We start from the raw sequence: 139683 nt of genomic DNA, 5'->3' as shown, positions 1-139683 counted from the left end.
GCAACTCGCGGCAGCCCTTCCAGGTTCACCAGCGTCAGCCTCTCAACGTGTAAGTCATTCCCAAGAGCCTTTGGTGGCCCCTCGTCTTACCCGCGTCCCCCAGTCCCCCGGCGGGACCTTAGATTGCCTAAAATAAACTGGTTCTTAAATGCCTCAAAGTGCTTACTGTAGCCCGCGGAGCCTTCCAGATGTAGTTAGTTCCATTCGCAGTGGTAAGTGCTGTTGGGAGGTTGCTGTGGATACCCTCAGGATTTTTTTTTTAAGATTTACTTTTTTATTTCAGAGAGAGAGAGAGAGAGAGAGCACGACTGGGAGGGGCAGAAGGAGAGAGAGAGAGAATCCCAAGCGGACTCCGTGCGGAGCGCCCAGCCCGAGGCGGGACTCGATCTCACGACCCTGAGATTCCCGACCTGAGCCGAAGCCAAGCGTCAGATGCTTTAACCGACTGTACCACCCACGTGCCCCCTCAGGATGTTTTTTTTTTTTCTTTTCTAAGCATGCACCTAAGCTCACATTTATATAAAAATGATTATTACATGTAGGATGCGAACACATACCGGTTCATTCGCTCAGGCATCCAGGCATCCGTCCTGTGCCAGCCCCTGCCAGCCCCGGGGCCCAGCGGAAAGCAAGGCGCTCACAGTCCTGCCCTCTTGGTGCTCCGTTCTCGTTGGGAACGACACGCACTCCAGAAAGGATGGCATGTGCTGGCATTGGTAAAGCAGAATAAGGGGTTAGAGGGCACACCAGGGCATCCTGGTATAATGCATCGCCATAAGCCATGGAAAGGTATCCTGTTGCGGGTCTGGACGCTGGAAGTCCAAATCAGTGGGGCCAGGCCAAACAAGGTGCCTGCAGGGCCGTGCTCCCCGGCGCCCCCCTGCCCCCGAGGCTCTAGGGGAGAATCTGTCCCTTGCCTTTTCCAGCTGCTGGTGGGCACGGCCTTCCTTGGCTGGTGGCCGCAACATGGAAATCTTCAAAGCCAGTGTCTTCTCCTCTCCCTCTGCCTCCCTCTTATAAGGACACACGTGGCTACATTAAGGGCCGACCCCAATAATCCAGGACATTCTCTCCACATACCTTCAAAGCCCCCACCCTTTTTTTGCCATACAAGGTGACCTTCACAGGTTCCAAGGATTAGGATGGGGACATCTTTTGGGGGCCACTTTTCAGCCTGCCCAGAGAGTGTCTGAGAGGGTAGAGGTGCTATTTCAGGAAGGGGGACATTGAGGCAGAGGCCCGAGAGAGATGGCGGGCAGCTGTGCAGGCCTGAGCCTCAGCCTGACACGTGGCGAGTGGACACACTTGATCGGCTCATTCATTGTTCAGTCGCCGACAGAGGAAACGGGACGCTGACAGATCTCGCTCTGAGGACAGAAGCGTGTGCCGAATACTGGCTCACGTCCCCAAAGCAAGGCAGGAACAGCAAGGATTTGGCTGCTGCTTCTGTTTTTCTGGCTGAAGCTGTGGATCTGACAGCTGAGGGCGGAAGGCGGCGTTGGCCAGCGGCTCCTGTCCCTGGCTGTCGCACCCCCGCGTTCATCCTCGTCGGTCAACAGTACATAGTGATGCCCCCCAGCGGGCAGGTGGACGTCAGGAATCTCCCAGAATGGGCTCAAGATGCTTGGGCTCAGCAGGACAAGTGCTCAGGGTGGGCTGGGCTGGACAGCACAGTGACGGGCCCTCCTGAGGCCCAGACCTAGCGGGGCGAGGTGCCCCAGGGCACGGAGGGGATGGGAGCCACCCACTGTTCCGGGCCTGGGAGCCAGAAGTGGCTCTTCTTGACGGACGCCGGGAGCCAAGAACAGCTCGAGCCATTCCACCCCGAGGCCCCTTTCGAGGGCCAGCTGAGACCCACCATGCCTGTCCCTGGCGGACAATGCTTCAGTAGAGAGAGCGCTGGCCTCTTGGCTCAGGTGGTACGCTGGTAGCTGCTGTCCCGAGGGCACCCCGCCGCCCTGCTCTGGCCTCAGTCTGGGGCTCAACCCTGGCCCTTGGTTTTGCCCACTTGTCACCCTCCTGTGTCACCGCCCTGCGTCTCCTACAGCCCCGCAGCCGCACCGGGGTCCTCGAGGTACCTCAGAAGATCTTTGTTCCTGCCCCCGGGCTTTGTGCCTGCTCTTCCCCCCTCTGAGATCTCTGCCCCCACGTCTCTGCAAGCTGGTTTTCTGGTCTGTGGGTCTCGGGAAGGAAGAGAAGTCAGTGAGAGGAGATGGAGAGAGGCCTGTGTGTCTGAAAACCCAGTACATGTGGAGAAGCGGGGGCCACAGAGAATGTGGGGTGCCAGAGAATGTGGGGCAAAGTTCTCGACCCACTTCCAACCCGGGAAGGCAAGGGGCAGCTGTTTCGTCCTGCGGCCGTGGCAGGGCTAGGCTGAGCCTGGGCCTTGGGCCAGAGTGGCCAGAGGGGGTCACGGCTGACAGCCAAGGTCTTCGGGTCTGGGGCTGCTGAGCTGGGCAGGCCCAGGACAGTCTGTAGGGAGAGACCCCCGCCTGGGGTGGGACGTGTGGCTCCAGGCCAGCTCACTGGGTTCAGTCTTTCTGTGGCCTTAATTTCAACATCTGTAAAATGGTCAGTTCTCTAAGGGTCCTTCTTCAGCCGTAAAGTAGGTCCCCTGGTGTGATTTCTTGGAGGCAAGTTGAGCCTTGGTGCTGTGACTGCCCTGGTTGGGAAGACACAAGCCTCATCTGCCTCCTGCACTGGGAGAGCCCACCCTCCTGCATTTGGGGCCCTCAGACTCAGGCCGAGGTCCCTAGGGAGCCCCTCCTGCTGACCGGGGCCGTCTGTCTCCTGCCCTTTGGATTTCTTACCATGCGGAGGTCAAGTCTTAGCATGTTAGCATCACCGGTCTGCTGGGGACCACCTGTCACTTCATTTCACTGTGTCCCTTTGTCTCTCCAACCCCTGCTCCCGTCCCCCCGCCAACCAAGGCTCCCACTTAAGAAAACTGATCTTTCATCTGTAGCTGTGTTTCTGTACCTGTAAAAATATACCATTTGGTTTTCAAGCAGCGCTGGGTTACACCTCGTGCTGTTCGTTTTCACTTTAACCGGTCATCATGATCTGTCCCCAGTGCTAGGAGTGTGTCTAGTTCACCGCTCTTCCAGGCCACATGGACCCCCCCCTCCCCACCTGGCATACCCATTCCAATGCAAAGGAATGGCATGGGCATCTAGGTGGGATCACGGAGCTGGGAGAAGGACGGTGTGCTTAAGGAAGGGTGATGGTTTGGCCTATGGAACAGCAAAGCAAAGGAGGGGCCCGGTGCATTAACGATCCAGCTTTAAAAGGTAAACTGCAAAATCTGTATATAAGAGGGGAGGCCGATAAGAGTAAATGTTGGTTGGTAGCTTTGTGACCATCAGATGGGGAAGATGAAGCCCAAATGTCCCAAACATAAAGTGTGTTCTTATATAGGAGAGAGAGAGAGAACACATCTGGGCAAAGGACAGAACAGAGAATCTGACTACATAAAAATGAAGGACTTCTGCCTCATGAAGGACGATACATAAAAAAATTAGCAGATAAATGACAGACTGGGAGAAACAACATTTTTTAAAGTTTTATTTCTTTAAGTAATTGCTATACTCCATGTGGGGCTCAAGACCATGACCCCGAGATCAAAAGATACACACTCTTCCGACTGAGGCAGCCAGGTGCTCCGAGAAAATATTTTTGATAATTGGAAATAGCAAGGACAAATGTTGTTGAAAGAAATTGAAGAAGACATAAACAAAATGGAAAAGCATCAGGTGTTCATGGGTCGGGAGGCTTAGTATCGTCAGGATGGCAATCTACAGATTTGATGCAAACGCCATCCAAATCCCAACAGCCTTTCTTGCAGAAATGGAAAAGCCAATCCTCAAATCCACTGGGAGATGCAAGTGGCCCCGAATAGCCAAAAATAATCTTAGAAAAGAAGCATAAAGTCAAAGGACTCACACTTCTTGATTTTAAAACGGACAGCAAAGCTATAGCAATCAGCAGAGTGTGATGTTGCCACAGGATAGTCATGTAGACCAAGAGGATAGAAGTGAGAGTCTGTGGCCACTTGATTTTTTAAAAAGATTTATTTATTTATTTTTTTTTAAAGAGAGAAAGAGAGGGAGAGAGCAGTGGGGAGAGCGAGAGGGAGAGAGAGTCCCGGGCATGTTTCCTGCTGAGCACAGAGCTGGCCGCAGGACTCAATCTCATGACCCCGAGATCATGATCTGAGCCAAAACCAAGAGTCAGGCACTCAACTGACTGCACCACCCTTGTGCCCCCAGTTGATTTTTGACAAAGTGCTAAGACCACACCATAGAGGAAAGAATAGTTTCTTCAACAAATGGTGTGGGGACCACCAGATAGCCGCATATGAAAGAATGAAGGTGGGTCCCTACCTCACACCATAGGCAAAAATTCAGCTCAAAGCGGATCAAAGATCTAAACTTAAAAGCTACAAACTATAAAACTCTTAGAAGAAAATATAGGAATAAATCTTCATGACTTTGGACTTGGCAAAGGATTCTTAGATATGACACCAAAAGTGCAAGTAACAAAAGGAAAAATAGATAGATTTAATTCATCAAAATTAAAAGTTTTGTACATCAAAGAACACCATCCAGAAAGTGAAAAGATGGCCTACATAATGAGAGAAAATATCTGCAAATTCTATTTCTGATAAGGGCCTAGAATCTGAAACACGTACAGAAGTTCTACACCACATGACCAAAAACACAATCCAATTTCACAATGGGCAAATGAGTCCAAAACAGACAACAAGCACAGGAACAGATGCTTAGCATCCCTACTCATTAGGGAAACACAAATCAATACCTCAATGAAGTATCACATCACACCTCCTGGGATGTCTGTAATTTAAAACACGGGAAATAGTGGGGATGTCTGGGTGGTTCAGTCGGTTAAGCATCTGCCTTTGGCTTAGGTCATGATCCCAGGGTGTTGGGATTGAGCCCCTCATTGGGCTTTCTGCTCAGCAGGGAGCCCACTTCTCCCTTTGCCTGCTGCTCCCCCTGCTTGTGCTGTCTCTCTCTCTCTCTCAAATAAATAAATAAAATCTTTAAAGAAAAACAAAACATGGGACATAGTAAGAGTTGGTGAGGATGTGGAAAACCTGGAGCCTTCATTAGAGGCTGGTGGGGATGTAAAATGGTGCAGTCACTGGGGAAAAGGGTTGGCCAGTTAGTCGGAAAGTCAAACATAGGGGCGCCTGGGTAGCGCAGTCGTTAAGCGTCTGCCTTCTGCTCAGGGCGTGATCCCAGCGTTCCGGGATCGAGTCCCACATCAGGCTCTTCCGCTGGGAGCCTGCTTCTTCCTCTCCCACTCCCCCTGCTTGTGTTCCCTCTCGCTGGCTGTCTCTCTGTCACATAAAAAAAAAATCTTTAAGAAAGTCAAACATAGAATTACCATATGAACCAGCAATTCCACACCTAGATGTACGACCCCCCACTTCAAGAATTGACCACAAGTACTCAACAAATACTTGTATGTGAATATTCATAGAGCATTATTCACAATAACCAAAAGGTGAAGACAACACTTATGGCCATCAGTGGAATAATGGATGCAGGAAATGTGCTGTGTATACAATGAATATTACTCAGCCACATAAAGGAATGAGCACTGACTCGTGCTATAATGAGAATAAACCTCAACAACATTATGCTAAGTGAAAGAGGCCAGGCATGAAAGACCACAAGTTCTGAGGTTCTATTTACAGGAAATATCCAGAAGAGGAGAATCCAGTGGGACAGAAAGCTGGTTGGTGGTTGCCAGGGGTTGGGGGAAGAAGGGAATTAGACCGAAGTGAATGGATGGGGTTTTCTTTCAGGGTGATGAAAATATTTTGGAAGTAGATAGAGGTGGTACTCCTACAGCACTGGGAAGGTACTAAGTGCCACTAAATTGCACACTTTCAAGTGGTTACTTTCATTGTATATAAATTTCACAACAAAGTTCCAGTAAGGAATCTGCATCCAGCCCTTTCAAAGAACGCCTACAAGCCAACAAGAAAAAAGCTGGAAACCCAACAGAGAAATGGGCAAGATACATGAATGGGCACTTCATAGAAGGAAACCCAACCTGATGGAGGAGTGTATGAGAAGGTGCTGGAGCTCATTAGTAAGCAGAGAGATGCCAGCTAGGACGACAGTGGGGCCCTCCTTTCTCCCGCCAGACTGGAGTGACCGGGAGTGGAGGACAGCCGTTCTTAGTGGGTGTGGGGGAAACGGGAATCACCTTCCACGCCAGGCCCTGACTTGCCTCCCTCCAGGCACTATGTGCTGCTCCTCGCCCCTGAGCAGAGAGAGAGAGAGAGAGAGAAGCAACAATGAACAAATATAGAAGTTGTCACTTCAGGTTTGCTTTCTCCTCTCATTTTCTCTGTATTTTTGATATTTCTCTTTCAAGTTAAAAAAAAAAAAAAGAACCAGTGAGCGTTGCTGGTTAAGGAGAGGTATTTAGAGGAGGACTGTGACGGCTGGTTAGGACTGTGTATGTGAATGTGTGTGTCAGCATGTGTGCTTGCAAATGATGTTACTCGGTGCATTGAGTGTGGGGTCTAGCCTGGGCACTGCGAGGAGACACAGGTGAATCAGACTTTGTGGAATGAGAGAGAGAGAGAGAAAGGAGGAGGGAGAGAGGAGGGAAGGAAGGAAGGAAGGGACATTCTGCTCTCGGATTTCTTTGGCCATGGTGGGCATGGGAAGAAGCCCCGGGCACAGGAGGGCTCAGAGTTTCCCTGGAGGTGCCTGGGCCGGGGTCAGGGGAGAACGAGGCAGTGGGGAGCCCAAGGTCAAAGACACAGGCAGAGGCAGGAAGGCAGGGAACGTGAGGCTTTCCACGGAACAGCAACCACCACACTGCCACCAGCTTCTCGTGAACTGTCATGGGACAGCCGTGGAGTGTCATTCGAGTGTGACAGATGAGGAAACAGACACAACCAGGGAGATGGGTCTTTTTGCTCTGACCTTACCAGCTTGCCCACATGAAGTGTTGCCTTCGAGGGGCCCTCACGTGGGTGTTGTTGGGGGCCTTCCAGAGGAGAGGACTTTGTCCCCCAGGGGAGCAGAGATGGAGGGAACTTCATGGCTTCTTCCTGCAGCTTAGCAGGAGGGCTGCTCCTTCTGCCTCCTGCAACCCGCAGACCCTCAATTCCTCGTGTGGGCCAGACATAGCCCCAGGGGTCAGCGGGGTGAGCACAGAGGTCAAGCTCATTCCCACCATCCACGGATGCCCGCCTGCCAGGACTTCGCTGCGTGATGGCAAAGGGCTGTTTATTATTCTTTCCACTGTTCTGTATTTTAGAGATCTTTCTTAAAAAAGGAAGAATAAAAGAGTCAGTAAGACCTCCTGGCTTAGGATGGGTATTTAGAGGATTTTGAAACCTGGCTAGTCTTCTGTGTGTGAATGTGTGAGCGCGTGAGTGGGTGTATGTTAGTGTCTTCCCTTGTCCCCCCAAGAATGGGTACAGGGATCATGACAAGGGTTATCAGAGCCCAGACCCTAGCATTTATCAGGGACCCACCACACACCCGTCTGTCCCTTCCAGCAGCCCCAACAGGTCCCCACTTTGCAGAAGAAAAAACGGAGGCTCAGGGAAGTGAAGTGACTTGCCTCAGGTTGCACACAGCCAGCCAGCAGCAGAGCTGGGATTTGAGCCCAGGTCTGGGGTTCTCCTGATCTGTACCCCAAAGCTGCCAGAGGGCAGGTCCTGTTTGCATAGTATCACCTAGAGATCCCCCATGGACAAAGCACAGCCCACATGGGTCAGCATGGCAGCCCAGCCCTGGGAGGGTCTGTCTGGTGGTCCCAAGACTGAACCAAGCAGGGGTCCTCCCTGACCCCAGAGGACTCAGGTCCACATGCATGACTTGGGGAGCCACCCACTTTCCCAGAGAACGTGGTGACATGGCACAGTTCCTTAGTGGCTGGCCGGTGTGAGCCAGCCGAGTCTACCTCAGAGCTGACATTTCTCTGGCCAAGCTTTTCTTCTTAGAAAGAAAACACAGGATTTAGGGCAACTCCAGCAGCTGTGTTTAAATGCCAAAGTTCATTTGACCTTCAGAAGCAGAGAAAATTGCCATGTTTCTCACAAACATTCCCATCTCTTCTCAAGGGAGCCCCATTATTTACAAACTCAGCAATTCCACAATGATCATGACTTCCAGGGAGCACTGTGCAGGTTGTGCACTACCTAAGTCTAGGAAGAATGCCAGTTTGCATAAAAGTGCCCTTTTGGTGTTGCACAGTGCCCAACCTGTGCAACAGTGCATGGTGGCCCTGAGCTCCAAAAACATTTCCTCTGGGTAGACAGGTGAGTGGGTCCCCTGAAGTTTTGAGAGGGCAGATGTGCTTAGCTTCTTGCTGATATACATCCCCTTGAGCAGGAGAAACTGACCAGTTCCACACAAGGGACCTGGAGGTGGATGGCTCGCCCTCATCGATGAGCATTGTTCATGTCCTCAGCACAATATGTCACTTAGCTTCCCCTCCTCCCACCCTGCTCTGAGGTTCACATTCCAGACGTGGCTTGTGATAAAAGTTTCTGCAGCAACCCTTCCCCTGTACCTGACTCTAAAATTCTTGAAGGGGTTTCTGATTTACTCAGCTCCCCTTTTCTTCGCCTCCTGTCCCAGTCTCCACCACCCCACTCTGCAACCACCGTGGTCCCAGCTGCTCAGGCTCCAAAACCTGAGTCCTCCCTGAGTCCTCAGTGTCCCTCCCTGCCATGGTCCGGGTGCAGGAATTCCCAGTGGCTGTGCCTCCAAAATGCAGTTGGGTCCCCTCCTTTCTCACCAGCCTATCTCCTACCTGTCCGGGCCGCCTGCATCCCTCACCTGATGGGGCCTCCAGTCTCCTTCTGGCCTCCCTGTCTCAACCATGCCTCACTATGGACCCTCCTTCTCCTTGTGGCAACCAGAGGGGCCTCTAATAAATTAAATCAAGAGACACCAGACACCAAAGCCCACCTGCTGTGTCATTCTGCGTATAGGAAATGTCTGGCAGAGGGAAATCCACAAACAGAGCAGGTTGCTGGTTGCCAGGGGCTGGGGTGAGGGAGGGTGGGGAGGAACCGCCCAGTGGCTTCAGGGTTTCCTTTTGGGGTGCTTGACAGCATTGCGGAACAAGATAGAGGTAGTGATCGTATGACACCGAAAGTACCAAATGCCGCTGCATCTGTATAAAATGTGGCCACAGGGAATTTTATGGTATGTGGATTCTACCACAATAAAAACAAAATCCTCTGGGCTTCCACGCCCCCCTCCCCTGCTTATCCCGTGAACCTGCCCTTGAACTTGGAACTTCCTCTGGCTTTGGGGCAGGGCTGTCCAGAGCACTGGAATGGCACCCACGCTCCGCACAGGGGAGATGGTGGGGAATGGAGTGATCACAGCTGACTGCTGAGGCCATGGGGTGGGAGGGGCCGCCCGGGGACTTGTTCTGAAATGTCCCTGCCTGCGAACCCAGGATGGTTCCTAAGTTGAGGGTCAGGTGTGTCTGTGTCAGCTGCTATGGCCACCTCGACACGGCCTCAAGACTTGATGCAAAAGTCACCTTCTCAGTGAGGGGACCTCCTTACTTAGCACTGCACCCCCACAGTCTCCTCTTGCCTCATTTTTAAAAAAAATTTTATTTATTTATTTGACAGAGAGAGAGACAGCCAGCGAGAGAGGGAACACAAGCAGGGGGAGTGGGAGAGGAAGAAGCAGGCTCAAGTGGAGGAGCCCGATACGGGGCTCGATCCCAGGACCCTGGGATCATGCCCTGAGCCGAAGGGAGACCCTTAACGACTGAGCCACCCAGGCGCCCCCCATGCCTTATTTTTTTTCCAGAGACCTCATCACCATCTGGTGCCCAGATGTTTTAGCCATTCATCTCTTTGGGGCATGCCAGTCCCACGAAATCGGGGAGCCTGGGGCCTGGGGCAGCACCAGCTCAATCCATCCACGGAGGGGGTGGAGGATTTCCTAGTCCATCACTGCGTTGTCTGAACTGTTGGGGTGATGCTCAGAAACTGTCAGAGAATAGCCGGCCCGCCACCCGTCAGCTCCTCTAGGATGCAGTCCTGGCTGGGCCTCGACTGCCATGCCCCTTGCCCAGGTCCTTGCTCTGGCTTCTCGCTTCCAGACCTCTCTCGGGAGGGACTGTCCAAATGCAGAAGCTAGTTGCTTCCACTCCTCAGCTTAGCGCTGGCCGGGGGCCGGGGGGGGGGGGGCTTCTCAACCCCTGCACTGTAGATACTTAGGGTGGATACTCCTTATTGTGGGAGCTGTCCCGAGCCTTGTAGGCTGTCCAGCAGCATCCCTGACCCGTTCCATTGAGATGCCAGCAGTGCGATCCACTCCCCACGCTCGTGACCACTAAAAATGTCTCCAGATGTTGCTGAAGATCCCCTAGGGGGCAGAACCGCCCTTGGTCGAGACATCACCTTTTCTCTTATGGATAATTACAACCCGATACAAAACAGAGAGAACAGTGTGAAGAACACCCCCCCCAGCCCCCCAGCCGAACCTGTCACGTGCTGTATAGTTATCAAACCCCGGTCAATCTTGTTTCCTCCCAGAACCCACCCATCCCTCTCACTGGTTACTTTGAAGCAAATCGCAGACACCATATTATTTCATTTGTAATTATTTCGACATTTACCGCTAAAAGACAAAGGCTCGGGGCTCCTAGCTGCCTCAGTGAGTACAGCACGTGACTCTTGATCTTGGAGTTGTGAGTTGGAGCCCCATGTGGGATGCAGACTTACCTAAAAAAAAAATAATAATAATAAATAAATAAATAATAAATAAAAAAATAAAAGACAAAGACTCTGCTTTTATCAAAATAACTACAGACATAGTTGCTGTTGTTGATTGGTTTGGGTTGGCGTCCAAATAAGACCCAGCGTTGTAATCAGTTGATATTTGTGTGTCTTATTATTATCATTATTACTATTATTATTATTTTTTTTTTTTTTTTTTAGAGAGAGAGAGTGGGAGTGGGGGGTAGGGTAGGCTGTAGAGTGAGAGGGAGAGAGAGAATCCTGCAGGACTCGATCTCACCACCCTGCAATCATGACCTGAGCTGAAACCCAGAGTCAGACGCTTAACTGACTGAGCCACCCAGGCGCCCCCAGAGTGTCTCTTCTAATCTGTGGGCTCCTCATCCAGCTTTCTTTGATCCATTCAGGTTATGGGTTGGAGAAACCAGCTCTTGATTCCCCCGAGTCTCCACAGTCTGCATTTTTCGAGACTGCATGCCTGTGGTGGCGTTTGGTATGTTCTTCTGTCTCTGGTCTTTCCTGAAATTCGATGCTTGGCTCCCGCACTTGGGCAGATTCAGGCTGGATTGTTTCCGGGGAGGATGGGCCAGAGGCGCTGCTGCGTTCTCCCATCAGAAGATGCAGTGTCTGGTTTCCCGTCTGACGTGAGCAGCTGCCTGCCCGAATCCTTGGCAGGCTGCATCTCTGCTACCCCGTGCCTGCCTCGGCCTGCCCCTGGCGTGTTGCAGGACCACGCCGCGGGCCTGCAAGATGTTTCTTGGGCTTCTGGGCTGGGGTGGAGGCGGAGGCAGAATGAAGTGTTATAGTCTCACTGCTCACCCTTGGCTGTGCCTGTGGTCTCCTAGGGGACCTGATGTGTATAGACCCTGCTGTCTTGTTAATCATGTCTGTGGCTCGTGCTGTTTGGCTTCAGGCTGACTGATTGGTGGTTTAGAGTGTGGGTGCTGGTGTCGGAGAGACCTGGCTTTGACCCTTGGCTCCACCTTTTACTGGTTCACCATTTGCATGGGCGAATGCATAATTGTTCATGAATTTCCGTCCCCTCACCTGTCAAATGGGCATCACAACCCCTGCATGCATGGCTCCAGGGTTTACTTCGGGCCAGCCCTTCTGAATACTCCACACACACTAATATATTGAGCTTTCCCAGTGAGCCTATGAGATGGGTACTACGATCATTCCCATTGTATGGATGCGGGAACGGAGGCACGAGGCATTTGAGGACAGGTAGGGAATGACCCAGCTGGGAAAGAGACCTGATCTGACCAGAACTCACATTCCGGACGATACTGCAGGCAATTCTGTGAGCCTCAGTTTCACTACGTGTAGAATAAAATGGCGTCGATAACACTACTTCCTTGGAGTGACTTGAAGACCCAATAAGAGACTGATGCCTGCAATGGGCTCCATTTAGTACCAGGTGCATAGTAGGTGCTGGGCACACGTTGGCTGATACTACCTTGTTCCCAGTCCCCTGAACTCCTCCCCTTGATTCCCACATTTGGCTAAACGTTGTCTGCCTGGCCGTTCATCGTAGTTCCATTCTGGCTACTTTTCTATTTCCTTGGAATTCTAGAATCTACACGTGAGTCTAAGTGGTTCTTTGCAGCTTGCGTGGAAAGACCGGGGCTCTGGGGAGATGTGACAGCTTCCCAAATGGGAGTAACTGGGAATGCGGTGCCTATTCTGTGGAAAGCACTGACCCAGCTGCTTTTTCTGGGAGAGTGACCTGTGGACTCTCCTTCCATCTCCTGGGAACAGAGTTGAGCTTTGCCAGAGTGACTGAGATGGTCTGTGCTGGGAGAGGTCATCTGGACGGGGTGTGGTGGTTCTGCTGAAGGCTTCCTGGGAAGAAGCACCGGGATGGAGCCACGGGCAGATATGGGGAAACAGGGAAAGGAGCCATGAACCCTCCTGCCATTTTATCTTCACAGAGCCTCGGGCCTGGAGAAGGCCAGGCATGGTGGTCCTCTCTGAAAGTCATGGGGACTTTCTGACAACAATGGAGGCAGACAGCGTCAGCCAATTTCCTAAGACCTGTTCTCTTTGTTCTAAGAAAACATCGATTGTTTGCTTTTTTTTCCTGATTTTTATTTATTTGACAGAGAGAGACACAGCGAGAGAGGGAACACAAGCAGAGGGAGAGGGAGAAGCAGGCTTCCTGCTGAGCAGGGAGCCCAATGGGGGTTCTCGATCCCAGGACCCTGGGATCATGACTTGAGCTGAAGGCAGACACTTAATGACTGAGCCACCCAGGCGCCCCATGTCGATTGGTTTTTTAATCAATGTTCTAAGCCAGTCATGACCAAATTTCCCAGTGTCTCATGCTGATTGTATGACCCAGATCTGGTCAGTCAATCCTACAGCGGAAGGTCTACTGGGGGCATTTCTGGGAAAGCTTTTGCTCTCCTGATGAAAAGAGACAGGAGTAGCTTGTGTGGCCCTTGACCTTTCCCTCACCTTGGCTTGTTTTGCACCTAAGTGTGAGGACTAGCGCAATGGCAGCCATCTTGTGACTTGGAGGCCAAAACCTGAGGATGGAAGGTGAATTAGATTAGGGAAGGTGACACGGTCCCTGATGCTGGCCACGACCTGCCTCTAGTTATGTTATGTGAAATAAAGAACCCCTTATCCACTTGTTTAAGCCTCTCTTGGTTGGATTTTTTTTTTTTTTTTTTTTTTTTACAGGCGAATGTGTTCCCAACTGATACAAACGTGAAGGCAGAGGGTGGGCCAATTAGGGACACTGCATGTTCAGAGATGACCACAACTGTTCCTCAGGACTGCTGTGCACTAAAGCCTCTGCTGGGTCTTGGTGACATCCAGCAAATCAGGCTCAGACCCTCTCCTCAAGGGGGACACAGTCACCGAAAAGGATGACACAGACTTTTCACAGGTACAAACCATTGCACAACTCTCGGGGTGTAAGAAATCCCTTCCCTTTCCGAAGTCAGATTAAACCCCACCCAAAGGCCCACGTGCCAAGCTTGGGAAAAACTACCAAAGAGTGTAATGGGGGCAGGAGGAATTGCTCAGGGTCACTGGGATCTTAGGGCTTGGTCAGCCCTAAAATTATTGAAGGGGACCTTTGTCTTCCACCTTTCACATTTCTGCTGACCCAGGCTGATTTTAGTTAAATAAGATGAGCTCTTATAACAACTAAACCCTGAAGTCCCAGGGGATGGCACAATGAAGATTTATTGCTTGTTATATTAGTTGGGTGTGGGCTGGTGGGAGCCAGCGGGTGCACAGCGTCTGCTTCCTACAGTCATTCAAGGACCTAGACCCCTTCCATCTTGTGGCTCTGCTTCTTCTAGGTGGGTCTTCCAGGTGCTCTCATTCAGCAGGGAGATGGGGAAAGAGAGATGCGGGTGGCACATGGGAGGGTCTTTGCACGAGGCCTGGGAGCAATGACGTCACTTCCTCTCACAGTCCATTGGCTGGAACTTGGTTATGTGGTCATACCTAACAGCAAGGGGCGCTGGGAAATGGACTCTCATTGTGTCCAACCTGCTGACCCTCCGAGGTGGTGGGCAGCAGGCTCCTTTCCTCGTCTCTCCAACACCCTATCTACAACTGTTTCCCCTCGCAAAGCAGGCAGCCAATGCCCTAGCGGCACCTGGAACTTCCCAACGTAAAAACCTGAGCATGGGCTATCTCCAGGAAGCCCACCTGACTCAGGCAGGGCCCTCTTATCCTGAAGCACACACACCTAGGGTGAGACCAGGGCTTTTCAACTTGTCACTATTCTATTTTGGGCTAGACGATTTTTGGCTGGGGGGCTGTCCTGCACATTGTAGGATGCCAGCATCCTCCTGGCCTTTACCCACAGGATGTCCGTGGTACCTTCCTGCTGTGACAACCAAAAATGTCCCCAGACGTTTCCCAATGTCCCTGGGTGGGAGGGGGGGATGTGTCTGTGGCAAAATCACCCCTGCCTGAGAACACTGCATTAGTAGATGCCAGAACTCTCGATGGGAAAGGCCCCCTTCTCCTTGGTGGAGGTCTGAGGTGCCGGGGGGGAGAAATGCACGACGTGTCCTGGGGTGTCCATAGCAACCGAAAATAAAACCGAGATGACCACTCATTGACCAGAAAGTCATAGTTAAAATAATAGCTGGATGAGATCGAGACTGTAATGAGGTCTCTGCAGGGCCATCCAGTCAACTCTGCACAAGGTCGGGGTGCCTCGTAAGGGAGGAGACACTTCAACCAGGTGGTGAGGCCTGGAGGAGTTTGCCCAAAGGGTGGGGGTGGGGTGGGTTTGTAAAGGCAGCCAAGTGCATTCTGGGAGCTGGAGGCGATCTGATGTGACGAGCAGGAATGGGTACTAGGGAACCCCTCTTCCAAGAGTCTGACTTCAAGCTGGGTTTAGTCCCCCACTCTCTGTCCCCATTGTCCCCCTATAGGCCCATTGTACCACTGGTCAGCCTGCAATGGTTTGGTCCTCCTCAAAGCCCCATCTTTTTGCTCTACTGTGTCCCAGTGCCTTACACATGGTAGGTGTTCAGGCGATTGCACAGATGAAGCTATCAAACAACACGAACGAGCTGACTCGGGAAGGGTGTCCTGTACCAGCCCGAGAGGAGTGGACTCTGGTCTACGCAGCAACAAGCCATTGCAGGGTTTTGAGCAGGGGAGTCACCTGCTGTTGGGGTGGAGGCTGCTCTGGAAGGGGTGGAGGCAGGGAGGCCAGCCATGGTGACTGTCCAGGTGGGAGCCGATGAAGCCCGAGCAGAGCTGTTTCTGAGGAATAATTATGGTTGCTGATGACTGATTTGTTGTGGCAGGGGTGGAGAGGGGAGGGAGGATTCTGGGTGGTGCAGGGAGGGCGGGCCTTGGGTCATGGACTAGGAATGGAGGGGGCTGGGGGCGAGGTGTCTGGAAGACCCCCCCACCCTACCCCGTGAGGTGGGGAGGAGTTCAACAGGTGGAGGGAGTCTGGAGCCTCAAAGGGAAGTTTAACCGAGAAATAGTAAATTAGGAGTCATTCATGTGTAGTACCTGGAAGAAAAATCACGTAATTCTATTTTTCAGAAGCTAGCTGTAGCTATTTATGCATACATACAAGGTGGCAGCAGCACTGGTGTTTAGAGAAAGAGCAGCTTTTGTCTGGAAAAACACTCTAAAGAGCTCTCGATTCGGTGAAAGGTCTTGGGCTTGCCTGGTAGCAAGCTCGCAGGGGAAGGAGTGCTCCATTTTCCCCAGAGATGGGGGGTGGGGGTGTGTGAAAACACTGGAGGGCTGGAGCAGGACCTTAGGACAGGGACAGGGGTTTTCTTGGGGGACAGGGCGGACACCCTTGAGAAGCAGAGATGGCCGACATTGCATTTTAAATGACTCCTCGTGTGTAATGCCCCTTTATCTTAGAACTCAACAGTAGAGGGGCGCCTGGGTGGCACAGCGGTTGGGCGTCTGCCTTCGGCTCAGGGCGTGATCCCGGCGTTATGGGATCGAGCCCCACATCAGGCTCCTCCCCAATGAGCCTGCTTCCTCCTCTCCCACTCCCCCTGCTTGTGTTCCCTCTCTCGCTGGCTGTCTCTATCCTGTCGAATAAATAAATAAAATCTTAAAAAAAAAAACCCTCAAAAGTAGAAAGGTAAATAACCCAAATACAAATGTGCTAAGGATCTGAACAGACATTTCCCCAAAGGAGATAGACAGATGGCCAATAGCACAGGAAAAGATGCTCGACATCATTAGCCACCAGGGAAATGCAAATCAAAACCACCCTGAGACCCTGCTTCACGCCTATGAGGACGGCTAGTATCAGAAGGACAGGAAAGCCCAAGTGTCGCTGAGGCTGTGGAGAAGCTGGAGCGCTCACGAGCTGCTGGTGGGAGTGTCAAACGGTGCAGCCACTGTGCAAAACAGTCTGGAAGTTTCTCAAAAGGCTAAGTATAGAGTTACCCTATGACTCAACAATTTCGCTGCTAGAGAACACCCAAGAGAAATAAAAAGTGAATCCATTTAAAGAAAACACACACAAAACAACAACCTGGCGGGCGCCTGGCTGGCTCGGTCGGTAGAGCATGCCACCCTTGATCTCAAGGTAGTGAGTTCAAGCCCCACATTGGGTGTGCAGCCTACTTAAAAAAAAAAAAAAGTAAAAAAAAAAAAACAAACAAAACCCAGCCTGTACATGGCATGTCCCAGCAGCATTATTTACAACAGCCAAAATACGCAAACAACCTAGGTGTCCATCAACAGACGGATGGAGGGACAAAATGGGCTATGACTGTCCGGTGGAGTATTACTCAGTCATAGAAAGGCACGAAGTACTGATATGAGCTGCAATGTAGATGGACCCTGAAACTATCACGCTACGTGAAAGAAGCCAGACACAAAAGGTCACACTAACTGCACGATTCTTCCAAAAGATGGAAATCCATAGAGACAGAAAGTAGGTTAGTGGTTGCCAGCGGCTGGGGTGGCAGGGGGCAGAGCGACAGCTAATGGGTACAGGGTTTCTCCGCGGGGTGATGGAGATGTCCTGGCATTAGATCACAATGATGGTCACACGACATCGTGAATGTGACTAAAACCCACTGAACTGTACACTTGAAAATGGTGAAAATAGCTCCTTGGGGAAGACGTGGTGGCAGCTGCAGGTGGTGGTTCACCGAATTAGAATGAATGTCACATCTTTGGAGAAGGTCTGCGCTGACTTGATCAGAGGCTCAAAGGCAAAGAATCCCAGTGTGAAGGGACCAGTTCGGATACCCAGTAAGACTGTGAGAATCACTGCAAGAAAAACTCCCAGTGCTGAAGGTTCTAAGACGTGGGATCTTTGCCAGGCGCGGACCCACAAGCCCCTCAAGGACTAGCACCGTCCTTCTGTGGTCGCTCAGCAGATGACCCCTCCTCCGTAGTGAGCCAGTGGTCAAGGATGAAGTCATCATCACAGATGCTTCAAGCAACCTTTCTCATGCATTGATTACCGATTGTTAAAAAATAAAAGAAGATAAGACGGTTAAAATAATGAATTTTATCTCAATAAAATTGTTTTTAAGTGAGGCTCCATGCCCAACATGGGGCTCAAGGTCACGACCCTGAGATCAAGAGTTGCATGCTCTACTGACTCAGCCAACCAGGCGCCCCCCCAAATTTTTTTAAGTATGTGGGAACTCTCTGTACTCTCTGCTCACTTTACCTAGAAAGCTAAAGTACTCTAAAGTGTATTAATTAACAAAACAAAACACGAAAACATGGAGTGGACATGACGAGATGGAATCCGTGACCCTGGGTTCCATGGTGCCACCTGCCAGCTGCTAGGTGTTGGGACCCCTCCCTGCGCCTTTACCATCATTGCCGCCAGCCTGCGCCTCGCTGGCCCCTCCACAGTTCGTTTCTTCCTCTTTCTGAATGACTGAGCTTCCTGTAGGTCCGCAGAGGCCGCCTACAGAGAGCCGGTCCAAGGGCTTGTTGCCTTTGACCCCCAGGACAAGCCCATGAGGACCTGGGCGCTCAAGGAGGTCGGGACATTTGCCCAGGATGCATTCGTGGGTAAGTGGCAGAGCCGGGATGGGACCCCAGGTGTGTCTGGCCCTGGTGTGTGTGGGAGAGGGTGTCACTGTGGGGCCAGGTCCTACGCAACTTCTGTCAGCAATGCTCTGAGTCCGGAGTCAACGCACCCATGGCCCTGGAAACGCAGACGTACGCTCACACACACCGAAACATGGACATACACTCCCCCCTACACAGATCATACAGACACGTACCCACTGAGGCCCAAACACAGGCAAACACACCCAGACACACGCCCCCTCACACTGGAACAGTCACACCCATTCACACACACACTGGAAACTAGACACACACACTTGGATGCTGACGCACACTTGTGCACGCCTGGAAACACACGCACACACACACACTCAGGAACACAGAGCCAGATGCGAACACTCACACTCCTGGGAGGGACTGCACTCTGCAGCTAGCCTGTAATTTGAAAGTGTTGGTTATCGAAGTCCTGGGCTGACTCTGAAGTGGGTCACTTCGACCTGGCCGGGCCTCACCAGCAGGCACTTAGTCATCTGGTCCCCCAGTAGCCTCCTCCAGATGCTCACCGGGGAACACGGGTCTGGGAGGGGGCAACTCGGGGACCAGGGCAGAGTACTGCTGGGGGCCACTCCCCTTCACCCAGGGCCAGCTCTCCTTCTAATTCATTAAGCTCAGGCTGTCCGAGTGCTTGAGGGTGGAGGTTAGGGCTCCTTACTGGATCGTGATGGTCACTGCTCATGGTGACAGTAGCCGCAGTGGTGATAGTGGCATGAATGACAAACATTGCCTACATACCTTCTATGCCCCAGGCACTGTGCTGAGAGCGTTATCACCTTTGAAACTCACAACAGGCCTGTAAGATCAGTACCAGTGTGGTACCATTTACACTGATGAGGAAGCAAGGTCTGCAGGTGCCTCTAGGACCCGCCCACGCTGGTTCTTGAACCCAGATTGTATCCGTCAGCTCTCGCTACAGTAATGCCACATAACAAACACCCCGGACTCAGGGGTTTATAGCAGGTGTTTGGCGGGTGGCTCCGCTTCAGTCTGCAGTCAGCGGGGCCGAACTGACATCAGGTCTCCCCCAGGTGTGTTGGTTCTGGGACCCAGGCTAAAGGAGCAGCAGTCACCCAGGATCTGTGCTTCTCACGGTAGGTCACCAGAGCACGAGAAGTCCAAGCAAACCACACCGGCACATTTGAGGCCTCTACTTATGCCCCTTACAGCAGGTTACATAGGCGCAAAGTCAATGGCACAGGGCAGTCTGCTCTACCCGCAATGGGAGGGGAGGAGAGCGGCAAATATTTGCTGAGCAACGATTCAATCTCTTGTTCAGGTTTAACTCAGAAACCCGAGCTCACGACCAATATGTGCCATTGTCTCCGTCGGCGGATAGCCTTGAACAGGATGGGACGTTAAGGGTCCAGCCTCCTGGGGTGGAGGTCCTGGCCCCAACGCTTCCTGACTGCCACTTAGAGTTTCTGGGCCTCTCTGTTTTCATCTGTAAAATGAATTGTTTGCAGTGTCAATGGGATAACATATACCAAGGGCTCAGTACAAGACCAGTGCATAGGAGGGGCGCCTGGGTGGCTCAGTCGTTAAGCGTCTGTCTTCGGCGCAGGGCGTGATCCTGGCGTTCCGGGATCGAGCCCCACATCAGGCTCCTATGCTGGGAGCCTGCTTCTTCCTCTCCCACTCCCCCTGCTTGTGTTCCCTCTCTCGCTGGCTGTCTCTCTCTCTGTCGAATAAATAAATAAAATCTTAAAAAAAAACCCAAACCAGTGCATGGGAAGTTCTCAGCCCATAGTAGCTAATATGATTTGCTTTTCCCTGTAGCTGTTATCAAAGGGAGGCCACAACCCCTTTCTTGGAGCCATTTGGACATGTTTCAGGGGTGTTTTGGGTTGGGGATGTATTTCAAGGTGAGGTCTAGGGACACTCCATGTTTGCAAGCCCATCCCACACCACGAAACATGGTCCACTCAATGCTGAGTGCCCTTACCAAGAAACTTAGCAGGTCCTAACCCTGGCACTTCCTGCTGCAGGTGGGGAGGCCAAGGCCCGAGGAGGGGTGGAGGCTAGACCAGGAAGTGGCCCTGGGGTCTTCTACAAACACAGCCGGGATGCCGGGACACAAGGACACAAGGACCAGGCAGCAGGGCCCTCTGGTGAGGGGCTGGGAGGACAGCTCACCCTGCTGACCGCCTGGGAACCGCGGAAACCGACTGCTCCTGAGCTGCCCTCCTGAGCTGGGCTACAAAGCCCCAGGTTTATGAAAGCAAGAACAAGATGCCAGCATGCAATGACAGACCAGTAATTCAGAAGAAAGAACACAGCTGAACCCCGCATACCTCTGTGGGGGAGAGATCTGACGCACGCCGTGATCAAAGCTCCCGCACCAGAATGGGCAGCAGGACCTCACATCACTCCCCGGAGGACGAGGACGCCACAGCGCTCTGGCCCCTCGAGGCACAGCCTGCGGGGAAATTGTGGGCGACAAGACCTACCCCTGAGGGGCAGTCTGCAAAATCCCCTGTGCTGTCCCCAAACGTCAGTGCTGTGAAAAACAGAGTCAGAGTAAGGAACGTCCCACATCAAAGCCGGCTGCAGGCAGTGAGTGCTCCTGCCCTGGGGGCTGGATCTGACACGAGACACACCAGGAAGGACGTCTCAGGACAATCGGTGAGGTCCGCACGTGCCCTATATGTTAGATGAGGAAACTGTCTTTGTTCTTAGGAAATACCCCTGAAGTATTTAGGGGCGAAGAATCTGCAACTTACTTTCAAATAGTAGATTAAAAAAATAATTACAGGGACGTCTGGGCGGTTCCGTCGGTTACCTTTGGCTCAGGTCATCATCCCAGGGTCCTGGGATCGAGCCCCACATCGGGCTCCCTGCTCAGCGGGAAGCCTGCGTCCCCCTCTCCCTCTAGCCCTGCTCCTGCTCTCCTGCTCTCTCTCTCTCTCAAATAAATAAATAAAACCGTAAAAAGATGAACGACATACAAACAGATAGAGCGATCACTGGGAAATGAACATTGGTAAACCTAAGTGGGGGCTATATGGGTTTCTTGTACAGTTCTTGCAAGATTTTGGTGGGTTGGAAAATTTTGCAGGTAAAAAAAGTTTGTAAATCACGTAAAATTGACAACAGCCTGATTCATTTCATTAGGTAAGTTCAAGAGACGGCTGAGTCAGGCTCATGAGTCTTTTTGAAAGAAGGCACAGAAAGTGCATTGGTAAATAAGGCGAAGAAAACACTATTCCAATCAAAAAAGAAAGCACATGGGAAAATGTCCAACATCACAGATAAGGGGGGGGAGCCAAATTAAATAAAGTATAATTATTCAACTGTTAAATTAATGTTAACTCTGATTGGAATAATCATACTCTAGGCTGGCGAGTCGGGGAAATGGAGACTTCACCCTTCTGCGGAGGCACGAACCTTCATTTATTTGTGTTTAATGACGTATAGCTGACACACAGCGTTGCCTTTGTTTCGGGGACAAGTGCGTACGTTACGCCGTGCTCACCCCAAGTGTAGCTATGGTCAGTCACCACACAGCACTCTGACGGTGACATTGACCATATGCCTCGTGCTGGGCCTTTCATCCCATGACTTACTCATCCCAGGGCTGGAAGCCTGGTCCCCCCTCTTCCCTTCCCCCCTTTTGGCTCACCCCCCCCATCTCTCCCTCCCCTCTGGCAACCATCAATTTGTTCTCTCTCTTTATAGATCTGTTTCTGTTTCCGCTTTTTGTTGGTTTGTTCATCCGTTTGGTTATTTTAGATTCCACATATGAGTGAAATCATGTGGTATTTGTCTTTCTCTGTCTGACTCAGTTCACTTAGCACAATGCCTTCTAGGTCCGTCCGTGTCCTTGCACGTGGTGTGGACGCACGAACCTTCCGGAAGGAGTGTGGCTGTCTGGATTCTCTGCCTCTGGGGTCAATCCTAAGGAGATAATCCTACAGAAATGCCACACATTAAGGTGACCCATGTAACACAAGAGGCAGTATCTTTGCTGGGACCCTCAATCCTTAGTTCCTTTTTTTTTTTTTTTTAAGATTTTTAAAAAATTTATTTGAGAGAAAAAGAGGGAGCAACAGGAGCTGGGGGAGAGGCAGAGGGTGAAACAGACTCCCCACTGAGCAGGGAGCCCAACGCAGGGCTCGATCCCAGGACCTCAGGATCATGATCAGGGCCAAAGGCAGATGCTTAACCAACTGAGCCACCCAGGCGTCCCAAGTCCTTTGTTCTGATTGCTTCTGGCCCTTGCGTCCCAGCCTCCTTCCTGGGCATAGCCTGGCTGTGCAGTTTTCACGACATGGCAAAGAGCGGCTGATTCTGTGGTCACCTTTGAGTGTCTGGGGCAGGGGCTGCTTGGTACTGCTCGCTGGTAGCCCCCTTAGCCTCTGAGGCTCTCAGCCGGCTCAAGGCTCTGCCCCCACCCCACCAGTGTGAATGGGAAATGCCACCTTCCCCTGGAGTCTGGACACTCGCCACTCGCTGGCCACTGTGGCTTGACCGGGGTTGGTCACCTGACCCAGTCTAGCCAGGTGTAGGGCTCACACCCTCAGCTGCCCTTGCTGGTCCATGGATGGACACCTGGCCCACAGGGAGCCAACTGGATCTCGCCTCTGGGGTTTATTTATTATTATTTTTTTTTTAAGATTTTATTTTTTTTATTTTTAAAAGATTTTATTTATTTATTTGACAGAGAGGGACAGCGAGAGAGGGAACACAAGCAGGGGAAGTGGGAGAGGGAGAAGCAGGCTTTCCGCTGAGCAGGGAGCCCAATGCGGGGCTCGATCCCAGGACCCTGGGATCATGACCTGAGCTGAAAGCAGACACTTAAGGGCTAAGCCACCCAGGCGCCCCTTAAGATTTTATTTTTAAGCAATCTCTTTACCCAATGTGGGGCTCAAATTTACGACCCGGAGGTCAAGAGTCACACGCTTCACCGACTGAGCCAGCCAGGAGCCCCTCATCTCTGGGGTTTCAAAAACAAATGTATTGTCTCATTTCCAAGCATTGGGAGATGTTTTAGCCATCTTCTTGTTTGCTAGCTTAATCCGGTGTTCAGGAGGATAAACGATGTGATCTTAATTCCTTGAAATCTTTTCAGATTTGCTTTATGCCCCAGCATATGGTCGATTTTGGCAAATGTCGTCTATGACCTTGAAAAGAATGTATGTTCTGCACTTGCTGGGAGGACGGTTCCAAGGAGATCGTGGTAGAGAGATGGTTCACATTGTCCTTCAAATCTGTGGCCCTCCAGGGTTTTTCCTACCTTTCCCCTCACTTACCAAGATAAATATTTTAACATTTTAACCCCCATGAACTTTTTTTATTCTTATAAACATCTAACACTCACTGGGATTTACCGTTTCCAGCGCTCTTCATTCCTTCCTGTGTTCCTGGGTGTCTGACTGGGGTCATTTTCCTCTTACCTGCTGGTGATGAGTTCTCTTTGTCTGAAAGTACTGTTACTTTGTTTCCATTTTTGAGGGAAAACTTCACTGGGCTAAAATTCAGCTTTGGCCTTCCGTCACGCCTCGATTCCTTTGGTAAAGTCGATGAGTGACTGATATAGGTGCCGGGTGTGTGCCAGGCGCCAGAGATGCGGGGGTGGTCAAAGCAGGAAATGCCCTTGCTCTCCAAGAAGAGAAGGGTAAAGTGTGTCCGAAAGGGAATGAAAGGTGCAAAGGCCCTGTGGCTGGCAGCAACTGAGAAGAGGTCAGTGTGGCTGGAGTTTGGAGAGAAAAAGCTGGAATGGTGGACTGCACCTGGACCATACGGGACCTCGGGGGGCCGTGGTGAGGAAGAACGCTTTGCCTTAGTCCTTATAGGAGTAGTGAGGCTTCTTAGAGAGGATGAAGCTTACCTGGACCTCGAAGGATGGATGTGATGGAAAGAAGTAGAGAACGGAGCAGAAACATGATGTGTTCTGAACACCGAATATTTGAGTATGTGCTGAGCCTACACTGGGCTATGTGCTAGGGTTTTTATGTCATTTCCTCCATTCTAGGGAAGCAGGGCTGCAAAGGGGTAAAAGGCCATGAGTGGCTCTGGGCTGGCCGGCTGGAAAGGCGTCACTTAGTCAGCTGTCTGACTATGGGCCGGTCCCTTCCACAGAAGTCAGTTCCCTCATCCGGAAAGCCACAGTAACACTCCCTACCTCACAGGGCAGTTTGCAGGCTTATAAGGGAAGCAGTACCAAGAGCTGAGCCTACAGCTTTGTAAGAGCTCGAATAGCTTAGCGCTTTGTTTCTATGGGTAGAATTTTCTTTTCTGCGGAGCAACAGAGAGGGTAAGTCACTTGCCCCAGACCCACAGCCAGAGAGTGGTGGGGTGGGGACTTCATGGCTCATGGGTTGCTTTGATTTCCTACTCACGGATCCTGTCACCGTCCCCTTTCCATAGGCAGGGTCTATGGAAGTCCCAGAGTCCCAGAGAAGTGATTTGCGCACGGATACGCCAAATTTGGGAGTGGCAGAACAATTCATTCATTCATTCATTCATTCATTCATTCATTCATTTCCTTATTGAGTGCCTGCTTTATGCCAGGCATGATCCAGGTGCCATGGAGAGAATCGTGTATAAAGGGGTAAAAAGCCCCGTCCTCAAGCTCACACTCTACCCCTGGGAGACTGACACCACGTTGCATGAATAAGTAAGCTAAATCAATTTGTTAGATGACTGGAAGGGCTGTGGAGAGGAATAAAGCTGGGGGAAGGGGATGGAGAGTGGAGGGGGAGGTTGACGTGTTCCGCAGGGCAGAAAGGTCATACTGGACCCGAAGGAGGTGAGGGAGGGAGCTGCGAGTACTTTGGAAGGAAGAGCATTCCAGGCAGCGTGTGTACAAAGGCCCTGAGGTGAGGGTGTGCCAGGGGTGTTCCAGGAACAGCAAAGAGGCCAGCAGGAAGACAGCAGTTGGCTGCTCTGTGGACCGGGGTCAGGGAGGCTCGGCTAGTACCCACTCCTTGCTGGAGTTGCCGGGGCCTTAAATGGCTGGATTCAGGTGAGTCTACCCCTGAGCCCTCTTCCCAGCAGTAGGAGATCGTGGAGGGAGAGGCTCCTTCCCGAGTCTGGGGAGGAAGGGAGGGTTTACTCCAGATCCACAGCACTGCCCCAGCTCCGTCCACAGCTCCTGCTGAACCTGCCTCTCTCCCGTTCCTGGACCCTGCTTGGGCCAAGTGGGGGCAGTGGGGCCTGAATATAGGAGGGAGGCACTGGGCATTGTGGCTGCAACCCCTCCTTACCCTCCTGGTTTTGAAGAACTCCCGATAATGTGGTTTCTGACCCGCCTTGCATGCTGCCCAGCCTGCCCTCGCTCCCTGCACACCGCCCGCCACCCCCGCACCCCTGCCCAGCCTAAGCTGTCTGCTCCTGCTGGCTTCTCACCCGCTCTCTTCCCAGGAACTCAGTGGGCCCCTGAGCTGGGCTGGCCCTAGACCCCAGGGTGCCCACGAGCGTTATGAGTGTACTGAGTCTCAGTTATGTACAAGAGAGGGAGACAAACATTTATTGAGAACCCACTGTGTGCTGGGCACGTTTGTGCATGTTGCTAACTCTAATCCTTATTTCAGCCTTGCTCAAGAGATATTATTATGCCTCTTTTATGAGCAGTAAATGGATTCAGAGTAGGGGAAGGTTTAGGTTTTATCCAAAGCCACCCAATAAGCAAATGCTAATTTTTGTAATAAAAGCCCATTTTAGTGATTTGCTGGGAGCCAGGCAGCCATATCCCACGCCCGTGGAGGCTGGGGGAGAGGCAGGGGAAGGCCTTGAAGAAATGGGTTTTACTTTTGATCCCTTCATAGCAAGTGTCAAACTCCTGGCCAGAGAGGTCATCAGTGCATGTTTGCCCTGGAGCCACCTGGGAGATAGTCTATGATAATGGCTTCTCATTATCTGAAGAATAATCAAGGGGGAAAGAGAGATAGCCCTGAGGGGAGAAAGGAGCTCTACTTGTTAATCTTCAGGAAGGGTGGCTTTGGGTCTGTTCCATGAATAAACACCCTGCCCAACACTGGAGCAGGCTACCTCAAGAGGTGGTGAGCCTCCCATTACTTGAGGCATGTAAACAGAAGGGACTTGTCTACTTGCTAGGGATGCTGAAAAAGGACTATTCCAGCGCGAGAGGTTGGCCTGGATGATTTCTGCAAGGTCTCAGACCTGGGAGTTTTCAAACGGCCCGGCAGAGACTTCTGCCCCAAACTATCTTGGGCAGGAGGCTTTTGATCGGAACCGCTCCCGCCACATCTGAAGCTGCAGTTGGCCTTCTCCAGGTCTGGGTGTTTTCTCTCCACAGAAAGGGGCAGGGGCTGGATTCGGGCTGGAGGAGTGGATTCCTCTAGTTGCATCAGCTCTGGTGTGACCTCTGACGTTTACCTTTCTTTGTTCCCAGATAAACCAAACAACACACAAACTCATTTTTCTGGCTTAAAAAAACAGTGGGAGCGGCCAGGTAGGTCAGGAGAAAACTGGGGCTTCAGGAAAGCAGACATGGGGTGGGGGAAGGGGGAGTGCCCTTGGAAGCACTCCGCTTGGGCGGGTTCCCCAGAATTGACTCTGGGTCCGGCAGGCTCTGCCTGGACACCCTGAGGAGGGGAGCATTCCTGACTCTTGGCGACGGTGGCCTGCGGGCAAACCAACTTTTGAGCACCTGTTGTGTTCTGGGCCCTGTTGTGGCCAGTGGTAATTACTTCACGTGGGGCAGATCACGGGTACTGAGTTTTACCAACGTGTATTTCCCTTTTATTATTATTATTTTTTAAGATTTCAGTTATTTATTTGACAGAGAGGGAGCACAAGCAGAGGGAGCAGCAGGCAGAAGGAGAGGGAGAAGCAGACTCCCCGCTGAGCAGGGAGCCCAATGCGGGACTCGATCCCAGGACCCTGGGATCGGGACCTGAGCTGAAGGCAGGTGCTTAACCGACTGAGTCACCCTTCCCTTTTACTTTTGAGGAGACCGAAATTTGCCCATAGTCACAGACTTGGCGCGTGCTCTGAAGCCAGCGTCCTTCCTGTCCTCCCTGTGTCCTTGGCGGGCCTGCCCCATCCTAAGGCTGTCGTAAAGGTTGGGGCTGTCTGTCAAGCAGTCAGTGTGGGGACAGGCACGCAGTGGCTGCTCGGCAAATGCTTAGGGCTAAGCTCGAGAAAACCAAGCAGCAGGCCACCTGAATCAGGAAGCAGCTGGCCTTGGAAAAGCCCTGCCTGGGCTCGCAGCTGGGTGGGAGACTGCGCAAATCTGGGATTCTGAGTCTGTTTCCCCATGTAAATTAACACCTGGCTGCAAAAGGGGATCTCTCGGACCTGGCCATCTAAAATCTCACCTGCTTTCCTAAACGTCCCTGCCACTCTCACCTCCGCCAGTGCTCCACGGATCATCAGCCCTTTCTGGATTCCTGAAGTAGCCCTAATTCTGCCTTGTCTCCTGGCCTTTGCACACACGCTGTCTCTTCCGAATCCGTCCTGCCCCTACACTTCACACGTCTTGCACCTTCTGTGTTCTGGCCTCCCGCAAGGGATCCTAAGGCGCTTTGGCTTCTTATCATCTGACCTCGCCCCCAGTTTCTTTCCATCACAGTACTTCTCCAGGTTATAATCCTTTATTCATGTTTTGTCTCTTCTGTTAGGAGACAGTGAGGGCAGGGACCTGTGTTGTTCCCTACTGTACCCGCAGCACACAGACGAGTTCAGCAAGTACCCGGTGAGTGAACCAGAGAATGAATGAACAAAGGAGTGGAGGAGGTGTCTCTGGCCGAGCCAAAGAATAGGGAGGCCGTGGGGGCGGGGGCCCAGGGTCCCGAGGAGTAGCCTCTGCAGGAGGCTACAGGGTGTGCTCGGCCCGCACCGCCTCTGGGCGAAAGCAAATCTCGGAGGGGGGCGGGGGACCCCGAGCCTGGGCCAAAGTCCAAGTCCGCAGGGGGCTGCGCAGGAAGCTACTTAGACCTAGGACCCGCAGCCGCCGGCTCCGAGCCCCGCCGCCAGCCAAGCACAGGGAGGCCAGGTCAGTCGGCGGGCCGGGTGCGGGAGCCGGGGACGGAAGGGTCTAGCGGAGAGCCGCCTCGGAACTGGCGGTCACCGCGCGTACGACCCTGGGGCTGGTCGCTCTCGGCTCCTCGCGATGCCGTCGCGAGCTCGGGACAGCCGCGCCTCGCGGGGACGGGGAACTACATTTCCCAGAAGGCCGAGAACTCGGGGTCACCGGGAAAGCGCCCCGGGCGGCACAGCTTCCCGGTACGACGGCGCAGCTTTGGGGGCGAGTCGGCGGCCGCGAGGCCCCGGCGGAGGCCCCCTCGAGGTGGCCCGGCCGAGCGGACTTGGCGGCCCGGAGCCGAGCCAATGAGCAGCTCTGTGGCGGGGCCCGACTGCTGCGGCGGCCTCGGCAATGCGGACTTGAGGCAGGTACGCGCCGGCCGCGGGGCTGCGGAGGCAGGGCGAGGGCTCGCGCGGCCGGGTGGGTCTTCCCGCCCGGGGCCGCCGCCGCCAACGCCCGGTGGGCGGGGCCCTGTTGCCAGGCAACGGGGGCGTGGCGTGGCGGGGCGGGGCTGCGTGTTCGGGGGCGGGGCGCGCGCGTGTGCGTGTAAGAGGCGGATTGCGTGTGCCAGAGAAAGGGTTCCCGAGTGTGTGTGCGCGTGTGTGTGCGCTCCTGGGATGGTGTGGTCAGAGTTGCCCCGCGAGTGTGTGTTCTGAGTGGGAGTGTGCGGGACTGGAACTGGGCGTGCAGGCGTGGGAAGGAGGCCGAGCAGGTGTGTTTGGCACCGTGCGTGGTGCCCCATGTGGATGCGTGGGAACTGGGAGGCCCCTGCCGCAGTTCCGTCCCCCTACCCGGGCTTGAGGCCAGCTCTGCAGAGAAGGCCCGAGAAAGGTTTGCGCCCTCCCCCTGGCCTGAGTTGCCTGCGCACCGTCCCTCCTTCCCGGGTAGACGTGTGGAACAGAGTTGACGACCTCGAAGCGTTGTGCCAGGATGAGGTGGGACGGGCCCTAGTGGCTGGGGAACCCGGCTGCGTGGGTGACCCTTGCAAAGTCATAGGCCAGAGAGTTTGTCTTTTCCTGGTGTCTCTCTGTCCAGGCTCCCCCTTGCAATGGCTGTTCCTCTCCTGCATTCTCCCTTCCGTCAAAGCTTCCTTTTTTCCACCTTTCCACCTTTTTCATCAGTCAGCCACTCTTCGTGGAGCCTGGGAGCTCCATCTCCGCCTGGAGCAGAGCCTTCTTTAATCTCCAGCATGTTCCCCTTTATTCATTCACTGATCACAGCCGGTCTTTGAGACTATAAGCCTGGGAACATAGAACATTCTCTGAAGGGGATAAAACTGGTCAATGTTTTAGAGAGTAGCTGGGAGAGAGGTGGGGTTGAAATCCCTGTATCTGTGAGGAGGTGACCCGTGGCCTGAGACCCAGTGTGATAAGCTCTGGTCAGCGGGGACAGGGCAAAGGCCTTCAAGGGGGGAGTATTCGTCCAAGGAGCAAAGAGAAGGCTAGCATCTGACCCTGAGAGGGTGCAGGGTGAGTTGATAAGTGGGAAGCAGAAGGGAGGAACAACAGCCTCGCGCATGAGGATGATGGTATCCCATGGAATCCTTAGAAGCTCAAACTGCAAATGGCCATTAGAGAATCTCTGGCCCCACACGGTCAGTGATGAGACTTTTTGTGTTTTTTTTTTTTTTTTTAAGATTTTATTTATTTATTTGACAGAGAGAGACAGCCAGCGAGAGAGGGAACACAAGCAGGGGGAGTGGGAGAGGAAGAAGCAGGCTCCTAGCGGAGGAGCCTGATGTGGGGCTCGACCCCCGAATGCCGGGATCACGCCCTGAGCCGAAGGCAGAAGCTTAACGACTGCGCCACCCAGGCGCCCCAAGACTTTTCGTGTTTTCTACCAGAGCAAATCTCCGATGAAAAGGGGCACTTGGAATGCCTGGCTTAGGGGGTGGATGTTTCCTGGATGAATGACTCCATGGGGAAGGGTAGGTCACATTAACTTGAGGTGGGACGTCTTCGAATCAGAGGCTGCAATGCAAGGGGGCAGTGGGCCCAGCACAGGCCCAGTGGAGTGTTAGGGTGCTGCCGGGTCATCTGAGCAAGGCCTGTAGTTCTAGACCTACCAGCAGGAGTGAGAATCAGCCATGGGGAGGGGAAGGTTAACTGGGTGTGTGTGGGACGGACTTTTCTGCTCTCTCCCTTACTCCAGAGTGTGATGGGGGAACTGGGAGAGCTTCTGGGGACAAGTCAGGTTGACCCTAGTTCACTAACAACACCAACACCAACACAACATTATCATGTATTTGTCGTGGTCGTTCTCCTCTGTCTTCAATCAAAATCTCTGGTTTTAAAAGATGCCAGTCAGTCCCTGGCCCAAGTGAGCACCAAGGTTTCTTTTCACTCCACGGGCAGCTGAGCTGCAAGGTCTCAGCCTGCTCGTCCGGCGCCAGCTGATAGGAATGCTGTGTGTCCCATTTATCATTTAAACTTCTCTAGTAGCCGCATTTTAAAAAGTAAAAAGACATCGGTAACATTACTTTTTCTTTTTTTTTTAGGATTTATTTATTTATTCCAGAGAGAGAGAGAAAGCACACATAGGAGCAGGGACAGGGGCAGAGGGAGAGGGAGAGGGAGAGGGAGAGGGAGAGAGTATCTCCAGCAGACTCTCCGCTGAGCGTGGAGCCCCACAGGGGGCTCGATCCCATGACCCTGAGATCACGACCTGACCTGAAATCAAGAGTCACATGCTTAACGAACTGCCACCCAGGTGCCCCGGCAATTAGTTTTAAGACTATATTCCGAACAGTGCACCCCTTGGGTACAATGCCCTTAACCAGCTATTTTCTGCGTCTGTTCCAGCTGATACGGAATTTTGGTTTTGTTTTTAATTAAAAAAAAAATCACCCTTTGGGATGAGGCGTGTACCCGCCGTGGCCTCGCTGACAATGGCCTTTTGCAGCCCTTTTGCCCTCCCTGCCATGGGATTCCAAAGCTTGCCCCTCGGCCTGCCAGGGGCATGAAGCAAGCTGGCTGGTGGCTGGATGGCAGCAGGGACTGCCAGTTTGCCTCAAGGACTCAGAAGGTGGTTCCGGCTCCAGTGGAGCCTAGGGGTGCTGGCTTCTTGGAGAACCCAGTCTGGCAGGGCATAGTCGCGTGGGCCCCTTTCATGCCCTTTCCCATATGGACTCACCTGTTCTCATGAGCAGATGTGTGGTTTCAGTTCGTGTAGGTCTCAAGAGGTGCCCTTCATTTTCTGATCTGTAGATCGGGGATAGTAAACAGGGCTTAGAAGGAAGACCAGAATGAGATGAGGGTGTGGAGGAGCTTTATAGATTGTCAAGGGTAGCCCACCGAAGGGCGGTCTTCAGAAGGCAAAGCCCCTGTATTCAGAAAGCTTCAAGACCAAGACGGGGGACAGGCCTGTTGAGTTGCACAGTTCCCATGTGCTATGGGAGCCTCACTAAACCCTTAGGAGCAAAATCCCAGTGGCAGACGTGGGAGGTCTTTACTGCCTTTCGGGGGGAAGATGTTTGCCTGCTATACAAATTGTTTTGAAAAATCTTTGGAAGCTATTACTTTGTTAGGATAAGTAATAGTCCATTTGATTGGATGACTGATTTTGGGAAGTTCTCAAGGACCTAATTTTTATCTTTGGTATTTTGGGTCAGAGTCAAGACAGCAGGGTAGGGGCTTTCCTCTGCCTCTCATTGTAACCGTGGGCAAGTCACTGAACCTCCTAGAATCTCAGTTTCTTCTGCTCCTGTTGAGATGATCACGTGGTTTTTCCTCATTTGCCTGTTAATGTGGTGAATGACGTTGATGTTTTGATGGTTGAACTAGCCTTGCATTCCTGGGGCGACGCAGGATCCTGAGGGGGTGTCCTTTGCATGTATTGCTAGGTTTGCTTTGCTTTTTTATGTTGTTGTTGTTGTTGAGGATTTGGGTGGCTCTACTCATGAGGAATAGGGTTTGTAGTTTTCTCGTCGTCTCTTTGTCTGGTTTTGGTATTGAGGTAATGCTTACCTCTTCGTGTGAATTAGGAAGTATTCTCTCCTATTCTGTATTCTGGGAGAGATTGTGTGGAATTGGTGTCTTTTCTTTCTTAAATGTTGGTAAATTCATCCAGTGAAATCTTCAGGGCCTGGAGCTTTCTGTTTTGGAAGATTTTTAACTGTGAATTCATTTTTTAAAAATAGACATAGGACTATATGTCGAGTGAATTTTGTTAGCTTATGTCTTTCCGTGATTGGACCATTTCATCCGAGTTGTTGGCTTGTGGTCATAAGCTCCTTTATTACCCCTGTAATGTTTGTGAGGTCAGCGGGGAGGCCCCCCTTTCATTCTTGGTATTAGCAATTTGTGTCTTCTTTTTCCCTTGGTTGGTATGGCTAGAGGTTTATCTACTTTAATTTTTTTCCCCAAAGAACATGTTTTGGGTTTGATTTTCCCTCCTCTGTTTTCCTACTTTCAGTTTGATTGGTTTTTGCTTTTATTTTTTCCTTCTGCTTGCTTTGGGTTTAATTTACTTCTCTTTCCCTAATTTCTTAGGGGCGAAGCTTATATTACTGTTTTGAGCCTTTTCTTCTTCATTAATATAACTCTTACCTCTTAGCCCTGCATCCCACAATTTCTGATACATTGTATTTTCATTTTCATTCAGTTCAAGATATGTTAAAATTTCCCTTCCAGCCGGACTAGGCTGGGGTACGCCCTGCGCTCTGCTCTGTCTCATTAAAGGCAGGGCTACGTGTCTGGTAACTTCCCAGGGAAGGTCAGCTGGCTTATTGTTACTGCTTTTAATATATAACATGTATTCAAATAAATGTACACAGTAGCATCACCCGAGTGGGGTGTGTCCTGGGCCCTCGAGGGTGAGTGTAAAGAAAAGGGGTCTGCAGCTCACCATCAGGCAGAGGGGGTGAGAGAGGGGACCCAAGGCGGAGGAGATGGGGGCCTTGAGAAGCGCAAGACCCGCCCATGGGTGCCACTCCCAGGAAGGGGCTCGCTTTGGCCCCGCTGATGAGGGTGCGCCTGAGCTCCCAGAGCCTTTTTGCACCTGCTGGGGTAGAATGAAGAGTGATGACCCTCTTCCCCTTTCCTGAAAGGAGTTACAGATTTGGGGAATTGGAGCAGCTGTTGGCCACTTCTTCTTGTGGGGTTTAGGCACACTCGAAAGCAACGGTGTTCTAGAAATTGTCTGTGGCTGACCACCACTGCATTGTGATATGTTAGCCAACTTCCTGTCTTGAGAGGTTTCCAGGGCTTGCGTGCCCTCAGATCGCAGTGTGCGTGGAGGCGACAGTCCTTGGATCTGTGCCCTCTCTCTGCCTTTTCCTTAAGATGCGTGTATTCCCAGAGGGCCCCTCCAGGAAGAGGCGAGATGTCTGTCTGCTCTAGCTAGTCAGCTTTAAGCAAACAGAGGGAGGGGACAGGACAGCCTCAGCCCTGGAAGCACCCTCTGCACCTTGTACTTTCGCGCCCGTTCTCCCCTCTGTCCAGAACGTCAGCTTGGGGGCGGGAGGGATGTGGTCTCATCACCCCTGCTTCATCAGAGGGACACCCTGGGCTGAGACTGGTCAGAGGAACCCTGCCTGTGGTGGGGGTGATCCGACCCCAGCTCAGATTGTGAGCTGCCCAGAGACCTTCCTCTGAGCCAGATGCCCCCCTCCCCCCACGCAGAGTAGAAAAAATGAGGTTGGGGGACTGCCTTAGTATAAAACTCTGAGGAGAAGGACTCTGGCACGTTCATTCTTGTGTCTGTAGCCTGTGTCGGACACAGAGCTCTGACCAAAAGTTGCCCAATCAGTATTGCCTGATTCAGCTGAGAAAGCCAGGGGCACTAGGGGGTCCCCTGGGAAAGGCCGAAGAGGCTGTGGTGATGAGTCGTGCTGGAGGACCCCCTCCCCTCCGGCCCCCACTCTCACCCCGTTCCTCCTGCCCTTTGCGGTATGTGGTGTGTGGGTGCCACTGGCGATCGATGTGACTTTGACTCTCTGGGCCCTGCTGTTTGTTAGGATGTCACAATGTGACCCTGGGTGCTGTTGACCCACAGCAAATCATCCCCTGAAGTGTCCTCAAAGCCTGCAGTGAAGTGGAATTGCTATGAGCCGCTTCCTTACCAACTCGTAGGGTTTCAGCAGCCGAGCCCATTCATCGGTGACCTCAGTGGAATTATCCCTGGTTTCGGTAGGTAGCGCCTGTCCTCTTTTCAAACACAGAACTCTGCGGTCTGTGACCTTGGAGCGGGATTCCATTCTTAGAATTACCCAGGAGAGAAAGCCAGGACTTTTGCTGCTTTAATAAGGTTGGGGTGGGGGAGGGTGGGGGGGGAGGAGGACCCTTCCCTTAATCAAGGCAGCCCACGGGGGTGCAGGGGTGACCGAGGGACCTGGGATCCGGGACCCTCCTGATCTGCTCGGGTGGGGCCCGGATTTTTTGTCCTTTTCGGCTGATCCACTTTTAGGAGGGGGGGTCCGCCCTTTCAGGTGGGTTTTGGGAGGTGACAACAGTGAGGCTATTGGACGTTCAGGTCTCTGGAGGAATACCACTGCGGACCATTAGTCATTCTTTCCTGCCAGGCAGGCCCTTCTCCAGGCAACGCAGATCCCCCACTCTCAAGGTGACCCAGGTGACTGGATACTTTCCTCCCACCGAGACAGTTTGACCCAAGGGCACTGGGACCTGGTGGGGGGTGAGGTTCTAGTTTTAACCAGTTCAGTCCTAGTTGGGAGCTGGCTTGATGTCCTTTGGCTGCCAGCTTTGGCTGGTGTTAGCTTGTTAACCTGTAAGTGCCTCAGTTTCCCTTCCCTCAACTCCCACCAAAGGTGAAAGCAGCATATTTCTCCTGCTTGTTTGCCCCGTCTCTCTGGGATAGTCAAGGCTTCTCCTTGCCCCACTGGCCGCACTGGCTACAGCATTTCTAAGTCCTGACAGAAAGGCCCAGTCTCTGTCAGGAATCCGGAAGGGCTGGTCTGGCCGTGTCCTAGCTCTGCCCCCTCTGCCCGTGATCTGGGGGTTTCGTTCAGTCTTCGGCTTTCTTTTCTGCAAAGTCGGCATAGCCATGGTGCTTGTCAAGACGAAGTGTGTGAACCTTAAACAAAGGCTCTTTGATCTTGTTTTCTGGCACTGGGAAGTTTCTTGCAGGAGGGTCTTGGTCCCTAGACCCCCCCCCCCCCCCAGAGTGTCGCCTCCCTAGTGGATTGCTCAGAGTGACAGTGATTTGAATCCTTAAAAACACCTTCAGCATTTCCAGCGGATTCTGTTTCCCCCAACGGCCGGTGGGGAAATAGGGGACACAGTTCACAGTTCCCAGCGCTGAGGCCCTTGCAAACCTTCCTCTCTGGGGAAGTGTCATTTACACACAGTGAAAGGCACAGACCTTGTGTCCAGTTGGAAGGTCTAACACGCAAGCTCCTGGCTAGCCAGGCTCCAGCTGAGATGGGGAGTACTTCCATCACCCCCGGAAATGCCCTGTGCCCCTCCCAGCCAGCGGCACCTTGCTTCCCCGGGCAGCCACTGGCCCGGAGTCGCTGAACCGTTGGTCCAGTTCTCTCCTGCTCTGTGTCCTCAGGCCAGGGTTTCCAGCCGTGACCCTCTGGCCATCCTCTGCACCCTCTCTCCAGCTGGATGCGTCCCTGCTCTGGACCTCACACTTCACCCTCTTTCCTCCGGCTTGGTCCGCTCAGCGCAGGGTCAGCCTGTGGGACGGGGGGATAACATTGAGGGCATGCCAGCTTTGCCTGGGATTTGGGATTTCTTATCCTCTGGAAGGTGTGCGTCCCTTAGCCAGCCACTAGCTCGCAGCCAACAGTGGCGAAGAGCTGGGGATCCCGGGACAGGGCACGGGGGCGGGGGCGGAGGGGGGGGCGGATATTCCGCTCCGCTCCGCTATGTGATAATTCAGAGGGCAAGCCTGGGTCTTAGAGGGCCTTTTGTGGGCAGCTTCTGGTGGACGGTTGGTGAGGATGCCCGATTTATGCAGTTGCATAAAGGGGGCAAGTAGGATCTGGAGGGGATGATGGGTAGTGGAATTGGGGGTGGGGGCAGGGCTTCGGGACTGCTAGTAGCCCTCTGGTGCTCCTCCCTACACTCAGCTGTACACCCTAGGGACTGACCTGCCTTGAAGAGATCCCAGCCCCGGGGTTTCTAAGGACCTGAGAGAGCCCGATCCTGTCCCTGGTCTGGCCATCCCGCCTCCCGCCAACGCTTGTGAACGCTGCTTGATTTCTCAGCGTAAAAGGTGCCATAAAAATATTGATGAAGCACAATGCCTGGGCAGCTGGTGAGTCTGTGGCCTTAGAGGTGGAGGGATCTCCTGGCCGCTGCTGGCCGCCCACCTGCAGCATCTCCCCAGCGGCTGCTTGGGCAATTTCCTGCCTCCAGTTTGAAGCCAGAAGGGAGGGGATCAGAGTCCCAGGAGCATGGGCAGCTGAGCTGGAGGGCCCTTCAGAGATGTACCTTTAGCCTCTGCTTTTTACTGATGATGAAACAAGGGCCACCGTTCACTCAGCAAACATTGACTCTCTGTGCCAGGTGGAAGACTCCAAGATGGAGGAAAAAATGGCCCCCGCCTGGAGGGATGAGTATGAGATAGGGACAGATAACCAAATAATTGTAATAGGGTGTACACTAAGGACAGCCATGGGGGAAGGTAGACAAGGTGCTCCTGCTGGGTCTTGAGGGGTGAATAGGAGTTCGTCTGGAGGTGTCAGAGGGAGAGAGAGGATTTCAGAGCAGAGCCACCGTAAAAGGGTCTAGAGCGTGATGTTTGGTGTGAGTGAGAGGGCGGGGCAGGAAGGACAGCCGGTGAGGGGGATGCAGGTGAATTCATCACCAGTCGGTGAGTGCTGGGATGGGTGAGCCCAGTACAGGTGAGGAGGCCTGGGTCCAGAGCGTGGCAGGAAGCGAGGCATGGGAGGCTGGCTGGGACTAGAGTGCCCCATCCTGAGGGCAGGGGGGACAATGGGGTCAACAGACAGATTGGACTCCTGCATGAGAGCGGGGAAGTGTCAATGGTGGGCAGGCTTTGGCTGGGTGTTGAGGGTTGAGCTGGGGACTGGGAGCAGGGGCAGTGAGGCAGGCACCACTCTGGAAGTGGCCGAGCAGGACCAGAGCAGCAGTCTGGAGGCTCCCCAGGCCAGCGCTCCTTCCATCCCTCCCCGGGGTCTCCTGTTCCACCAGTCAGGCCCATCGCAGCCTCGCAGTGGGCCTTGCAGTCGGGTGCTTAATAAATGTTTCTTTTCAAACAGAAGGTAGAACACCCTTTGGTTCAGTGCCAGGCTCTAGAGGCTTTGGGGCTGAGGTGTGCCCTCTCCCTGCAGGGTGGACAGCCTGTTTTGAGGCCTGATCCAGCTGTTTGGTCCTTCACGAGTGGCTTAGCCTCTCCTGGTGTGTTCTTCAGGGCAACTTGGAATTTCCCGTCACGGCCCCAAGATTTGTGAGGTGCTCACCCCGAAAGCCTAGAGCCGAGAGCCGCCACTGCTCTGCCTGAAAGGCAGGGGGCCTCCAGGGGCGGTCTGACCTGGGATCAGAAGAGAAGGAGGCTGGGGGCGCCTGGGTGGCTCAGTCGTTAAGCGTCTGCCTTTGGCTCAGGGCGTGGCCCCGGCATTCTGGGATCGAGCCCCACGTCAGGCTCCTCCGCTGGAGGCCTGCTTCTTCCTCTCCCACTCCCCCTGCTTGTGTTCCCTCTCTCGCTGGCTGTCTCTATCTCTGTCGAATGAATAAATAAAATCTTTAAAAAAAAAAAAAAAAAGAGAAGGAGGCTGGAAGACAGGGTGTGGGGTTGCCTGCCTGGTGGGTGTCGGCAGGGCCCACAGGGTACCCAGAGGCTGCGGTCAGCGTAGGGCAAGGCTGTACTTCCAGTGTCACTCTTCCCTGTTTGCTGAGTGGTTCCCCCTTTGCCGTTGTTTATTAATAATGCACGTGTGTGCTCACGTGGCCACTCTGTCCCTCAGCCATTTCATCCACACGCTCATGTAGCAGTGCCTTTGTTGGCTCATTCATTCTTAGCTCTGCCCTTGGTCCCTCCGAGGTGAAGGTTGCCCTTGGCTGGGACAGGAGGCCCACACATGTGAAGGGCGCACCAGGCCACATCTTCCATGCTCGGTGACATTCCAGAGTCTTCCCACTGTCTTACAGGAAGGGTGTCTCTATGCTGCCCCTGGGGGACATTGGGGCCTTGTGTGGAGACATTTTTGGTGCCACTGGCCCCGAGTGGGTGACGGCCAGGGGGGCAGGGGACGGCCCTGCACAGGGAGGGCTCCAGCCCCACGTGGGGACCGTGGAGGGCAGGAAACTGCCGTAGATGGGGCAAGTAGCGTGAATCTGGTATGTCTCTCGCCAGTCTCTTTTTTAAACACGCACATAGAAAGAACATTTAGTACAATGTGTAGTGTGTTATTTTCTAAAAATGTATGTATGTGTATATGCTGTGGGAAGTCTGCTCCTCGCTCTGTTCATTCGGCATTTTTGAGAGCGTCACAGTTGGCACATATGGCTAGTTGGTTTAAATTCTGTAGCTTAGCTGCCTTAGGAATGGGCCCCCTTCTAGGTAGCCATCTTTCATAGATGGACGGCCACATCGCTCATCTTTTTCATTGCAGGCACACACGCTTTGCACACTCACTGGAGTTTCTCTGGGACAGGCGCTCGGGAGTGACACTCCTGACAAGTAGGAGCAGGCCTTTGGGTTCACACCCTCCCCAGCACTCAAGACTGGCCATCCTTAGGGTTGGCGGGAGGAGGCAACACTCCTGCTGTTTTAGTTTGCATTTACCTGGTTGCTAGGGAGGTTGAGCCTCCGAAACCCTCTGCATGCTCGGTCCCAGTCACAGCACCTGGTGACCCAGACCTTGGTCCCGGTGGGGTCACTGCCCCGCCAGGGTGCTGGCCGCTGGTGATTTCCTTGCCGAGCGTCCCCGCACGGTGTTCCCATGCGGCTCCCCGGCCACCCTCCGGGCAGGGCACGACGCGGCTGATTGGGTTTCGGCTTTTTATCTTCTGTTTTACGATTACACTGCAGTACCCTTTGCTGGACGTGCTTGTGCCCCAGACTCCCGGCGTGTTCCCAGAGGGTAACTTTGTTTCTGAGTTCTGGGGGCTTGGCACTCCGTGTCCGGGTGCGGGGGCCGACCGGGGACTGGGCGGGTCACCCGCTGACGCTGGCTCTGTCCCTGCAGGCAGACCTCTGCGTTATGACCTGGCTGCTGGGCTACGTGGACCCCTCGGATCCCTGCTTCGTGGCTGCCGTCCTCGCCATCACTTTCAATCCGCTCTTCTGGAATGTGGTAAGTGCCCTTAGCACGGCACTGCCTGGGCTGGCTGCACGCATGGACAGACGGATGGCTCTTCCCTCCCCGTGTCAGTCTCTGGCCAGTGCGGAATCATCCTTTCTGTTTCCCCATCGAGGTCAGAGCCCAGTTAGCTGATGCTGGCCAGGGAAGCCCCTCATTCTGGGGATCCCACAACATGCTGGCAGCGACAGTCCCGGGCCGCTGCTGGGCTGGAACGGGCCAGCAGCGCTGTCCTGTGATGTGGCGGCCCACGTGCGCCTTGGCGATCTCAGTCTTCTAGTGGCTGAAATTAGATGCTCTGCTTAGGGGTTCCCTTCTCTGCCGTGCTGCACAGTCAGGCGGCTTTCTTGTGAACCCCCACCCCCTCCGATGCGCTCCAGAAACGTGATTAGTTTTTCCTGAACAAGGCTCCCGGCGAAATGGTTCGCACAGCACTGGACTGAGTGTACGGGGAAGCAAGAACGAGCTAGCAAGACGCGAACACAGAAGAGAGAGCAGCACCCAGCTCTTCTGTGGGTACGGGGGACACTCAGGACTGAGAGCTGGCGTGGGACCAGGCTGTGTGGGGAGGGGGCCCCGAGCCCTCTGAAGAAGGTGGGGGAAGGGTGGACAGTCCCTCCGGCTACCAAGGTTCTCTGCGATGCCTCCTCCTGCACCAGCGTGTGGGGGAAGCTCTTGGGGTTTCTGGAGGGATGGAAGCGGGTGGCAGTGGTGCCCCTAGGGCTGCTCCTGCCCTGTGCCTGTGCTTGGGTTTGCTGATGCAGAGCCGCGAACGTCCTGTGATCACCCTTGAGGCTAGCCCGAAGAAGAAGGCCAGCCTCAGCCCTAGCAACACACTGTTCCAGACTGTTTTCATTTCGGGTGACCACTTGGTTCCAGGGGTGGAACATGACATGTTTTTCAATTGGTTTATGAGTTAGCGTCTTTTTTCTATCTGGGGTGGGTGGGAGTGGGGTGGGAGCGGGACTGTGCTTCTCGAAGAGGCCACATTCCGAATGTGCCGTCTCTCTTGTCCTGAACACGCTGGACCCACCCTGAGCTGGTTGGTGTAGGCCTCCGGCTGCAGGGGACCTGAGGGAAGGGAGGAGCTCTGAGGGACAGAGGTTAGAACTGGCTTCTTTGTCTAAAGCCATTCTTGGACCCCCGCCTCAGTCTACATAGGACTGCCCCCCCCATGTCTGAGCTGGCCCTCCCAGCAAGATCTGGTCTCCCTGTGCCCTTCTACTCTCCGTTCCTTCTCCCCCATCCCTGCTCCCACCCCCACCCTTCCTCCTGCAGCACAAGCTGGGTAAAACGGGTATGTGGCAGGCTGGAAAAATGGTCCCCAAAGATGTATGTCCACATCCTCATCCTTGGAATCTATGAAAGTTACTTTATATGGCAAAAAAGGGGAGCTTCGCAGGTGTTAAGGATCTCAGGATGGGGAGATTGTCCTGCAGTATCGGGGTGGGCCCTCAGTGCAGTCACATGTCCTTATAAGAGGGAGGCAGAGGGAGAGGAGAAGACACGGGCTGTGGAGACTGCGATGATGTGGCCGCGCCAGCCAGGGAAGGCCGTGCCCACCAGAAGCTGGAAGAGGGGAGGGATGGATTCTCCCCTAGAGCCTGGGGCTGGGGGCGGGGGGAAGGAAGGGGAAGCGCTCCTCTGCCTGCACCTTGATTTGGCCGAGAGATGCTGATTTTGGATTTCTGGCCTCCAGAACTGGGAGAGTGTGGATTCCATCGTTCTAAACCACCTAGTCCGTGGAAATTGCCCACAGCAGCCACAGGAAGTGGGTGCAGGGCCCCAGAGAGGCTGTGAATCTGTGCTGGAAGGGCTGGCAATCTGTTGGGAGTGTGCAGTGCTCGCCCCTGTCCACGGTCCATGCCTTGCGGGCCTGGCTGGTCTCCCAGCGCTGGGGGCTCGGCTTGCCCAGTGCAGGGCGGGTCCCCAGGACAGTTCTTTATGCACAAGTCCTTTGCGTTATTTCCTGTGAATCCTTCCAATGGTATGTTTTTGCAAGTTTGGTTTGTTTTTGTTTTAGGGTTTTATTTGTTTATTTGAGAGAGGGAGAGAGAGAGAGTGAGCCCCACGCACTCGAGCAGGGGGAGGGGTAAAGGGAGGGGGAGAAGCAGGCTCCCCCCTGAGCAGGGAGCCCAATGCCATTCGGGCTCCATCCCAGGACCCCGGGATCATGACCCCAGCTGAAGGCAGGTGCTTAACTGGCTGAGCCCCCCAGGCGCCCCTGCAAGTTCATGCTAAGTCACGCCGTGACCCTCAGCCGCGTGGTCAGGGTCCTTAAGATTTGGGAGACGGGCAGCTCATAATCTGTGTTTGTCATGAGGCTTTTTTTCTTTTGTTACAGTGTTTGATTTGCTTTGCTTTTGAGAAAGTTATTCACTGGAACAGTCTGCAGTCGTCTGTGGGAGGGAGAGCTCTTCAGCGGGTTCGGAGTGGGAGCCGTTAGGGAGACACACTGTGGTTTAGCGGGCTGCTGCTGGCCTGGCCGTGGCCAAACAGGAAGAACCGGTCTGGGTGGGCCTGGGCTGGCTCGGTGCATGGGGACGGGGTCCCAGCCCAGGAGCAGTTAGCCAGGGGGCACCTGTGAAAGCGCCGCATGAACAGTGATTCAGTGGTCCTGAGAGCTGGTCCTGGGCGCGACTTGCCTTGTGCTGAGTGAGTTTCCCACAGCATTTTAGTTGATGGGCAGGGCGAAGGCTGTTACTATCCCCTTTGGAAACCAGGCCCCCGAAGAGGTTCGCTCATTTCTTCAGCTACTTATCAATGGCCCACCACATGCCAGGCACCGGCTGGCCCACCACATGCCAGGCCAGGCTCCCCATCCTGAGATCCTCAACACCTGAGTTCTAAAGGAGCTGACGTTCTAGGAGGGGGACACTGAATGAACTCACATACCACCATGCGCGGGATGGGGTTGGGGGACGGTGAAGCAGCTGGTCAGGGCAGGGGTGAGCTCTGAGCAGAAACCTGCCCCCACGTGGGAGGGAGCGAGCCCTCGGGGTATCTGGGGAAGAAGAAGCGTCAAGTGCAAAAGTCCTGGGTGATTTCAAGGAAGGGCCCGCTGGCTGGAATCCCACTGAGCGAGAATGGAGGGCAGCAGGTCAGAGAGGGGGCTGGCATAACAGTAAGGGCCTTGTAGCCGTGGGGAGCACGTGGGGGGGTTCTGAGCGGGGAGCGGCCTGATCTGACTCCGGTTTTCTAGGCTGCCGTGGGCAGAGGAGAGCAGATGCGGGGTGAGGGCGGGGCTGGAGGCTGTCACGGTGCTGGAGGCCCAGTGGTGGCTTGGACCAGAGTGGCACCAGCGGAAGTAGCAGAAGTGGTCAGATGCTGGGCACAGTTTGAAAGCCGGAAGAGCCTACAGGATTTACCGTGGTTTGGTGGGGAAGCGCCGGAGAGGGGAGGCCCGCCAGCTCCAGTCGGGACCCCAGTGACTTCTAAGAACTACGGATTTGGTCTTCAATCTGGCTCACATTTCCCCAAACCCTTAAAATTTCCTAGGTGTGGAGTGCCTGCAAGGTGCCTTTTGTGATGTTAATGAGGTGACGCTAGCCCCTTCCCCCACCTAAGGACGGGGGCGGGGCTTGTTGCCAGAGGAACCAACCACGTGATTGGGGAGGGGCGGGGAGCTGGAGGTTGAGTTGTCAAGGGCCAATGATTGAATGAGTCGCCTCTGTAATGCAGCCTCCTTGAACCCCATAAGGATGAGGCTCGGAGATGGGGCGCCTGGGTGGCTCAGTAATTCGGGCGTCTGCCTCCCGCTCAGGTCATGATCTCGGGGCCCTGGGATCTAGCTTGGGCTCCCTGCGTGGCGGGGAGTGGGCTTCTCCCTCTGGCTGCTGCTCCTTTTGAGTGTGCTCCTCCTCTCTCTGAAATAAATAAATAAAATCTACTTAAAAAAAAAAAAGGATGGGGTTCGGAGAGCGTCTGGGTTGGTGGACACGTGGAGATGCGGAGAGCGTGGCGTGCGCAGAGAGCATGCGCGCTCTGCACCCTTTCCCGTCCCTCGTCTTACTCATCTTTTCATCTGGGTGATGATTCCTAGCCTTTAATATCCTTCGTCATAAGCTGGTGGTCAAGCAAATAAGCAGGTTCCCTGAGTTCTGTGAGCTGGGCAGAGAGTGTCAGAACTGAGTGGAACTGTGGGACACCCAGCTGGTGTCGGAGAATTGGCTGGGTGCGTGGGGACAAAACCCACACATCAAAATTGGGTGCAGAATTGGCCGAGTGGGACAATGGAGGGGCTGAGGGAACAGAGCTCCGTTCTGCGCGCATCTGGGAGATTCTGGGGGGGAGACCTTGGGAGTCTGGAATTGAGGGGAGCGGAGTGGCTGGGGTTGGTGATGACGCATGAGGCCACGGAGAGTGGCCCAGGCTGAGTCTGGCCTTGGACTGGCGCCTTCCCGTTGCTCCAGGGCCCGCCTTCTGCCTCCCTGGGCCTGTGGCTTTTGGAAGAAGCTACAACGTTGGCTGGAGGGGCCTGCCCACCTGTCAGAGCGAGCATGTGGATGTGGGGTACCCCCTCCCCACCAGCACGCACCCTCATCTCTCTCTCCTTCCCTCCCCCTCTGTCCCCGCAGCCGGTTTTGATCTCCTGCATTCCGTTAGAATCCTGCTTCTAGAGTTTCAACGAGCCTTGTTGCCTTCTGCTGTCCTCCTGTCGGATCTTTGGGGAAACCAACGCCGGTGACCCTCACAGTTTCTTGTGACACTGTTCTCCCGGGGCCTCACACTGCTCTTCTGTCTCGCTCTGCTGCTCCTGTGAACAGCTTTGCCTCATTCATTCATTCACTCATTCATTCATTCATTCAACAAATGTTCATTGAGGGTGCCTGGGTGATGCCGTTGGTTAAGCGTCCGACTCTCCCTCTTTTTTTTTTTTTTTTTTAAGATTTTGTTTATTTATTTGACAGAGAGAGAGAGACAGCCAGCGAGAGCGGGAACACAGGCAGGGGGAGTGGGAGAGGAAGAAGCAGGCTCCCAGTGGAGGAGCCTGATGCGAGGCTCGAACCCAGGACCCAGGATCATGACCCCAGCCGAAGGCAGACGCTTCACCGACCGAACCACCCAGGCACCCCTAAGCGTCCGACTCTTGATTTCAGCTCAGGTCATGGGGTCCTGAGATCAAGCCCTATGTTGGGCTCCGTGCGGACCATGGAGCCTGCTTAAGATTCTCTCTCCTTCTCCCTTTGCCCCCCCCCCCCGCCCCAAAACAAAACAAACAAAATAAGGAATGTTCGTTGGCCAAGAACCCTCTGTGTGCCAGGCACTGTGTGAGCCCATGGAGCCAGGGAATAAAGCTGCATGGTCTCCATTGTTAGAAATCACAAATAATTAAAATGGTAAAAAGGTCAGGTGCTACAGAGGGACTAATTGGGGCTTTTCCCTTTGTCATCGTGTCTCAGTCTCTGGCCCAGAATCTTCTCAGGGTACCAGCACCTCGGGTCCAGGTGCTGTGGTCCCGCGTGGGCATGTCCAGGCCCCAAAGGGAGCTTGCTGTTTGAACTCTGGCCAGCACGGGAGTGTGGGCTGTGTGCGCCCCTTCCAGGGGTCTGGTGCAGAGATCCAGGGGCCGGCCTTCAGTCCTCCCTCTTACGCTCCCTCCAGGCCCTGTCCTCACCAGTCACCTGCTCATCTGGTCAACACTGCAGCCTTCTAGCCAGGCTCCCCAGCACTCCCTGCACCTGTCCACCTGTCCACACTGCGCACTCACTCCCTCACATGTTGTGAACACAGGCCAGGGCCAAACCGCCCAGTGCCCCAGCACACTCTCAATTGCTTAAAGGCGCCCCACACATTCCAGCAGAAGGTGTGAGCTCTTTCCCTGGCCCCTGAGGCCCCTCTACCGGGCATCCTGTTGCCCAAAAGCCCCATCGTCCTGGTCCCTGCCTTTCTCCGTGACTCATCCTCTTGCTGACAGTGTCCTTCGTACCTGTGCCGCCTCTTCCAGGCAGTCTTCCCTGCTTCTCACAAACCCCCTTCCCAGCCCACCCTCCCGGCCTGGGTCCCCAACGTTGGCATTGTTGACGTTTTGGGCCATCCTGTTCACTGGGGGGTGTTTAACGACGTCACCTGCCTCTACGCACCAGGTGTCCTGACAGTCTCGACGGTCTCCAGATGTTGCCAGGATCCCTGAGGGGCACAGTTGCCCTGGTTGGTCTGAGTGAAGCAGCCCTTTGTGCCCGCTGCTTGTGTCCTGTGTTCCCTTTGGCGTCCCTGCTTGCCCCTTGGCCTTCCCCTTAGCCCGGGTGTTCGAAGAGAGCCCCTGCCTTGCGCCCCTGTACCCCAACCCTGGCCCATGCTGGGCACTGTGTGCTGTTAGGAAGGGCAGAGCTCCTGCCTCGCCTCTCCATGCTCGTGCCCTGCGGCACTGGCATGGACAGACCTGCAGCCAGTGTCTACTGGCTTCTCAACAGTTGGCCTCTTCCCCAGTTTTCTGGGGTGGCGTCCGTGGAGGGGACCATGTCCATCTGGGCCATGGGCACGTGCATACTCTGACTCTGCGAGGGAAGGGAGCCGCGGGGAGGTGACGTCCGGCGGGCCCAGCTATTCTTGGCATCTCAGTAAAGATAAGATAGACCAGCCCTGTGCCGCTCCAGCTCTGGGAACGCCCTCCGGTGTCAGAACCCAGCGAGCCAGCGCCAGGCTGTTAGGAGGTAGCCTTGAGCTCCCCCGTTGTTTACAGAAGAAAACTGCCGTGCTTTGGTGTCTTAACTATTACCGAAGGCAAATTGCTTGTTCGGACGTCAAAGCTGATTGAGACTATCAGTGCGTGGACACCCTGCTAGGTTGGATGCGTTTATGGACAGTGACCATATTGTTCATCTTCTTGTGGGGCCCCTTGGGAGAACGAAGGGGTGCTTCTCATGAGCCGCCTGGGACGGCAGGTGACCGTGGGGACTGTCCTGGCCCAGGTCTCTGCTCCCCCCGGGTGCCTGCTCTCTCACACCCTTGTCTGCTTGCTTGGTGTCTTCTGCCTGAGACCGATCCTTTCGGGGTGTGTGGGCAGCGCCCCCCGCCACCCCCAGCCCTCCCTGCCCCAGGCTGTGTCCTGGCCTCAGTCTCCTCTCTCTGAGTGTGGGATCTACGGCCAGCGTCCGGTGTCTGGGGCAGTCCGGGGCATCTGCGGCAGAATGGCCAACCTGCCTATTGGCCGGGGCTTTCGGGGTTAGTCCTACTCTTTCCGCATCCCCAGAGCCCCTCATTCCTGGGTTGGTCGCCCTATCTGCGGGGAGACACAGCCTCCCCAGAGGGTGAGCTGGGGAGGAGGCCCCTCTTCCCCTCCAGGAAGTAGGGGCACTCACCGCCTGGCCGGGGCAGCGGGGGTGGGGGTGGGGGTGGGGGGGTGGGTCCCTCAGCAAGGGGTGTTTTGCTAGCTGAGTGTCTGAGGCCCCTGGGCTGTGGCCCTGGGCTTTGGTGGGAGCCAGGAAGGCAGGACAGTAGGTGGCGCTGTGGGTAAGGGCAGGACAGCCAAGGGCGGGTGGGCTGACACCTTTCGTGTGCATTTGTGGTGTGGCCCCGTTTTCTGGTTGCAGATCCCCAGCCAGCAACCTGTTGGCTAATTTCAGGTGCCCCAGAGGCTCCCCACCCCCCACCCCCCAGGTGGCAGGAAGCTGACCCTGCAGATGCCGCTGGGCTGAAGCAAGGGAATCAGCCTGGTACCTGGGAGGGGGGCCCGGGTCCCATTCCCTGTGTTCACACCCCCTCTGGGCCTTGGTTTCTCCATCTGTGAGGTGAGGACGCCCAGTTGAGGGCCTCTTGAGCTCTGAAACACTGGGACCCATTCACTTTGCCAAGTGCTGCCCTGGGATGGCCCTTTGCTGGGTCCAGGGGAAGAGGACATCCCTTGCCCTCTTGGCACTGGCGCTTGGGCCACCGAGGGAGGGTTGGGTATCACGAGTGCAGCCTGAAGGTCAGGGCTTGACTGATAGTAAAGCTGGCAAGTAGAGAACACATCTGAAAGGCAGGAGACGACAGAGGGGTTGCGAGTCCCCTGGGCTCGCGGGCTGCAGAGGGCCTGCTGAAGTATGGTTGGGCTTTCTAGAGGAGCGGCAGGGGGAGGATGGGGGGCAGGAGTCGAGAAGACCAAAGAGAAGGGGAGGTGCGTGGAGAGAAGGGGGACTGGTGGGCCTGGGGCCCCGGAGGGAGGACCCTGAATATGGGCTTGCAACCCCGATTGTCTGCTACAGGCCGGTGGTGAGTGTGTGTGTGTGCACGTGTGTCGTTCAGACAGGCTGGGGAATTCGGACAGGACGTGAACCCAAACTGTCTGAGGCCCTGGCTCCCATCTGGCTTAGAAATCTGGCTCCCAGGGCATGGCCGTGGACCCACTGGGCTCCGGGGCAGTGTTTCCGGGCCCGAAAACATCCTCTTCTGCCAGGGTGGGTCTCGCCGCTGTGGGAACGCTGAGCTGGGCTTGCTGGTAGAGCCTGGGGCACAAGCAGGGGTTTTCGCTGAGCGGAGCGGGCTGGCCGACCTTGGCTCCTAGAGCCAAGAGAGCACAGAACTCTTCCTTGTCCAGCCGCTTCCTTGTCTCTAACGACTGATGTTGCCTGGGACACCGTAGCCCTTCCCCCGCCCGGGCTCCCACCCTGTGCTCGGAGCTGGATTCGACAGAACTAACCGCATGTCTGGTCTCAGCTTCCCGGGTGGGGACAGTCAGCTCCTCGTCACCAGGGCCCCACGCTTGCTCCCTGGCATCTGCGTGTCGGCTCAAGGGCAAGATGCTCTGTGTATGTGTGTTCTTTTCTGAGCCAGGTGGCCATGGTTTTTAGTTGGAGGCAGCTCTGGCCACCCCTGCAGCCCCATCCCTGCCCGGGTGGAGAGCTGTACTGGCCAGCGCGTCGCTCCGTGGGGCTGTGGCCCTGGCCTGGCGGGGGGGCATCGTGCCATCGGCCAGGGCTAACTTTAGACCCTCCGTGTCTGAGCAGCGTGGTGATGGAGTGTCCACGGCACCTCAAACTGGGTCAGCTCACAGTCTTCGCCAGGATCCCTCGGAGTGACACAGTTAAGAATAAAAAGAAGGAGGCTGTTTCCCACCCGAAGCCCAGGCCCAACCGTGACCGCATCCTCCCCTCAGCTTCCTGACTTTCTGGAGATGTGATTTGAGTTTTCTTAGAAAGTCTGAGCTGGGTAGGGGTGAGGCGTGGTGGGGAGGGGGGTGTCCAAGCACTTCTTCCTGTGATGATTTATTTTTGGTTCTGGCCTCTGTGGCCTCGTGAGGACATCAGGCACCGTCAGCATGTGTGGGATGAAATGCACTCTTTGGAAAGGGCTCCTGGCTGAGTGGTTTGGTGAAGGTGACCTCTTGGGATCCTTCATGCACGGAGGAGGGCCAGGGTAGAGTTTTATTACCCCAGCTTTTCTTGGGGATTCTGAGCAGATCAGGTCCTCTGACGTCAACCTTTCTGTAGACTCCCCTGACCTTCGGGTTAGATGTGTGGCTTGGGGGTCATTCATCACCTGGAGATATCCACCTGCTTCCATAGGGTACGTCTCCCCGTGACCCCCTTCCAGAGCGCCGGCTGCCTCCCCTCCACCATTCTGCAGACCGGATCTCTCGCCTCCTGTATCTTCTCGGTGTGTTCCCTCTTCCAAAGGGGGCGTCCCTTCCTGTCCACCTGGCTGCTTCCTGTTTCCTCCACAAGCCTTTGCTTGTCCTTTAGCCAGCCTGCCCGGAGCCCTAAGCCCAAGCGGACATGGCCGAGCATCCCCTGTGTGCCTCCCCGACCCTGCTGCTTTGCTACTCCACAGCTCCGTGGACTCTGTTCATTGTGCGCCCATGTTTCGCGTCCTCCCTCAGACTGAGTGCTCCCGGAAGCTAAGGACAGTGTCTCGGAGCCAAGGACAGGGCCTAGCCCAGTGTTAGAAGGGGAGGATGGAAAGGTGTCCTTCCTTCACCGGGAGTGAGCCCTGAGTAGCCCGGGGAGCGGTGAGCCAGGCAAGGTCGCGCCTTCCTTTGTCCATCGGTGAGAAGGGTGCCAGGTCCTCCTGCGGACCCCGCTAGTGCTACGGTGAGCGCGCTGTCAGGGATCCGTGAGATGCGGCCGGGACGGTTTTGCAGCCTGGGAGGCAGACTGGTTGTGTTGTTGGCTCTGCCCCCAGCCAGCTGAGATTCCATGGACAGTTTCCAGGGCTTGAGGTTTTGTCTCACTTTACCTCTCACTTGCTCTGTGACCCGAGCCAGTCCCTTCCCTTCCCTAGGTCTCGCTTGCCTCATCGGAGGTCTGCTAGGGCAGCCTTTGCCCGATTTCCTCACCGTGTGGCAGCGAGGCTGTTGGGGAGGGAATGGGTGCAAAAGGGTTTGGAAGCGGGAAGTGCCCAGTGTCATATTTGGCGCGAGGGAGGAGCAGCTGTGGGAGCTGTCCGGTTGCAGGCATGTCCGGAAGAGCTCTTGCATCAGTGGAAACTCCTAGAGCCTTTGTCCTCCCTGCCACCTCTCCAAGCTTTAGGCCAAGTGCTTGCACTTGTTCCAGAATCTCCTGCCCCGAAAATTTCCACAGCTTCCGGATACATCTTGGAGTCATTGCTGTAGCTGGCAGCCCCTCACTTGTCCCCAGGAGTCAGGAGTGAGCCCGGGAGAGACTTTGACTCAGGAGGTGATGGGCGTTCACGGGGTCGGCCAATGCCATACGAGGGGCCACGCATCACCAACGGTATTGTCAGGCTTTCCAGCGTCATCAGGCACCACACCAGGCTGTGGAGTTCTGGTCCACCGGTTGCCCAAGAGGGAGCCCCCTTCTTGCCACCTTTGTCTCCGATTCCTGCCCTCCTTGTACCCTGCCTCGGCAAAGTCACACTCAGGGGGGCTAAGATGGGCAGTGGTCAAGTGCCAGCCTAATCAATGTGGGGATTAGGTCCGAAGACCCGGGGCGACGCCCCATTTCATTTCAGGGAAGGCTCCCATGCTTGTGTGTTTGCTGGACGAGGGATAACAATGCCAGGGGTTTCTTCAAAGAGGGGACAGCATGGGCCTGGGGCGCCAGGCTCCTGAGGTTTTGGTGGCCAGGGAGTCTGGACTGGCTGGGGGACACCGAGGTGTGCACTGGGCAGGGACCAGAGATCATGAGAGTGGCTGGAACCAAAGATGAGCAGCTGGCCTGGAGGGTCCTGGGTGGAGAGGAGTGGGGAATCCAGGCCACCTGATAGAAAATGGGGAATTAGGGGCGGGCCTGGGTGGGCGAGGAGCAGACGGTGGGAGGCAGAGCCTGTACAGATGCTCCAGGGTTAGCCTCCAAAGTCAGGTGCTTACTGTCTGAGGCTCTGGCCCAGCCTCAGAGGCCAGCCCCTGTACTTGCGCACAAGGTTCTGCTAACTTCAGCATGACATTTGAACTGACCCCGACTGGTCTCGAAATGGCACCCCTAGCAGGTGTGATGTTCTCCAACCTTCCAGGGCTGTGCTCATGGGCCGAGGGGCCCGTGGTGAGGACAGCGTGGATGCCAGCTCTTTGGCTGGATAGGTTTACCCGTCTTCAGGGTTTTCCTGTGGCTTAGATGGGAATACGGCATGGAAGGTGCGTGACGTGCCCCGGGCATGCGAGAGCCCCCATCTGTCCCCCCACACGGCGGGCGGAGCTGACAGGGCATTACAGGAATAGCGGGCACGAAGGGGATTTGTAAGCTGTAAAGCCAAGTACAAGTGGAAGGAGTTACGTGATTTATAATAAGCATATATTTTGTCTTCAGTCAGTTCCTGACACAGGCTTCCTAAAACCCTTGGAATTTCCTAAGTGAACAGAGCCATAAAAGTGTCTTTTGTTAGGTTAACGAGGTGACTTTTGGGAGGCCTCTAGGTCACCTAAGTCTGGGTACCAGCACTGCCAACCTAGTGTGGACAGTTGGAACTTTCAGTCCCGTCCCGAGCTCCAGGGAGGGGAGGGGGGCTGGAGATTGAATTTGGTGCCTGTGCAATGCAGCCTCCATAACCCCGCCGCCACCCCCAGCCAGGGCGGCTCCGAAGGCTGGTTGCCACCAGCACCGAGACTTGGGACCAGCCGCCGATTCCCAAGGGCCCCTTCAGGGTTCCGTGTGTCTAGCACAAGGCTACGGGAGTGGGTGGGTGTCTTGGGAGGTGCGGTTCCAGGGTCTGATTTGTGCTGAGGGCCCCGGCAGCCCTCCTAGGAAGTGCTGGCCCGGGAAGGGCAGCTCGGGCTGTGCGGTGGGTGGGCTCTCTGCCGGGGAAGGGCACGCGTCTGCGGCCGAGTCATGTTCCCCGGGTGCCTGTGCTGCCTCCGCGAGCGGAGCCTGGAGCCCCCCACCACTTGTGCCCAGTGGGGGCTGGAGGTGACCTTGACGAGCACCTGGGAGCCCTTCCGTGTGCGCCCCATCTCCTGGCAGGGTGCGAGGCTGAGTCTGCCCCTGGTCCAGCGCTTGGCTCTCCCCCATTACTGCGAGAAACGCCACTCAGCTGTCCTTTCATAAGGTGTCGGAGGCGCTAGTGCCTTCTCGACGCTCTCTTCCCTTGGTGGTGAAGCACACTGGGGAAGGGGGTGCTCGCGGAAGGGGTGACGGTGGCGCTGTCCCACAGAGACTCCTCTGTCGCCTGTTCTGTAGGTAGGAATCTGGGACGGGGTCACAGACGAAGTGGCCGGGTGCGGGCGGCCTGCCCTGGTCACCAGCGGGTCGGATGCGGTGGCACGGCTCCGTATCTACCCCCGAGTCTTTGAGGGTAGGGCTCAAGGGAGGACAGCCTGCAGTGACGGGGCAGAACAGCCCTGGGTAGGAGCAGTGCTGTCCGTGGAGGGCACCACCCCAGATTCTTTGGAAGCGGCCGCTGAGGACCAGAGAGGTTGTTTGACCTGCCCTGGTCACACAGCTGCGGGACCAGAACTGGGCCTCCTGGGCGTTACTCCGCTCCCCCATCTGATGCCCTGGAGGGCCTGCGTGGTGCAAACACAGCCCTACGTGACAGCGTGGCCTGGCCTGGGTGAGGCAGATCGCTGGGGGCCCGCTGGTGGGAACAGGCTCTCAGAACACCCGCTGGGGCTCTTGCCCTGGGGCCCCCTCCCCCTGGAGCCAGGGGTGCACGAGTGTGTCCTGCACTCACTGCTCAGCAGCGTGGCTTCCTGGCTGGGGCGCGTCCTTCCTGTGTCAATATTATGACTGCACGTGGACTTCCCGGGGGCCCGGCTGCAGGTAGGTGGCCGCGAAGGCCAGTGACCTGGAAAGGATGCCTCTGGGGGTAGGGCAGGCGCAGGTGTCCTCGTGGCCCGTCCTCGGCCTGCTCGGCCTCAGGAGCCAGTGCAGTCACGTCCCCCTGACCCCCCAAGTCCTCCTGGTCCATGTCGCTGGGCCGGGGTGGGGAGGTGGGGCCGAGGCTTCTCAGCACAGGAGCCTGTCTCGCTGATGCTTTCTCTCAGACGAGGGCCCCGGGCACGAGTTTTGGCTTCTCGGAGCCTCAGTTTGGTCATCTGTAAAAGCAGCACAGTGGTCAGGGCCCGAAGGGTTGGACAAGAAGGTAGGTAGGACTGGGGCGCCTGGGTGGCACAGCGGTTAAGCATCTGCCTTCGGCTCAGGGCGTGATCCCGGCGTTATGGGATCGAGCCCCACATCAGGCTCCTCCGCTGGGAGCCTGCTTCTTCCTCTCCCACTCCCCCTGCTTGTGTTCCCTCTCTCACTGGCTGTCTCTATCTCTGTCAAATAAATAAATAAAATCTTTAAAAAAAAAAAAAAAGAAGGTAGGTAGGACCGTCCCTGGACCCCCTCAGCTGCTCACTCGTTCTTATGTTCCCCTTTGTCCCTGGTAGGGCCTTGTGGCCTGGCTGCCCCGGGGCCTCTGTTGTGGACCTGTCCTGTGGCCTCAGTCCTTCAGGATGGGCTCTGGCAGGCCAGCCGGGGCCTTGCTCCCCAGTCTAGGATCTGACGGCCGGGTCTAAGTCGTGGCCAGCTATGGACCGCCTGACCTCAGGCAAGGTCCTCCACGTAAGCTGCGTGCCTCTGTGTCTTCCTCCGTGAGACAAGTTCACTGTAGGTTCCGTGCCAGGGTTGTGGTGAGATGAACGAAGGAAGCCACGAGCCGCACGCAGCGCGGTGTCCGGCGCGAAGGCAAGCTTGGGGAAGTGTGAGCTGTTGTCGTCTGGGTCCCGTCTGACTTGTCCCTGCAAACCGTCCGGTGACGGGGCTGCATGTGGCCCACTTGGTCACAAGGCCTGCGCCTGGGGGCTCTGCACCGCTGGCCTCCTCCCAATGCTTCGGGCAATCGCAGCATTGTTGAGAGCAGGGCCTGCGGCTGCATAGGCCTGCCTCTGCGCCTCAGTTTCTTTGGCTTTTGTTTGGTCACGTGTGCCAAGGGTAGGGCCCAGGACCTGGTCCACCGCTTGAAGTGGCGGGGTTAGGGGACTGTCACTCAGAGCTTGCCCCACCCAGGCAGGGCCAGGACGTGCGCCCAGGGGCGGGGTGTTGGAGCCTTTCAGCACCTGTTTGCTGGCCTCCGTCAGATGCCAGCTGGTCGCCGTTTGGACCTGGGGTGGTGGTGTGGGAGGCATTGCGCAAGGGTCCTGTCCCAGCCCTGGTCACCTGGATCCTCTGGCCCAGTCCAGCTGTGTCTTTCTGTCGTTGGCCAAGAGACCAGGTATTGGCAGTCCTGGTGAGACCTCAGGTGGGTCAGAGTGGCCGGTAGGGCTCAGAGGCTCTGATCATCCAAGAGGGCCACCTGGGCCCCAGGACAGTGTGGGTGACGGAGGCTTGCCATGTGGCTCCGGTCTGGCCATGCACTGGCCAACTGGCAGCCCGGACAGGCCATGCCATTGGCTCTGAGGCTCAGTTTCTCTCTGCAGAACCGGGGAAGGTGGAGTGTACAATGGTCTTTTCTGTTTCCGTGTATTCGAGGCTGTCCTGAGGCTCCAGCCTGTGCCCTGGGTTTCCTGAGAATCCCAGCTGTGACTTGCCGACAGCCCCAAACGTTCACCCCAGTCCAGAGCTGCAAATCCGCTACCCCACTGCCTCCCTGCCCGCAGGGATGGCCTGCCCATCCTTCACACCTCCGAGACTGTGGGACTGTGACGTGAAGGCTCAGAGGCTCATTGCAAGGAGTCCAACCCTGACCACTCCCTAGCTAGATGGTCTCCATCCCTCGCTCACGCCAGGCTCCTGGTTAGCTGGCCCCCTGCCCCAGCCACTTCCGGCTGTGGAGTGCCATCAAGGGGCAAGTGCGGCCGTAGATGGGCTGCCTGGGCTCCAGTCCTGTCCCGCCTGCCCTGAGCAAAATCAGTGAGCCTCTCTCAGCCTCGGGATCCTGTTCTGGGAAGTAGGCCCTCTTCCGCCGCAGCCTCTCAGGGCTGGCTCTCGCTGCCCTCCTTGGCGCCCCATGGGCCCTGGGATGCTGGCGCTTTTCCCGAGGACTGCCTTCCCTGGGTCCCCGCCCCGAGGGAAACCTGCCAGTCCCGGACTTCTGCCTCTGCCTGGATCGGGGAGTGTGACCTGTCGTGGTGCCCAGCTCCTGCCACAACACCACTCTCTACGTCACTCTGCCCACTCCTCCCCCCACAGTCCTGCGGAGCTTTGCTTTGGACCTTTCCTCATTCTGCAAATACTCCCAGAGCCTTGCCGCACACGGCTCTGGGAGGTGCTGGAGATGAGTAGGAAGCCAGCTCCAGGGCCTGGTGATGAACCGGTGGTTTGCTGTGTTCGGCCAGAGCATCTGTGTCACAGGACCAGAAGGGGCTCCTGGAAACGCCTTTCCCGTGGCTGTGGCCTCCAGGGCTTCTGGGCCAACCCCGGGCTCCCTTCCTCCAGACCTGCCTGAAGCCTGGTCCAAGCGCCTCTTTTATTTTTCATCTCCAGTCTGTCTGTTGAGTGCATTTCTGTAAGCACTCCATGTCTTTCATGTAATAAAGCACGGGGTAAAGAGACAAAGGCCAGTGGAGCCCAGTGCCGGGTAGCTGGGTCTGGTGCTCAGTCTGAGGTGTGGGCTCCCAGGAGGGGAAGCCTTGGGAGGAGCCAGCCCCTGGCATGTGTATGTCCCCATGTGTGGGGGGGGGGGGCGCTGACCTGGGCAGGTGGACAGGCTGCACTGAGGCCAGGGATCAGAGGGGGTTGGTGGGTGCCAAAGGCTTGGAGGGAAGCCAGGGGTCCAGCGAGGTGGAGGAGGGGTTGCAGGCCAACTGTCTGACAAGGACCGAAATCTCTGGGGGCCCCGCTCACCGATGTAAGAGAGATTCAAGGCAGAGACACAAGTTATAACTGCGGTGGGGCCCTGGGGACCTGCCGGGGCCGGGGGTTCTCGGCATCTTTACAGCATCCCACTTCTTGCTGCAGACACAGAGCCTTGCTTTCCTTTTCCCTGTGAGAGGTGGCAGCCCACGGCCCTAGGGGACCGCAGTGGTCTACAGAGGCCCTGGCTTCCCCCATTAACAATACCACCGGGGGCCTTCCCTACAAACGAAGGGCGTTTCCGTTCTCTTCTTCATTCTCATGCTTTGAGTGCTGCTGAGGCCTCTGGAAGGAAAGAGGAGGCTTTGGCCAGCCTGTAGGAATCCACCGGAACTGACCTGGAATGGTCCCGGCCGTGGCCGGCACCCTGGCCAGGCTCTGCTCTCGGAACTTTCCTGTCTAGGCAATGGGGCTCCTGTGGCTTGCTGTTCTGAGGGCCAGATGACTGTGTTGTTAACTTGAAACACACCTGGCCCCCTTGGCGGTAATCACGGTCTGGGGGAGCCTCCTTACCTGCCTCTCACCCCCCCTTGTCATTTCCCTGCTCCCCAGCCCGGGCAGGCTGTGTGATGTGATGTCCTGTGTCATGTCTTCTCTCTGTGTTGTTTGCTCCCGGCTGAGCGTCAGTTCCCCTGCCCAAGGGTCCAGCTCTTAGAGGCCTCATCTATGAAACGAGTAAAGCATCTGGCTTCCAGCTCTGCCGCCAGACAGGGCTGGATTCCAGTCCTCTCTGCGGTCTAGGCAGGCACTTAGAGACATTCCCCCCGGAGCACGTTTTCAGAGAGCCCAAGGCAGCAGAACACCCTTGCTTCAGCCGTGGAGAACAAACGTTTCCGGAGGGCAGCTCAGGGTCTGGCTGGGCCCCCGGGGTCGTCATGACAGGCATTGGTGGTCAGCATGGACAGGCCACCCTCAGGGCTGATGGGACCAAATCAGCTCTCAGAGAAGCTCTGCGAATGGAACCCCTAGTACGGGTCCTGCAGGGGCCAAAGGAAAGGGGGGATTCAAACACTGAGCTCTTCCTCCTCCTGAGCAGGAGATAGAGTCCCTACCCTCTTTTGTGGTGCATGCCTAGAAGATTGTGGTTCTGGAAAGTTCTTCCTCACTTGTCAGAAGAAGAAACTGTCCTGGGTGGAGGGTATTTGTCCAAGGGTGTGCCACTGGCCATTGATAAAAGGGTGCCTGGGCCTTGGTCAGGGCTGGGCTGTCCTGGAGCTGGAGGAGGTGGGCCCCTGCTGAGCTGCTGAATGGTCTTCCTCTGGGGGCAGAAGGAGTGTGTAAGAGCTCTGACCTCCAGCACATGCCCGGCCCGTCTGCCTCTGCACTTCCCTGTTCTGCTTTCTCTTTCTACATGTCACCTTTCATCTTGGGGGAGCGGTGGGGGTGCACCCGTATGGATCCTAGCTCTACCATTTTCCAGCCGGCCTCAGTTTCCTCCTCTGTGAAACGGGCATAATGCCTGTAGGAGCCCCGTGAGAAGTCAGTGACTTGGTCCCCAGGCAGGGTTTGGAATGGTGCCCGTTAGTACTCACGCAGGCGTGTGGTCTGGTGGCTCTTAAGCCCCATCCCCAGAGGGCAGAGAGGCCGTGCACAGTCTATAAATGTTGGCTGAGTAAATGCATAGATGTATGCCCCCTTTTCACTGCAGTTTCTTTTAAAACATCTGCTGACACTGCCCCGGTCGATAGACATACAGTCCTGGAGTGCAAGGGCTCCGTTTGCTGGGCCCAGCTGGAGGCTAGCTCCCCGCACCCCTGCTGGCAGAGCACCCCACCTTCTGGAGCCTGTTCCTGCACCGTTAGCCATACTCAAGGTACCATATTTAGGCCTCTGAAGCCAATGACAGTTTGCTCAAAAGCAGGATGTGGGAGGAATGTAAATACCTAGGATGTGGACATCTGTCGGGGCCCTCATGGACCATATCACGTGCTTCCCTGTTTTCTGGAGGCCGGAGGCCTGATCTCGCCCTGCAGCTGGTGGCAGGGGGGCGTCCAGGTCTCCTGATGCTCTCTCCTTATACCGAAAGCTGAACCCACGTTGTGCCTTCGAGAGAAACAGACAGGAGAAAAGAGGGAGATGTTGAAGGCCTCTGGGCTTGCTGTGGCTGGCAGGATTCAGCTACGAGGCCCCTTGGCGCGGCCTCTCAGCTCGAAGGTTTAATGCCCCCTCCCCCAGGAGCCTCCGACCATCCAGCCTGGAGTTGCCCCCACCCCCTGGCGGGGTGTGTGCAGCGTGGAAGGGACAGAGGGTGGAAGAAGCAATTCTTCCAAAGGGCAGCGCGTCCCCTGCTGTGGCCAGCATTTAACATCTTTCAAGACAGGCAAAAGAAATAAAGGGGAGCCGATAGTTATCCACGGAGGAAGTATCTAGAGTTTGCTAGACTGTCCAAATAGACATACAGAGTCGAAGGGATTCACGGGGCCTCAGTTTGCTGAGTGGCTGATTGTGACGGATGCTGTGGACGGCCCAGGAGGAGGTCACACAAGATGAGCTGAGCAGGGGCAGGGCCCTTCCCGTGTCTGGAAGCCTCCATAGGCTTAAAAAAAGATGCATTATTGGGGGGCTCCGGAGGGTGCATGATTTCATCTGAGGCATCCCTCGACACGAAGCCCAGATGGCAGCTGGGAATGGCGGTCTCCTGTGCACATCAGCTTTCCCTCTCTCTCTCTCCCTCTGATCCTCACGGCCTCCGGGGATAATTACAGGGATAATTATGAGCGAGAAAATGGAAAGTGCAGGCGCCTCCTGCATTCCAGAAGCTGAGCGCCATCAGCCCGGCTGGAGACGTGGGGGGCCCCCTCCCACCCCGGCTGCCAGGTGGAGGACAGAAAGAATTGGCAGGGTCTCCCTCTGGGGGGGGCTACCGGGGCCCGGGCCCTTGTTGTTCTCCGGCCGCAGAGCTGAGCCGTGGCCTGTGTGAGGGGGCCGGCTGCTGGGTCCCCGAGAGCCTGGTCCAGGGGCCCTGGTGAGGGGACCTCCCAGACTTTCTAACCCCCACCCACCATGCGCCTTCACACCTCGATGGAACCCTGCACGCTGGCTACTTTGAAGAATGGGTTGAGATTGCGGTTTCTGGAAGTGGTGAGTGGAGGAGCGGGACCCTGAAGCCTCCCAAGTGGGGGACGCTTGGCGGTGCCCCAGGTGTGCGGCGGGACCGACAGTCCTGCGGCTGTGCCCGGCAGGAGCAGTGTGTTCAGAAGACACTGTTCCCTGAGCACGAATTTGACACCTTCCGCGGTCGGCACTGACACAGGCCCCCTCTCCCGGGGAGCTTGGAAAGTCAGGTGTGAGATCCAGTGGCCTAATTTTAGACCTTGGGTCTCCATGTCAAAACAGCGGCAGGATAATTAAAAAAAAAAAAAACAAAAAAAAACCACAAAAAAAACAACCTGAAAGAAAAGAACAATGACCGGCTGGCTTTGACCCCTTGTTAATTACGAAGCAAGCACATTTCCTCTAGGACCAGAGCCCTCGGCCAGCAGCTGGGCATTCCTCCTGCCTGGGGGGCCTCGGTGGCACCCAGACCCTTTAGCTGCCTGGGCACGGCCGGCCCACAGATGAGGGGCACACAGGCGGCGACCCCCACCCCCTGGCAGAGCTCAGACGACGGGGATGCGGGAAGGGACCCTGCCCTTGGGGCCAGGGCCTTCGTTGTTAGAGAGTGAGTGGTGGCCTTTATCCGGTACCTTCTGGGAGGAGTGGGTTTCCTGTCAGTCAACTTTCCAGTATTCATGAAACCTGAAATGCCCTAAGGTTTATTGTTACCTTTAAAAAAAAAAAAATCTTGCGTATGGTCTTCCTGAAGTCGCCCATCGGTTCCCCTTCCCTGCTCACTAGCACAGACGGGCTCACGGAACCGTGTTACGAGGACACGGCGCCCAGAGCTAGGGTGCGGGCCCCTTGCCTCTGTGCGTGGTGCCCCCAGATGTTGCTCTGTTCAGGACTTCGGACCCCTTGTCAGCTGCTGCGTCTCACTGCCTGCCCTGTGCCTGTCCCTCTCCCTCTGGATCTGCCACTTGCCTGCTGTTTGGGGCAGCCCCACGGTCCGGCTGGTTAGAATCTTGTGTAAAGTAAAAGCCTGTCAACCCGGGACAGGGTAACCCCCCCCCCCCGCCCCGCCCAGCCCTTGGTTTGGATAGGCGGGGGCCCCGGGAGCCGACACCTGAAAAACCATATAACCCTCATCACCTTGGCTGGCCTTGAAGATCAGCCCTCTGGGGTCCCTGCCTGGGGTCCCTGCCTGAGCTGACGTAGCCATCTGCCCCTCACCCCTGGGGACACGTGAATCTGTTGTGTTCAGCGTCTCTGCAATTGGGAGGTTTACAATTTCGAGTAGAGTGTTTCATGCACGTGATAACAACCCCAACAGGGCCAGAAGGCATGGGGTGAAAATGTCTCCCTTGGGCCCCTTTCCCCTGCACCCCCTCCTGAGCTGTTCTCTGTATGGAGGGGGTCTCTTTCCTACGCGGATGGCCACCCTTGTATGTCCTACTCCTTTTCCTTCCTAAAAGCGGAGTGTGCTACTCTTAGAACAATAGTGGGAACCAACGTTCATGTGTGTTTGCTCCGACTAGACCCTGTTCTAACTAACCGTTCGGGTAGCTCTTGGTGGGCATTGCAGCTGTCCCCTTTCCCGTCCATAGATCTACTTCTTTCTTCCAATTGCTACGTAGTAACCCATTGTATGGCTGTCCGATCTTTGTTCATCTCACCACGGACGTTCAGTTGGTTGCAGACTTCGGCCACCATCAACGGTGCTGCAGGAGACATCCTTACCCTGCTTGTTTGCACACGTGGGCAGATACGTGTCCGATCTGCTTCTGGATCTGGAATCACCGGGGCAGAGAAGCAGTGTGGCCATGACTGTGATGGAGAGCGGCCCAAGACCCCGTGTCCGATAGCACCGATAGCAGACACCCCCCCCCCCCCCGCCCCAGGTGGCTGGTTCACCTGGCCCTTGACCCCCGAGGGCCACAGGAGGCCCTCTGCCCTGTCTCCGCTGCGGATCTGCAGAACCCTCAGGGGGTACACCTGGGAAGGTGTATGGGATCATCCCAGAGAGACCGTGCCACAGACAGAGATGGTGCTGTTCTGTCTCGCCCTCCCTTTGGGTGACAGAGAGCCACCAGTGTCCCCATCCTCGGAGGTCACGGGAAGTGTTGCGGCGGGGTGGGTGATTAGCACAGAACACAGTATGTCGAACCCAGGCTGTTCCCTGCGAGAAGAGAGAGTCCTTGCGCTCAGGGCTCTGTCCTCTCGGCTGTCAGAGACTGTTTCAGGGACAGTCACACCACTCTGCGAGGGGATTGGGTTTCCTCAGGACGCTGCTTTCTTCTCTTTCTCCCTGCTGTCGGGTGGGGTTAGCTCACCCCTCTGAGCTCGCACTGCCCCCCACCCCACCCCACCCCGCTCACAGCCTCTGGGAGGGGGCGTGGCATGGGTGTGGCCGGGTGGCAGGGACAAGGACGTCCCTCCCAGTTGCTGGGCTGGAAAGCTGACCAGTGCTCATACCGGGCAGAATAGAACTGCTTTTGCACAAAGGAATGGACGACTTGTCTCAGCTGCGTTTGTGACAAACAGACCGTCGGTGGCCACCTTAGAGGACCTGGCCCGAGGTGCACAAGAGCTCCATGCCCTGACTTTGTGACTTACCCAGAATCTCAAAGGATTGAAGAATAAAATGCTCTTTAAAAAGGCCGTGGCTGTTTGCCACTGCAGAGGGTCACTCCCGCTCCCAGTCGGTAAGCCTTGGGGACGGGTGTCACCGCTTCCGGTGTGTTTGCCCTGTGCCACCTTTGCATTCCACTGCCTGACATGGGCTGTGGGACACATCTAGACACAGACCGTGGAGACTCCGGGTCCCCGGAGGGCAGGGGTGAGAGGATCCCCAGTCCTGCTCGATGCCTCTGGGCATCCCCCCCCGCCCCGTCGGCCCCAGCCCACAGGGCTCCCCCGTCCCAGGCGTCAGTGGCCCCTGCAGAAGGCCTGGTGTGTGTGGGGCTCGGCCACTCCTGAGTCTTCTGACTGTGCACTGTGGGTCCTTGATCCACCTCAGTGCGTTCTTGTGGGGGCGGGGGGGGTAGGGGTGGCACCCTCTGTGCCCGTCTCCCTTTGGGTTTCGTTGGTTAGGCTCACGCATTGGTGCTTCTGATCCCACAACAGTCTGGACCATCGGGTATCCATCTTCCTCTTAGCGCCTTTGTTCTGCCTTCTCCACCCCTCCCCCCACCCCCACCCCCACCCCCATCCAGTTTCCCTTTCCCTCCGAGCTTGGTCACCGACTAGCGACTAGCGTGGTTTAGATGTGCTCCCTAGCACCTCCGGTTTCGATCGTGAGGACAGAGAGCACCATGCCACGTTTTCCTGCCCGGACGAACCTTCTCTCTGCGTTCTGTGCGGGTCTCGGTTTTGTGTTGCAGGCCTTGGCATGGAGGTCAGCCTGCCGGAGGGGCTCCACACCCCTGCCCCAAGGTATTCTTTCTGCCGGCCCGTTCTTTGCCGGTCACATCTCTGGCATGCCCGCCCCACGCTGGAGGCCTCCCGGGGGGCCGTTCCCCTTAGTGCCCCTTGCCTGGCACCGGGAGGTGCTCCGGGGCTGCCCGGAGAACAGACAGCCGCAGGCGTGAAGGCTAAGGCTGGCCTTCGCTTGCGGGCGAGCCTGGGCTGCTCTGCAAATACGTCCCTTGGCATCGGCAGGTGTGAGAGCATAGCGGTGCTCTTTGCCTGCTGAATTGTTTTCTGTTGAATTCATTATCCCGAGTGTCTGCAGACGCTGCTTGTAGTAACAGCGGAGCCGCTAATAGGGAACATTAGGTGCCCCCCGAGGAGGGGCCGCGCTCTGCTGTGAAGCCCGCTCCGAGCCAGAGTGGCGTTCAGCTCGGGCCCTCGAGAGAGGCACAGGCTTCCCGGGCCCCTTCACCCCAGCACCCCACCTCGTCCGGGCCCAGCCCCCTCGCCGCCTCATTACTGTGCTTTAAAAGGAGACAGAAGAAAAACTGAGCCCGGGGGACGGAGGCCCGGGTCAGCATGCAGCAAATGAAGTGATCCTGACTTTGCTTTGGTGCCGGCTGTGAGGGTAACGGGATGGCCTTGGTCGGCATAGAAGCTCGGCAATTATCGGGAACTAATTGGGATTTCGTGGCCTGCCTCCAGGCTGTGCGTGCTACCGGGCCACCAAGGGCCACCCTGCCCCTTTGATCAGAGGCCAGTTGAGACTTCCCCCTCTGAACGGAAGCCACGCCTCCCTCGTATGCCTAGACTCCCCCCCCACCCCTGGTACGATGTCGCTGCTGACCCCTATGCCACCCCCCAGGGGGAACGGTGACGTTCCTCTGGGACTAGATGCAGGTTGGCCTCGGAGCATCTTCGTGCTACGTGCATGAGCGAGGGGCCTGGGGGGCTGGACGGTGCGCGCACGCGCGTGTGTGTGTGAGAGAGACAGAAAGAGAGACACGGCTGCTCCATGCTGCTGTTCTCAGCCTTGCAGACGCCCTCTCGTTGTCTTTTTCTCTCTGTGCCTTTCGCAGATTTAGCAAACGTTAGAAGTGCTCTGGGTTCTTTAAAGCCTTGTATGCCCAGCACCCCCTGGCCAAGTGAGGTTGCCACCAGCTTGAAGCCTCCTTCTGCTCATGTCTTGGGGAAGGTCTTGCTGTGCCTGGGAGGGAGCCCAGGCTATTTGAATGTGTACCTGCTGGGTTCAGGACTGCTGAGCCGGCGCCGGGCCTGCGGAGAGTGTGGGCTGGCCAGACCAGGGTGGTGGTGGTGGTGCCCAGCGTGTTCTTGCCCCCACCTTGGCTCCGGCACACGCTCTTCTCCCCCAGTGCGGTCATTTCCTTTCTTCCCCCAGGACTGGGCAGCTGCAAATGCAGGAATGGGCACGTAGCACGTGGGAGATTGAGCCAGTGTCTACATACAGGGCCCCTGGGAGGTTTGGAGAGGAACAAGGCATGGCCCCCTTTGCTGGTATTTAGAAGATGCTTGAGGGGGGAAGGACGGTGCAGATTTCAGGGCCTAGAAGATGCTGTGCTGTGAGCAAATCGCAGGCCTCTGAGAAGGGACAGAGCAGAGCAGGCCAAAGGCATCGACCCCCTGCAGGAAGGGAGGCTTTGGCAGGAAGGGACAGGCAGGAGAGGGATAGTGTTCTCAGGCAGAGGGGACCTTTTTTTCAGCTGGCAAATTTTAAATGCATACAACAGCGGAGAGAACAAACCCCCCAACACTGTCACCTAGCTTCTAGAACATCTTGCCACCTTTGCTGACGTCCTGAATTCAGTGACACGTGCCCCCTCCACCCTTCAGTGCAGCATCTCTGAAACTGAGGACATTTCCTACCTTAGACAACTTCATTATCATAGGAGAGAACATTTTGAGCAGAAGTTTGCAAGCGAGCAGGAGTGGGCTTGCTCTGGAATGGAGTGAATGAATGAGGCATTGGATGCCCCCGGCCTCTAGGCCTTGCAGTCTGGCTGAGGAGCTGAGGCCAAGACCCAGGACGCAGGACAGATGGGGCTGCTCCCCAGGCCACTGGGAATGGCTCCTGGGGACTGGAGCCACCAGGGACGAGGTTGCAAGAGGAGGGTCTTCAGCTTGGCCGACAGCACAGGTGTGATGGCAGGGACAGCACTGCTGGGTCGCCCTGTTGGTATTAGAGGCTCATAGAATCCAGGTGGAATGCATGTGCTGGGGACACGTGCAGGTGCATATCATCTCGGGGTGAGCCGGGACACCAGGACTGTGCAGGGCTTCCCGGTGGTGGTGGCCTGGTTGCCTCTGACCTTTGGAGGGTCACCTGCGTGGGTGGGTGAGGTCTCTTAAAATGTAGATGGAGCCGTGGCCTCATGGCTGGCATGCATGACTGAGGTCCTGTCCGGCCCACCCAACGTGCCCGGGGGAGGTCAGACTTTCCAGGGGTATGGGACGGGGGGACGTGCAGGCCAGATAGCCCCACTGTGCAAGCTGAGGACGCCGAGTGGCCCTTTGGAGTGGGAAACGCCCCGAGGGGTTAATGAGGGCCGGGCCCAGGTGGGCTCACTCAGGAAGAAACAGGGAGAGTGGTCACCTGGCCTGGGCTGCGTGCTGCCTCCCACGGCACAGGCATCTCTAGCCCCTTACCACAAACGTTGGCGGGTGCAGTGTGGTAGCTTGAGCTGCTTGTTCGTGCCCCAGTTTTTGTTTTTTAAAGATTTTATTTATTTATTTGACAGAAAGCGAGAGAGGGAACACAAGTGGGGGAGTGGCAGAGGGAGAAGCAGGCTTCCCACTGAACAGGGAGCCCAACGCGGGGCTCGATCCCAGGACCCTGGGATCATGAGTGGAGCCAAAGGCTGACGCTTAACAACTGAGCCACCCAGGCGCCCCTGTGGCCCAGTTTCACGTGGGGATGAAGTTCCCAGTCCGGTGGAAGAATGCTCTTGGCCCCGTGCCCGCTGGCCAGAGTGAAGGAAGCGGCCCTGTGTCATTTGCAGACTTGCGGGATGTCGCAGCTGGTGGAGATGTTGGAATCTAACCCCCTCCCATTTACATGCGACAAAACCGAGGTCGTGATGTGTCCCAGCAAATCAGGGGGAACCACCAGAAGGAGAGCAGGCCTGGGAGCTTAGTGGTGAGAAACACAGGTTCCGGGTTCAAGGCTGAACTTTCCTACTTCTCAGCTGTGTGGCTTTGGGTGAGTCGCTAAACCACTCTGTTCCCTTATGGGTCAGATGAAGTGTTTTTCTCATAAATGGTGAGGGCGCCCTGAGCCAATCCGTGGGCAGGGTGCTGCACACAGTAGGCGCTCTGCTTCTCCTGAACCCTGTCCAGTGCTCTCCCCAGCCTCGCCAGCCTCCGTGCAGTTCCCAGAAGAGGCATTAAGACTTCTTCCCGGCAAGGCTGAGTTGCTGAGGTCCTTAAAGTGGGGAGCTGGATCTCTGAGCTCTCTCCAGCACTGTGGTGGCAAACCTTCATGTTGTTACAAGGCACTGACAGGTCCTGGCGTCACCTAAGGCACTGACAGGTCCTGGCATCACCTGTAGCGAATCGCGTGCGTGGTCAGGCTCAGAGGTCAAAAGAAGGCTTGCGCGTGACTTTGCCCTCGGCCCGGGAACTGGCCTTGAGGCTCAGAGCTGCCGCAGCTGTGCTCTGAGCGGTGGGGCCTGGGCTGGAGGTGGTGGGTACTACCCTCAACGACTGTTTCCAAGGACGGCCACTCGTCGAGGCAGGGCGCCACGGGGCCAGGGGCCTGGTGGAGGGCCACCGCGCCGAGTGAGGAGCGGGAAGTAACGCTCACACAGTGACGTGTGATTCCAAGGAAATCCAAGGAGGGATCATGACTTGTGGAGCTAGTGAGAGTCATAGAAAAACACGAGCCGCCCAGGGTGATTATGGGGCAGCTTGCTGGCAGTGAAAACGGTTTCAGGATTGAGTCAGTAACGGAGTGGGTGTGTGAGGTCCCTCAGAGTGTCATGGAACGGCATAGCCCTTCTAGGCAGTGCCTGGGGGTGTGGTTCCAATGCACACTGTGACTCGGCCAGCCTGGGGCGGGGCCTGAGAATTGGCATTTCTTTCTTTCTTTTTTTAAAAGATTATTTATTTGAGAGAGAGAGAGAGCACAAGCGGGGCGAGGAGCAAAGGGAGAAGCAGCGTCCCTGCTGAGCAGGGAGCCGGACCTGGGACTCGATCCCGATCCTGATCCTGATCCCAGGACCCTGGGATCACGCCCTGAGCTGAAGGCAGGCGCTTACCCCACTGAGCCACCCAGGCGCCCCGAGAGTCTGCATTTCTAACAGGCTCCCAGGTGATGCCCACATGGCTGGTCTGGGTTTGCGGGACCGGCTCGGAGGCGGCGAGGCCGGTGTCCGAGGGAAGGCAGCTGGAGAGGAGCAAAAGTGCGTGTCCGAACCCGTGGAGCATCAGAATGCCCCAGACAGGGCGGCATCTCCGAGGGAAGGAGGCACACCGCCTCCTGTCACCCTACAGAGTGGTGCTGGCGGCCTGGGGCCCTGCCTCCCTTCCCCCGACGGCCGCACACGGGCCTGGCCTCCGCTCAGCCTCGGTTCCCGCTCACACGCCCCGCCAGCTCGAGGGCCTGCTGAGGGTCCGACAGACAGGCGCGGACCAGCCTCAGAAACCCAACAGATGGCAGGATTGGGGTGTGGCGAAAGGTTCACCCCGTGCCCTTGCCTTCCTTCCATGAAAGACAATCCCACCAGAACACGAAGACCCTGTCCTCCCCCCGTTTGTGTCCTATTGTCCAGAAGCCTGGCGATCGCCCTGAGATAGGCCCTTCCCTGCTCCGGGCGCCCGGAGAGGCGGGCGGCATTAGCTGGGTAGGTCACCGGAGGTGTGCCGGGGTGAAGCCCGGAGAGGTGATCCCGGCCCGGGGTGAGGTGAGCGCACTCAGCGGGGGTCACCTGAGCGGCCCGGGCTCTGCTGGCTGTGTCACCCCAGTCCACGGAGACTGCGCCCCTGTTCCTGGATTAACTTCAAGGGAGCTCAATTAGGCGAACCACTTTCCCCAGCTCAGCGATGGCCTTAAAGAATAACAAGATTAGCTGCACCTTTCTGGCTCCGAAGCTCTTATTTGAATATTCACTAGTGGGGCTTCGCTGGCCCTGAAACACTTTCTCGAAGGCAGCGTGGGGCAGGGGGCTTCCTGGGTGCTGGGCCCACGTGGCCAGCGCCCGTCTGGGTGGGCTTAGAGCCGGGGCCAGCAGCCCATTCCTCTTTGGGCGAGGGGCTCCAAAGACGTCCTTCTGTGGTCTCAGACCAAGCTGGTGGCCTTGGGCACCATCCTCGCCCCGTCGCTGTGTGCTCTTGGGCAGGTCGCTGCCCCTCTCTGAGCCTGAGTCCTCACCTGGAAAATGGACACGTGTGGGAAGCGCTATCCTAGTGGCGGGGCGTGCGTGTGTGCGTGTGTGTGCGTGTGCGTGCATGTGTGCGTGTGTCTGTGTTCCCTGTCTTCCTGTGCCCGGTCCGTTTTTCTTGCCCGCCCTCCTGGGGGCTCGCGCGGCCATGGTGGGGGGCCCAGAGAGGTGCCCCAGCTCTGGAGGCATGGAGCTCGACAGGGCGGGTGCTCCGAGGGTCTCAGCTCCCCTGGGCTCTGACCACTGAACTTACCCTCCAGGCCAGCAGGCCGCAGGAGCAGGGAACACAAAGGCACGCGCCACTAAGCCCTAGAAACAGCTGTCTATGGTGGTTTTATTTACAGTAGCAGAGTCCCGTGACCTGCAAGTGTCCCTCAGCTGGGGAGAGGATAAGCCGACCGTGCTCCGTCACCTGTCACCCGTACCACGGACTCCCTCCCTCCAGCCACCGATGCCTGGCCCCCCGGGGGCCCATTGCAAAGGCTCCCACTGAAGGGGGTGGGGGCCACAGACCGCAGGCTGCCACCTCTAGGACAAGGGGGGAGGAAACAGGTCAGGGGTCGTTGGGGTGGGGGTGGGGGAGGAGCCTGGCCGCGAAGGCCACCAGGAACTTTCCAGGGTGACTGAAGTGTCCTCTGTCTTCATTTGGCCGCCTGCCCGGGTGTGTTTGTCAGAACTCAGAACTGTGCCTTCAAAAGGCTATGTTTCTATGGGATGTGAATTCTATGTTTTCCTCTGTAAGTCTGACCTGGGAAACAACTCTCTTCTAGAATAAACTAATAGTATTTCAGAAAAAATAGAAAAAGCTGGCTGGCTATAGCTGCTAATATTATAGCGAAGGTGACGGTGACGGGGATATTGTATCTCGCACCTGGCCCCCCCCTGAGATGCCCGGGAAAGGCCCCAGCTGCTTATTGAAACCTAGTGTATCCAGACAACCACTCTGGCCTCGAACCAAATACTTCCGAATTTCCTTTCTGAGTCAGGCTGAAGTCCATGTAAATATTGACCAAAGAAGGCAGACTAGATTTTGCACTATATTTGGTTAATAGTTGAAGAGTCACTCACTCCAGGGCTATTTTTCCAGCGGCTTTGTACAGGTGGGCCTTGTTTTATTTAAAGTAAATTTTTAAAAAGAGCCTGTAAAACTCTGTGTAAATCAGACATCGGAAAGGCGGTAGGAAAGCCCGCGTATTTAGATGAATCTCGCGGTGAATCTTGTGAGAAGGCAGTTAACTCTACCTACCCCCCCCTTTTTTTTAAGATTTTATTTATTTATTCGACAGAGAGAGAGAGACAGCCAGCGAGAGAGGGAACACAAGCAGGGGGAGTAGGAGAGGAAGAAGCAGGCTCCCAGCGGAGGAGCCTGATGTGGGGCTCGATCCCAGAACACCGGGATCACGCCCTGAGCCGAAGGCAGACGCCTAACGACTGAGCCACCCAGGCGCCCCTCTACCTACCCTTTTAAGTGTATGTATTAAGTGCAATTTAAAAATAGATATTTGGTCTGCTTAAGCGAGGACCGTGTTAGTCCGTAGTGCTGCCTTTGCCCTGGCCTGGGGCTCTCCAGGCCACGTGGCGACCGTCTCCTTATGAGAAGGCACATGGTGTGTCGAGTGAGTGACGGGACTTCCAGGGGGCTGTCTTGTGGGGAACTGGGTGGCCTCCCTGCTTCCTGTCAAGGTGAGGATAGGTGGCATCCCTTTAGCATCCTCCTTCAGGGACAGAGAGCAGATCAGACGGGATCGGCTACCCTGTGGCTCCCTACAGTCAAGCTGTCCCCTCCGGAAGGTACTTGTCACCCGAGAGCTCCTTGGCTCTCTGCCCGGACCCCCTGCAGCTGCAGGTTGGATGCCGGGATGAGATCCCACCTCCGCAGGTTGGACGCCGGGATGAGGTCCCACTCCCGCAGGTTGGACGCCGGGATGAGGTCCCACTCCCGGAGGGGCAGAGCCTCTGGGTCCTGGAGCCAGCAGTGGTCCAGGCTTTCCTTCCCTCCCTCCCACTCCCCCCTTTCCCCAAGATGAATGTCAGGGACAGGAGAGGTGGCCATGAGGTGGAGGGTGGTGCGTTGTACAGAGCGTGATCCTGTTGGGGGCCAGTGCAGGGAGAGGGCTGTGTAGCTGCTGGCACCTGGGGTGGCCTGTGGCTCCCATGTGGGGTTGGTGAGGCCAGGTGTGTCGGGTGTGCTGTGTCCTTCTCTGGCCTGGCCGTGGTCACCCTGTGGGCATGGGGTCTGAGGATCCGCAGGGATGGGGTCTGCCCTCTTGGGGGTGTCAGCCACAGGGCTAGGGGAGCAGAGGATCCAGGGCCCAGGAACAGGATGGGGGCCTTGTCATGGGAACTGGGCAGGCAGCCATGGTGTTCCCTTCAGAGCTGGGCCCAGGGACTCCCTCTCTCCTTCCCTTTTTTTAAAAAATGTTTTTTCTGCATATCTTTTACCCCCTTTTCCCACTTTTTTGGGGAGGCAGGGCAGAGGGAGAGGGAGAGAGAATCTCAAGTAGGCTCCACGTCCAGAGCAGAGCCCGACCTGGGGCTCGATCTCACGAACCTGAGATCATGACCGGAGCCAAAACCAAGAGTCAGACGCCTAACCGACTGAGCCACCCAGGTTCCCCGTTCTCTCTGTCTCTCTCTTTTTTTTCTGGTGTTAACATGCACATAACATGAAGTTTACCATTTTAGCCACTTCTCAAGTGTAGGGTTCGCGGTATTAAAAACATTGACGGTGTTTGCGCAGCGAGCAGCCCCATCCATCCCCAGAGCTCTGCGTCCTGTAACACGGAAACTCTGGCCCCTTCAGCACTAACTCCCCATTCCCCTGCCCCCTGCCCTCGGCAACCACCCTTCTGCTCTGTCTCTGAATTTGACGACTCTAGGAATCCGAGATAAGTGGGATCACCTGGTATTTGTCCTCAGGTGTCTGGCCTAGTGAGGTAGCATGATGTCCTCAAGCACGTTCATCCACGTGGTAGCCTGGGTCAGAATTTTCTTCCTTGAGCAGGAGTCCTGTTCCACTGTATGGATATACCACATTCTGGCCGCCCGCTCACCCGTCACCATGGAGTTGCTTTCATGTGTTAGCTCTTGTGAATAGTGTTAGAATGAACATGGGTGACCAGATAGCTCTTGGAGACCCGGCCTTGAATTCCACTGGGTGTGTCCCTGGAGCTGGAATTGCTGGAGCATATGGGAATTCTGTTTTTAATTTGTAAGCGAAACCCTCGAGTGTTTTCCATGGCAACTGCACCACTTTGCATTCCAGCCCAAGGTGCACAGGGCTTCCGGGTTGTCCACATCCTCGCCAACACTAGTTGGTTCGGATTTTTGATAGTAGCCATCCTAATGTGTGAGGTGGTATCTCTTTGTGGTTTTGATTTCCTAATGATGAGGGGTGTTGAGCACCTTTCCATGTGCTCTTGGGCCATTGTTTGGAGAAACGTCTCTTCAAGTCCTCTGCCCATTACGGAATCAAGTTGTTTGTGGTCGCTCAGCTCGTTCCTTCTTTCAGGGGCGGCATTGGCCCAACATTCAGGATGTGGCCGTCATTGCAAACAGGCACTTAGAGACCTTGGTTTGGGACTTGGACAGATCCAGGAAAAGTAACCAAATAGAGTGTCACTGTCCAGCCCCGAGCTGCCCCAAGGTCTCTCTGTGGGCAACCCTGGCTGCAAAGGGCCTTGGAGGCCGGTCTGGTTTTAGGGCTGCAAACGGTGGAGCGCCCACGGGTTTGGGGGTGTGGGCCTTGTGCTTCCCCCTTAGGTGCGGACGGACCATCCACACGAATGAGAGCAGCTCCGGGGAGGAGCTGATCGTGCCCCATGCAGTCAGTGCAGGGTTTGAGCTGCCAAGCGTCACCTGGGCACAGGGCCCCCAGGTGCTGCAGGCCCTCACGAGGGGAACGTGGCTCTGTGCCATTTCTCCCCCACTGCCCTCCACCCCCAGCTGGGAGTAGGCATCCGTCTCTACACCTCTCATAGGACTGCCATGTGGAATCAGTGGCAGGAGACAGGAGAGCAAGCAACAGCCACCTTCATGAGTGCTCGCCCCACAGAGGGGACACTGTGTCCTAGAGGCCATGGTCACGTGCGGAGAGAGGCTTCCAGGAACCGCAGCCACCTACTGGGCCAGACCCAAACCAAGGTCCCACAGAGTTCCTGGAAAGGGTGGGGTGTCCCTCGCCCCAGGGTTCTGCGTAGCAACTTTTCTTCTTTTATGAATCACGCTTTTCATGTTGTATCTAAGAAATGATAGCAAAACTCAAGATCATAAAATTTTCTAGTACGTTTCCTCTAAACGTGTTATAGCTTTCGGTTTTATGTTTAGATTCATAATCCGTTTTGAGGTCTTTTTTTTAAATTTTTTAAAGATTTTATGTATTTATTTGACAGAGATAGAGACAGCCAGCTAGAGAGGGACACAAGCAGGGGGAGTGGGAGAGGAAGAAGCAGGCTCATAGCGGAGGAGCCTGATGTGGGGCTCGATCCCACAACGCTGGGATCACGCCCTGAGCCAAAGGCAGACGCTTAACCGCTGTGCCACCCAGGCGCCCCATTGAGGTCCTTTTGTATATGGTCTGAGTTCTGGGCTGAAGTTCACTCTCAAATGTGACCTCCAGCGCCACTTGACAAACTTTCCTTTTTCTGCTGACTTTCCTTTGCCCTTGGTCACAAATCAGTCCATCCATGTGTGGGTTTATTTCTGGACTCTCTGTTCTGTTCCAGGGATCTATTTGTCCGTCCTTACCACTAGCACCGGGCTGTCTTGGCTACTGTTGCCTTAGAATACAACTGGAAATCTGATCATGTTAGTCCAACTCTATCCTATTTTAGAGTTGTTTTGGCTCTTCTAGGCCCTTGCATTTCCATATGATTTAGAGTCAGGCTGTCAGTTTGCAATAAGAGGGCTGTTGGGATTTGGGGGCAGGGGGTAGCATTGAATCTACAGACCAGTCGAGAGATTTGACATCTTAGTAATACTGAGCCTCTGGACCTGTGGCCACGGTATGTCTCCCCATTCGTTTATGCCCTAAATTCTCACAGCAGCGCCTTACCACGTTCTGTCTGCCAATCTCACAACTATTTGTAGATCCCATCAGATTTTCCACGCGGGTGATCATGGGTCCGCCGGGAAGGATGTTTTACTCCTTCCTTTCTGATGTTGAAATTTCCTTTCCTGATCTGATTGCACAGGCTAGAACCGTCCGCACAGCGCTGAGTAGGTGGGGAAAGCAGACCGCCGTCTTGTTCCTGATCTAAGGGGAAAGGCGTTGAGCGTGGTGTCAGCGGCAGGCTTTTCGCAGACGCTCTTCGTCAGGACGAGAACGTTCCCGTGTCCCTGGTGTGCTGCGTTCTTGTCAGGAATGTATGTTGGATTTTGTCAAACGGTTTTTTGTATCTGTTAAGGTGGTCGTCATGTTTTTCTTACATATTTTGTTTATACGGTGAATTCCACTGATTGTTTTCTTCCTTTTTAAAAATTTATGTGTTTGAGAGAGAGAGCACGGGGGGGGGAGGGGCAGAGGGAGAGGGAGAAGCAGACTCCCTGCTGAGCAGAGACCCCGATGTGGGGCTCCATCCGAGGACCCCGGGATCATGACCTGAGCCAAAGGCAGACGCTTAAAGACTGAGCCACCCAGGCGCCCCCCTCCATTGATTGGTTTTCTTTCTTTCTTTCTTTCTTTCTTTCTTTCTTTCTTTCTTTCTTTCTTTCTTTCTTTCTTTCTTTCTTTCCTTCCTTCCTTCCTTCCTTCCTTCCTTCCTTCCTTCTTTCTTTTTAAGATTTTATTTATTTATTTGACAGAGATAGAGACAGCCAGCGAGAGAGGGAACACAAGCAGGGGGAGTGGGAGAGGAAGAAGCAGGCTCCCAGCGGAGGAGCCTGATGTGGGGTTCGATCCCACAACGCCGGGATCACGCCCTGAGCCGAAGGCAGACGCTTAACCGCTGTGCCACCCAGGTGCCCCCATTGATTGGTTTTCAACTGTTAAATCAACTTTTCATTCCTGGGATAAACCCCACTTGGACACGATGTACTATTCTTTCAATCTGTCATGAGATTCTATTTGCTAATTTACTAAATTTTGTCTAGAATTTTTGTATCTCTGTTCAGAAGGGATATTTGTCCCTAGTTTTCTTGTGATGTCTTTGATTTTGGTATCAGGGAATGCTGGCCTCGTTGAAATGAATCGAGACGTGTTCTCCCCTTTTCAACTTGGGAGAAGAGTCCACATAATTGGCGTTATTTGTTCCTTAAATGTTTGGTAGAATCTCCAGGGAGGCCGTCCGGGCCGGGTTTGTCGTGTGCGAGTTTTCCGCTATACTTGGCTCGTCAGGTTATGAACTTCTTCCCTTGACTGAGCGCTGGTAATTTGCACCTTGCAAGGATGTGTACATTCTCTTCCAAGCTGTCAAACTTATTGGCGTAAAGCCGTTCACACGTCCTCTTGTTTCCCTTCTAACATCTTCTGCATACTCTGATGTGATACCATCTCCGTCGTTGTTGACATTGAGAATCCGTGCCTTTTTTTTTTTTTCTTGATCAGTCTGGAGTGACGTTTTATTCCTCTTCCCAGGGAACCAGTGCTTGGTTTCATTGACTTGTCTCTAGTGTTTTTCTAATTTTGATTCCATTGATTTCTAGGGCAAACTTCTACTGACATGGGCTCCATTTCCTCTCCTGTTCTAATTTCTTAAGGTGGTTGAGAAACCAATGATTTCAGACCTTTCTTCTCTCTCTCTCTCTTTTTTTAAGATTTATTTATTTGAGAGAGAGAGAGAGAGAGAGAGAGGAAGAGGGACAGGGAGAGAATCTCAAGCAGACTCCCCTCTGAGCGGGGAGTCTGGCATGAGGCTTGATCTCACAACCCTGAGGTCATGACCTGAGCCGAAATCAAGAGTCAAGCTCTTAACTGACTGAGCCACCCAGGCATTGCCCCTCCGCTCTTTTCTAACAGTGGTGTTCAGTGCTATAAATTTGCCCCACAGGCAGCTGTAGCCCCACAAATTTTGATATGCTGGGTTTTCATTTTCATTCAATTAAAAATCTTTCTAATTTCACTTTTGATTTCTTATTTTTCCCAAGTGGTTTTTTTGGAAATGTGTTACTTAGTTTCCAAATGTTTGGGGATTTCTTTTCAGAGATCTTTCTGTAATTAATTCCTAATTCCACTGTAGTCATAGAATATACTTTGTATAATTTGAATTCTCTTGAACTTACTGTGAGTTGTTTTATTTTCCAGAATATGGTCTATCTTATGTGCACTTGAAACTGAGGTGTTTTCTGCTGTTGTTGGGTGAAGGAAGTATTTTATAAAATCGGTTGAGTTGGTTGATAATATTCAAATCTCTATCTTTACTTGTTCTGTCAATATTGAGAGAAAGGTATTGAAATACCTGAGTGTAATTGAAGGTTTATCTATTTCTTCTTGCAGTTTTATCAGTTTTTACTTCATGTAAGCTCTGATACTGGGTGCATGGATGCTTAGAATTGTTATGTCCACTTGGTTCATTCTGAAGAAATCTTCTTTATCCTGGTAACAATGTTTGTCCTGAAACTTACTTTGTCTGATATGAATATAATATGCCAGCTTCCTTTTTAAAAAGGTATTTATTTATTTATTTTTAAAATTCCAGTACAATTAACAATTGCGACGGACACTGAATAATTACAGAATTGTTGAGCCCCTGTATTGTACACTTGAAACTAATACAACACTCCAGCTTTCTTTTGACCCCGTTAGCCTGTTGTCTCTTGTACCATCCTTTTACTTTTAACCTATCTGTATCCTTATAAGTAAAGCATGTTTCTTTGTAGCCAGCATATAATTAGATCTTGCTTTTTTTTTTTTTTAACCCGACAACCTGTCTTAATTGTGATGTTTAGGCCATTAACATTTAGTGTGATTATTGATGTGGTTAAATTTAAATCAGTGTCCTTCATTCCTTCATGTTCAGTGTCTGGACAACTATTGTATATTTGTTTTTGGTTGTTTCAGGTGAGAGGCTAAACTCCATCCATCTTGGCTGGAAGTGGAAAGGACAGCCCATGTTTAACATTCAGTCCATGTTCATTTGTCCCTGATGGTCTCAAAAGTATCTTTTTACAATTGGTGTGTTTGAATCGGGACCCAGATAAGAGATATGTTGCATTTGGTTGCATTCTTAAGTCCCTTTTAATTAGAGTAGTGTCCCATCCCTTCTTTCCATGTCATTCATTTATTCAAGAAACTGAGTCACCAAATTGGGTTTGGGTGATTATACCTTTATGATACTTTTTAATATATTCCTCTGTTCTGATATATTTCCTGTAAGCTGATAGATACAGAGAATATTCATAGAATGTGATGCATGTTCAGTTGAAATACATGAAATTGCTAATATTTGACTATTTGCCCTAAGTGGCAGTCCCCTGCTGTTGAACCCTAAGCTTCCTGTTGCACCATGTCAGGAAGTCCCACTTTGAGTGACAGAAATTGGCTGGTGGATTCTGGAGGTCAGCCTGGCCCTCCATTGTCAAGTTCCCCACCTATTCCCTGATGGTTTTGGTCACTGATGCCCATGGCCTAGATCTTTATCTCATTTCGGAGTTGCAAAATGGTGATGTTTTCCTTCTGTCCCTCTTCTTGCATTTATTAGCTGTGATTCTTCTGTAAATAGGAGCTTTTCCTCATCAGTGATTTGGTTACTCTGAGATCCAGTTCATTTAGCAATAGCAGGATGAATGCTTAATTTTCCCCCTTTTAAAAACCAGTCTTCAGAATACTGTGTCAGTATCCTAGCAACCTCCAAAGAGATTGATGACTTGTGTGTGTGTATGTATGTTATTTTTGTGTATGTGCATATATTTGACATAGTTCAATTTGCTGTCCTTGTTTTTGTTGCTCACCCCTTTTTAACCAGCTGGGGACACTTGAAGTTTTCGTCAGTGTTCTGACGTTTCCACATGCATCTTTGACAGCTTCTCGTCCCAGATTCAACGTCTTGTATGTTTCCTATTCTAGACCTGGAATTGACCTTTGAACCAAGGAGCTCTGGAGACTTGTAGTTGGAAATGAGACTTGAGGTGCTAGAGGTGCTCACTGCAACTGGAGAGGCCTATTTGTGGATCAGGCTAGGAAAAATGAATTTTTTAGAAAGAAGTAAATACGTTCATGCTGATATTTCCATTCTGAAAGTTTTTGCTTTACTTTATTATATTTACTTATTTTTTACATTTTTTTAAGAGGGGAGGATGGGTGGGGCAGAGGGAGACAGAGAATCTTAAGAAGACTCCATCCACACCCAGCGCAGAGCCCAATATGGGACTTGATCTCACAACCCTGAGATTATGACCTGAGCCGAAATCAGGAGTCAGATGCTTAACTGACTGAGCCACCCAGGCGCTCCAGTTTTTGCTTAACTTTAAAGATTTTATTTTTGTATCTCTTCTCTCCTAAATACATTAACGCCCTTTATATATCGTCAAAATAATAATAGCTGTATTATTACTAACAATATGCTTACAGGATGCAGTTTAGAATTTCTTTCTAGGTTTGCTTTTTTGTTTTGTTTTTGTTTATCCTTAGGCTATATTATTGGATGAGGGAAGATTGGTCAAAATACTGTGTTTAAAATTACTTGAAAACAATTTCATATATAGTTAAGTTCCTTTATTTGGTTTTTGGGTTTTTAGTGATTTTTAGTGTTTTTATAAAACGTGAAGTGGTCTTGCAGTCAACATTATCAACCAAAAGACATTCGTAGACGTCTGGCATCTCTTCCCTCCCGCTGCTCCACCCCTCGCCTACAGGTAATAGTTTTTATTAGTTTTTGGTCTCTCCTTCTGTTATTTCTCTCGTTTTTGAAATCATAAGCAAGTGTTTGTGACCCCCTTTTTTACACAACAGGTAGGGCACGTGTTCTCCTGCACCTGCCTTTTATCACCTAATGGCATATTCTGGAACTCACGCCATAGCAATAGGTAGAAATCTTCTTTCTTCCTTTCCCTCTGGGCCATTCTCCCAGCTGGGGGGGGGGAGGGGGGTTGTAACATGGTTTATTCTGCCTGTCCCCAGCTAATGGACGCTGGGGTGGGTTCCCCAGGTTAAAGGATATCATCATCCCCAGAGCCTCTGTTTCTGACATCTAGTGGGACTCGTTCCCTATGGTTCTTTCTCCTGCCCTGCATCTGGAAACAGTGAGAGTGTGGCCTGCTTCCTATCTCCTCTCTATGGCCATTGCAAATGGGGGGTTGCTGGGCTCAAGGCAGCTGAAGAAGCAGGAATGCCAAGTGCAGGCAGGAGACTCTCTGTGCACCCTGGAACCCTCGAGTGCGACGTGAGCTCATGCCGGTGGCCTGGAATCGTGCAGGTTGCCTGGCGGTGGGCAGCTGGTGTCACGTTAACAAAAGGCTTTGTGCCCTGGCTTCCAAAGTATGACTTGGGGACTCTCTCCCAGGCTGTCAAGTCCAGATGTTAGTTCCTTGCAAGGGGGATGCCTTGGATGTATCTTGACGTTGATTTTTTCACTCAACAAGCTGGTAGGAAGTGTCCGATGAGCAGGGAATGACGGAGTGAGGTTGTGGACAGCGCCGAAGGGGCACGGAGCTATGGAAGTCATTGGATGCGGCCCAGTGCGGCTGGTTCTGTGTCATGGAAGGGTAGCTGGACCAGACTCAGGCTGCCGAGGACTGAGAGGGCAGATCAGGGCAGATCAGGGCAGGCCTCACAAAGGAGCCAGGGCTGTATGCCCCTGAAGGACGGGGCAGAGCTGGGTGTCAGGGAAGGGCAGGTGTGAGCCAGCCTGCACACTCCCTGGGGGAGGGCAGCCTAGCCAGCTGAGCTGAGACATACACCTTGCCTTCCTCCAGGGTCTTTGGACTCCTCCCCTCTTCGTGCAGCTCCCCAACTTCCAGTCAGTGGCTCCCTGCCCCTCCTGGCCCTTGCAAGCCCTTGCTCACTTCTAAATGGAACCACCTGGGTGGGCCCCACGGAGTCTCCCTGTAAGGCAGGCAGAAGCAGAGGAGAGAAGGTCAGAGAAGCTACTCATTGGTTATGTTGGAGGCCTCTGCGCTTTCTTCCGTGCATTCGAGCCTTCATTCATTCATGAAGCCCAGTGTTCTCCGAGATCCTTTTTCTCTGCTGGAGACAATGCTAAGTACGGGGAGAGGTGGGATGTCATGTAAATGGTGAAGCCAGGTCCAGAATTTGTCAGTGAGTGTGGGACAGGAGCTCAGAGGAGTGAGAAGGTTCTGGTTGTGGCTGGGATGACCTAGGACATGGGGCGTGGGTAGTGGGTAGAATCTGGGGGTGCTGGTGGGGCCCAGTTGCAGGCAAGAGGAGCTCGAGGTGCCAGCAAGAAGGCAGAAAGTATCAGAGGCACGCGTGTGTGTCTGGGCAGGGAAGTGGGCCACGTAATCTCAATGGAAGGAGAAGAGGGGCTATATTGGTGGTTCTCACTTTGGGGCCTGTGAAGCCCTTGGAAAAGCTCATGGAAACTCTGGCTCCTCCTCAGCCAGAGTTATAAAGTGTCCTGTGCCCTTTGCTTCAGCTTTGGGATGTTCCCTGAGCCCTGCAGTGGGCCCCAGGTCCGCAGGTGGAGAGGCCTAGACTAGATGCTGGGGTCTGACTCTGGCTGTCAGAGATCCCATGGCTGCAGTCGGGCTCTGATGGGTTTCTCCAGCAGAGCTTGCACAGAGCGAGAGGAGGAGCCTCGGTGCGCATTGACGGCTTCCCAGGGCACAGAGGGACCGCCAGGTGAGTGGGCCTGGTGCCCAGTGTGACACAGGGTCTGTGTGTCCTGTCCCAGGGATGCTGGTCCACAACAGAGTTTCTCCACCTGCATTGCCCTGGCCTTCTCTGTGCCTTTCAACTCCCACCTGCTTGTCCACACCAGAACGAAGACGAACAGCATTGCTACCATCGGAAAGTTTGCCACACTCCGGACGTGAGCTCTGAGCATTTGTGTGCACGAACTCACTTCGTCCTCACCGCAGTGCCACGAGGTCGTGCATTATTAGCTCCATTGTACAGAGAGAGGCACGTGATCTGCCCTAGCTCGAGTTGGAACCCAGACCCGGGGCTCTTCCCCAGTGTACTACCCTGCCGGCCACCAGGATGGATGTCCAGCAGTGAGGCATTTAGTGAGCGTGAAAAAGCCTCTGTCTCATTTCAAATGGGGTATTTCACAAATCCACCCTTGGTGACCCTCTTTCTGAGGACATGTAGGAAATTTGAGAGGCAAAGAGGAGCGTGTGTCCAGAAAAGGTCCTCATCAAGTTGGAGAGATGGCTCTTGAGGCCCCTGCATGGACTCCGATCGTCTCCTCCCTGGCCCTTGCTTTTGTCTCGTGGACACCCCGAGGGAGGGGCTGCTGCTGGTGCTTTCAGTGACTGAGGCATCCTTGGCTTTAATTATTTTCGTTACGTTACACATTTTACACCAAAATAAGCGCCATTGTTATGAACGACTTTGTATGGTTTTCTCCCCGTTTTCTTCTCAAAACATTCTACGGCTAACACAATATCTGGCCTATAGTAGATCCCCAGTAAATGCTGGATGAACAGGTAGATGGTTTGGTGAATGAGTGGATGGATGGGTGGGTGGGTGGATGGGTGGGTGGACGGTGGATGGATGGGTGGACAGTGGATGGATGGGCATGTAGGTGGCCGGATGTGTGGATAGGTGGGTAGATTGAGCGGAAGGATATTTCTCATAGCCTTCCAGAGCTGAAGACTTTCCCTGGTCTGTCGAAAAGACATCCCCGATATCCGTGCGTCTATCACTTGTGGCCACAGCCACATGCCTCCCATCTTCTCAGTTGTTGTCACCCATACTCACTGTGTTCCCAGTGAGCTACTCAGACAGTCCCAAGATGCTTGGCAAGTCCTGGCTCTCCCTGGTTCTAACAGGTGCCACCAGCTTGCCAGCATTCCTGAGTAAGGATGAGGATCTCCCAAGGATACCCTTATCTCCGGCCCCGGGCTGAGCACATCACGTTGCTCTCATATAATCGCACAGCTCTCCGTGCTAGGTGTTACTCATATTTCAAGCAGAGGAAGTGGCTCAAGCGCACACAGTCTGTAAAGACTGGGGGCCAGGATTCAAGCCTGGGCCCCTGGAGCTCATGGCTCTCAGGCCTGCTGAGCCTGGCAACGACCTTGGTGGTTTCCAAGGCTTTCCAGATCGAGAGTCACCGACGTTACTAGGTACACACTTGCGCCTCTGGTCCCTGGGCCTTAACCTCAGCAGGCCTTGGGTCTGAGTGGCAGGGACATGCTGCTGCGCGATGCTGTGGATCCCGGCTGGAACACATCACACTGTTTTGGGGACTTGCTGAAGGCACATTTGTCCTTCCCTGTGGATGCTGATGAGGGTTCCCTTTGCAGCTGGTGGGGCCGCCCAGCTCGGGCGCGCAGCATGCGGGGCTTGCATGTTGGGGGCCTGGAGTTTGAAGTCACTCTGGTGTGCTTGCTGGAGGCTATGTGAGCAGTCCTGGCACGTACCTTGTTTATCTCTGCTCACAGACACCCCCCTCCCCCCGGCTGTCAGGAGCCCTCGGCTCACACGTGTGCAGCCGGCTCTGATGGAGACCCTTGCCCCTGACCTGTCTGCCGGGAGGTGGGCTCGTAGCCATGGGCTGCCATGTAGGGTGGCGGGCCCACCGTGGCCTCGTTGTCCAGATATCCCCCCTCAAACTGGCTGCCAGGCTTTTCATGTGAAAACTCTCTATGTTGAGTTTTTGAGTCAAATATTTTTCAAGTGCCATGAGTTTGACCAAAGTGTTGCTTGGGCTCCCAGTTACGACCTCTGTCTGAGCAAAAGCATGCAGTCCATGGGATACCGAGAATAGAGCTCTGGAAAGTGCCAGAAAGAAGTGTACACCCTGTCGGGAGCTGTGGGTACTTCCTCTGGGGACAGACTTTGGAGCCGCCTCCTTTAGGATCAGACCCGGCACCGTCAACGTGATCAGGTGGCACCCAGAAGTAAGGAAAATTCAGAGCCTGCTCTGGGGGCCAGGGAGCCAAGGGAGAGACGTTCTCCTCCACCCAGACGAGGCTGTAGGGCCGGTGTGTTTTCGTCCATACCTGCTCTGGTCTTAACCCCATACCGGGATGCGGAAGAGGGATTTACTGCCTTATTTTTCGTGAGTCGGTTGAGGGGGACACAACGAAGTGATTGCCTCCAGCCGCACGGCCGGGTGCTGGCAGTCAGGGATTGCGACTTGTGTCCCTGGGTGGCCATCCCAGCCCATTCCTGCTCCAGCAGCCTACAGCCTGTCTCTTCTGCCCCGGCGCAGAGCCCGCGGGAGAGGTTTGCAGAAAGGAGGGAAGGAAGGAAGGAAGGAAGGAAGGAAGGAAGGAAGGAAGGAAGGAAGGAAGGAAGAAAATGAACCAACATTTTGGAAGAAGAGACCTCCGCATTACAGAGCTGAGCCGGGTGACCTTGGTCGGGGGCTTGGGAGAGGCAGGGTTGCCAAGTGCGGTAAACACAGAGCCCCGGTTCAATGTGGGTTTTGGGTAAACGACAAATGCAACGTTTGGGACAACTTCTGCTAAAATGTTGTTGATGAGCAATTCAGATTTGTCCCGGGGGGCCCTGGATTGACGTGGCGCCCTCGGGGGAGTGGAAGTCGGCGCGGGGTGGGGGAGGGTGGGGATGCCCATCTCCCATCGTGGAGATTGCGGGAATCTAGAAGGCAGGCAAAGCCAGGAGTGCCCATTCTGCCTCCCGCACCTACGCCCGTGCAGCGCATGGGACAGTGACCTGCGTCATCCCACCGCGCGGGCCCTGGCGTCCAGCCCCCTGCGGGCGAGCTCCGCGGCCTGCTTCCGGCCCCTTAATTGGATGAAGTGTGCAGCTGGGCGCCTGAGGAAGGGAAGATGGGGCTGCCAGGCAGGGAGGAAAATTAACCTTGGACTCAGCAAGGCCGCTGGCTGCTGATGTATTGATTGCCTTGAAATAACAGCCCAATCTAATACAGGCTGACGGAAAGTCAGATAGATGGTAGTTATTCATAGGATTCCTTGTTTCCTCTTTCCCACACGGCCCGGTCTTGGGCTCTGCCACCTTTTGTTATTAGATTACTCAGAAAGTACATTTGTCACCCCACCCCGCCCCGTTCCCCAGGTGAAAGGACAGGGGTGTGGGGGGCCAGCTGGGAGGTTGGTGGTGGCAGAGTGGTCCCCAAAGGCTGGAGCATGGGCCCCCTTCGTGGCCTCCCAGGACTGCACCGTGGCTGCGGAAGAGTGTGGGGTCTGGGCTGGGGTCTGGTGTGTATCCTTGCACACATCAGTCAGCCCCACGGACGCGGGGGGAAGTCCCCTCCTTTAGAGGAGGGACTCAGGACTCGGGGTGTCACGCGTGGAAGAGTCTGCCAGGGACGTGACATTGGCAGCCATTCTCATCTGTCCCTAGAGCTCCGGTACAGCAAGGATTGGATTTAAAACTCAGCTTTATTGCGGTGTAGTCTACATACACGATAAGGCACACACGTCAAGTGTACAGTTTGAGTCCTGACCGAGGTGTCTGCCCGTGTAACCACCGCTGCCATCGAGGTACAGAGCATTTCCTTCCCCACAACGTCCTCGCATGCTCCCCGCCTAGTCAGCTCCCCTCCCTGCCACGGCCCCCGGCCCCCGCCCCAGCAGCCGCGGCTCCGACTTCTGTCACTCTAGTGGGTCCTGCCCGGTCCAGAACTTCATGTAAATGGAATGAGGCAGAAGGCACTCCTTTGTATCTGGCTCCTTTTGTTCAGCATAGAGTCGATGACAATTGTCCCTTTGCACGATGGGACACATTGTGTCTCTGCGTTCCAGAAGTAGGGGGCGGGTTTCTGAGAGGCAGAGCCATCATCAGGAGCACAGAATGCTACCTGCTCCCATGTCCGCCTCATTTTACAGCTGGACAAGCAGCTCCAGAGAGAGAAACTGGCCTCCTCAAGCATGGACGGTACACCGGGCAGGTCTGGGTCTGGCGTCTAGTGCTCCCAGTGATTCCCCCTCGACGCTTTCCAGACTGGGCCTGCTGGGACGGTCTAACCGATTTCAGTGTCCTTTTGAAAGCATTATCCCATCAACTGGGAGGGGAAATAAATCAATAATCTTTCAAGCTGTATGTTAAAATCACATTCAAGGAACAGGGTCTGCTAACGAGAGCTTATTTGAAAAACAGCTGGCTCGTTGGAAGGGTGGAAAGAGAGGCCTTCCCTGGACAGAGGGAGCACTGGGTCAGGAGCCCAGAGGGTCATTCTGCTGATCTTCTTTCTGGCTGTGTGACCCCACCGGCCACTCTGAAAGGACTTCTCTTTACCCTTTGGTCTGTACCCCTTGATCGACGGCTTTGGAGGGTGACCGTGTCTTCCCGGGGACCTTTGGAAGGAAACTTGTGCCGCCACATAATCTCACTGGAAGTCTGACCACCCCAGACCCCCTCTGGATTTAGGGTCAGGTGCACAGATGGAAAACCTACTCTGTGTCTTGTCTTGGTAGGCTCTGAGCTCCCTGAGGGCAGGCCTGCTGGTTTACCGGCTTTTTTCACCTCCCGCCCATGGTTGGTTCGTTGAGTTGGGTTGAATCCTACAAGGCAAACAGAGTGGTTCAGGCACATAAAAGGCCTTTGTGCATGAAAGTGAAGACTACCTATAGAAAGGGAGAAAAATCTTTGTGACTCGGATATCTGACAAAGATCTAGTATCCAGAATATGTAAAGAGCTCATTAACAAAAAGAACAGCAACCTGACAGAAAGAATGGCAAAGGACGTGAACAGACTCTTCTCCCAAGAAGACCTACGAGTGGCCGGTAGCTGCATGAAAAGGTGTTTCCTGTCATCCGTTCGTTTGTGGGGATTCCGAATGAGCTGATTTGCCACTTGACACCTACTAGAATGGCCGTAGTTTCATGGTTTTTTTTTTTTTTTTTTTAATGGAAAATACCGAGTGTTGGCGAGCATGTGGAGAAATCGGAACCCGTACATACTGCTGGCGGGCGTGGAAACGGGGCAGCCACTGTGGAGAACAGTCTGGAAGTTCCTCAGTAGGTGAAGAATAGATCTACCCTATGACCCAGTAATTCCACTCCTGGATTTACACCCAAGAGAAGTGCAAACCCGTGTCCGCACAAGCTTAGACACAGGCGTTCACAGCAGCGTAACCCATAGCAGCCAACGCACAGAAATAACCCAGATGCCCATCACCTGCTGGGTGGGTCAGCAGAATGTGATCTCTGCACACGCTGGGCTGTCATTCGGTCATAAAGTCACGTGCGACAACGTGCTGCCTCAAAAACGTTACGCTACGTGAAGGAAGCCAGCCCCAGTCGGTCCTGAGGTCCTGTTTAAACCTCTTCTGGAAGAGGGAAATCCATAGACACAGGAAGTAGTTTAGAGGTAGCCAGGGGCTGGAGAGGGGGAGACAGAGGGACAGAGGATGGGTACAGGGTTCCGGCGTGGGGTGATGGAAGCGTTCTGGAATTAGACCCTGATGATGGCTGCACAGCGAAAAAACCCTTTGAATTTTATCCCTCAACGTGTTTCGAAAACCTTGAATTGGCCACGAGAAGCGTGCAGTCTGTGGCCCTGCCTCCCACCAAGCCACCTGCAGGCCACGGGGTGGAGCACCCGGAGCCCCCTTGAACGCTCAACCCTCCCTTTCTGATTGAGGCCTGAGCTTCCCATGGGGTCAGCAGGCCGCCTGCCTGGAGCCGGACAAAGGGCTTGTTTACCTTCCGGGAGAACTGAGCGGTGGTATCAACATCAGATCGCAACTGAGGGGAAGGCCCGGGAGCCACCGCACTCTCGTCCTTCCTTCCCGTAAATGCCAGCCTGTACCCTCCCTGCCCAGCCCTCTACCGTCCAGGAAATCTGAGGACAGGCTCAGAGCCGTTTCCTCCAGGGAGAGAGTCAGAGAGTCGGTGGCCTTGGGCCAAATCACCGGTAGACCTGGAGCCGCTAGTCTCTCACTGATGAAGTTCCGGGAAAGGCAGGTTCATTGGGGAAGTGGAGCTGGGCAGCAGGCAGAATCGTGGCTGAGGCCGTAAGGCAAATAGATACCAGCCCCAGTAGCCCCCTGCAGTAATTCTGGGACCACAGAGGGCCGCTGGGGCCTTCGAGACCCTCCATATATTACACACACACATCTATTCATGTTCAGGGCCCAGGTGGGTGACCTGCTCACAGGACCAGAGAGTGGCCACCTTGACTCCCAGCTGCCTCCCCTCCAGCACCACCGGCTGTGTATTTGCCCCCCCACCCCCGGCCTCCACCAGCAGGTGCAGCGGGGCCCCAGCATGGCGGCTTGTGCGTGTGAGGAAGCTGGGCTGGTGGAGACAAACAGCCGTCTGTTCACTGTGCTCTACTGTGAGCTGTTGAAGGATGAGAGTCTAGATAGGGTTAGTGTGAAAAACTGAAATAAGGATCCTGTGGCCAAAATTAAAAACTTGGAAGTCTGTGCCTGGGAGGGCGCTGGGAAAGCAGGGGTGAGGGTGTGGGTTGCCCCTTCTTGGCCTCCCCCTGCCCGGGGCTGAGAGCACCCTGCAGGCGGGATGTAGACCCTGGGTCTGAGCTCTCCCCTTGGCAGCTCCTGTTTCCAGCATCTTCTCCTCTGTACCCTCGCGGTCCAGCATGGCCATCGGGAGTCCCGTCCGATGCCAGCTTTGCAGCAAGGTTCAGAGGCTGGGTGGAGCTGCTCTGGCTCAGGCATGTCTTCTGAGTTCCGCCGCTCCGTGGGTTTGTTGTGGGCTTCCAGAAGGACCACGCGGTCCACCCGGACAGGACTAGAGGTGCTGCAGTCCCTGGGGGGCTGGGCTGAGAGCCACACGCAGCTGCTCCGTGCAACTCTCCCTCCTTGGCATGGGGACCTGCCTCCCATGCCACGTCGCCCCCGATTCTCCCCAGCGAGCATCTTATGTTACCTTCTTCTCTCTTCCGCGCTGTTTAGGTTGCGAGATGGGAACAGAAAACCCGCAAGCTGAGCAGGGCCTTCCGCTCGCCCTACCTGGCCTGCTACTCCCTGGGCGCCGCCATCTTGCTCCTGAACGTCCTGCGCTCGCACTGGTAAGAACCCCGGCTGGCCGGCCCGATGCAGACGTGTTCCCCGCGGGCAGCCGCGGCGTCTGAAGGGGCGGCCGCGCCGGCAGTGTGAGGGGGTCCACCAAGATGTGGGGGCACTGTGTCTGCACCGGGGAATTCTGCTCTCCGAGGCTTCGTGCCACGGCAAGTCACCCCTTCCCTCTCTGGGCCGTCACTCTCCTGTCGGCAGAGGAGTCCTCGTGGCCCCAAGAAGGGGACAGTGCCACGTGCCCAGGGTGCAGGCATGGAGGAGCGGGGTGGACAAGGCCAGGTGGACCCCAGGCTCCCGTCCCCAGTCTCAAGCATGTAGACAAAGCTGCTGCTGGAGTCCCCTCTGGGAAGTGCCAGGGCACAAGGCAGGGGACACTTGGGGACTGGGCCTCACCCAGGCTCAGGCTGTGCCAGCAAGCTGCTCAGCTCATCTCTGGACTTGGTACGTTACCTTCCTGCCAGCCAAGAAGGAGGAGAAAGCAGGCGGACTCCTTCTGGATGACGGAGCGCTGCCCTTGGGCCGTTGGCGAGCGCTCGTGCTCGGACGGGAGGCTCCGCGCCTTGTAGGCTGCAGGCTGCAGATGGGCAGGGAGACCTCTGTCAGAGGTGGCCCAGCCCGGCCTGGCCGTCCCTGAGCCTCAGGTCCCACCTCCTCGGTTACGTGGGAACCACTGTGGGTGGCATGCTAGCTCGTGGACTGAACATGGCCCACGTGCTGCTTTAAAAAACGGAGGCATGGCACAGGCGAATCCCCATCCCTGGCTTGTCGTGACCGATGAGGTGCTCTGGTGGCCCCGGCCCCCACCTGGGAGTGATCACCGGGGAGCCGAGTGGCAGCTGGTCCCCATGTTCTCCTGTGGGCCCCAGCACGTGGAAGCGGCCTCAGTGGATGCCAAGGGCAGGGGCGTGCGTGTTGACTGGACCGTTGTCACTCCCACCTTGAGAGAGCCAGGGCGCCAGCCTTCCCTCTCTGTGTCCGGGACACCGGACACCGTCGCCATACACCCCTGCTGCCTTCCCACCATCGTGGGCTCGGCCTTCCTGGGAGTGAGGAGAGCGAGTGGTCAGGAGGGGCCCCGCCGAGGCCAGCCTCCCCCACGGACATTTGACTCCTGGCCTTTGCTTCTTGGCCTTTCAGGCTGCCTGCCTGTTGTCTCCTCACAGTGACAGACCCAGCCATGTCAGTCGGCTCCGGGTCACCCCCTCCCAAGCCCCTGCAGGGCCCCTGCCCCACCTCTGGTCGTGTCTGGCCTCTCCTCCTGCATTAGGCCTTGGTGTCCGCGGCACCTCCCAGAGCCCCCCTGACTGCCCCGTGTATGCAGAGGCCCAGGGTGACCCCTGCTCCAGCCCAGCTCCTGCAGAGCCCCGAGGCCATTGGTTGGTACAATGAAGGACCCACGTGTCCACCGACCGTGAGCCCCAGGGGGTCAGGCTTGTGCCTGTCCTGTGAGCCAGTTGATGGCCAGGGCCAGATGCCGCACGTTGCTCAGAGGCGATCAGTGAGCACTTGGGCTAAATGCAGAGTGGACGGAGCCGGCACTGGGAGCCCAGCTGACCCCTGACCCCGGGGAGAGGAGTCCTAGGGTAGCTCAGAGGCTCCAGCGCAGTCTGAAAGCTGAGGAGCGCGCCAGACATGGAAACAAGTGGCTCACTCCTTGGCCCTGTCCCTGTGTCCCCTGGGCCTCACTCGGACTGTGGTCACGGTGCCAGGGTTACAGTGAGACCTGGCCTTCCATCCTGCTGTGCTCTCCTGCTGGGCGGCGGCTGCCCCGGATGCTGGGGGAGAGGGGCTGGCCCGGAGGGCCTGTGCCTGTCCTGCCCACCGTGGCCCGCCGTGGCCCGCCGTGGCCTGCCGTGGCCTCCCAGCCTCAGGGTCCTCAGCTCCCCAGCAGGAGAAGCCCCTCCTGGCAGGGCCGGCACAGGTGGGCCCTCGGCATGGCCCTCCCCCCCAGGGATGGGGGACCTCATTACCCATTTCTCTGGGAGGCTGTCTGGACTTAGCCCTGTACACACTTCCGTCCCTTCTGTGAGCGGGCACGGGGCGGGGCTCGCTTAGCAGAAGTGGGGGAGGCTAGCTCAGAGACAGACCTGGGTCTGTCTGCGTCCTGTCACCGAGCAGACTCACGCGTGCGTGCACCACTCTCTTAACCTTTTGTATCTGGACCCTGCCGCTCTTGGCCCTGACCGAAGGGCTTCTGTGAGGTGGGGGGCTGACTCCTTCTCTTGCTCATGCACCCCCCCCGTGATCCCTCGGTGTCCCCGGCCGGGCGGGGCACGGGCTGTGGGGTCAGGCCGCACCTGGGATATACGGTAGGAACGAAGGCGCCACGAGGCTCTCAGGGGCAGGGCAGCGAATTCATGTACCAGCTCGGTTTTTCAGTTTGCAGGGGGCTACTCTGAGCTAGCCTCCTTCACCGTGCGGCTGAGAGAAACCGCTTGGAGGGGTGCGGAAGCCGAGGGAAGGGACAGGGAGGGGTGGGGGTGTGGAGGAAGGTGCCCTCCTAGTGGAGAAGCTGTGCGGGCGGCGGCCAGGCCCCCTTGTCTGCTCTGGTGAAGAGGCCCACATCCCGGCTTGGCTGCTGGGCACCTTTGGGCCCCCTGTGCTGCGTGCTAGCCTTCCTCCGCCACCCCTCGGGGTCCCTCCCTCGATGACTCTGAGAACTCAGCTGGCCGGGAGACCCCACCGGCCTCATTCCTTCTTCCCCAGCCCCCGCCCTGGTCTGCGGCCCAGCCTTTCCAGTTCAATGGATTCTTTTCCCTTTGTTTTCTTCCCCAAGGAGCCTTTTCCCACAGGGCCTGCAGACATTCTCCCCCTTCGGAATGAATGAATGAATGAATCCCTTCCCCTCTCTGTTCTGCTCCCAGCTGGGTGTTGAGCTCGTCAGGGCTTGGCGCACTGTGCCCCCAAGGTCCAACCCCCGCTAGCCACCTGCCTTTTTATGTGTCCCGAGCTACGCTAGAACCCCGTATAAGTGGAATTCTGCGGTATTTGTTCCGTTGTGTCTGGTTTATTTCGTTTGGCGTCCTGTCGTCAGGGCTCAACCCTGTTGGAGCACGTGTCAGAATTTACTCGATAATGCTACGTGAAGTGAGCTAGACCCGGGCCTAATCCTGTATGATTCCACTTACATGTGGGATGTAAAAAAAAACCCAACTTCTAGAAACACAGAGTAGATCTGCGGTTGCCAGGGCCCGGGAGGGGGTGGGGGTGCGAGAGGCAGGGAGATGTTGGTCAGAGGGCACAGACTTGCAGTTAGAAGGTGAGTAAGTTCTGGGGATCCAGTGCACAGCGTGGGGATTGTAGTGAATACCGCCTCTGATACCTGGAAGTTGCTAAGAGAGGAGATCTTGGAAATTCTCGCCACACACACACACACACACACACACACACGCACGCTGACTGTGGGAGGTGATACACAGTAACCAACCTTATTGTGATGCTTTTATACTCTGTATATGCATCAGGTCACCACGTGCCCTCAAACTCACACGAAGTTATATGTCAATGACATCTCCATGAAACGGGAAAAAATAAAAGCACTTTGAGTTTTTTGTTTTTTAAAGAACGTCCTTCTACAGTTCTGCATTTAACTGTCTGGGGGACTGCCGTACCGTCTCCCACAGCCGCCGCACCATTTCACCTTCCCGTCCGCGGTGCGCAGGCCTCCCGTTTCTCCACATCCTTCCAGGGCTCGCTGTTACTTTTTTTTTTTTTTTTTTGAGGCCGGGGTGCACGGGCAGACGGAGAGGGAGAGAGAGAATCCCAAGCTCAGCGTGGAGCCCGATGCGGGGCTCGATCTCGGAACCCTGAGATCATGACCCGAGCCGAAATCAAGAGTCAGACCCTCCCCCGCCTGAGCCCCCCAGGCTCACGTTATTATTTTGGTGATGGCCGTCCTTAAGGGTGTGAACTGTTCGGATCGGCGTTCCCCTGAGCGCTTCCTTCTTCATGTGCTTAGCGGCCACCTCTCTCCCTTTGAGAAATGTCTGTTCAAGTCCTTTGCTCATTTTCTCAGCAGGTTGGTGGTTTGTCGCTGTTGAATTGTACAAATGGTTGCATTTTAAATGGTTCTATGAGCTCCTACATGACCTACCAGGTGTTGCCTCTCAGGCTTCAAAGCTGAAAATATTTATTCTCCGGCCTTTTGAGAAAAAGTTTGTCAACCCCTGGACTAGTTGGTGGCTGAGGTCCCTTCTAGCTCACGCAGATGCATAATTTTATGATTTTCCATATCGGGTGTCAGCAAACTTTTTTTGTAAGGGCCAGAAAGTCAGTATTTTTGACTCTGAGGCCCACATAATCTCCGTTGTGACTCCCAGAGACAGCACGTCAGCGCTAGAGAAATGCGCGTGCTTGAGTTCCAATAAAATGGAATTTACGAGAACAGTCCGCTGGGCCACATCGGCCCAGGCTGTGGTTCGCCCCCCCCCCCCGCCCCCCGCGCTCCGTGAAAGGAAAGTCCCACTCCTGCCTTTGGATATGCAGGCCCACCTGGCGGGTGCCGTCCGGGACCCTGGGACGGAGTGCGTGTCACGGCAGCCTGGGGAAGGGGCAGGTGCCCTGGGCAGCCTCCGCTCTGCTCCCGATGTGCGGGCCTGGAGCAGGTCGCTCGGGCTCTCTCGGTCTCCCGGTCCTCTCCCAGGAGGCAGTCATCCATGCTCACTGACTGGCTCCTCACGGAGTGTGTGGCCACGCAGGGGATCCCAGGCTGAGCAGCGGTGGCCCTGCCCTGGGCACCGTCCTATAGCAACGTGGATGGGGCGGTGACGTGGTCAGACCTCCAGCTCCACTCGGGAGCCAGTAGGAAGTGGGTAAAGGAGGGACCACTCTGCTTGGATGCCAGCAGGAGGCAAAACGCTCCAGGCCCCAGGGCCCTGGGCCCCTGATGGGGGAGCCTCCTTCCTCCATGCCCCCAGCCCAGCACTGTGGGTTCCTAGGAGACCAAGGGGACAGGCGCCCTGGCAGCCCAGCTGCAGACCTGCATACACCAGCAAAGACCTCCCTGGCTCATTCTTGCGTCCGGTGCCCTGGGAGAGCTGGGAAGAAGTCCGCTCATGCCCAGCTTCTTAGAGTTCATAGTTCCTCGGCTCTTCCTCCTCCCTGGCCCCTCGGTATTACCATTGGCCTGGCCCGGGGTCTGCCTTCCGGCCCATGACTTTTCTCCTGGTTGGACCGGCCACCCCAGGAAGCTTCTGCCAGGAGAGGGAACATAATTGCGGGCAGGACTGTTTGCTCTGCTCTCCTTCCTGGTCGGCGGGCACTTTCCCTCCCCCCCCGCCTTTTCCCACTTGTCCTTCCCTCTGCCGCATCGAGTGATGGCAGGTGCGTGGGGCTTCCAGAAGAGGCTTGTGAGAATCCTGCCTGTAGCCCTCTGCACCCCCCCATATTTCTCACACGTGCCTTCATTTGATTCCTGGAGGTGTGTTTTCTTTTTCTTTTGTGGTAAAATACACATAACGGGAAATTCACCGTTTAGCCATTTCAGAGTATACAGGTCAGTGACAGTTAGAACACTTGTAATGTTGTGCATCCCCTTTTGTCTAATTCCAGAACTTTTTTACAGATCACGGGCCTGTTAGAGCCCTGAGCACGGGTGTCAAGAGACCGCTGGGCAGCGCGTCTGCCACGCACGAAGCCAGGGCCCCGCAAATGGGGTGGATGGGGACAGTTCGCTGCCAAGGAGGGCTGTCAGAAGGGGCAGTGAGAGCCCGGCCAGAAAATGGGGGGCTCCCCCAGGCTCGGGGAGTGTGGGAGGGCTCTGATCCTCGTTGCGGTAGGCCCTCCGCGGCCAGTGCCTTCAGTGCTCCAAGGCATGTGGTCCTCCCCACAGCGTGGGGCTTGGCTTTTTCTAGGCCAGCGGGAGAAAGTCCCTCTGACTTCTCTCTGACCTCCAGACCCTCTTGGAAAGGTTCCTCCACTCCATCCCCCTGGCCAGCGTAAATCTCTTTTTCCTTGAACTGTAATTACGTCTGGAAATGCCCTCACCTGTGTTGGCGGTGCAGCCCACACCCAGGGGGAGGGATTCTGCGGGCCTGCGCTCCGGAGCCCCGTGGAGGTCCGCCTGCCCCGTGGTGGAAGGGAGTTCCAGGCGGAGGGGGCAGGAGGCATGGGTGGGGTCAGCCTTAACTCCACAGGTCCTGCGGACGTTGGGGGTTTGCCTCGGGGAAGGGCCTCAGTTAGAGGTGGGATCTGCACTGGAGGTGCTCCAGGAGGGGGAGGCTGGCGTAGGAGGCAGGTGGAGGCCGAGGCCAGAGCCAGGGAGCAGCCAGAGGTCCATGCAGACTTAGAACCTGGAGATTGGGCAACTGATTGATGTGGGAATGAGGGGGTCCCCTCAGGCACCTTTTACCCCTCGAAGCCTAGAGTTCTGTGTATCCTGCTTGGGCCCGTGAACTGTGGGCGGGGCCTGTGTTGGGACCTTTGGAGGCAGAGGCCTGAAGCCCCTCAGTGCAGGCAGGACAGGTGGGGGCAGATGGAGAACTGGCTGCCTGACCAGAGAGGGGGTCAGGCAACCTGGGAGAGGCTACTCTGAGGCAAAAGGGGCCTGGCTGTGGGATTTCAGGTAGGCGGGGGTGGGGGGTGGAGAAGACACAACCCTGTGTGTCAACAGATGTTGGGGTCAGGGCCCAGGTAGAGGGGGTCTTCCCCTCCAGAGCAGTTGGGGCCAAGGACTTCCAGCTGGGAAGGCAGACATAGGACCCTGCCCACCCACCTCCCCACACTGACGCCCGCGAAGAGGCTGGTTATCAGCCAGGGCTCCTCTCCTGCCCCGCCCCCACCCCACCTGTTTCCTTATTCGCAAGATAAGACGGACCCTCTCTTGACTGTGATGGGTTTTGGAAACACTTTGAAAAGGTGATACGTTCATTCAACGTACAGCCTCCGAGCCCTAAATTCTCATTGCTGGACGAATTTGTAGGGGGTTGCATAGGTGAACATTTTTGTTTTGTTCTGTTTTAGGACACATAGGTCTATTTAAATATAGACTAGGGAAAAATAAGCCAATCCCCGGAGACCCATGTTCATGGACAGTTTGCGTGGTATGGAACCATGAGGTGTGTGCTAACCTAAGCCCGAGAGGTAGACTGTAAAGCAAATGCCACTCAGATTCGCCTGGACGGCTGGGGAGGACGCCCTCAAAGGAGCGAAGTTTGTCACTGCCGGTCCGTCGCAGACAGACGCAGGAACAGGCCTCTCGCAGGGCTGTGGGCGCCACGTGTGGCCGAGCCGGCTGCCTGGCATGTGGCCGGGACACAGCGGGCTGTGACACCCTCTCCTCGCCTCCACCGCGGGTTCCCGGATTTCAGGGGAGCAGAGCGCAGACATCCTCAAGTCACACTGGTGACCGAAAGCTCAATCCCAGTTTTAAAAATAGAACCCGAGACAAATGGATGCGTCTCTCCTCTCCCACCCCTAGTGCGGAATCTTTCCAAAGGAAATTGCCTCCTGTTACTTCATTCTATTACGGAGAGCGTGGCTCACAGAGCCACTCATCCCTCCATTAATTTTCTGTGGGGAATGGACTGTGCCTTCCTGGCTTAATGCAGGAGCAAGAACACCACAGATCACCTGATTGGGGCCGGGCCCTGCCATTCCAGGAACCCTGACGCCTGTGGGTGTCTGAACAGAACCCCCGGGAGGGGCCTTGCCTGCTCTCTCTGCTGACCCCAGACAGCGGCCCCATAGTGCTTTGTGGGGAGTGGGTGCTGAAGGAGTTGGGAAAGTGCTTCCCCTTGGGCCTCTCCCTTCCTCGTTCCCAAAGGCGAAGGAATAGAAAGGGAGGCGCAGGTGGATGGAGGCCCGGGTCCAGTCTGGGGCTGCGCCCCGGCCACTTCAGGGCCTTCTCCTCCTCATCGCTGGCCCCTGATCTGCCCTTTCTTAGGAATCTCCATCTGCTTCCAACCAGATGGCTCTAAGTGCGAGGCCGTCCCCCTGGGAAGCTGCTTCCGGCCAGCACGCCAGAGGTCAGAGGCAGAACTTTCCATTTTCATCTGCGCCGTGCTGTGCGCACTCAGGGTCAGCGACTTGCGTGCTTCTTGGATGATGCGAGTGAATTCTGGCGGAGCGTGACCCTGAGGCCGGGTTCTCTGGAACCCTGTATCTGGGCCCGTCAGGGGTGTGGCTGGGCTGGGCGCCCCGGCCCCGGGGCACTGGCCCCACTGCTGCCGCCGCTGGCGCTCTCTCACTCTGCACCCCTGCGGCAGTGACTTCCCATTCACCAAGCGCAGGGGCCAAACGACCCCAGAGCGAGGTCTCTGCCTCGGGCTGCTTGCACCCCCAGCCCCTGTGCTGGGCTCTGTCCCCAGCCTTTGCCGGGGCTGTTCCTCTTTCTGGAATGCTCTCCCTGCCCATGCCCTTCTCCTGGGGACTGTCTTCATCAGATCTCAGCGTAAGCCTGGCCGTGGCCTTCTGGGCTCCCTGTCCCGTGTGGCCGTCCTGTGGCACGCCATGCTTCATCACACGGTGTCACCCTGCCTTCACACCTCTGTCCTTCCCGCTGTCCACAAGCCCCATGGGCAGAGCGTGACGCGTTTCGAGCTTCCAGAGTGGGTGCAGCCATCGGCTGCGGCTCTGCACAGAGAGACGAGGGGTTACCGTCACTGTCATACAGAGGCAGAAACCAAGGCTCCGGGCAGCCAAGACTGTCTGAACATCGATGCGGCTCTTCTGCCAGGAGCCTTCAGTGGGCTGCCTTGAGGGCCCCCAGAGCACTCGAGGCAGACGGGTATGCTGAGCTGGCCAGAGGGTCCCCGCCGTGCCTCATTTCCCTAGATTTGGGGGCCAGGGGTCAGCCCAGGCAGGGAGGAGTGGATACCAGCGCTATGTTGAAGGAGGGAGAGCCCAAGAGCCGGGCAGGGGGCAGGTACCCTAGTCTCCAAGAGCACGGGGGCCTGAGCCCCATCCCCACCCACCCCTCTTTGCGGATACATAGACATTCTCTGCTGGGTGGTCAGTGGTTGCCAAGGAGCCAGGGGCCTGCAGGTGAGCCCCGCTCTGGGTGGGGCAGCGAGCCTTGCCGGGGCCACACCCTCCTGCAGACAGCAGAGGGGGAGGGTGCCGAGGCTGGGTGCTGGAGCTCCCTGCTCCGGGGCCTAGCTGCTGGGTCTGCGCGGTTGAAGGTGTGCCCGGCTCACAGGGGCCGGTGGTTTACCAGAAGGTCAGGTGAGGGCAGAGAGGGGTGGGGCAGGGGTGTGGTGAGCACGTACGACAGCAGGGTGTGCGTGACCCTGAGCCTGTGCCAGCAGCTCAGGCCGGCTCTGCAGGGTGGCCCTGAGCCCGGGCAGCAGGAAGGCTGAGGGAGGGCATTGGTGGGTGGAGAGCCGGGGGTGTGGGCAGCATGACCGGTGGCCGGCTGTGCCTTGACATATGTGCCGCAGCTGGTCGGGTCACCATGCCGGCCTCTGCCCACAGGCGGAGGGTAAGGCTGTGGATGGGGGTGCTGCTTTCGCTCCAGCTGACGGATATCTGGTATAACCCCTCCCTCCTGGCGTGTGCCCGATGCCGGGGAGATACTCGAGGGAGGAGAAGCAGCCTCTGTTCTCCCAGAGCTGAAAGTAGTTGCGGAAGAACGTTGCGGGGAGGTGGTTTTTAGCTCTATATCAGGATGGTTTTACAACAATTTGAATTTGCCAGTGGAATGGATGAGTGAGGGTGGTGAACGTGTTCTGCTTGAAAGAGCCTTGTAAATAGAGGTGCTTTGTGGCGGATGGATGGATAGAAACAGGATAGCTGATGGAGGGATGCATGGGTGCATGGATGGATGGGTGGGTGAGTAGATTGGTAGGTTGATGGATGGAACGATGGGTGGGAGGATGGATACATAGGGGTTAGGACAATGGGTGGGTACGTGGATGGATGGAGGGATGGATGGAGGATGGACAGATGGGTGGGTGGACGGGTGGATGATGGAAGGATGGACGGATGGATGGATGGAGGATAGACTGATGGGTGGGTGGACGGGTGGATGATGGAAGGATGGACGGGTGGATGATGGAAGGATGGACAGATGGATGGATGGATGGAGGATAGACTGATGGGTGGGTGGACGGGTGGATGATGGAAGGATGGACGGATGGATGGATAGAGGATAGACTGATGGGTGGGTGGATGGGTGGACGGATGGATGGATGGATGGATGGAAGGATGGATGGATGGAAGGATGGATGGATAGAGGATAGACTGATGGCTGGCCGGATGGTTAGAGGCTAGACAGGCAGATGGCTGTGCCGGTGGGTGGGTAGACAGTGAGCTGCCCTGCTAAGAGGTACCTGGTACAGAGTGAGTGCAAGCAGTTGTCCCAGGCTAGACAGGAGAGCTCCATGTCTCTTCTGAGTGTTACGATCGTGGGGGGTGGGGAGTGCACGTTAGGGGTACACCCATGCACTTGCTCTCACGTACATCCTTTCCTTTGCGTGTGTCCCCCCAGTGCCAGCCCCCCGCTGGCGAGGCAGCACTCGAACATGCTCCTGTGTACTAGCACGAGCCCAGCCGCTTTGCCCCGCCTGCAGCAGGCCTTCCCTCTGCAGTAGCCACTTGGAGAACCTGGGCCTCCAAGCCCACGAGCGTGGTCACTTGCCATTTAACAAGGCCTTCAATGGCTCGGCCCCAAAAGGAGCTTGCTGGGGCCATTTTGGAGGTGGGGGGAAGACATAGGGGGCCTCTGAGGGGCCACCTGGGATGTGGCCAGCCCTCTACAGGGACTGTGGAGGCCGTGGAAGGGGTGGGCGTGCCCCGGGCTTCCGGGGGTCACCGCATCTGCCGGGGGTCTGGGATGCCGGCAGCACGTGAGGCATACGCCAAGTGCAGGGCCTCACGGCACAGCCAGGACCATGCGTCTGTCCGTTTTGGAGCCACATTTTTCTCTGATGTCCCGGTTCTACCTGGACAGGAGTCAGTTTGCAAACGGGGGGGCCCTGCATGGATCTGGCCCGCGGGCACGCGGAGTCTAACGCAGTTGTCGTTCTTGCCTGTTTCTCATAATTAGGGGATTTTAAATACAAGTCATGATTTCTGGCTTCTCGAAAACTGAAAACTCATTGCGGTCACTTCCCTGGTGGCAGCAGGGGGCTGGGGCTGCACAGCAGCCCCCCTCGAGCAGGTCCCCTGCGCCCCACCTGCAGCTGCCTTCCCTCGTTGGCAGTCACCTGCCTGGCCCCAGCAGACACTGAGTTTGAGAGCCCTGGACTGGCTGTTCTGGGGGTCGCCCGGGGGACAGAGGGTGGGAAGGGCAGGGCGGCCCCTCTCCGTGGCAGTGATCTCCTGACCCGCTTCACGCAGCTTCACGCAGGCCATGCTGAGCCAGCCCAAGATGGAGAGTCTGGATAACCCCACGGCCTACCGCACGGGCCTCGCGCTGCTGGGAGTGGGCAGCGCGTTTGTGATCTCCAGCTTCCTTGCACTGGGCTTCACCGGGACCTTCCTAGGTAAGACCCCGAGGGAGCCGGGGGGCCCTGAGCACACGCACTCTGGGTCCGGGGGGAGCAGGGGCTGGGTGGCTGCCTGCCCTGCCATCTGTGACATCTTCATGGGGAGCCCTGGGGGACCCGGCTGCCTCGTTGCTCTGAGGCTCCGGGCGCTTCCCCCCTCCAGGCCTCTGCCAGTCCGTGGTTAGCCTGGGAAGCAGGGCTCGCCTGTCTCATCCAGCCGGTTGGCTGCCAGGCCAGGTGGGATTGCCATGTGCTGCGTTTGGGCCACAAGCCAGGGCTGGTGCGGGTCTGGATTGGGTGGGGGTGCGGGGACGCTGTCCCTGCTCTGCGTTCCCCACTGCCTATGGCTGAGGGGCTTTCGGGCTGGGAGCCCCGGGATGCCTGGGCTGGAGGTCCTCATGACATCAGCAACTTCTAGCAACTTGGAAGCCCAAGAAGGAGCGCAGCTGGGGGAGGCTGCAAGAGCAAGGCAGCGTTGGGGACAAGGACAGAAAGGAGGAGGCGGCCCACAGAAGGAGCCCAGCAGGCCAGTGGCACGTGGGAGGTGCCCACCCCTCTGATGGGCTGGATCAGGGGCTCCTGGGTCCTGCCCACTCTCAGCCCCCAGCAAACTTCGCAGACCTGGCCTCAATTTCCTCTGGCACCCAGGGCAGTCCCCGCGCCTTCCCCGTCCGCCTGGGGGCCTCTCTGTCCGAAGTCGCTTGGGGCGAGGGGTACCGCAGGCTGCAGCGGGGAGCGGGGAGCGGGGAGGTGGGAGCTCTGAAGGCGCTGTGTTCACAGGCAGAGGAGACATGAGGGAGCAGCGCGTGCAGGGGTGGGGGGGGCGGGTTCTGAGCTGGGCCTGTCGCCCACCTGCAGCAGCGGGGCCCCCAGGCGGGTTACGCCTCATGCTCAGGCCGGAGCTTTAGGGTGCCCAGTGCTCGGAGAGGGGCAGCAGACGGGAAGGTGGGAAGAGCTGTTGGGAGCTCCTGGGTCTGCCTGGTGGGAGTGGGGCACTGGGGCGGGCGGGAAGGAGGCCCGGGAGCAAACGGCAAGCTCCAGGGCGGGATGGTGGGCAGGTGGGCCAGTCCAGAGGTCAGGTGGGGGCCACATCACACGTGTCCCTGAAGGCCAGGCACGGCCTGAGGGTTCACTCCTGCGGAGGTGGGGGCCACAGGAGGCCTGGAAAGATCTCCTCCCAGCAATGAGGAGGTTGGACGGGGGTGGGGGGGGTCCTGGGGGAGGGGCAGGGTGGAGGAGTGGATCGCAGTGTCTGTCGCGCAGAGTGGGGGCCCGGGGCCACAGAGGGAGGAGGGGCACGGTCCTGTCCGCCTCGGGTCCTCTGAAGACCAGGCGTGAATAGCCCAGCAGCATGCAGGCGTGCCACCCGTGTGGGCAGAGAGCGGGGAAGGGGCCGTTGGGGGGAGAATGGCCTAGAGGAGCCAGTCAGGGTGGGTGGCTGGTGGGAAGGAGCTGGAAAATCCCAGTCACCAGAGCCCAGCTGCCCCCAGGAGAAGTGGCCGAGAAAGGCCACGGGGCTCTGAATGTAGGGCAGGCAGCCGTGTCCCTCCTGTGAGTCAGCCCCAAAGCGGGTTTCTGTGCCATCCACCTCCGGGCCCATGGCCCCTTTCCTGCCTCCTGGGGAGAAAGCCTTCCGCAGCCCCTCCGGCGGCTCCTGTGCCCCACGCACCCTTTGTCCCCAGACAAGGACTCCTCCCAGCTGCGGCTGCCCTACTTCTGTCTCAGATGAAGCTCTGAGGCACTCGTGGGGAGAGGAGGCTGGGGGACGCACGGAGCCCATGGCCATGCGGGCTGCCGGTGGGCCTGAGCCAGGCACGGTGTCTGTGCCTCTGTGCCCCTGAGAGTGGCCTCGAGGGGAGGCCTGGATGACGGAGCTGTCTGGGGTCGGCCGTCTGATGGTCATGCTCTCTGCTGTGACCAGCTGCTCTGGGCTGGTTGTGGCCGTCATCCCAGGGCTGACCTCCTGTGTGGGTGGCGGTCTGGGGTGGAGGAGCAGAACAGGCCCCCTCGTTTCCCCCCGGGGTGGGAGGCGCTCACCCAGGCCACATGTTGGGTGAGAAGGGAGGATCTAGGGGTGGAAAGAGGGGGGAGCAGGCAGGCCTGCTTTCAATCGTGGAAGAAGGGTCTCTTTCAGGAGGTGACGTGAGCCAAGGGAGAAGTGCCAAAGGAAAAAAGCTGCTGGCTGAGCAGAGAGCAGGAAAGGTGTCCCAAGCAGAAGGAACAGCATGTGCAAAGGCAGAGGAGAGGAGAGGAGCAGATGGTGGGTGGGAAGGCCCTCTGAGGCGTCTGTGTGCCTATGGCCTGAGTGAACCCACCCCCCGGGGTGTCCCTTGACGTGGTTAAGGCTGCTCCCCGGCTGGCCTGGAGCCTGCCGGAGGGCAGATCTCGTGGTGCCCACCCCGGTGTGTGGCCAGGAACGGTGTGGCCAGGCTGTGAGCCTCCGGTCCTGCCCCACCTTGTCCACAGGCGATTACTTCGGGATCCTCAAGGAGGCAAGAGTGACCACGTTTCCATTCAACGTCCTGGACAACCCCATGTACTGGGGCAGCACGGCCAATTACCTGGGCTGGGCCGTCATGTGAGTATCGGGCCTGCCGTGCGGGCTGGCGCCTGCGGTCGAGGGGGCAGCCTTCTGTCCTTCGCGCGGCCGCGGAAACAAACCACGTCCTAGAGCAGGGGGTCAGCCAGCTTTCTCTCGAAGGGCCGGAGAGGCGAGGCTCCCAGGCCACAGGCGGGGCTCCGCAGCTCACAAGCAGCCGTGAGACCGTGGGTGAAGGAGTGACTGCAGCCGGAGCCAGCCACGCTTCATTTATGGACACAGAAATTTGCATTTCATATACTTTTCATGTGTCATGTCATCATACTCTAGTCCTTTTTTTTTTAAACCACTTAAAAATGTAAAAAGCATTCCTGGCCTGCAGACCGTAAGCTGCCAACGGTGCACTTGAATGCGAGGGCGGGTAGGCCCCCAGCGCGTCCAGGGCTCGCGCTGTCCGGAGGCGTCGGGCGAGGAGCCGGCATCGGGAGCGCTGTGGGCTCTGGCGTTCTAACCATGCGCCCTGCGGAGCCCTTCCCGTTTGGCCGCTGTCCGTGTGAGGGCTCCTTCCATAGGCAGGTGTTTTGTAGAAAGTGTTCTGCTTGTATTGAACACTCGAAACCACATCCCTAGAACGTCACAGGTGCTCCCAGACACCAGGAAGGTTATGGGACATAAAGGAGTGAATCTCGAATGGTGGAATGTCAGGAGCGTGGTATTTTCTTGAAACCCCACCTTTCGGGGCAGCCCAGATCCGAGCGCTGGGCTATGAGTGCAAGGAGCTAGAGGGTCTGTGGGTCTGGCTGGGACCTCTCGCCCTGCCCCAGTCCCACCTCCAGACCAGACAGTCCCCTCGCCTGGACTTGGGCCGTGGGATCCCAGGGGGAAGGTTCCACGCCCCTCAATTCACCCACTCCACAGAGCATCTTCCCAGGGCCCACCCTGCAGCTTCTTGATTCTTCCTGCTGACCTCCTTTCCCTACCCCCTGCCAGCACACCCACTGTTCTCTCCCATTTCCACCCCCATTTGGTCTTTCCAAGCCCAACTTGAGTGTCTCCTCCTCCAGGAAGCCCTCCCTGACCCTTGGCTCCCTACCCCCCGACACACAGGTGCCTCCTCTGTGCTCAGATGGGGCCGCCAAAGGCAGAGCTCACATGTGGGTCCCCTCCGTGCCCCAGTGGGCTGCCTGGTGCCCAGGAGTGAGGAGTCACCTCTGCCTCAGGGCTGTCAGGCCATGGCTCTCAGGAACATGGGGCCCTAGGGAGGCCTGGACTCTCAGAGGCCCCCTCAGGAGGACATCAGCCACACGGTGATGAGAGAGGGCCTCCTCTGTGGCTCAGGACGTGGCCCAGCGTCTGAGAGCTCATTAGAGATGGGCCATTACCTGGGCTGCAAGACGCTGTCTTCCACTAGGGGCCCCACGGATGGGGCTTCCCGGAGCAACCGGGCATGCAGGAGCCCCGGTGGGCCCGGGTGGCAGGATTCCTGGGGGCACGAGGCACCGGGGCCTCCCGCTCTGTCCAGGTCTCACCTTCCCAGCTCCCTAGCCCGAGTGGGACACCCTGTCCCCAGGGTGTGCAGCCAGTTCCCTAGGCCCAGCCCTGCCACCATGTCGGGCTCAGGGCCAGGCTTGTGGGTCTGTCGGGACCTCGGTCTCCCCATCTGCAGGAGGAGACGATCCTTTCCACACGGGGTCATTAGGGTGTCAAGGTCAAGAGTGTGACAGCACTGGGCGAGGGGGGAAGTTTCATGTGGGTGGAATGGAGAGGGGGTGCCAGCTTGGCTCACGGTCCAGGGCCCGGTGTGGGGGCTGTCCCAGGGGTCGGTCTTCGCGACACTGTGGCTGCAGAGCCCTGGCCCCTGGCGCTGTCCGCCTGAGCTGCCTGCTGGCCCGTCTGCCTGGGTGGGAGTCCGGCCTGCTGCCCACCTCCACCCCAGCTCCTGCGGTGCCTGACTCGTGAGTGGGGAGGCTCTGCTCACCCTAGAAAACCAAACCAGGCCCAGTGAGTAAAGCCCCAGGAGGGCAGATTTCATTCCCGCCCCAGAAGGGTCTCTGTTTGGTGTTGGCACGTCCACCCGGCCGTGGCGAGCGGCGGGCAGCCCACGCTGCCCCGGGGGATGGTTCTAACAGAGTCCACAGAATGGGCGTCGGTCTTTGCTGTCCCTGCTGGGGTGCCCAGACAGACAGACAGACAGAGACAGTGTGAGGTCCTGGACGAAGGAGCGTGGACGGGGTAGAGGGTCCCTTCACGGTGCACACATGTCCTGGGGCCCGTGTTCCCAGCCAGCTCGGGGACGCTGTGCGGCCCCACGAGCCAGTTCCCCTCTCTCCTCCCGGCCATCCAGATGCTGCAGCCCAGCCCCGTGGAGCCTCGGGGATCCGAGGGAGCTAGAAAAGGGGGGACCAGCTGATGGCAGATGCCTCCCGGCTCTTCCGGCAGAGAGCCCACGAAGGGCCCACTGGATACTCCACATGCCTTTGGGGGGCACTGGACCCATTTCTAGAAAACAGCCTAAGGACACTGTCCGTGGAGGGCAGGTCCCCTGCAACATCGTCCTGTGAGAAAAGGACCCGCTTGGCCACTCGGGCGATTCTTTCCTTCCTGATTTCTTCCCCGCCGTGGGACGTGAGGGGGCTGGGGACGTGAGAAAGGGAGTGTGGGCCCCCCTTTGAGGACTGAGCCAGCGCGGACAGGTGGTCAGCGAGCGGTCAGCGGGTCAGGACCCGGACGGCGGGGTCCCTGATCCGAGGGACAAGGCCGGGCTCGGGACCTGACGGCATCTTCTCTGCAGGCACGCCAGCCCCACCGGCCTGCTGCTGACCGCGGTTGTGGCTCTTGTCTACAAGGTCGCCGTCCTGTATGAGGAGTGAGTAGACACCTGTCACAGCGCTGAGCGGGACTGGGCTGCCCATCACCACCCGAGCGGCCCACAGGAAGCTTAGAGCCGGCCCAGCGGGGCCTGGGGGGCCGGGCAGGCGGTGCCGAGACGTCCCGGGCCTCCTGCCCCACGCAGACACCCCCTTCTGTCCACGCTCCCGCAGGGGGGCACGGCCTGGGGCGGCGGCATCACCCCCGAGACCTGCTGACCGGAGCCTCTCCCCCTGCCCGCAGGCCCTTCACCGCTCAGATCTACCAGCAGAAAGCCTCCCCGTCGCACAAGAGGAGCTGACCGGGCCTGCGGCCACCGCGTTGAGCACCCGCCGCCTCCGGCCCACCCCGAGTGCCGAGCCCTGCAGTGGGGAGAAGGGCCCCGGCCGCCACTCGGTGTTCGTGCCCGGCGAGGGCCACTCCAGTGCCTTGGAAACCTCTACCTTGGGGGCCCTGGACATGCTGCTGTCTGGCCACCGAGCCCCCCGCCCTGCCGACCCCAGTACGTCCTGACTCACCAATAAAGGCACCCTGACGCCAGCATCCCATACAGCTCTCTGTCTGGCCCGGGGAGGTAGGGGTGGAGGGGAGGGAGTTTGGGGCGGTGGGGATGGGGCATTCCCCTGAGGGCTCCAGGCTGGGCTGGTGTGGCCCTCCTTCTCTCGGAAGCCTCTCAGACCTGAGGTGGGCACCGCCATCCACACTTGGTAGGGAAGGGACCTGCCCGGATGTCTGGGCTTCCTGTGCTGCCGGCCTCACCCCTGCCCCAATACCCCCTCTTCTGTCCCTTTCCTCTGGGGAGCCAGCCCGGCTTCAGGGTGAGTGTATCATCATACCACCCAGCGGCCCAACACCTCTATGTGCCAAGGAGCTGCCGTCCAGGTAAATGATCAGAGAGTGAAAAATACGCCAAAAATTTAAAAGCGACGTGAACGTACCTGGTGGGGCTGGGAGCCACTATTAGCCATGGTGGTGGGGGCCCTCTGAGGAGGTGACATTTGAGCTGAGACCCAAATGAGCAGAGGGAGCCAACGGGAGGATTCCAGGCGGTTGGAATGGCAAATGCGAAGGCCCTGTGGTCGGAACAAGCATGGGTGCCCAAAGCAGCAGGCTCTGAGGGACTGGGCGAGGGAGGACCGTCAGCCACAAGGTGCCTGGCCCCAGGGGGTCAGACCAATGGGTGGGCCCGGTTGGTGCCCCCGGGGCATGACCGCATTCGCAGAAAGCCAGGCCATGAGGCTCATGCTCTCTGAACCCCAGGCCACCAGGTCCAGCCTAGATGAGCTGGCCTTGGTGACAGAGCATCTTTGTGGAGTGATCTGAGGGTTATCAGCAAAGTGCAAGTGTGGTCATGTCGCAACCCCCTTGGGCCTATGAAGGGTCTGCCTCTGGATGGGAGTGTGCACGCCCCCGAGGGCTGCCACGGGGCCGGCCGTGCAAAGGCCCTGTGGCCAAGGAACGAGTGAGGGCTACGTGTCTCCCCAGACTTGTTAGTGCCTGAGCCCGCGGAGGGAGGGGAAGGGGCAGGCCGGGCTGGACCGCGGACGTGGCGTGCTCTGGAGCCCTGCCCCGCGCTGGTGTCTCGAGAGCACCACACAGGCCAGGGTCACTCTCGTTTGGCGGCCGAGGCAGGGTGGCTTGTCCCGGAGGCACAGGTCTGTGCCACCCCAAGCTCACGCTCCCTCTCTCCCGCTGAGGGGGGAGGAGTTGAAGGGAGCTGGGGGCTCCCGGGGCCATGGGATAGGGCTTCCTGGGTGGGACCAGAGGACCCGGGCCCAGCACCCAAGTCTCCCCCCATATCCCCGGGCTGAGCTCGGCATCTCTAGTTAATGCTGACATTTCTCCACTTACTCCTCCTGGGCCTCGAATCGCCAGGAGGAACAGGCCATGCGATCCTCTGGGGCCTGTCGGTCAAGGCCGACTGCGGAGCTGAGTGCCCGGGCGTGCCCGGCCCCAGCCTTATCTGCAGGCCGCCAGCTCTCGGAGGACACAGGCCGGGCCTTCCCCTGTGCATGCAGCTCTCAGAGCCCCCGTCTCCCACGCTGTAAAGGGCCATGATACTCAGGCCTGCCTCGTGTATACAGCAGGTGTCTAGTGGTGCAGGCTGGGCGCCTCCCTCGTCACCCAGGGAGCTCCTTGGGCCCTTTTCTTTGATTTCTGGAATCCAGAGTCTATCTCAGGCCCAGGAGGCATCTAGTCTGATCTTACCCAGTGCTTCAATCCCTGCGTCTGCTTGCATACCCCTAGGAACAGGGAGCTCGCTCCTCCACAAGGACCTCTGCACACATAGCCTTTGAGTAGATGCTGGCATCCTGAAGGCTTTGTCAGGGCAGAAACGAGGAGCTCCAGGCAGCCTGACCCACAGGGCCACATGGCGGTGGGAAGAGGCCCTGAAAGGGTCTGCTGTGAAGGGAACGGAGCTCATGGCTCAAGAGGAAACCAGAGGACGGCCATGACCCGGGCGTGATGAAGGGAGCCTGTGAGGGGAATACGAGCTCTGTGTAGCTGGGCTCCTGTTCAGCGGTGGCTGTGGACCTGGAGAGGAGCTGCTAGGGGTGGGCTCGGGCCGGCGCCACAGACCTGGACACGCACGTTCCCGCGGAAGTACCCACTCACCTCTGCCCCCCCCCCCCAATTGGTCAAGTGTTTGTAAAGTCCCCTTTCCACTCTGAGCGCTGCAAGAAAATGGCTGTAGGAGGAGGCTCGGCCCCGCAGATGCTCTTTGTTGCCTTTTGCCCAAACACACAGAAAACAAAATCATTTGTAACTATTGTTAACCCGGACAACAGGAAAAACAGTGCTCCAGCTGGCAGGACGTGGGCAGTGGGAATGCGGGGAAGGGGTGTGTGTGTGTGTGTATGTCCCCACACCCACGGTGTGGGGCCCAGAGTGCCCACCGGTGACCAGACAAGCTGACGGGTCCATGGGACTGTGAGCAGTCCCCATTTGCTGGGCCACAGGGCTCGCCTGTTGAAAATATGTCCCCTAACTCGGGCCACCAGGATTCGGTCAGCCTGGGGCAGGGCCTGGTGTAAATTCTCAAGGGCAGAAAAGGGCAATTAGTTAACAAAGAGCTTGGCCTTGGGCGGCTGCAGAAACTCCTCCCTGTGTGCAGGGGTGGCTGCCCCCCCAGAGCGGGCCTCACTCCGGTGGGGCGAGGGCAGAAAGGGCGGGGGTCCTGCTCCCGGTTCGCTCTGTTCAAGTTCGGATGCTTCAAAAACAGGAGGCTGTTACTTTTGTAATGGAGTTATGCCTCCAGAAAATGCCGGAGCTGAGGCAGCCCAAGCTAGCAAGCGTCGGCTGTGCTGGCTTCCAGTGGCAGGGAGGCCCCACGGGCCGCCCAGGGCTGGACAGGTGCATGGCTGTTGGGGGGTGGGGGCATCCGTTGGAGGAATGAATGACAGAGGCGCTTGGGGCTTAACTCGGCTGACTTGGGAGGACATGTGCTATAACCTGGCATCTGTGAGGTGGGGTGACACGCCCAGAAGGTTCTGGGAATTGTGGTTGAGAACCCGGACTGGCCTCAGTACCTGGCGCTTACCAGCTAGAAGGGGCCGGGGGCATGACATCATTGCCAACCCTGACATCTGACCTGGAGTGGGGGAGGGTGGCTCTGATTCCAGGCTGGGTTCCAGCACACTGGATCTCCCGAGGGAGAGCAGGGTTCCAGTCCTTGACCCCGCCGCCCTTGAGCCTCTGCTCATCACGGTGGCCCTCTGGGGACTGCAGGACACCTTCACTCTGGCCCTCTAGCACGGGCCCTCAGGAGGGAGCCAGAAGCCATCGTATTTCAGAGCCCAGCTGACCATACTGTGCCTTCATGGGAGGCAGGGGGAGGGCCCCTTGTCTGGGGATGATGCAGGCCCAGGCCGTGACCAGCCCCTGCTTGCATCCTGGGCTGGTCCCTTTCTGTAGTGAACACCCTGTACCACCGTCCACAGCGGCCCTGTGTGTGGGGCACCGGCTCAGTTCTTTCTCATCTCAGATGGGGAGGGCAGCCTCAGCAGGGTCGAGAGGGATGGGGGGACCCAGCCCAGCTGGCCTGTCACACAACTCCTGCATAAATGACACCAAAAATCAGAGCCGAGTGGTGAGCCCATGGGTGCTCGTCATGTGATGTGTGTCTCTGAAACACCTGGTCAACAGTAGACACAAGGCTTGGGGACAGGTGTGGAGGGGCAGGGAGATCTGAGGGCTGCGCTCTGAGAAACGGGGCACGGTTGTCCCACAGTGGGGGACAGGGCTGTAGGAGGGGAACAGTAGGTGGTTACAAGCTGGGACTGCAGCCCCCTGGGTTCAAGCCCCAGCCCTGCTGTTAGTACCTGTGCGCCCTGGGCAAGTCATTCCCCCTGCCTCAGTTTCTCCACCTGTAGAATACAGAGAGTGATAATTCCCACTCCTCACGGTCGCCAGAAGGAAGGACTTAGTACAGCGCATGGGCACAAATAAACCCTCCCGGGCATCGCCCTGCACAGGGTGTGAGATTCCCTGGGAACCGCTGTCACGGAGGGGCTGGAGGAGATGGCCTCTGAGAGCCCACAGCCCTGTGCAAACAGCTGGGGGCTGCAGGCGGGTGCCCTGACACCGCCCTGAGCACCCAGGCCTGTGCACACGGGGGGCGGCGCCAGCTAACGGCTCCCTGGCTTTCTCCCAAATCGGACAAAGCCAGAGCGGAACACAGCAGGGCCCGGCTTGCTTTTCCCAGCGCTCCAGGCCCTTGAGAGGATCAGCCCCCGCCTGGTTACTGATCAACTCGCTGCCTCCTCTCCGGGCTCCAGCAACTTCCCCACCCCTCCCCCCACCCCCAGTGCTGCAAGCCCGAGGGCCATTTACTATTGCTGTCGTCAGCACGCCCTGCCCCCTGAACTTGCACTTTCTCATCCCGGATCAGAACCAGGACCGCAATCTTCCAGAAGAGGCCCCCGAGACCCGGGGAAGGCGAGACTGCCGAGCCCGGGGATTTCTCACTCACGCTGTGGCTTTGAGGCCCAGCTCCCCCAGCAGCAAAACGGGAATGTTAGCCCAAGAGACTCTCCAGGCACAGAACGCTACGGGGGAGGGAGGAGGGCACGTTGGCCCAGGCCTGAGCAAGGAAGGGCAAGTCTCTGGTCCCTCGGGTGCGGCTCAGGGGAAGGATGGGGACAGCCCCTGCCGGCTTCAGAGCATCCCCGGCTGGGCGAAAGGTCACGCTGAGGCCTGCCGTAGAGCGCGGGGCGGGGGACGGCTCCTGCTGGGTCTCGGCCTGGAGCCCTAAGACCCACGCCCCGCACCTCGCCACACCCCAACCTGGCCGCTCCCCCCACACCCCCAGCAAACTCCGGCCGGGAGAGCGGTGCCCGCGGCCCCCCAGCCGCCGGCGGAGCCTCTGCTGCCCTCTGGCGGCCGGAGCGCGCGGCGGAAACCTCGGCGCTAACACTCGCGGCGGAACAGGCACGCACCTGCGGACGGGAAGGGGGCGGCCGCGGGGGCTCGCTTTCGGGACCGAGGAGAGAAAGGAGGTACGCAAGGCCCCGTGCGCAGTGCCGAGCACTGCTAAGCACCTGCGATCACGCTCCTGCTGTGCCGGGATTGCTATTGTCATTCTCTGGGTAAACTGAGGCCCAAAGGAAGTGACTGTGAGCCTGAGAGTGCGTGTATGCGTGTGTCAGTGTTGCGGGTGGGGTCCTTGCCCCAAGGCACAGAGGGTCAGAGGCACGAGCGGGACTACAACCCCGACACCCTTACGGCCACCCAGCCCCGTGCCGTGGAAAACGGGGTCCGCTCGCCCCTAGGCCCAGCGGGACTCCGGACTCAGTCGCTCCCCGCGCGCGGCAGGCAGAAGCAGCAGCGGCCGGCGGAGGTCGCGGGAGGGGGCGGCGGGGGCCCGCGGGGCGTGACGCACGGAGGCTGGGAGGGCTCGGGGCGGGGCGGCCGCGCAGGCTGCATATAAGGGCGCCCTCCGCGCTCCGGGAATCAGAGCGAGCGACTTTGTGCGAGAGCCGGAGCGGAGCTCAAGCCGGAGAGCAGCCCTAGAGCAGCCGCGGCCGCAGCCCGAGCGAGCACAGCCCCGCGCCAGCCCCGCGCCAGCCCCGGGCCCCCGGCCGCCCTCCACGCGTCTCTCGGCCCCGCGCCCGCCCTGCGGCTCCTCCGCCCAATGAAACTGGCCGCGATGATCAAGAAGATGTGCCCGAGTGACTCGGAGCTGAGTATCCCGGCCAAGAACTGCTACCGCATGGTCATCCTCGGCTCGTCCAAGGTGGGCAAGACGGCCATCGTGTCGCGCTTCCTCACGGGCCGCTTCGAGGACGCCTACACGCCCACCATCGAGGACTTCCACCGCAAGTTCTACTCCATCCGCGGCGAGGTCTACCAGCTCGACATCCTCGACACGTCCGGCAACCACCCGTTCCCCGCCATGCGACGCCTCTCCATCCTCACCGGTGAGCGGGAGGCCCGGCCGGCGGCGGGCGGGGGGAGGGAGCTGCGCCCCCGGGAGGGCGGCGACCCCCGGTCCGAGGGCGCCCGGTGACCCCCGGTGCCGCCGCCGCCGCGCGCCACGGTGCGCGGGGACGGGTCGGGGCGTCCCGCGCGCGGCGGCTGGAGCCCCGACGGCCCCGCTTGAGCTGTCCTCTTGGCCGCCGCCCTCACCGGCTCCTTTAACGCCCCCTCTGTCCCCCCCCGGTAGGAGACGTTTTCATCCTGGTGTTCAGCCTGGACAACCGCGACTCCTTCGAGGAGGTGCAGAGGCTCAAGCAGCAGATCCTGGACACCAAGTCTTGCCTCAAGAACAAAACCAAGGAGAACATGGACGTGCCCCTGGTCATCTGCGGCAACAAGGGTGACCGGGACTTCTACCGCGAGGTGGAGCAGCGCGAGATCGAGCAGCTGGTGGGCGACGACCCCCAGCGCTGCGCCTACTTCGAGATCTCGGCCAAGAAGAACAGCAGCCTGGACCAGATGTTCCGGGCGCTCTTCGCCATGGCCAAGCTGCCCAGCGAGATGAGCCCGGACCTGCACCGCAAGGTGTCGGTGCAGTATTGCGACGCGCTGCCCAAGAAGGCGCTGCGGAGCCGGAAGCTGCTGCGGGCCGGCAGCGGTGGCGGGGACCCCGGCGACGCCTTCGGCATCGTGGCGCCCTTCGCGCGCCGGCCGAGCGTGCACAGCGACCTCATGTACATCCGCGAGAAGGCCAGCGGCGGCAGCCAGGCCAAGGACAAGGAGCGCTGCGTCATCAGCTAGGAGCCCTCCCCCCCAGCCCCCCGCGCCGGCCACAGAACCTGAGGACCTTTTTGTTTCAAAGTCACGTCTGACGTCCGGGCCAGCCCCGGGCCGCGTGCGCGCGCGGACTGGCGTCTTCCCTCCCCGGCCCCGCGCCCGCGCCCGCGCGCACTGGGGAGGCGCAAACCACGAAGGGACGGTCATCTGCTCTGGAAGGAAAGCGAACTGGCTCGGACCGGGACTCCCCCCACCTCCTGTCCCCCATGGGCACCTGCCACCCCCACGAGTTGGGGGCACAGGCCCGGCAGGGGGGGATTTGTCTTGTTTGTGACAAAGACAAGAATGAGGGGGGTGGGGTGTAAGTTAGCCTCCGTTAGGCTTTGGGAAACCTGTCCTGCCCCCTGGAGGGTCAAGACAGGACAAATGGGGCATTAACTTGTCTGTGATTCTGGGTTGCCATGACAGCTAACGACAGCCTCTGCCCTCCCGAGACTAAGGGGGCGGGGGTCAGATCATAGCCAAGTGACTTGTTTACATGTGTGTGAAATTGCACAAAGGAAAACAAAACACACAACTTGCACTTTAATAGTAGCTCTGAAGTCATCATGGACATGAACAAACTCCTACCCAGCCGTTTGTACAGTGTGTGTGAGACAGTCTTTCAAGTTATTGCTATTGTTTTTTTTATAATACCAAATAAAATAATTTAAAACAGAAGGCCACACACTTGCTTTGCTTTTTAGAAATGGCTGGAAGGCCCAAGGGAGAGAAGGGAGGGGGTGGGGTTTTACTTCTGTGGCATTAGACTCACCCTCCCCAGACCGGCAGATGAGCCTGGCATTCTCAAAATAGCTTCAGCCGCCCCCCCAACCCCCGCCCCAAGAAAAGATTCCGAAAAAGCTGCAGATGATTGGACCAAAGCCCTTCTATCTGGGAGCAGTTCCTCAGAGAGCCCGGGCAAGAAAGGGGTCCAGGTCTTTCCTAAAGCTGCATCTTTCCAGCCACGAATGGCCTCTGGGCTGGGCCCAGACTCACTCCAGACTGAGGGCGACAAAAGGCCCCCAACCCTGTGACTCACAGTTCCCTCGAAGGGTCACTACGGTACTGCTCTCACAAGGGGCACAGAGCCTCGAGAGACGAAACTGGCGTGAGGCCCGTGCAGGACCCTCGTCCTCGGACTCCCTTCCAGGGACTGCCACGTGGCTGCCTGGAGACAGTTTGAAATCTCTGTGACTTTACCTCTCCAGTCTCGGGAAGCACTTGCCGCCCTGGGGTAGGTCCGGCACCTTCTCTGCCTGTGTCTCCTCTTCCGCAGGTTAGAGCACCCGTTCCTGACTCGGAACCCAGCACTCTCTGCCACTTGTCCCTGCAAGCTCGGGCCAAGTGACACCTGCCAAGCCTCCGATTCTTCACCCACGAAACAGAGGGCACCCTCTGCATGGGGCTGCTGGGAGGAGTGAGTGCGGCGTTTGAGAAGTGCTTAGCACGAGTGCCCCCACCCGGGAATCCGACTTGCTGGTGGCTGTGAGCGGGTGCTCGGCCGGGAGGGGCGCTCAGTGTCATCTTGGGGGGAATCCCCGCCCTCCCTGGGGGCTGCTCCCACCTCTGGGCCCTGGGGGCCAGGCACAGGTCCGCAGGGTGACCCACCAGGCCAACTGGGTCCTTGGGGACAGAGGTCGCTCCTTAGGGCCGTTACCCTGTTTTTCACTCTGGCTTTGCCATGTGTGTGCGTTTGTGTGTCCGTGTGTGTGTGAGGAGAGGAGGTGCACGGTGGAGGTTCCCACAATTTGTTCTGTTTCCTCTAAGCAAAATGAACATCTTCCTCTCAACTATGCGAGAGAGACATCGAATAATGAATTTCTCAGTACAAAACCCAAGATGTCCTGAGAGCAGAGCACAAGTTCTTTTAATTATACTCTTAAAAAATGTCACAAGTCCAAGGCCTGGAATACAGGGAAGGTTCTGTCTCCCTCTGCCCCAGGACGAGGCCCTGGGCATCTCAGCCTTGCAGAAGGGCCCCGGTGGTCTTGTATCTCTACGTGCTTCACGTTTCATGATGTTGGGTCGGAGCCTTAAAACCGGCCCCCACACGACTCTGAAATGTCAAGGACATACTGATTCAGTTAAGTAACAGTCTCGGGGGGACTGGTGTACCAGGCGGCGGCCCACTTCAGTTCAGAGTCCGCTCTTCTGTCCAAAGCCACTGAAACCGGACACCCCCCTTCACGCGTCCCGAGCCCCCCCCCGCACCAGCCCTCTCCTGACAGGTGGCTGCGGGTCCGCACACATGGAACCCCTGCGAAACACCTTCCAGCAGCCTTGCTGCCAACGAGGTCAGTCGGCGGGCATCTGTTAAGCCCCTGACTCGGTCAGCGCAGGTTATGTGCCCATTTCTAGATCTAAACAATACGCAGTCACTTCTCACCTCACCGCGAAGAGGCGAGGGAGAGAGCTCGGTTTGACAGGCAAGGGAGGAGTACGCAAATCAGAGTCCCGCCTGGAAGACATGAGGGGCGTTCTGCACACTCATGAACCAGACCGGGTCGAACTCACAGCGGGGGCTCGTGGCGCTCCGTCAGAACGGACCCTGAACCGCACTGTCGCACTGGCTGACGGGTGATCAGAACGGTCACCTCGAGCTGCCCCTCTCCGAACGGAGCACATCACGATCGCCTCTGTCCGTGACAAGGCCAGAGGGGCAACTCCTTTTTTAAGCCGGGACAAGGGGGATCTGGACCGCTAAGAGGCAAGGCCTGCTCCCCTGGGAACCGGCGTGAGCCTGCACAGAGACCATGGTGCCCTCCGGGCCCGTGGGAAGCAGTGTGGGGTCCGAAGGGGTCTGGTCATCCTCCAGCATGAAACGGCTGGACGAGCAGACTGAAGGGGGCAGGAGACAAAGGGAGCAAGAGCTGAAAGTAACAAGAACACGTAGGTGGGAGAGAAACTGGAGACAAGGGCCGCCCGCCGGGCTCTGGGTTGACACCCCCAAAGACATGGTTACATTCATTGGCTCAAACATAAAAACGAGACAAAGTGTTTCGGGGGATAGGGGGGCGGAGGGAGGAAGCCACCCTGCCGTCTTTCAAAACAATATTCGTCTTTCAGAACAATATTCGTTCCCCCCCAGTTTTCTTTTACCATTTGAAATCCACGCCATAGGAGTGCAGCCCCAATCAGTCCGGTGAATTCTATGCAAATGTTTCATGACACTGCTGTCAAGAGAACAGTGTGTACCTGGCGCGCACTGAGCATACCCAGGGGTGGGAGCAGAGGGAGGGGGGGGAGGGCAGGAAGCGAAGAGCAGCCGCCTCCTTTCCTCCTGCGCTCTGCCCGAGGAGCCAGAACACACAGCAGATGGCCCCCTCCCCAGAAGCAGGGGCAGCATCCCCTGCCCCTCCCCAGCCTCCAGGAACATTCTTCCTTCCACCAGCAGGCACTCGAGTAATTACGCATTTGGACATATGGATACATCGGCTACGAGGAGGCCCCAACAAAGCCAAGCCTGCGCGCTGCCTCCCCGCACAGTCAATGCCAAGGTCAGCGACAGCAGCAGCTCCGGTTACAGAGTTCGCAGCTGGAGTCCCAAAGAACCACAGGCCGAGGTAGTGGGGGAGGTGGGAGACAGAGAGGCCGTGTGCTCTTCCCTTCTTTCTCGAGCGTTCCGGGAGCCGGCCTGGTCTACTCCTTGGGGATCTCAAACATGCAGAGGCTCTTGTACTTCTGGAGCAGCTCGTTCTTGGTCCTGACTTGCTCCCGCAGGCGCTGCAGCTGCTGCTGCTGCTGCTCGGGACTCAGCTGGATGCCCGGCATGGTGCTGATGACCTTGCGCATCTCCTGGAACTTGGTCTTGAGGGCGTTCAGGTCCTGGTGGATGTCTGGGCTGTCCTTGTCCATACTGCAGGGGGCAGAGGGCAGTCGTTAGCGTTCACGGCTCGGACTGACGCAGCGCCTGGCTTCCCTCCTCTGCACCCCCACAGAACTTGCTCTCTTCCCACCTTACCTTTCGGCAGGCCTTGCTTGCCACGTCCCCTCCCGAGGCCGTGCACCCCCGGGGGACCGCCCGTGCCCAGCCCTGCCACCGCAGCCCCCCTCAGCCTGCCCGCACCACTCGAGGCCAAAACCCCATTAGCTCAGAGGACAGGGGCTGGGTCTGTTTTGTTCGGAACCATACCCCCGGGCCCTGAGCGCCGTGGGCACTCAAGTCGCCTTTGTTGCCAGAAGGGATGCTGGGCAAGTAAGTTCATAAATGTTTGTTGAATGAATGAACACACCATTACCACTGTCAGGTGACGAATGGCAGGCAAAACTGGCCGAAATCTTACATTTCTTCTAATTGGAGACATTTCCAGGCCAATCAGGAAATGTTATCAGCGAGCAAGAGCTAAGTTTAGCTGATGTTTTGATGCTTGAACCTGTTCACGTAAGCACTAATTTCCACAGAGCTAGTTATAAATTTTAAATTAGTTACAAGCCATTGGAAATTTTTCAGCAGGTACGAAGCCTCCCCTACCAGTCCCGTTAATTCCTTGCCTTCAGGTCAGGCTCCTTTTATTCTATTTATTTTTAAAGATTTTTATTTATTTATTTGACAGACAGCGAGAGAGGTAACACGGGGGGGGGGGGGGTGGGAGAGGAAGAAGCAGGCTCCCAGCAGAGCAGGGAGCCCGATGTGGGGCTCGATCCCAGGACCCTGGGATCACTCCCTGAGCCGAAGGCAGACGCTTAACGATTGAACCACCCAGGCGCCCCAGGGCAGGCTCCCTTTAAAGGTAGGATCATTGCCTTCAGCCCACTGTGGGCTATTACTAGCTGCCCCGAGATCCCTGCTCCCCTCGCACTGCCAAATTAAAAACAATAAGAACAAAACCTTCACCTAAGATCAAAGAAACAGCTTGTCAGTTGCTCCTATACATTTTTTGAAAGTTAGCAAGTGGATGAGCTTTTGAAGACAAACAGTCGGGACTAAAACTAAAAGCCAATTCAGTAGGCTGCTCTAAAAGTCACCCATTGAGGCGTGGCGGCAAGGCGCGGGGGGGGGGGGCTGTCAATGATCATTTATTTTTTTTAATAAACGTCCATTCCTGATGGGAAATTTCAACCCAGATGGTGCTAATTCGTGTTTATTATTCATCATTTCTCTGCCTACACAGACAGACTATCCATCTTCCTTGGCAATCCATTGGTTACGCTCACACCTGGCAAATGAGGTGCGCCCTGTTCCCTATTTATCAATAGCGCTAACTCAGAGGCAAGATCTCGGGAATCACTCATTCTAGGAAATGTTCACCAGGCAAGCATTTCTTATTGTCATTTGATGCCCTCACTTTAAATACCCAATTAATGGTATACTTTATCCCAGTTTCTAGAGAGGAGTAATTGGTACTTAGGAGAATTGTAAATTGTTTAGAAGGAAGCAAATAGGGGGCATCTTTTATTTTAACGATTGTAGATCTCAGCTCAAATCTACAACCCTGGATAGAAACCATCTGGATTTCTGAAATCATTATACTTGGATGGCATATGTGTTAACACATTGTACGAATAGAAGTCCCAAGGGAGTTTTGAAATTAAAATCTAGTTTTAAGAACGCTGATTCACATCACCAATCTGAAAGGACACAGTAAAAGCAAACAAATGAAAATACATGAAATAAGAATTTGGAAGGAAGCGATGATCATCGAGTTCTGGAAACGAACATGACCTGGCCCCAAAGAAGACTGAATTCTGAAAGAGAAAGTGGGCTGTGCTTAGGGTGCTCACTTCTGAAAACCCCCGGAGCTCAAGGGTTGTCCATTCTTCCCCCGGTGACCTTTTGGTAAAAGAGCCACATAAAAGCTGGCCCGGAGGGAAGCTACGGGGAAAGGGGGCCACGGAGCCCACAGCAAGGCCCCCGTGCAAGCCTCTCAGCCTGCCCTAGTTGAAGGTGAATAACGTGGGACTCCTGGAGCGAGGAAAACACTCTATTCAGGAACTGGCGCGAGCCAAGCAGGAGCCTGCTAGGCCGGGATGAGTGTGAAATACTCAAGCCAAAAGGAACGAGCCAGGCCCAGATACTGCGTGAATAAAAGAAGAAAGCTCCAAACGGGGTTGCCTTTGTGTTCAACGTTAGTCATCAGCCAACTTAAGAAGAAGAAGGAGAAAAAAAGGAGACTAGGCCAAGGTCGAGAGGTACGAAAATCGTACAAACAAGTTAGGGCCCTTTGGTCCCGCTTATAGTAGTTTCTAAAAAATGGACAAAAATACTACTGGTCTGGCTTGACAGGCCACTTCTTCTGTCTTCTGTGCACATCCTGGTGACACTCAGCATTCCGTGGACACAGGCATTCAGTATTCGTGTCACCAGACCCGGGGCAAACACCACAGGCTTATTAGGCCGGCGGGCCTAAGAGAGATGCCTTGCGCAGGTGCTAAGGGACAGCTTCATTTTTTCCTACAGGCGCCTCGGGACTTAAAGGTGCCTCAACTGGGCAAGTGTGTCCACTGGTAACTTAGAAGCAAAAGGAACCTGCCAGGTTCCTGAAGCCAGCCTCCTCCCACACTTGAGACCATGCAGGAGCAGGACTCTGTTTTGCATTTTTTCCTCCTCAGAATTTCTGTGACCCTCCATCCCACGCCCCTACTGTCCTAGCTGCCCCATGCTGGGACCAGTCCTTCCCCCCCTTCCTTCCACGCTAACTTCAGTGGCCGGCATCTTTCTAAAATAGTGGTGAGGGTGGGGGTTGTTGTTTCTGCTGTGACCGTAATAGGTGCTTGAGGGAAAAACATTTAAAAATAACAGACACCAAGGCTTAGAAAAGGAAGGTCTCTCTAATCCGTGTCCCAGAGAAACCTCTATGAACATGTGGTATATATTGCTTCAGACCGCTTCGAAATACAAGGTTACAAACACACATGTACTTTTTTGTTCTTTGCTTTAACAAAAATGTGAACGTTCTTGTTTTTTCCACTTCGGTTGCACCTTGGATGTCTTTCCATGTGAACACACGTACAGTGATACAGCTAAATTATTTGGCTATTGATGGGTATTTGGAGGTCTGCAACTTCCCACCTGTAATCGCAATGGCAACGGACATTTTGTACCTATACCCGTAAGTACTTGTGCAAGCACTTCGGTAAGAGATTTCTCAGAAGTGAATTTCCAGGTTGAAGGTTAGGTACATTCAAATTTTTGACGGACTGCCAAAATGCCCTCCAAGAAACCTGTACCGCAGCCGCGGACCCGCTTTTCCCTTGCGCCCTCGACTGCACTGGCCGCTACGGCGGCTGTTAGAGAGCTAGCAGCCGTGTGCATTTCTCCGCGGGTCCCACCAGCATCTGAGCCGTCCTCCGGAGGGGGGCTTTGAGCCTCTGACCCTTGCTTTTATCCACTCACAGGGTTACAGGTGAAAAATACTCCTTTTAGGGAGGGGCAACAGAAGGTTCTTCTGCTATACTACAGAACAGCCCAGAACGTGTTCGTCCACTTCTACCTCTTCAGAGGCCAGCAGTGCCCCAGCCTGCCCTCCTTCCTGAATTTCAGGACCCTCGTGCCAATAGTTCGCGCAGATCTTCTCCCTGGAGTCTGGGGAGGGCTGCCGACGTCAAAGCACGCTGACTGCCGCCTCAGCACGCCGCGGTCCGACGGAGGGCCTCCCGTCCGCATGACCGAGCCGAGCTGGAACGCCGCGCCCCGCTGCCTGGTGCCCGATGTGCACCCAGTCGCTGGTCCTGCTTGCTCCTCCTCCCTGCCCCTGCCTCCTCCTCCCACCGGCCCCGATTTCCAGAGCCGGGGCCTCTCCTCCTCCTGACACCCTCTGCCCCAGCTACCTTTACAAAACCCGAGTCTGAGCTCCCAAACTCCTGGACAACACCTGCCAGGCCACTTCGCACTGGAAGGGGGCCCCTCAGGGCCAGCCGCCAGCAGCCTACGCCCCTTCCGGGCGCAACTTCCCACTCTTGCCCAGACTCAGCACCAATGCCGCACTGTGGCACTTCTCACGCTGCACTATGTGACCGCTGACCCGTGTGCCCGCTTTCGTGGAGCCCGGGTTCCGGCAGGTGCTCCATGAGTTCTGCCGAATGAACAGAGATGAAATGGCAGAGGAGGGAACAGGCTTGTAAGTGGGCCCAGAAATAATGCTTCTGAACAGTCTATAAATACTCCCTATCTGGGCACTTGTCCTTTTCCCTGGGATTCGGCTGAAGGAGAAGCCAAGGGCAGAGAGGGGTACAGTCAGATGAGGGCAGACAAGCCCCACGGAGCTGGGGGAGGGTGGGGTGGGGGCGGCCGCCTGCTCCGCCCGCGGCAGGCCTCAGCTGGCAGGGAGAGCTGCTCAGATGAAAATAGATCTTGTGTGGGAAGAAGCAGGTCAGTAACACTCTGTTTCCACGAAAGTGGTCTTGCCTGTGCTCTCAGGTCTTACTGACCTGCCTGGACAACGAAGGGACTTGCTGTCAGTGATATGGCCCCGGCTTGAGAGGTAAAGGACACCGCCGTGTACTCTTCGCTCGGACTGCCTCTGCAGTGTCACACGTGGCTCCCCTTACCTACCTAGCAACCTAGAACATTTTAAAGAACTAAAAAATTTAACCAAAAAACCCCACAAAAACAAAAAAAACCCAAAACCAAGAAAACATTTAATTACCCCTGTTGACAGAATACGTCTACTGAGTGAGCCACGACCGGCAGGCCAGGCAGTGACAACTGCCACTCAGAATGCCTAGGCCGGGACACTTAGTTCCAGACCCAGACTGGATGTGGCAGGTTTGAGGGGGGAAAAAATTGAACTCGCTCTGGTCTAACAGGCCTCATTTCTTACCTCCTTTGTTCTACACGTATTTCTCTAATGTGATTTCTATACATAACAGGAGAGGTCTCCAAGAGTTGGGAGCTCTAACATTTCTTACAGGCATAAAAATGACCTCCCCCCCCTTGTCCTCATTCTTTAAAATAATACAAATGTGTTGTTTGGATCATTCATTCAACTAAGGGACAGACAGTGGGAGAGGAGTTCGGGAGCTTCTCTCCAGCGCCAGGCAGGGAGCACCCCAGCCACGACAGCAAGAACCAGGAGCTCTCCTGGCGCGGGACGGGCCTCTGAGCAGGTCCTCAAGCGTACGTGGCATTTCCCTGGCCAAGATGGGGTGTGGGGTGCATGCGCTGTGGAGGACTCCACGCACCCAAAGGGCACTGGCACCCGAATGACTTGCTGTGGGTTTTCTGTGGCGTGGTCCGGGCAGGCCTTTGAAGATGGTCTGCACAGACCCCTGAGTGGAGGGCTACCAGTGGGGAAGCACAGTATGGGAAGAGTAGGGAGCCCTGTAGATCTCCAAGCAGAGAAGAGTGCAAACGCAAACATGCACAGGACGGATGAGAGAGATGAGAGGATAAAGGCAAAGAAACTATTTAAGAAGTGACTGTAAGATCCCGGAAGGAGGTTAGAAGACCTGACCATGAGTGTTCCCGACAGGCTTGGAAGTAAAGGGGCAGATGAAAGCCCAAATGTTGCACTAGGCCAATCTCAATATCTCTCAGCCAGGCTACAGAAAACAGGCTGGGACAGGTCAAGGTGCTCCAGGTAAATGTCGCCAAGAAAGAAGGAAGAGGGGAGACCAGCACGGACAGACCGTGAACTGTGCCAGGAAGATTTCACACTTTGGTGCTGGAGAAGAACAGAATGTCCAGAAGTAGATGAGCGAACATATGGGGGGTCCGTGTGTATGAACGCGGTGGCTCTGGCAGAGAAAGCAGTAAGTATTCAGCAAGAGCAGCGGGATGATATGGCTCACAGAGGAAAAGTGGGGGTGCCCCCTTCCTTCTTCCATCAAAATACATTCCAGAAGCATCACAGAACTGAAAGTGAACGGGGCACCTGGGTGGCTCAGTTAAGCAACGGACTCCCGATTTCAGCTCAGGTCATTGTCTAAGGGTCCTGGGATCAAGCCCCGCGTCAGGCACCACACTCAGTGTGGAGCCTGCTTGAGATTCTCTCTCTCCCTCTGTCCCTCCCCCTTCACGTGCCCTCTCTCAAATAAATAAATTAAAAAAGAAAAAAGAATTGAAAGTGAAAAATGAAACTATAAAAGTCCTCGGAAAAAGAGACTGATATTTGTCATTTTATTAGAGTGGGAAGGCCTTGCTAACTAGGGCCCCAATCCAGAAGCCATAAAGGAAGAGTGTTAACAAATCCGCCTGCATAAAATGATATGCTTCCGAATGACAAAAGCAAACAAAAGAGCCCAGGAGCAAAGTCACAAGAAAAGGCACAACTTGGGGGAAATATTTCTAATACACTAGCCTGGCAGAGGCATACTTTCCCTACTGCACGAGGAGTTCATTAGTAGAGGGAGGACCTTATAGAAAATGGCCAGTTTACAGGGGAAAAAAGCAAACGACCCAAGAAGACACATATGAAAAGCTGCTTCATCTGATGAAACGAGACACACAGCAAGACAACACACCACTTCTGACCTATCAGATTCGCCTCAGATACAAAGTTGAAAGGTGACGGCGGGGGTGGGGGGAAAGAGACACACAGAACACTGCTGGTAAAGCGTACGCGGGTGCATTCATACCGACTTGCTAGCAGTGGATCGAAACTTTAAATTCATACATCCCTTTGCTAGAAATTTACCGAGTTTACAAGAGGCCGTTTACAAACAGGGTCACTGCAGCGCGGACTGCAGCGGCAAACTGCCAGAAACACTGCAGTGTCCTTGAGCCGGGAGGTGTTGAAAGAAATGATGGCATAATCTTGAAGTGCAGTATGACGCAGTTTGGGGACCAGGGAGGGAGCGGGGGGGGGGGGGGGCGGGCAGGGAGAGGCTCACTTGCCATTTTGGATCTTCGGGGGCACTTGGAATACATCGACGACTGAAAGCTTTCATTTTATTTATGTACTTTTTTACAGCTGCAATTTTTATTTTTTTTTTTAAAGATTTTATTTATTTATTTATTTGAGAAAGCACAAGCAGGGGGAGTGGCAGAGGCAGAGGGAGAAGCAGGCTCCCCGCTAAGCAGGAAGCCCTAAGACATGGGGCTCGATCCCAGGACCCTGGGATCATGACCTGAGCCGAAGGCAGACACTTCACCGACTAAGCCAGCCAGGCGCCCCAGCAATTTTTAAAAAATATTTTCTGGATGGCAGATTTCTGGGCCATTTTGGGTTAATGGAAGCAGTCCAGGCCACAGGATTGTGTTCGGGAGAAAGCTGAAGCGAGGCAGCACTCTACCTTCAGCGACAGCTATGAACATGAAAAAGGCCTGTCCCCTCCCCTCCAGCAATTCCACCGCTGAGGACTCGCCGCATCATAACCGTACTCAGACGCAAGGGTGCTCACCCCAGCGCAGCTGGTGACGGCAAACATTAGAACAGCATGGAAACGTCCACAAACAGAAGCCCGGTTATGTAACTGACGGTGGGGGCCACCTAACTGAGGAAGACCTTCGTGTGTGAGCATGGAAAGGTGTCCAAAACAGACTCATGAGAGGAAAACACGCAAAGTACAGTATGATCTCTAATTCTATCGAATTCTTAGACGATATGCATACTTAGCTCCTGGAAGGGTACTTGAAACACTAACAGCAGTTAGGATTGGTGAGGGAACTTCACTTCACAGGACGCTGAATTTGCAACTGTTACTTTTTTAAGTATAAATTTTCTACGAACCTCATGAGGCAGCGGCGTGAATTCTTTGAGAACAAGAAAGGCTAACCTTACTTCAGCTTCTTTCTTATTCATCCCCTGGGCAAGGAGTAAACAGATAATAAAAGGGCTCCTGGGGAAGCTACAGGAGAGGGAGAGATCAAGGGCCTGCATGAGCCAGCAGGTCCGGGCCCTCACTCCCTCGGGCCAGGCCGGCCTGCCGGGACAGCCTCCACAGCCTCCGCACTGGCTCCCCGCCTGTGGGGCACAGATGCCACCTCCGTATCGAGCACCAATCTGACCGAGGCCCAGTGGCTGGAAGGTCTCACTAGCTCCCCACTCCTCAGAGGACAAAATCTCCCTCCCCGCGGGGGATGTGCTGTCCTCTGTATGCTGGCTCTCGCCCTCTTGCCAGTTCTGCCTGCCTGCCTTGCATTTATGCCCCAGCCCCACCAAACTGCGAGCTGGCCGCACGAGTCTGAGGCTGTTTCCTGGCATCACATCCTTGCCCGTGCTCTTCCTACACCACCCCTCCTACCTGCCATAATTTAAGACTCCGCATTGGCATCAACCCTTAACAAGCCTTCTGACTCCTCCAGGCTTCCCTGGGCCCCCTCTCTCGTCGCCATTCCTACCAGTCTGTCTCCTTCCCTCATTAGCCTATAAACCCAAATACATACCTACACATATTTGAAAATCACATCCTAGCTTTTTTTCCACGGTGCTAGCATCTTTCCTTCTCTCCGCGACAGTTTCCTCCAAGTGGAGTCTTGCTCTCCTGTTTTGTCCTGTCTCTTGCTAGGGTTTTTCTTCACATGCTTAGTGACCATGGCTGCCCAGTCATATAGTTAAGAGTAAAATACTATTTAGGTCACGTGCATAGTTCACTGCTTTCACCAGACTAAATGAAAGAAGAAAAAGATGTGATCCTATATTGATTATTCTGACCCGGATCAGACGTGGAGCAGGAAGCTGAATGCCAACAGAAAATACAAATACTTTGTATTCTGTTAGTAAAAAGCAGGGTATAAATAAATAATGGAGAATATTGAAAAAAACCAGTAAAACACTAAAAGGCTTAGTGAAAACCTTTTTAAAAAGATTTTATTATTTGAGAGCGAGAGAGAGAGCGGAGGAGGGGCAGAGGGAGGGGGAGAGAGAATCCCAAGCAGACTCTGCACTCGCAGAGTGCCGGACCTCATGACCCTCAGATCGTGACCTGAGCTGAAACCAAGAGTCGGATGCTTAACTGACTGAGCCACCCAGGTGCCCCCACTCAGTGGAACCTCTTAGTGATGCTTCTTTATTTTCTTAGAATAAACTAAGTCCTTTCTTGGGGAGCCCCCAATGTCTTCTCTTTTGGGCTCATCAGACACCCTAGAAAAGGTATCTCTGTCTCTTTGGCTGCCAGTCTAGAAGCCAGGCTGGGGAAGAAGGCTAGGGTTGGGTATTCAGTATTCAGTTTGTGAAGTTTCTCTTAATCCCTCTTTTCAGTATGGCTCCCTTTCTCCAACTCCTGCCATGTGCCTGCTGTTCCCCAGTCCAGAGACATTCTGGCTTACCTTTAAAAATAAACCTTGGGAGAGAGTAATCCGTTAATTGCCAAGATGGAAGAAGGATACTCACCCATCTGCTTGGAGTGGGGAAGAGGACTATGGGATCTGATTCTTAAACAGACTTTGAGTAATCCTCCTGTTCTAGTCCCACTTCACCTCTATTTCCAGAAGTCCCTGGCACTGTCAATTCCTGAGATTTGGGGGGAAGCCATGGTTAAAGGCAGCTGCTTCTGGATGCTTCTTGGGGCTAAGAGATGGATTAGCCTTTGCTCATCTGCTTTGTGACAATTCTCTCCTCTCCTGTTCTTTCCGGTTTTATGCTTTAAAAAAACACTCTTCACTGTCCTTTCTGAGGGTACAGAAATAAACACATGCGATTAACCCACCATCTTTCACAGAAGGCTGCTCCTGAGTATACCTCACAGCAATCTCATGATTTACGTACTGTTATCCCATTTCACAAGAGCAAAGAAACTCAGGGAAACTAAGTCATTTGACCAAGATCACCTAGCCCATACACTATAAAGCTGTAATTTGAACCCACTGTTTGAGGTCCACTGTTACTATTCACGTATTAGAGATAAGAAATCAAGGCCTAGAAAGGTTATGTATTTACTAAGATTACAACGCAAGCAAGTATCAGTATGTGGATTTGAATCCAAAACTACATGACTTCAAAACACATGTTCTTTCTAGCGTAGCTTACTGCTCCCTGTTTAAGGCCAGCCCAACCCAACGGTTCTACTGGGATGCGCGCATATACTCTCAGGGGTCCCGGAGCTGTCTCTAGAGACTGTATACATTTTATGTTTTCACTTTTCTGTATTTTTCTTAAAACCAGTATATTTGCGGGGCACCTGGGTGGCTCGGTTGGTGAAGGCGCTGCCTTCGGTTCAGGTCATGATCTCAGGGTCCCGGGATAGAGTCCCGCACTGGGCTCCTTGCTCGGGGGGGGGGGGAGCCTGCTTCTCCCTCTGCCTGCTGTTTCCCCCTGCTTGTGCGCTCTGCAAATAAATAAATAAAAAAAGCTTAAAAAACCCTAACCCAGTATATTTGGGTTAATTTGGATAACCCACTTACAATCCAGCACTGTCGTGGGGTTTGGGGGTCTGCATTTGTGTTTGTCTGCCATCTCACTGCTGCCTAGAAGCGTTACTTGATGACCACAGGCTCATGAGAACAGAACAGAGTCGGCCTTACCCTATAAACAGTATGTTCGCGTCAAGGCAGCATCTAATGCGAGAACAAAGGCTTTGCAGTTGTTTAAAAAGTGGTGGAAGCATGAGGTCATCCCACAGCAAGTGAATCTAGTCTGGCTAAACCCAAAGAAGCTGGGCCATCAACAAACAAGACTTTCATGTTGTGGGTCGCAAGTTCATTTCAGCAAAACACCCAAGAGCACATTAGTGCTCCCCTGAATGTTACCGTAAGAGTGAGTTTAATTTACCTTGCTTTGGTTTTTAATGGTTGAATAAGTTACGAGCCTAGTTTACCCCTGTTTCATGTGGATATAAGTAACGTAACAGCAAAAATAATTAAGGCAAACATGGGGATCCAGGAGACTTTTGGTTGCACTATTTTTTTTCTTTTACAGGGTCAGTTTGAAAACTCAGGCTAACCTGATGACTGGCCAAAAGAATGACAAATCGGGCACCTGGGTGGCTCGGTCTATTCAGAGTGTGGGGCTCCTGATTTCCGCTGGGGTGGGGATCTCAGGATCATGGGATCCAGCCCCGCCAGGGGCTCTATGCTCAGCAAGGAGTCTGCTTGAGATTCTCTCGCCCTCTGCCCCCCTTTTGGCCCTTTTACTGTGTACATCCCACAGCACTTAGCAGTGTGCCACTCAAGGGAGATGATCCATATCTGTGGGATCTGTTGAAAAGACAGAATCCAAGTGTTACTCCTCTATTACAGGTGAGAAAACTGAGGCTCAGAGACGCTTGGCTCGCTCCAGATCACTAAGAGGCAAACTTGAGGAGTCTGACTGCAGAGCCTGTGCGTTCGGTCTCTACTCTGCCTTCATTTTTTAAGAATATCGCCTGGCCATCGTGAGGTCTGGCAACTCTCTCAGGGCTCAAACGTTTGCTGGACTCACGGTGCGATTAGGGGTGGTCTTGGGAAAGGTCTCCTCCCCCTGGGTCTGTTTCCCCATCGGTAAAATGGGGGTGTAGCCGACAGCACCTAGGCCTTTGCAGCTCTGAACATGAGACGAGAAGCGGGAGGGCGTGTCGTGGCCGGTCCTCTCTTGGGCTCTTACCATTTGATGATGTTGTGAACCAAAGGTAAAAAGGAGTAATTCTCCTCCTCCTTCACGCCGGCGGGTGACTGAGGCCTCGGCGCCGGCGACTGATGAGGCTGAGGCGCGGCGACCGGAGGCGGCGGCTGCGAAGGCGGCAGCGGCTTCGTCTCGGGCAGCGGCGGCTCGGCCGGCGGCGGTAACGCATCCTCGGCCTGTCGCCCGGCGGCCACCCCGGCGGAGGCCATGGCGCTCGGGACCGCGCCGGTCAGTCACCGGGACCCCACCGGTCAGTTTCTCAAAAGCGTCGCGGTCCCTGCACGTCACCACCGCGCGCCCGCGGGGGGCGGGCCCTGGAGAAAGGTTGTGCGCGTGCGTACTAAGATATGGGGCAGGGCAACGGGGCGGGGCAACGCGCAGGGGGCGTGGTTGCTGTAACTAGGCAACGGGCGATTGACGGATTTGGTTCTAAATCCAGGCAACTAGATTATTAAATAGTCAGAAATAGATTTATTTCAGAAATAACATCTTATTCTTAGTCACACGACGAAGAGGGTTTAAAAGCCACTAATACAGGAAGGCTGAGATACAGAAGGCTCTGCACGGCCCCGCCCTCGGCGAAGGCCTCCCAAAGAACCACCTTGAACCACAGGCAGAGTGAACAACTTACCCAGTACCTGTTATGTGTAAAGCCCTGGGCTTTACGGGCATTAAGAATCCAGAGATGGAGGGCCTACAGCTCCTCCACCACGCAGGACGCTTCCAGGAGGACAGGCAGCAAACTCTGACCCAGCCCCAGCGTGAGACTGTGTTAGCCCAAAGCGTTCAGAGACAAAGAAATTGAGTCTCCAAAAGCCCCGCATGGCTAGATAGGGAGGAACAAATTATTCAACAGTTTTTTAAAAAGGTTTTATTTATTTATTTGACAGAGAAAGACAGTAAGAGAGGGAACACAAGCAGGGGGAGTGGGAGTGGGAGAAGGAGAAGAAGAATGAATATATCCTACAGGAAAGTCATCAGCAGGTACTCTCCCTACCTGCCCGCCAGTTCCTTGATCACCTAGGTCTCAGTTTTCCTAACCGTAAGTCCTTAGTCCACGGTCATGGCAGAGCCGAAACTGCTTTCTAATTTCAGGTACATGGCTGACCTCCAAAGGTCTGGTTTGCCTCTAGGATCCTAGGCCCCAAACCTGGCGGTTTTGTAATTATATTTCTCAAAACAAGTGTGATATGGGAGGTGTATAATAGATTTCTGGGCAATGTGACACCCATCCCAAGCTTAGCTAGTGAGCGGGAGAGGACATGAGCAAGGAAAGCCCCAACCTTCCAAAGTCTACAATCAAGGGTCTTGAGAAGAGGCAAGGAAGCCCATATTCAGGTAGCAAGATGAGCCGGAGAACTTAAGTGCAAGGTGGTTGATCCCAAGGAAAGCATCGATGCTACTATTTTCAGATGCATCAGGAAAGGCATATGGAGGCAGACCCTAGGAAAGCCAGACTGTAGAAGGAAGTAGGAAGTTGGAGACTCTTCTGGTAGTGATGGGCCCTAGCACAGCTTTCTTCAGCCAGAACTGCCCAGAGCAGCCCCCCCCCCCCCCGCCCCGGGCGAGAGCAAGGGGGAGGAGAGTCTGCAGGGTTTTTGTCTTGCTAACCATGGACCTCTCCACTTCAGGGAAGAGTTTTAAGAGTCCTGGTAGAGAGCCCAGGTAGAGAGCCTGTTGCAGTCGGACCAGGTATGCTTGAAGAGGCTATCCCCTTGGAGCCGTCTGGGGGAAATATTAATGGTGCATTAATGAATAGTAATTACCACAACCGCCGTGGAATAAAAGTAGGTACAAGGAAGAGTCACAATCGTTATCACATTTAACCCACAAAAAGAACTCTAGAGGGCAGATGCTGGTATCTTCATTCCTTGGATGAGGAAACCGAGGCTTATGATGGTTAAGGTACTGGCCCCAGGGTCACACAGCTTGCCTGACACCAAATCCATGGTCTTGACCAACACCTAGGAGACCTCAGGTCTCTGCTGGGTCTGTAACTTTATGATTCAAAATATGAAACTGAGGTTTTTATTCAGAATTCGAAAAGCAATCATCAATAATATCCCCATGGCAATTGCCCATCATCTTTTCCCTCCCGGTGTGTTTTATAACTTAATTACGAGCCTCGGTTTTATCTTTGGCAGAAGAATGAGGACATCTCTTTCTAAAAAATGAAAAAGCACTTCAGGTATAAATAGCTGTGGCTTAAGAAAACAAATCGAAAGCGGAGGAAGCGTGAACAAGTAGGTGCATTGACAGTTGGCCCTAAAAATAGTTAATACACTTAGTGGCACAGAGTAAAGCTGACTTCATAACATTGCAGACAGATGCCAGAAAAATCTGCCGTGCTGGCTTCATTAAAGCTGAAATTGCCCCAACAAACGTGGGTCTGGTCATAACTGCTCTGTTCAGAGTTAAAAAAAAAAAGACAGAAACTGCACTAATAGGTAAGGACTGTATTTTGTGAGAGACGTCACCAAGCTAAGCCCCCAGGTCATTGCTTTCTTGGGCAGATTGACGCTGTTTCTCGAAGAGCCTTTCCAGTCACATTGGGAGTTTACAAGTTCAGCCAGTCTGCCTGCCTCCGGGCCCAGCTCGACCTCCCTTTGTGCGGCCATGCAGCCTCCCAGAGTCCTGAACGGTTATGCTATTTTCAATTTTCTAGTAGCCACGTTAAAAAAGGAAAGAAACAGGTGAAATGAATTGCAGTCATACATTTTATTTCACTCCGTATCTCCAGAATATTAACGGTTCAACATGTGATCAATATTAAAAAGTATTAAATTATTATTAAAGAGGCATTTTACTGTTTTTCATACTGTCTTTGAAATCTACTATGCACTTTACCCTGAGAGCACTTCTCAGTTTGAATGGCCACTTGTCAAGTGCTCCTGGCCGTATGTGGCTACAGAACTGGGCTGTGTGGTCCAGGAGGTCAATACATATCAACATAGACGGCTCGTAATCATAATGGTGAAAGGAAATAGAATATAGTACTCTTTATAGATGTTTGAAATGTGAAAACGAACACTATGTATTTTTTTTAAAGATTTTATTTATTTATTTGACAGAGAGAGAGACAGCCAGCGAGAGAGGGAACACAAGCAGGGGGAGTGGGAGAGGAAGAAGCAGGCTCCCGGCAGAGCAGGGAGCCCGATGCGGGGCTCGATCCCAAGACCCCAGGATCATGACCTGACCCGGAGGCAGATGCTTAACTGACTGAGCCACCCAGGTGCCCCTGTAAAAGTGTTTTAAAAGGAGCTAGAGACTATACCCCATGTTCATGGAATGGGGATAGGCATGTAACAGCAACTTTCTGTGTAATGTTTTATTTCCTTTATATATTATAAGAGGACTTGAGGCAAATAGGAAAAGTATGAACAGTTTGCTAAAAATGGGAGCGGGCACGTGGGAATGTGGTTCATTAGAAACCCGGCTCTGCTTCTTTCTGGCTGTGTGAACTTGGACAAGCCATCTCACCTTCCCGTGCCTCAGTTTCCTTATCTGCAAAATGGAATCATAACAGCACCTACTTGATAGGCATACGGGAATGAATGTATGTAAAGAGCTGTTGGAAGAGGCACTTAGTAAGTACTATCAAGTTTTAGCTACTACTGCTACTGTTTTTTTAATTTTTCAAGAAAACCCCTCATCATTATTTCTTATAATAATCACCACAAACTGTTCCCACAAGTAGAAATACAAAAACCGGCTGCATCCAAGAAGGGCACTTTGAGGTGCTCTAAGTGGGCCTACGCCACAAATACCTATGACTGTGCTTGTGATACATCCCTTCTATGTGAAGTCCAAAAATAGTCCTTCCTCTGTCAGACAGACATCATGGGGATTATTTAACCCATCATGCCATTGGCTGATTGAAGGCTTTTTCATCAAAGCTATATTCTTACATATGATTCATCCTATTCTCTCATTGCCTGGAACCTCGGGCAGTTTGCAAAACTACATGATACTTTGATTTTGCGAGTTAAAACACACACACACACACACACACACACACACACACCACAAAACAAAACAGGCAGCAATCATGGCTCAAGCCAAACGTGGTATAGCACGGAGCAAGCGGGAAAAGGCTCCCTGAAGCCACAGTTCGCTGCTTAAACGGCAGGACAAAAGCCTTTCCTCCAGTCCATCCTGCAGATGGTCTTTCTTCTCTCTCTGAACAGAATTTGATTCTTTTCTTTGTATTCCTTCCAATCATCCTGTCCTTACTCTGAGACACTCTGTGATGCCCAGTTTCTCAAATCACTTATGTTAATGGTTTCATTTCTTGGAAGCACTCATCTGGGGGCATTTCAGCACACAAACCGGACTGTATTTCGTTCAGACTCAGAATTTTCTCTGTAAGACATTTTCTTTCGTCCCTGTTACTCCTCCTTATTTTTCATCAGACTTCCACCAGCTTTTGATAGAATAAAAATGAGAGGCAATCCATTGCCAGAACTCATTTTCTTTTAAAATGGTCATTACTGTTCTGATAACCATATTCTTTCCAATCTCTTTACTAAGCATTCCCTGATGATCTCTTAGCCAAGGGTTTTGTTTGTTTGGTTTTTGTTTGTTTCTTTGCTTGTTATTTCCCTGTCTGCTGGGTGCCTCTGCACAGCCCCAACTTTAGCCCCTTCTGTTAATCCTTCTTTTAAAAAAATGTCCTTTTTCTCATGATGGCCTTTCTGGTTTTTCTCACTCTTTCCTTTTTTTTTTTTTTTTTTCCCTAGAAGTTACTTTGTTTCCCTCACTGGATTTGCTGTTAAGTCTTTTGCCTCTTGGTTACTAACCGCAGTTGCAAAACTACAGTTGAAAAATTATTCTGCAACTGGAATGCTGAGGAAGATAGGATGTGTGGCTGGTCGTCACAGCCTGATTCCGTGGCTGGGCTTCCAGACCTGCTGGCACGGGAGGGGATAGTCTGTAACTGCAGACGTTTGGAACATCGTCAAAGTACAGACAGCAACAAGTTCCAAGCTGAAAAATGAAAGAAGCTTCGAGAGGGAACGGCATTTGTCCCTCTTGTCCTTCATCCTTTCTTGACAACATGACTTTGAAACTGTGGTTCTGTGAGCTGTGAACATCTCCTGCCAGGTCTTTGGCTCCAACAAACTGTGCGATCCTGAGAGCTGTCAGGAGACAGCTGTGGTCTGTGCCTGTGCTGTGTTTTGGGCACCAGCTCTGTGCATGAGACAGACGGGAGGAAAGAGGAGGCTCCAGGCCAAACCACAGGAGAATGGACGAGTCAGTTCAGAACTAGAAGGGTCCCGGTGCTTGTCTCCCGTGATCCCCTCGTTTTGCAGATGAGGAAGCCGGAGCCTGGGGAGACAGAGTGACTCGCTTCAGGCCAAGCAGCCAGTTGATAGAAGAACCAGGACATAGACACAGGAGTAAGTATGTTTTACTGACATTAGGAAGAAACCAGGAACCAGAGGACAGATGTAACAATGGAATTTCCAGCCTATTTATTCTAGAAACGCCCCAGCATCCTAACTGGCTTCAAGTCTGCAGAAAATACACGTTGTTGTTGTTGTTTTTCCAGCTCTGAAAAAACCAGGGCTGGTAGTAAGGAGAGGGCTTGAACGTAGCTCCCGAGGAGCCGGGGACAAGCTCACGAGGGTGTTGCACCTTTGGCAAGCCATTGCTGGTTTGCGTAAGTCTTGATTTTCCAGGTGGCCTTGGTGACAGTTGGCAAGGGGGACTGCTTATGTAACTGCCTGACCGGGGATTGCAGCAACTGCAGGGAGAGAGGCAAGTGTGGGAAGAGCCAGCCGCAATCCGGGGAGCCAAGGAGACTCCTATAGGTGAAATTCATTGGTGGCTTAGGAAAGCTTCTTGGCCGCCCAGCCTGTGAGGAAGGCAGCCATGGTCTGAGTGCCCAGGAGGCAGCAAGATCCTCCAGGTCAGCCCCAGACTGTGTGCCGGAGTCACACCGGTTTCCAGGCTCAAAGTTCGGTTTTCTTATAGCATGATTCAGTGCAGAAGGCATAAAGGTGCAAAATTCGTTTATGGAGCGGTGAGAGGAGGCCAGGAGCCAGGCAGCGATCATCAGTAACAGGGCAGCCCCTCCTCTCGTAGGCTCAGGCTGCTCACAAGGACAGGTCTGGAGAAGAGGCCAAAACCCACGTCTGCCAAGTACTAGCTCCGTGACCGCGGGCGAGTCATTCACCCACCTTGAACTTGGGTGTCTCAGTGGTCACATCTCCCCGCCTGGGCCCCTGAGGATGAGAGACCACCCTTGTCCGGTGTCAGGCACTGTCCCTGGAGGTCAGGCGGCTCCGGGGAACTGAGTCAAAGGTGTGATCCCTACCCATGTCTCCAGGCGGCTTCCTGTCCTTTCCTCTGATGTCTGTGGTTTCCGCATCTCTGGAGCTGTCTACGCACAGCTCCGAATCAGCCAGGAGTACAGGAAAAAAAAATTGGAAATCGGATGGAAATCAGAGCAGATAGAAGTCATGTTGGCACATCCTTCGCCCCGCCCCACCCCCTGCCCGCGCCGTTGTTCTGATAACCCGCGGGCTCACAGCATCGTCATCGGTCTAACACTGCTCCGATGATGAAAGTACTGACTGATGCCCTGCCCCGTGCCAGGCCATTCGTTACGTGCTAGGAGGAGGTGAGGGCTGTAAGGAGCGGTGTGGGAAGCTTTTAATCACGTGGGAGAAACAATATTGCACAAGGGACCAGGCTCTCTGGCGTTAGCCAAGAATGCGTTTCCCGGCCCAGACGTTCGCTTTCCTCCTATCAGCTCCTCTGACTGGCGGATGCCGCCGAGCCTGGGCTGGATGATGTGTGCCCTGCCAAGGAGCTCTGCCTCCTGCTCCAGGGATGTGCCCAGAAAGCACTCTTGAAATGGCCTTTGTGGGAAGATCGACCTGAAGACAAGAGCAGATTGTTTTCTAAGGAAAACGTGGCAGAATGCGGCACGAGCAGATCTGGGCACTGGCACAGCTCGTTTTGAGAAGCTAAAAGCACACGGATGACAAAAGGAAATCTTCCAAAAGCTACAGTTGAAATCCCAACTGGTTCAGCGCCCCCAGCCACCGCCCCCCCCCCCAGCTAAACTTGTAAAAAGCAGATCAAATCAGAATGAGGAAGCCTGCAAGTGAAGGGAGCCATCTCAGAGCGGTAAAGAAATCTCTGCAAAAAACTCGTAAAACCAGAGAGAGGAGCACATCCTTTAAGACACCACTCCTTCCGGCCCCCAGATCCTTGCTGGACACGCGGCACACAAGGGCTCTCTCACTTTTCAAAACCTGCCACTTGTCTGCAACTTGAGCCAGCCAGGAACACGTCCGCCTGTCCTTCCCGCACCCAGCTATCATTCCCGAAGAATCTGCCTCATGTGGGGTGTTCATGAACGAGACACCCTTGCTACTCCTGGAGATCTCTCAGTGGGCAGGGGGCAGGGGACAGGGACGGGGGCGGGAGCAGATGGAGAACAGAGATTTGACATATCTACAGTGCAAGGTGAACATTTCTTGCAAAAAGCGGTTTTGTTTTTGTCTTTTGGTCAAATATTATCCACTGCCTACACATGCTCTATCCAGCCTTTACTCCAGCCCTGGGAGATAAAACGTGATGGAGCTGAGTTAGTCTAGGGAAATGATCATCTCATTCCCCTTGGCCAGTGATTGGTCTGGAGGTGGCCATATGACCTCATCAGCAGAAATCTGTTGAGAGGGGTTTCCAGAAGAACTTGCATTCTTGTATGAAAAAGGGATAAAGAAATGTGAGGGGCTGCTAGTTTCTCCCTTCTTTCTTGATGGAATGTGGATGCAATGGATGGAGATGTGTAGCCATTTTGAGATCATGAGACCATGACATGTTAGAGTGGCAGAACGCATATAGAGAAAGAGTTCGGGTCTCTGACAGCATCATTGCAGAGTTGCAAAGGCCAACCTCCAGGCTTCTTAGGTGTGAAAAAGAGGCCATTCTGTTACTAGCCCCTAAATTCATCCTTAATGATAATTTCAAGTTTTTTTTAACTTATAAAAATACCTATTATTTTAAAATCTATTAACAAAAAGTATATTCAGTGGAGGAACTTCTGAAAAGTGCAAAAAATACACACAAAAGAAAACAAAAACTTTCTTCAAACCCCTAAAGATATCCACGATGAACGTTTCGTTGTCTGTCTTTTCCACATACACACCATAAATGTGTATGTGTGCTTTTAAAACAAATTTGGGATCATAATGCTTTATAATCTGTTTTTTTTCTTAATTTGCCATGAACGGCTTCCCATGTCAGCTAATATTTATTTACAACATGGTTTATAATAAAAGGATTCATGAAAAAAAAACACCAAAAACCTAAACCAAAGGGAAAAAACAGCAAATTCCTACAAAAAGCCAGTACTATTCAGAACTGTTTGTGGGACCAGGCATCCGGAGCAGACTTGCAGGGTTTTGGGAATCACAGCGGTGCAGGTGACCTCGGGGACCATTTTTATTGAAATGAATCAATTCTCAGGTCCTCTGAGCATCCGATTTTTTAAGTTGTCCCGAAATCTCATTTTAGTCTCTTCGAAGTTTTAAAAAGGGAAATTATTTATGATTGGTTCCTTATTCTCTCTTTCTGTCAAAGGGCAAAAGTATTAGATCTTAAAAACGAAAGATAGTTCTGTACCCAAGCCTTCATGCAAGCCAACGTGCTGCGCGTAGTTCTTTCTCAGAGCCGTGGCTGGCTTACAGACCTCAAGCAGGCTCTGAGCGGGCGGTACCCTTTGGCAGCCTGGCCTCCTGGCTTCTTCTGACTCCTGGGGTTTCCATGGAGTATGGACCTGGCCAGTCTTGCTTTCACTCCTTCCTCTACCATGGCTTCATCCAAGTTCAAACAGTAGGCAAGGGAGTATCACCTTGGAAAGGCGCTGGGAAGGGATGCGACTCCTCCCTCTGCCCTCTGCCTGGCTGCAGTACCGCTGTGTTCACTTCAGTGCCGTGGGCACCTGTGCCCCGATGAAGTCCCGGATGTGCAGGCAGCAAAACACAAGCTTTTCTTTGGGGGAGGGGACCTTTGAAGGGCGTCTTTGTCACACCTCCACCCGCCTCACAAAACGGAACTGTAAGCACAGCTCCTATCCGGTGAGTTTGTAATCTAAATACACACCCACATACGACAAGGGGGGAGATTAGAAATTACAGTCAAGGGCAGGATTTATCTGGGTTTTTTTTTTCCTGGAATTAAAAAACAAGGCATTAGAATTCCCAAATAGGCTTCCAAGAGGTCAGTTACCAGGGTTACCAGATAAAACAGTAAGTTTTGAAATGTGAAAATGAGGTCCAGCAGAGAGGGAGGGAAGGAGGGAAGAAGGGAGGGGGAAGAAGAGAGAGGGAGGGAGGGAAGGGGAGGAGAGAGAGGGAGGGGGAGAGAGGGAGGGAGAGAAAGAGGGAGGGAGAGAAGAGAGGAGGGAGAGGAGCAGAGAGGGAAGGAGGGGGGGAGAGGGATGGGAGACAGCATGGACAAAGAATGCTAACTGGCCTATCCATTCCATGAACTTGACAGCCAGCTCCCGAACGTCCCTAAAAGCCAGGACACAGCAGTGAACGGGGCAAACCCTCGCTCTCATGCAGCGTTGGTGCCGGGCCAAAGACACGTCCTATCTGGCTCCCACAATTAAAGAAAAAAAAAATCACCATTTAAAAATCAACAGGTTTTACGGAAGAACTGCTGTATTTTCAGCTTCTCTTGAAGAATCCCAAGGCATCACCAGCAGCCCCATATTCCATGTGGCCAGAGCAGCCTGGGAGAAGAAGTGATGCCTGGTTTAGAGGGGGCGAGGCCCCATCTCAGGCCCCCAGTGCATGCACCGTGTGTGTGTGTGTGTGTCTGTGTGTGTGTCTGTGTGTGTGTCTGTGTGTTTGCGTGGCCTGCTGCTCCCTCCAGGGACCCTGAGGGCATGGGAGTTTATGCCCCCTGCACCAGCCCATTAGAGCCGTGGGAAGGCACACGGCTCAAACCGGCCACCAGATCGGAAGAAGCTTGGGAAGAAGGGAAATGTCCACGTGTCCGCGCCAGGCTCCGCGTGGGCAGGCCCACCGGTGCTCTCAGCCCCGCTCCCCTGCAGTGCCCAGGTGTGCACCAGCTAGCCTGTGCAGCCGGCTCCTCCCGGCCACGTGGCCCACACTGCGTAGCCCCAGGCACTAGGGTCTCGCCAACATCTCAGTGCGGGGCGCGTGGCAGTCCACGCTATCCTCACACACGTGCAGCCCAGAGTGCAAGCCAGGTAACATCAGTGGGGATGCCTCTGGCCACCCACTTCTCTTAGAGGAAGAGTCCCGAGGTGCAGGGTCATAAGGCTTCAGCATAGTCCGGTGCGTAGAGCCACCAGTCTCCGGTGGAATGGCCACTTTGATCCTATGTCCTGGCTTCCTGCTGTGCCTGCCTCCCCTCCTTCCTTCCCGGGCTTCCTCCTCCGCATCACTCACCCCTCCTTCCTGGGCTCACCTGCCCGAATGAGTCCTCAGGCTCTCCTCTTTGGGGAATCCAGGCTAAGAAAGAGGACCCCAAGCATGACCCTGCAAAGTAAGTCCTCAGGATGGGCCCCCAGTACTGACTGCAAGTGGAGAGGTGACAGCTGAGATGGGCAGTGACAGAACAGTTATGAAGACCCCACCTGGGGCTGGCGGGAGCGGAGCTCATGCAAAGTGTTGAGGAAGCCACAGCCGTGGTGCTGGAATGGTCTGGAGGCAGTGATAATGGCTGTGAAGATAGCATTGGATAGTTGCTGTTATCTGCTTTGGAGACCCTAAAAAAGCCTGGCAGGCCCAGGTCAGCCGCTCATCAAGGACAGTGTGCCATTGTGAAGGCCCGTGAACCTCCAGGGGAGGGCATGAGGAGGCCTGGTTTCCCACAGCGGAGACCAGGACTTGATGGCAGGGCCACAGCGCTTCAGGGGAGACAGAATGCCAGCCTCAGGGGGTCTCCCGTGGGGGAGGCAGGGCTCTGGTGGGAACAGGGAGCACCCCTGAATCCTGGAAGGGAGACGTTGCAGGCAAGCCTGAGAATCTTGGAAATCTCCGGTATGTCTCTGGATCCTTCCTCAGCCGCAGCCCCTCTGTCTTGCTGGAAGGGAGCAGCCAGTCTCCCACAGTCCGGGGGCCCTGCACGGACTCCACCCGAGGCAGGTGTCTCATAAGACACACGTGTCCTCCTCGACACTCAGAGCTGCCACGCTATAGCGAGTCCCTGTTCACAAGCGGGGTCAGGTGCCAGTGCAGTGTGAGGGGATGCAGACCCCGCTGCAGAAGGAACTAGCTCCCACGCTCATGGGACTGCGGACTGAGCAGCGTGGCCAGCAGGGACTTCGAGAACAGAGGTGGGGCTGGGTCCTGAGGGTGTTGAGCTGGGGGTGGAGTAGAAATGGAAAGCTGGAGAGGAGAGGTTCAGCGCCACAGAGATACACATCTGTGATCAGGGATCTCTGTGACCAGAAAGTCCCTTGGAGCCCATCCTCGTACCCTGCTGGGATGTCCCTAGGAATAGCCTACCGGAAATAAGGCACAGATGCCACAAATGCCTTGGTACAGGATCGAGGAAGGGCTCTTGAAGGTCAGGGTCATGGGTATATGAACATGGATGTATTAGGTGAGACCAGAGCCCTTGTTTCCTGACTATCGTCCTCAGGAGGGCCCAGGGGACACCATCTTCACTAATTCCAGAGGTGAGGGGGCACCAGCATCTTTCTAAATTTTTAAAAAATTTTTAAAGATTTTATTTATTTATTTATTTGAGAGAGAGAGAGCAAGTGCACAAGCAGGGAGAAGCAGGCAGAGGGAGAGAAAGAAGCAGACTCCCTGCTGAGCAGAGATCCCTACATGGGGGTCGATCCCAGAACCCCGGGATCATGACCGGAGCCAAAGGCAGACGCTTCACCAACGGAGACACCCAGGTGTCCTGGCACCTGCATCTTGGAGAAGCTTGGTGGCAGCTGTCCTCTATAAACTGGGGCTGACACTGTGAGTTGCTGCCGTGAACCTGGGCTCCCGGGGATCAATGGGGATCCTGGAGTAGAGGCCAGGAGGCAACCCTTCGCTGTCAGAGGCAAGGAGGATGTAACTCTACAGTCAGTGACAAGGCTGGAATGACAATAGTGGGACACGTGATGAAGGCCAGTCAAGCAGGGTATTCCAAGGACCAAGATTGAGGGAAGCCACACAGGTGTCACTTATCTCGTATAATTAAAAAAAATAAATGAATAATTAAAACAAGGAGAAAGAGGGGGGCGCCTGGGGTGGCTCAGTTGGTTAAGGGTCTGTCTTCGGCTCAGGTCATGATCCCGGGGTCCTGGCATCGAGCCCCACATCAGGCTCCCTGCTTAGTGGGGAGCCTGCTTCTTCTTCACCCTCTGCCCCCCTTTCCCCTCACCGGTGCTCTAGTTATCTCTTACTCTCTCTCAAATAAATGAAATCTTTAAAAAAATAAAATAAAACAAAACAAGAAGAAGGATAATGGCTGTGAGGGGTAGGAGGGACACCTTTAAAGCAGCAAGTTTCTTTTCATTTTCAAATACCAAAAACATTAAAGCAGCAAGTTCATATGTGAAAGAGATTTCGTTAGTAAACATTCATGCTAACTGACATCTAGATAAAATAACTTAATAGAACCCCAAACAGATGTGATTTTAATGAGAGGACAGGAAATTCCTTGAACTGATTTATTATGCCAAGAGATGGCACAGCAGGAAAAATTATTTCTAATTCATAAACGATTCAGGTAAATGGCTCTTCTCTTGTTCCATGCGGTAAGGGAATACAGAATGTTTAGAGTAAGTTTTTGAACTTTGTGAGTGAAAGTTGGAATGACTAGTTTGGAAATCATCATAATAGTATATTTGTGTCTCATTTTAGGGTTCACAGCAAGCTTCTGCTAACCCGCCGGGGCCCATGCGTACTTGTCTTATGACTCTTCCCTTTCTCTCTCTGACGATTTATGTCCAGCCCATAAATGCTGCATGGTACCGAGCACAGGCTTGCACAGGGTGGGCAGGGGGGCTGATTAACGTTCAGTGAACAAATCATGTCCTTTGATCTTCACGCATGATACCGTCTCCTTGTAGGACAGCCAAGCTCTCCCACAAAATTTTTATTTTTTTTATCTTGAAGTTTGACACACACCCAGAAGGGTGCATAAGACGTGAAGTGTACAGCTTGACCGATTTGCACCTGGCAAACACACCCATGTACCTGACGCCTAGATCAAGCAACAGAACTTGACAAGCATCTGAGAAGCCACTCATGTCTCCATCCAGTCACTCTTGTCTCCAAGCATAACCGCTCTCCTGACTTCTGACACCATGCTAGGTTAGTTTTTTCTGCTTCTGAACTTACCTAAATGGAATCCTATGCAGGTATTTTTTTCTAGTTACTTTGACTACATTTTGTTTGTGAGATTAACCCATACTGGGGACAAGTGGTTATAACTTTCATTGATGTAAAGTAACCTATCATGTGAATATCTATCCATTCTGCTGTGGATGGACATTCTGGAAGTTTTGAGGTTTGGGCTAGATTGTGCTACTGTAAACATTCTTGTATATGGCTTCTGGTGCCCATTTGTAGGCCTGGGAACGTGATCGCCAGGCCGCCGATTGGTGTGTGTTCAGCT

General features: G+C 55.4%; 3 protein-coding genes and 1 long non-coding RNA gene across 5 annotated transcripts in view; 3 read left to right on the top strand and 1 right to left on the bottom strand.

Annotated features, from left to right (window-relative positions):
• Window positions 1–541, top strand: part of LOC130543661 (uncharacterized) — an 821-nt gene extending 280 nt beyond the window's left edge. The window contains exon 2 of the long non-coding RNA XR_008959161.1: window positions 284–541. This is a non-coding gene — a long non-coding RNA (uncharacterized LOC130543661). The remainder of the gene's footprint in view (window positions 1–283) is intronic.
• Window positions 542–28510: 27969 nt separating this feature from the next.
• On the top strand, window positions 28511–103957 carry PEMT (phosphatidylethanolamine N-methyltransferase). The gene is given in 8 exon segments (XM_026521171.4): window positions 28511–28690; window positions 39442–39549; window positions 86459–86574; window positions 97859–98004; window positions 100474–100585; window positions 103338–103412; window positions 103658–103692; window positions 103695–103957. Coding segments are annotated over 8 exon segments (888 nt in total). The 5' UTR covers window positions 28511–28627; the 3' UTR covers window positions 103928–103957.
• Window positions 103958–109374: 5417 nt separating this feature from the next.
• RASD1 (ras related dexamethasone induced 1) lies at window positions 109375–111333 on the top strand. 2 transcript variants are annotated; one of them, XM_026521172.4, is made up of 2 exons: window positions 109375–109833; window positions 110079–111333. In XM_026521172.4, the coding sequence occupies exons 1-2, from the start codon at window positions 109548–109550 to the stop codon at window positions 110630–110632; spliced, it is 840 nt and encodes a 279-aa protein (XP_026376957.2). In that variant the 5' UTR covers window positions 109375–109547; the 3' UTR covers window positions 110633–111333. The 2 variants fall into 2 exon arrangements, with proteins under 2 accessions (XP_026376957.2, XP_026376958.2); XM_026521173.4 differs by having other exon boundaries at window positions 109381–109833; window positions 110153–110235.
• A 1159-nt stretch (window positions 111334–112492) lies between these two features.
• On the bottom strand, window positions 112493–126372 carry MED9 (mediator complex subunit 9). The gene is made up of 2 exons (XM_026521174.4): window positions 126049–126372; window positions 112493–114506 (listed from the first exon to the last, which is right to left on the bottom strand). The coding sequence occupies exons 1-2, from the start codon at window positions 126273–126275 to the stop codon at window positions 114290–114292; spliced, it is 444 nt and encodes a 147-aa protein (XP_026376959.2). The 5' UTR covers window positions 126276–126372; the 3' UTR covers window positions 112493–114289.
• Window positions 126373–139683: the final 13311 nt, after the last annotated feature.

This window comes from Ursus arctos, unplaced genomic scaffold, assembly GCF_023065955.2.
Source record: "Ursus arctos isolate Adak ecotype North America unplaced genomic scaffold, UrsArc2.0 scaffold_14, whole genome shotgun sequence".
In the NCBI taxonomy this organism is placed as follows: domain Eukaryota; kingdom Metazoa; phylum Chordata; class Mammalia; order Carnivora; family Ursidae; genus Ursus; species Ursus arctos.
This window is presented reverse-complemented; position numbering and strand designations above follow the sequence as displayed.

Bases quoted from the DNA above. Each gene is read 5' to 3' on its own strand.
- RASD1 (XM_026521172.4), top strand. From the start codon at position 109,548: ATGAAACTGGCCGCGATGATCAAGAAGATGTGCCCGAGTGACTCGGAG. The intron at 109,834-110,078 runs GTGAGCGGGAGG...CCCCCCCGGTAG, and splicing joins ACGCCTCTCCATCCTCACCG to GAGACGTTTTCATCCTGGTG.
- MED9 (XM_026521174.4), bottom strand. From the start codon at position 126,275: ATGGCCTCCGCCGGGGTGGCCGCCGGGCGACAGGCCGAGGATGCGTTA. The intron at 114,507-126,048 runs GTAAGAGCCCAA...TGCCCCCTGCAG, and splicing joins GTTCACAACATCATCAAATG to TATGGACAAGGACAGCCCAG.